Genomic DNA, 144,179 nt, shown 5'->3' with positions numbered 1-144,179 from the left:
GGGCTAGTTTTCCATGGTGTCGATGCATCACTGTTTGCTCAATCACTCATCTGTTGGAGGGCCCTGGGTTCTTTCCAGCTTAAGTTATTAGCAATAAAGTAGTTTTGAATATAGATTTCTCTGAGATAAATGCCCAGGAATGCAATTGTTGGGTCATATGTTAAGTTCATGCCTAGTTCTTTAAAGAAACCACCAGACCATTTTCCAGAGTACCATTGCTTTCTAATCCCCACTGGTGATGTACAGTGATGTGATTTCCCCACATCTTGGTCAGGTTTTGGCATTATCACTTCTTTTTTCTTACTTTAGTGATTCTGGTAAGTTTGTAGTGATGTTTTGTTATGGTTGTAATTTGCATTAACCTAATTTGCATTTGCATTACCCTTTTCATGTGCTTGTTTGCCATCTCTACATCTTTTCAGGAAGATGTTCATACCTCTTGCCCATTTTCTAATTGGATTCTCTGTGCTTTGTGTGTGTGTGTGTGTGTTTTAACTATTGACTTTTGAGAGTTCTTTACATACTTGCTGGATGTGGAACTGGTTAATCTTCCCATATCTTCCTAGAGTGCAGCTTGTCTTTGCAAGTCTTCACAGGGTCTTTTGCAGAATAAAGTTTAAAGCTTGATGAGGTCCCATTTATCAATTTGTCCTTTTATAGCTTGTATTTGTGGTTTCTATTCTAAAAGTTTGGGCTGTCCCTAGATCTTGGAAGTTCTCTCTGTTTTATTCTAAAAGATTTGTAATTTTGTACTTAGCATTTATATCCATGACCATTTTCACTTTTCCTTTTCTAAGTCATTAAGTTTATGTCTAGGTTCATTTCCCCCAGGTTCACTTTTATTCTAAAAATTTTATAAGTTTACACTTAGCATTTACATCCATATCAATTTTCAGATTTCTTTTGTGTAATTTCTGAAGTTTATTTCCAGGTTTATTTTCCCCCTTTAGCTGTCCAGTTATTGTTCCTGTGTAAGTTTATTTCTGAGTTCTCTAATGTCCTAATCAAATACCACAACATAGTTACTATATCATAGCCTCTAACATCAGGCCAGTGTCTATGCTTATTCCTCTTTTTAGAGATTTTTTAACTGTTCTAGGTTCTTCACCTTTCCATATAATCTGTAGACTGAATAAACGTCTATGGAAACAAATTTGCAGGAATTGTGCTAAATCTATGAATCCCATTGAGAACTGATGTCTTTTCTATGCTGACTCTTTCAATCCATGAACATGGTAAGCCTCCCCAGTTATTAGGTCTTCTGACTTTCATCAACATTTTGTAGTGTTCAACATATAATTATTGCATATATTTGGATAAACTGTAACCTAAATATACATTTTCTGTGATACAATTATACCTGAAACAAATACTATTTTTGTGTTATTTAAATTTTTTATTAGTGCCTGATGCAGTACACAATGATTACATTCCTTATGAGGAATGTACATAACACATGTAGTACATGAACATAACAGATCTCTATTCTTTTTTCCATCCCCTTTCCCTCCCTCTCCCTTCCTCCATGATATATGTAAATGTGATTGATTTTTACGTGTTGGCCTTACAACCTATGACTTTGCTGCATTCACTAACAAATTCCAGAAGTTATTTTGTAGATCCCTTGGGATTTTTCTAGACAGTCATTTCACCTATAAATAAGGACAGTTTTATGTCTTCTTTCTTTACCTATATGCTTTTTCTTCTTTTTGCCTTATTTCCCTAGCTATAACTTCCAGTAATGCATTGAATATCAAGATAAGGGAGACTATTGCTTTCTTTCCAACCTCAAGGGGAACCATTCAGATCTTCACTGTTAAGCATGATGTTAGCTATAGATGCCACACAATAATTTGCACATCATATTAATTTCTCATTGTTGTTGGAACAAATTTCCACAAACTTAGTGGCTTAAAACAACACAAATTTATGCCTTTATAGTTCTGGAGATAAAAAGTCTGAATCAAGACGTTAGCAGGGTTGCATTCTTTGTGGAGGTTCTAGAGGAGAATACATACCCTCATTTTTTTTCTAGCTCCTAGGAGCTCCACACATTCTTTGATTCTTAGATCTTTCCTTACCCCTTCCAGCCTCCTGCTTTATCATCACTGCTTTCCCTTCCTTCCTCTTATAATGTCACTTGAGATTACACTGGGCCTACCCAGATAATGGTGGACAATCTCTCCAACTCAAGATCCTCAATTTAATCTCACTTATAGAGTTCCTTTCACCACATCAAGTAACTTCATCACAGGGTCAGGTATTAGGGTGCAGAAGTCTTCAGGGGACTTCTCTTGGACTGAGCATACACAGTGTATCACAATTATCTGTGCACCTATCTGTCATCACTCCACGTGATGCTCCCAGCATCTAACAGAGAGACTGATACACAGATAGGCCTGATAATAACTGCTGACCCACTGAGCACACAGCTGAGAACACATTCCCTGCTCATCAGCCCAAACTGAAAAATGGTGACAACTGGACTGAGGTACACTAGTGGATTTACAAGAATCCTGGTACAGAAGGTTTGAATTTGGGGCTTAGAAAACCTGAAGTGTGGGATCCACAGACTTAACCATGCAGCCAAAACTCAAAACCCTCCAAATGCTCCCTCCTGACTCACAATGGGACACACTGACCAGGTAGGAGAAGACAGGAGCCCCACCCTCGTCCTATGACTCAGGTTTCCTGAGCTTCAGAAGTGCTCCACATGGTACATGCATGTGCCAGCAGGTCATCCTCTATGTAAATAACACCCATCTTTGCCAAACCTACTTGTCCCTAAGCACTAGCTGAGCAGGTGGCCCACATTACCCTTCTCATGATGGCTTCCCACACCCATTCTTAAACACAGGCCACAAGGACAGCTTGGTGGCAAGGAAACAGTTTCATCAGCTCTTCTAGGATTAGTTCTCACAGTTGGCCGTGTTGTATGATTAAGACACATGTGTGGGCAGCTCTAATGGAGGGATGGTGAGCTGAGGTTTTGTTTCCTGGGTGGATCTCTCATGGGCAGCCAGCATGTGGTGGGTCTGACCCCACCAGCTGGAGGTGAAGGTGGGGGCAGGCAAGATTGGGGACTTAAAACTCCAAGACCCACCCATGAGTCTGGGGACTTACTGCAATGTCAGAACTTTGGCATAATGAAAACACAGAACAGTTTGGCTTTTGTTTTTCTTTGTTTTTCTTAAATGGAAAAACTATTGGTTTTCATTAGGAGCTTAATGGGTGTTGTTGGCAAGACAAACTTCATCTTGTAGGTCCATCCCCATGTTACTGGATGCTTGGTCTCCCTGGGGGCTGTGCAATCTTGTCCATAGTCCTCAGCCATTGTAAAACGCAAACTCCAGGAGTTTCCAAATGTCCCAGCACACACAAACACACATATACATGTCACACACACATACTACACATGTGCATGTGCACAGGGAGCATGTTATGCATATATCCAAAGTGACCCTTGAAGTCACAAGAGAAACCAGGGACTGAGTCAAAACTGTGGTTTCCTCCTACTGCTGTTTCCAACACTCTACACACCAGTGCTATAGGATTTCAAAGATCAGAATTCAGCCTCCAAAATTCTCATCTGCACATCTGCCCAGATGGTGAAGGTAGCTTCAGAAGAAAGTGTCCTTACCCTTTCAAATCATTGCTTCTACCAAGTGAAGAGGCCCTGCTAACACTGTGAATAGTTGTGTGCTTCCAGGACGTTCGCCTTCTGTAGTTCAAGTAAGGATGATGCTTTCTCCTCCTTCTCTTTAAACTTTATGTCCTTCTCACTGTCCAGAATTCAGAAGTGTCCACGGGTGAGCAGAGTCCTTGGCAGACCCCCTGCTGTCACTCTCTCTGCCTGCCTACCCCACCTACTTCCCAATCTCCTGCTTGAAGCCACTAGCGAATTGGAAAAGATGTGTTTAGCACTTAGTAACTATGCTCACACTGGTAACTGTGCCACACCAGACGTTTCATCTGAAGCCTGTGTGTCCCAGATTGATTCACAAGCTCCATATCACTTTCAGCTTTCTGCCGTTTCCTTGGTGCTTACAGAGTGAGTCAGATTTCTATACCACCAAGACACATGGGAAAGGCCTTTCCTGCTCCAGCCACTCATGCTGTCCTGGCCACAGCCTTGGCCAGCCTCTCTTCTCTCTCTGGACTCATCTTTGCACACTCACAGCTCTGTGTCATCAATATGATTCTTTTTAGCTGATCTCTTGGGCCTCGCCTCCCAGTTAGGACCTGCCTCAATGCTCTGCCCCGGGTGCAAAGCGTAAAACCCATATCACCTAATCACACATCTTGGTTTCCTCAGGGTCAAATCCACTTTTCTGGTACACTAGTTTGGACATATCATAAAGTCACTTTTTTGAAAGAGTCTCATCCAACTGATATAGGGGGTGAGGAGAAGTGCTCTGCATTGACCCAGGTGCTTGTTTTCCCTTCCTTTAGAAGGTGAGCAGCATGGCAGTGCCAGATCTTGGACACATAGAAGCAGAATCCAGGACAATCCTGACCACAGGACGCTGTGGAGGAGAGAAGTAGGGATACTGTACTGTGCTTGAGTCTTAGATGGTGAGGTGCCTCAGCATCCAAACATGGTGCACTGCAGTGGGTGACTGGGGACTGCTCATCCCAGTGGCCTGAGAACAAGTAAGGGGAACCAGGAGGAGAAAGGTCAGGAGGGGGCTTAAAGCAGCCAGGACATTGTTGAGATCATAGCTAAATAAAGACTGGATGAACTGGAGAGCATACCAAGATAAAAAGTAGAGAGGAGGAAAAGAACAAATGGAGGCCTTGAGCTGAGGCCATGGGGCAGGGCTCTGCTTAGCCAGTGTCATGGCCCCTGGCATCTTGCTGACCAGGGCTGTCATGGGGCTGAGTGTAATGGCAGCAAGACAGGGTGAGTCTCCACTTCTGTGGGATGTACAGGCCATGCCACAGATAATGGCAGAGCTGTAATTTCATCACAGGGCAGAAGCAAGCACTTGGAGATAGTCATCCAGACTACCATCACTGAGGTGCCTACGTGTTCAAGGAGAAAAGCGGATTGTTGGTATGGGAACCTGCAGCTGAAGAGAGGAAACCAAATCCCACCCCATGGTTTCTGATGTCATAGGTCTGGAGGGGGCCCAGGGATGTGCAGTCCTAGCAAGTTCGAGGTGACACTAATGGGGCTGATACAGGGGATACAGCTGGGGATCACAGAATGGGAGGGTGTGACTCAGAGATGTGAGCTTCAGTAGGGAATGAGGATCTGGAGGGCCAGGCATGGGCACTGAGTTCCAGAGCTCCGTAAGGGAAGGCAGGGCTCAGTCTAACACAGAACCATGTATTCTGCCAGGTAGAAGACCTGGGACCTTGCAGGATGACCAGAAAAACTCTTGTCGGCCCCAGCTAACTAAAGGCAGTGAGGCCACCTCAGGTCCCCAAGTGAGCCTAGGATAGGTCCCAGTCTCATGGGGCCAGAGGCATGTGGGGGCCCCACAGCTAAAGAGGCATCAGGGTGCTGCTTGGAGGGTGGTGGTCAATACCTTGGGCTGGTTTAGCTGGACTCAAGCCATCAGCACCTGAGTCCCTCCATGAATTGGAGATCGGCCTAGTGATCTCTCAAGACATCTAGGGGAAGACACCAGCATCTGGCTTTCTCAGCTGCTCCTGCAGCTCTATGAGATGAACAAATTGGAAAGGCCTGACACCACCTCTGCTGCTCTCTGCACATGGGCCTCTGCACCACGCCACACTATCTGAACACTGCTCAGCAGCGCATGCAGCCTTGGCACCCCTTGCCCTCGGGTCATTGCTCTCCACTCATGGGTCAGTTCACAGGCTGAGCAGCTGCAGCCACCCAAGACAGGCCCCTTCCTCCTCCTGGTTCTCAAGGCACTGTTCTGGGGTCAGGGAGCTCTCCAGCGCGTCAAGAGGCATGGACCAAGTCTCACCCATCCTATGGCCCCATGTCAGCAGGAAGCTCAAGACTCGAGGGCAGCACTGCACAACAGCTGTGTGGCACCAGCCTGATCTCACGGGCCCACTATGCTGTGTCTCTCTTCTGCCTGGTCCTGGGGCTGCTGCACAGGAAGCACAGACTATGGTGTCTCAGCCGCATCTCCTCTCCCAGAACTGGTATCAGGAGATACAAGCAGGACCAGCTCAGCTGGGCATTTGTCAGAGTCGGACACAGTGTCAGATCTTCAGAAAGCTCCAGAACAGTCAGGCCCCACTGCTCATGACCTTGTGACCTGCCTGGTGTGGACACAGAGCAGTGACCCTGCTGACCAAAGACCAGTCTCCAGATGCAGGGAGCCCATCCCACTTACCTGAGCCCTCTGTCTGTGAGATTCAGCATTTTCTTTATTCTTCCTGTAGTCTCACTCTCTTTGCTACATAGCTTGGGCAGCCCCAAGGTGACAGAAGATGCTGTGTATGTGCCTGGCATCAACTAGCCTTTGATTCAGCAGGGCCCTTTGACTAACAAGAGGCCATGGTAGGATTCAAGCCGAGATCCTAGCAATAGTTGGCTGTTGGAGACCAGCACTCAGGCTTCCTCCAGTCCTGTTAGATGCTGGGGACCTGGTTCTTTGGGCTTGTCTGTGTGTCACATGCAGCTACCTCAAGACCCCACCCTTCTCTTTTAGACTCCCCACCACCGGGAAAAGAAAGGCCACCCAGGAAACAGGGCACTGTGCCCCAGCCAAGAGTCTGGGATCCTGGCTGTGGCCATCTCGCCTGGCAGGCACACGCCTGGGGAACAGGGTCCTGTGGAAACTTGGAGCTGCTTCTGGCCCTGCACTTGCATGGCTAGACTGAAATGGGTCACATGGAGAGCAGTCAACAGTAGTGGTGGTGACACCATGGCCCTGTGCTCTTCAAACAGAGGGTAAATAAAGGCATTTCCTTGACTGAGTCCTGCCAGTAAACAAGCCTGTGTTTACTTCCTCCATTTTCATCTAAGCCTTTACATCCCAGGAGTTCAAAGCATTTCTTCCCAGCCCCTGCTTGGGCTGAAGGGGGAGGAAGAGTATTCCAAGGTGCAAGGCATATTTGTTTCTTATGTTCTGATTTGTCGCTCCACCCCTTCCACCATTAAACTTCGTCTCTTCATGGCCTCTGCTGAAGTCACTGAGGACTCACCTCAAACTCCCTTATGTGCATCATGATTATTTGTTCTCTGAGAGGTTGAACTCAACAGTAAAGAATATAGGATCTCTGAAGAAAGCCACCCCCTCCCTTCCTCTCCTGCAACAGTCACATAAGTCCCCGTTGTCCACAGAACTACACCTAGAAGTTCAAAAATAAATTAACTAAAAATAGATAAATAAAGAAACACTACACTGGGCCAAGCAGGTTTCTTGTGTTCTGTTTTTTCTCTGACACACAGAACAAGAAGCAAGTGCATCCTGTAAAATGAACCAGGTGTCACTGTCCTGCCTCACCCCATCCGCCAATATCACAGAGATCCAGGCATGGCTAGGATATAGGCAACTCCTAGCCCTGCCACCAATGCATCCCATACACCCTCTTCCTCGAGTCCTCCTCCTACACTACTGCAGCCAAGGGTGAGAGGTAGGGTTAGGGGGCAGACCCCACGCCCATGAACCAGCAGAGGCCTTCAAGGTGGCCGGTGGATGTGTTGCTGTCCCCCTTGGTAAATCCAAGGTGCTCACAGCTGTTGTGAGAGCCACTTGTGCCTGCAAAACTACCTGGTTTTTCTGGAGGTTCAGTGGCCTCTGTCACAGCTCTTTATTTTGGATGATATTGACATCCAGCTGATGTGCTCCTCACAGAGCCTACAACTTCTTCCATGGCCACCACCTGGGTCCCTGCCACAGGGGATATGCTTGTCCTGGGCCACCACTGTGGTGATGACCTGAACCCACCTTTGCCTGGCTCACTGGGCCCAAGTCTCTCCTAAGAACTTCTTACCAGGTCTGAGGAGGGAGGTGCCTGTTTGCAAGGAGGGTTTGACAGTTTTGATGGCCCTGTTTCTTCCTGGTTGGAGTCAGGAGCCTGTGAGATGAGGACAGAACCCCAACAGACCCTCAAAAGAGGCAGAGAGGAGAAGTGAGAAGGGGTCTGACAGCTTGGAAGCCCCCAGTGTGTCTCTTACTTACTCTTGCCCTAATTTTTGTTCCCTGATAAGTTTCCTTTTCCTGTTGAGCCTCTGTTGGTGGCACGGCCACCAGTGAATGTCTATGGCCAGCTGCACAGTCCTGTGTGGACTGTCAGCTACACTCCATGGGGCTCAGTTGGAGGCGCAGCTGAGGGTAGACTGGAGAGAGAGACCCATGTCCGCCTGCAAGTACCGGGTACTTGATGGCTACCTCCCCAAGGAAGAAAGGATCTGGAAAGAATGAGAGTCAGGAATGGTGGAGATAAGTGTGAGTCCCTTGGGAAAGATTTAAGCTGACATTAGAGGACAAGGTTGTGGAATATAAGAGAGGAGACAGTAGTGAATAAAATGGTTTATGGAATTCAGTTTGCCTGAACCCGGGTCACCTTCCCCAGCTTCCTTCCTGGAGAAAGCTGGTCCCCCCTTACCATTCCTCCTTGGTGGTCACCATCTATTTGGCACCTCCTGCCTGAGCAGCACCCTTACAGCCCTGGTGCACAAGGTCCTCAACAAATATTCAAATGAAGGACTGCTCCCAGACAGGAGGAACCAGGGACTTCTACTCCAATTCCTTGATAATTATCTTACCAAGCACTGAACGGGCCATGAGCAAGGGAGCATCGATCAGAGGGCTTGTGGGACTGGGAGTCCAGACAGGAACTGAAAGACCACCCAGAGGCACCAAGTGTTCCCACCTTTTTTTTTTTTTTTCCTTTTTTCCCCCATTAAGTTTATTGGTACATTTTCGGTATAAAATACAGTTACATTCATCATTGGGATCTTGTACCATTACATGAGTATCTTGGTTCTTATTTTTTTCCCCTTCCCCTGCCCTCCCTTCACCCCCTCCACCTTTCCCTATTTGCAAAGATTTTGTTTCCATTTTTTTCCTTTTCTCATAATATTTTCTTTTCCCTTCTTTCCTTTCCCCTACCCCTCCCACTTCCCCTACTCCTTTAGACCTGTTCTTCCTATTACACAATATCAATTATACATATTTAAAATTACAATATCAAGATCTAGGAGACATTACCACAGATTTTACAGAATTTAAAAGGATATAGAAAGCATATTACAAAACTCTTTTTTGAAATAAATTTGACACCTTCTAAGAAGTACCTTGGAACACAAATTAATGAAACTAACTCTGGAGGAAATATAAAATTTGAATAGTACTTATTAAAGAAAGTATATTCCTAGCTTAAAAACCTACCTAGGGCCAGGGATTTAGCTCAGTGGTTCCCCCGCCTGCCTCCCAAGTGGAAGGACCCGAGTTCCATCCCTGGTACCAAAAAAAAGAGAAAGAAAACCTACCTGTATGACAACAACAGACTTGTATACATTTTAACTGATAAATTATATCAAACATTTAAAGCAGAAAAAAAAAGGAACACTTCTCCCCTCATTTTAGGAAATCAACATTGTGCTAATACTTACACTGGATAAAGATAATAGAAGAAAAAGGTATGAACATAGATAGAAATTTGTTTAACAAAACAAACTATTAGAAGTCAGATCTGGCAGTAGGTAGAAAGTGGTTTTATTATAAGGATGGCAGTGTTGGTTCAGCATTGGAAGATCCACCCCCCAAAAGTCATCATTTTAACAGAGGAGAGGAAAAAGGCATATGATCCTGTCACTGGTTGGAGAAAAAGTATTGGACTAAATTCTACAGCTGTTCATGGTAAAAGCTATCAGGAGACTAGGAGTAGAACAGAATCTTCTCAACAGATTAAAGACATGTACTCCATACTTCCAGTGAAAACACCTTATATGAATGGAGTAGATACAATGCTTTCTCCCTAAGGTGGGGAACAAGGGCAGATATGCCTACTCTTCATCTGTCCATTAAACTTTGAAACATAGGCCCAAACCAAAACAGTCTGGCAATAAAATGAACTAATTAGGTTAGGATTGGCAAGGTAGAAGTAAAATCTTTATATGTAGATGAAATGATCATCTACAGAAAAAATGATAAGAAATCTCTAGGAGCCCCTAGAACTTGTATTTGAATTTAGCAGGATTAGAAAACACAAGGTATATATAAAAATTCAGGTCTATGTATACTTGCTATAAATGAAGAACTGGATATTGAAATTTAAAAGTTATGTAGGAGTACAAGGGACCCAGAAACGTAAAAAGAAAAAGAAAAAAAAAAAACAGTGTTGGAAGACATTTAGTATCTAATTTTAAGACTTCCTCTAAAGCTGCAGTAATCAAGGCAGTGTTGGTGTAAAGAAAGACATACAGATCATTGGAATAAAACAGAGAATCGAGAAATAGAACCACATATATATGGTCCACTAATTTTTGAAAGATTATTTAACATTAACATTTTAGAGAATATAAACTCAATTCAAGAGCAGAGGAAAAGATAGTGTTTTCAGCAAATGGCACTAGAACACCTGGTATCCGTACATAAAAAATTAACCTCAACCATTTATTTCCACACATAAAAATAACTTGAAAGGATCTATGAACTCAAATATGAAAGACTAAAACTATGTAACTTTAAGAAGAGATTATAAGGGAAAATGTTCAAGTGTTTCCACCTTTGTGAAGGAGCAAGCTTTGTTCAAGACCCAGCACAGATTCTCCATCAAGACTAGTTTACAGGAGGTCGGATGTTGCAATGCACCCAGGTACACTGCAAGGGCCAGGCTAGACCAGTCTGGTGGGGGCAGAGGTGGTTGCCTCATGCACATGCATATCCTGTCTGTGGTTGTGCTGTGGGATGGCACAGCTGCCCCAAGCAGGCACCAGCTCTGTCCTGTGGTGCCATCATGCCATACAACCCATGGGGCCAGGTCTAGACATGTTCCTGAGTATCCTCAGTACTCTCCACCTCCTCTTCAGAACCCCTCAACATTCTGCCCCTCCCTGACACATCTGCCACAATCTTGCTTAGCTGGAGAAAAATAAAAGGCTTTCTTTTGCCACAAATTCTTGGGGGTGATGAACAAAAGAGGCAGAGAGCTGATGTTGGTCACTGTAGGTTTAGAGGATTCTACTTGAGGGGAGGTGGAAAGAACACACAGAACCCTGTCCCTGGAGGTTATAGCAAAGCTGGCAAGGGATGTGAAAGAACTTCAAAAGGAGGAGCTGAGGCTGTCAGAGCCCGGGTCGTAGGAGTGAGTTATGGAGAGGAGGTTGGAGCAGGCAGTGACCATGGCAGGGCACAGCAGGGCAGGCTGTGGTGAGCAGGGTGCAAATATCTGGATTACTCCAGACATGCAATCACTCCTGCTGGAAGATGCTCCAGACAGACAGAAGCAAGATATAAAAGAGAGGACCAGGCCACCTAGGAGGTGGGGAGTCCCTAATTTCCCCTATGCTTCCGCTCTGCATATTCGCTTGGTGGTGAAGAAGGTCCTGTTCCCATCCCCATTTTGCAGGTGTGCAAGTGAGGTACAGAGAGGAGTTGTGACAGCCTGGTCACGAGGCCAGGACAGAAGGCCCAGACTACCACACAGCCATGGTCCACTCAGGACCCAGGCCTCTCCATTTTGTGGGCTCCTGGCTCCCACCCAAGCTTGGGAATCAGCAGGTCTATGGGGCCTGAAAGAAGGTATTGCTAATAAGCAGCCCCCAGGCACACAAAATGGCAGAACTGGTAACTGCTGTGAGGCCGCAGCACACACACACAGAGAAATACACACACACATTGTACATGCACATGCACAAACTCTCATCATCTATCTATGAGACACACAAATGCACAAGCACACACACTCCCATATACAACACACAGCATATACAATTCTCACTCACACACAGTGTGCACCCCTACTGTCTCCAAGTTGATTGTGACCATCAGCGGGCACTGAGGGCTTCATTCAGTGTCCAAATATCTGTGGGATTTGCCTGCCCAGGGACATTGTCCAAGGGTCTGTACGGGGTGGAGTTCGCCCCCTCCAACCTGGGCTCTGTCAGTTACTTGAGAAGATCAGTGTGGAGGGAAAGCTGCAGATGGCGAGGTTGCTGTGGCTGGTTTAAGAAGAGAGAGACCAGTCACTCTCCAGGAGCATTCCTAGAAAGAACCACACTGCTCTCCTGCTTAGCAGGATCTTCCACAGCTGGGTTGGGCCTTGCAGGAAGGGGAGCTCCCAGGATCCTTGTGCAGGGCTGCAGGGTGTGGCTGGGAGGGGGAGGGGGTCCCCAGACAGGACAATCAGAACAGAGATAGGCAAACGGTAGGCCCCTCTCCCCACTCATCCCCAGCCCTCAGCCCTCCTCTTACATTCAGCTTTGGGACCTTGAACACGCCCAGCAGGTGGGAGAACAACAAAAGGAAAAGACCTCTGGTCAGGGAGGGCACCCTGGAGACCCCACCTTGCAGGGTGCAGGGCCTCCACCTGAGCCTGGCAAAGGAATTCAGCTCCCTAGCCTGAAGGTTAACAGAAAGTGACAACCAGTCATGGATGGGTGTGTCCCTTGATTTTCACCAAATGTGGGAGAAGCACCTTTGCACAGACTGGTCTTCCCCACCCTCCATGAAAGAGAAAATGCTTTTATTTTAAGCCCTTTCCCCTCAAATGATCTTCCTATTTCTTCTTTTTTTTTTTTTAACTTTATATATCCTTTTATTGCTACATTTTTGGTATACAATATAATGACATTCATCATTGGAAATTTGTACCTTTACATAGTCTCTCTTGGTTCTTATATTTTCCCCCTTCCCCTCTCCTCCCTTCCACCCCTCCATCCCTCCCTATTTACAGAGACTGTTTCCTTTTCTTCCTTCTTCCTAGTTCTTTAACACCACACTAATCACAGCAAAAGTGCACCTTGTAGCCTCTCTTCAGGCCTTTCATTTGTAGTGAGATAAGAGTCATTTGGTGCAAATACATCAGGGAAGTGAAACCTGTGGCAAACAAAGGCTTCTTTCCTCCCCAGCAGCACAGCCTCCTGGGCAGAGCCCCTCCTACTTCCTGGGCTCCCTCTCTCCCCCTCCCTGTCTGCCCCGCACTGAAGGAGGCCTGGGAAGGTGAGGTCACACCGTCGTTATCCACAGGCAACAGAGGACAAAGGATGCCGCACTTCTGGGCCCTGGAGAAGCCCAGCTGCGCCCTGCCCGGTGGGACCCACAGCCTGGGGCTGGCAGCCAGACATCTCCAACCAACACAGTCACACTCACATTTCCCTAGGCTTCCCAGTACTGCAGGCTTGGAGGCCTTTCTTTCTCCCATTTTGTTTTCAAGGATTGGCAGTATATGACGTATATATTTACAAATGAAAAGATTATCTATCAATGTGCTGCAGTTTTTGGTTGGGAAAATACAATCGCTGTAACAACACGAATCACTCAGCCTTTTACTCCAGTATAGATTTAAAAAAAATAGTTTTATTAAGGCCTACTTTACATATATAGCTTACCCAAATTCATTATTTTTAAATAAATTTACCAAGTTGTGCAACCATCACCAGAAATTAGACATAACATTTTTATCCCACCAATAAATTACAGAGTTAATCCCTATCCCTCCCCATTCTCTACCCTGGGCAACCATAAATCTACTTTCTGTCCCTCGAGATTCAGCTTTTCTGGATATTTCATGTAAATACAACTCTACGATACATGATCTGGCTTCTAAGCATAGTTTTTTGAGATTTTATTTTAATGTCTGGAATATATTAGTACTTCATTCCTTTTAATTGCCACATAATATTTCATTGCATGAATACAGCACATTTTGCTTATCCATTTCTCTTGATCCATTTCCTCAAGTAGATACCTAACAATGGAGTTGCTAAACCATGAGGTAAAGTTATATTTAACTTAAATGGATAGATAGATAGATAGATAGATAGATAGATAGATAGATAGATGTATTTGGCAAAATATCTGCTCAAATTTTTGCCCTCTTTTAGATTGGGCTCTTTTTAAAATGTAAGATCTATTTGTATATTATGAATACAAATCTTTAGGAGACATGTGTTTTGCAAATATTCTTTCCTAGTCTGTTGTTTATATTTTTATTTTCTTAATGGTGTCTTTTGAGGTCCAAAAGATTTGAACCATTTTAAAGAAAACAGGAGTTTATCTTATTTTTTAAATAATTGTAGTAAAAACTACAGTGCATAAAATTTACCATTTTAACTATTTTTAAGTTTACATTCATCCTGTTGGGAAACCAATCTCTAGAACTCTTTTCCTCTTGCAAAACTGAAACTCCACATTCCTTAAATACCAGTTTCCTCTTCCCGGACCTTGGTAACCACCATTCTTGCTTTCTCTCGCTATGCATTTGCTGATTCTGAACACCTCAAATAAGTAGAATCCTATCATTTTTTTTCTTTCATTCCTGGCTTCTTTTGCTTAGCATAATGTCCTCAAAGTTTATCCATATTGTAACATATAAAAATTTTCTTCCTTTTTAGAGCTAATATTCCATTATAGGTGTACTGGAACAAATCTGTGTGTTTGTTTACTCATTCATCTGCTGACTCAATTTGCTTCCACCTTTTGACTATTATGAATAATGCTACTATAAAAGGTTTGAATTTTGATGAGGCCTAATATTTATTTTATAAATCATGATCTTGCTTTTGGTGTTATAGCTAAGAACTCTGCCTAAAAACACCTAGAAGATGTTCTCAAATGATAAATTCTAAAACTTTTATTGTTTTAACTCTTCTTTTTAAATTTATGATCATTTTGTATTCATTTTTGAGTACGGTGTGAAGTATAGGGTCCAAATCCATCTTTTTGCATATGAAAATTCAATTATTTCAGGATAATTTGCTAAAAAGACTCTCCTTTTCTCTATGAGTTGCCTTGGAACTTGCGTAAAAACTCATTTGACTATAAATAAGGATTTCTTTCTCACTTCTGTTCCACCAGGTAATAGGTTTGTCCTTACACAGAAACATATTGCTTTGACAACTATAGTTTTATAGAAGGTTTAGCATTGGGTGATACAAGCTCTTCAATTTTTCAAAATTATTTTGGCTGTCTTAATTCTTTTGCAACTTCACATAAATTTTAAATTCATTGTGTAGATTTGTGAAAAATATAGCCTGCTGGACTTTTGATAAGGATTGAATTGTATCTATAGATCAACATGGGGGGAACTGACATCTTAATAGTGTTAATTCTTCCAGTCCATGAATATGGAATGTCTCTCTGTTTATTTAGACCTTCTTTAATTTCCCTCTGCAATATTTCATTGTTCTCAGTGAACATATATTGTATTTCTTTTGTTAAATTTATTCTTAAGTGTTTTGTTTTTATACTATTGTACGAGAAATTGCATTCTTGATTTTATCTTTATGTTTTCTATTGCATGTATATACAAATATACTTGGCTTTTTTATATTTGTCTTATATCCTGAGTCCTTTCTATACTTCTTCATTGTTCTAAATGTTTTATGTGTGTTCAGGATTTTCTATGTATAGAACTATGTCATTTTTAAGTGAACCAGTTTTATTTCTTCCTTTCCATTCTTGTTACTTTTTTGTTCTTGCCTGATTGCACTGGATAGAACCTGTAGGACAATGTCCAAAAGAAGTGGAGACAGCAGGCATCTGTTCCTTTGGCCCAATCTTAAGGGAAGCAGCCAGTCTTTCACCAGGCAGTGAAATGTTTGCTGCAGATTTTCTGTATCCCTTCAGGGATGACTACACTCCAGGCACTGTGGCAGGCTGGCAGGCTGTTCACCATTTGCACTCACTGCCTTCTTTACAGTTGAGAGAGCAGGGGTGCAGGTGAGTGAGTAACAAACCCAGAGTCAAACCAGCAATTGGCAAACTAGGGTTTGAACTCAAGGCTAGCAGATTCCAAACACCATAGTTCCAGGGCTGAACCCACTCCTATTCATGGAGTAGAAACACCCTACTGTACATTTCACTAGGTTCCCGGAGCCCTAAGTCAGGTGAGAATGGGTTCTAGGTCAGGTCTGCAACATTCAGCTCCAGGAAGAGCCTTGGCCTGGGGGATCTGAGATGGAACCAGCTGTTCCCTTACCAGGTTGTTGCAGTCTTCTTCCTTTCTGTGATCTCATGGTGCAAAATACTCCTTGTCATGGAGCAGTGTCACAGCATGGCCTTCTAGGAGACATCACCATTCCCAGCTGCAGGTCAGACTGAACTGGTGCAGGGGTGATGGAACAGCTGCAGGGAGTGGTCCCTCAGGTGGTAGCTGGTTATACTTCTCATCTTCCAGAGGCTTCAGCCTTTGGCCTGCACCTGTACATGGTTACCAGGGCTCAGAACAGATCCCAAGATGCCCAGCTTGCCTCTGGACAGAGTCAACAAGTGATTTGTGTTTTGTCTTAAAAGAACAAAAATGCCTTTACCACTGTATGTGTGTTATGACTGACTGTGATATCATTTCAAACGACCAAAATAAAATTGATAATTTTAACAGAGATCTGGGATGTCAGTTCTATCTAGTCAAATTCATAAATCAGGTACTTGCATTTGGGGAAATTATATTAGAGTGTATTTGAGTCAATGGCATGGTGAATTCTAGCTCCTAACACCTTTCAGGATGACATCCTGCCTCCAGGATCCCAATAGGAGGTGAAGTGGGAAGTTAGGAAATCAGAGGAAACAGTCAGGAGGCCCAAATCCACACGGAAGTGGGGAGAAGTGGGAAATGGCTCTGTACAGGGTTCCAGTCCTTACAGAAGGAGGGAGCTGGATAAAAGCCAGCTGAGCTCAGATATGGAGAATGAGAAACACAGATGAGACACGGGAGGTCCCAGGAGCACTCAAGATGGGGCAGAGGCACAGCAGGAGGACCCAGTGGCTCCTGAACTTCAGGCCACAGATAGCTCAGCAACTCCAGCCTGGGGTCAGAGTGGTTGGCCTGGGCCAGTGGAGATGGCACATGGCTCTCAGGCACCCATGGGGCAGAAGTAGAAAATAGCCAGGAAGAGGGGAGGATGGCCAAGAGACCCTGCCAAGGACTGCTTTGGTCCCTCTGTGGCTCTCATAATGGCCGGTGCTCCCACGCAGACTCAGCTATGACCTTTTCCTCAGAACGGCCCTTGGCCCTCCTTAGCAGCCCTGTGACTCCGGGCTCCTTGGCACCTGGGTTCCTGGCTCTGTTGGACAAACCTCTACAACTGACCCCATGGCACAAGTATGACTCTTCCATGAAGGCTGAGGACACTTTGTCCTTGGCCCCAAGTTCCAACAAGGGGATGGTGTTTGACCAATAGGATCTAGGAGCCTCATTTTCCTGGAACAAACAAAATTTGTCAGTGAGCAAATGGTCACTGCCCTGGGCCACCTTCCCCACCACATCATCTTTGTTACCCTTCAAGCTCCCTGGCACCCCTAGCCTTTCACTGCCCATCAGCCAAGATCACTGCTGGGCCTTGTAGGAGCCTGTGAACCTACTCTTGCCTGCCATTCTCTGAGTGTGTTAGTGACTGGCTGGTTAGTGACCAGGCAGTGCCATGGCTCAGCATTTAGATCCCCCACACCTAGGGCCCCAACTGTCTTGACTTCCCCAGGGCATGGAGCTGGGGTGGGGTGGTAGGAAGTGAACATATATGGCATGTAAGGTTGGTAGGCACATGTGAGGTGGCAGGGCACTGGCTATAGGGCTCTGGAAGTGACACTAGGTGGGTAGGAACCAAAAAATATCTTTAGGGTTACCTGATGTACGGGAAGTCTCTTTGTCTTTCCTTTCTTGCTTTATCACCACTGTACGTATGAGGTTTGTCTCAAAGAAAAGGTCGTTTTGTGACTCTTGGACCATCAGCAGATTTGGGCTATTGCCTGATGTAGGCAATAGTCTGAAAGCAAGCTCACTTTTGCTTTACAAGCCTAAGCTCTGAGAGCTGTGCTTTGAATATAAATGACAAATTCAGTGCAAGAAGTTGCAGCTCGAAGCACAGGCTGAAAGGGAAGCTGAAGTGGGGATGGCAGGTACCATAGGGCCTCGGAAGAGGGTAAGGTGAGCCTGGGTACCTGAGAAGCCTCCTTATGCTCCTTCCAGGACCACCAGCTGGCAAGTTGGGAGCCTCAGGGGGCTGAGCTCTTTTCTGGTCCCCCCAGTAGGCTGTGGAGAGTGTAACTTTGGAAAGAAACTGTGATGCAAATTGATCACTGAGCAGTGAAGACTAAGGGCACTTGACAGGAACAGGGGGAGCTGGCCCCCACCTCCCCTGTGAGGACCTCCAGAAGGTGGTAGTGGCTTGGTGCAGAGCTTCCCAAGGCCCTCATTTGGATGGGAGCAGATGATGGCAAGAACCAAGAAGGAGGCAGTGGCAGAAGTAGCCTCCCCATGGAGCATGCCATGAAGGAGGGTGGCTGGTGGTATGTCCTGGCCCAGTAAACTGATTCCCTGTGAATGAATTCTCTTATAGAACCCTACAAAGCCCCCTGAGCACTGTACAAGGTGAGTGGGTCCTACCCTGCACTGCCATGCAGACCCCTTGGTAGCCTGGACAAGTGCCAGCTCCCTGTGTCTCCTTCTGAGGTGGGTCCAAGGCCTTCTTCCCTTGCCTGTGTTGGGACTGGCTTAGATTTGTGCTGTGTTTTGCAATAATGAAACGTGCTAGACAACACCCAGTTCTCAAATTCCAGCCAGTTCCAGCCTTGCTTAGTTTTCTTTCCCATATTTTTAATAACTGGAGCCAAATTTCAGGACAGACAAATGATGACAAACATACTATCTAACAATTTGCTGTCCTTGTAAAATTGTTTCCACCCTCTTTATTTACTTTGACCCCAGATCTGGATGCATGCTGTGTTTTTCTGAGGTCCTCACTGCCCCAAACTCACTTCCTTTGTGTCTTAAGAAGAGAAATATTGTTCCAAGTTCTTTCATGATGGAAGAATCAGCATAGATTTCTTTTAGCTTCCTAGTTCAGAAATAACAGTGACAAGCATGGCTGCTGGGTAACTCCAGTAGGCAATCAATGTACGGCTATACCAGCTATCTGCTGCTGTGTAACAAGTTTCCCCAAAAGTGAAGAGTTTAAGAAAATGACAAATGTGTATTCTCTCAGCTCTTGTGGATCAGGACTCAGGAGCCAGTTAGTGTGGGGTTCTGCCTAGGGATCTTTCACAAGCTGAGATGTCAGCCAGGCTGTGATCGTCTGAAGGACTCCCTGGGACTAGAAGGCTCCTCCAGTGGCTCCTCTTATGGCTGGAGGCTGGTGCTGGCCATTGGCAGGAGCACTCTCCTCTCCAGCAGCCTCTCCCCCAGCTGCCCTAGCATCTACCTGCAGACAGCTGGCCTTGCCTGAGCTGCCCTAAGACCAAGGTTGGCTCCTCAGTATTCCTGTGACCTCCATCCACAATCTCACCCCAATCCCACTCCACTGGTCACAGGAACAATGCTGATTCAGGGTGGGAGGACACTAGACAGCATCTCAGTTCTGGAAGGCAGGAACTATTGGTTATTACTTTGAGATGCCATGCACTGCAAAAGATGTGTATACATAGCTATGGTTACTTTTTTTTATTAGTGCACTAGTTACACAAATTAATAGTTTTGTATTGGCAGAGTCACACAAGCATATAACATACTTTGATCTTTTCCACTCTGTTAACCCCCTCTTCCTTTCTCCCTTCTCCTCTCTCCTCCTTCTCTAATACTCTCCCTCTATGGTTCATGTCATCTCTCTCTGTTTTGGTTTGTTTGTTGTTTTCTTAGATTCCACAGTGCAGAGGAAATATGCGGTATTTGTGTTTCTGAGTCTGGCTCATTCAGCTATTATGACTTTTGGTTCACAACAGCCACATGGTCACACAAGTCCTGCTTTGCTGTCTTCATATCCATCTGCATAAGGCAGCAATACTGCTTCTCTTTATTGTTAAGACTAACTACACCAGGGAACAGAGGCTCTTGACAACCAGCTGGGGTTAGAGAAATTGACACCACCTTGTGTTATAGACACACATACTGACCCACAGAATGAAGGTGAAATCGGTTAGAGCCTGCAGAACAATGTGATATATAATAAACACCGGTAGAGGTTAGTTATGACAGTGTGTCACTGGTCACAAGCAGCCATCATTTATACGTAATCACTATATTTGTTCATTCTTTGTTGTACTAACAAAAGACCTCCAACTGGTGCTTTATACAGAAAAAGAGGTAGATGTCATGGTAGCAGGAACTTACATGAAAGAAATCACTTAGCAAAACAGGAAGCCAGGGGGACGGGGAGGAGCCAGGCTTGCTCTCTTATAACATCCCTCTTTCGGGAACTAGCCACAGTGCGTGAGAACCAGCTCCTACCAAGGGCTTGCCTTCCATGACCTAATGACTCCCCCTGGGCCCATTTCTTCAAGGTTCTGCCTAACTCCTCACCGCCACCACCCTGAGGCCCAGACTTCCAGCTCATGAACCCTTGGGGGACACATATCCAAACCAGAGTGGTCACTGCCAGAGATCCCAGGGCAGAAGTCTCGGGCCCAGGCAACTGTGTTTGACTGAACAGGAAGCAGGAGATATTTTGGAACCACATCTTTGAACAGAGTAAGAGGGTGATCATAGGATGATAGCATTAGAAAATACACATTGACCTTTTATTTCAATTACATCTCACCTTTGCACTGTCAACCGTGTTTGTCAGGTTTGGAGAGTCAAAAAAGAAGAGCACTGACTCTCAGCCAACTATTTAGATATTGACTTTAAATCTACTGCATCTAATAAAAATGTATTGATCATCTTCTATACAAAGAGGAGAACACACTCAACTTCTACCCTCAAGGAAAATAGCAAAAGAGGCAAACATAAAAAATAATAATAATAATAAATAAATAAATAAATAAATAAGGCAAACATTTCAATGACTAAAGTGTCACAGAGAGAAGGTGCAGTGCCACAGCCACTGCAGCACCTGGATAAAAGTGTGAGTTTATCAGCATGGGGATTCCTGGAAGAATGCACCAGAGGCAAGTTTAATCTAAGCCCTGAGGAATGATAAGAGCTGCTGATTATTGAAAAGTTGATGTCTGCTGTACAGACATCAAAGTCACTGTACTTTGGATTAATTTTCCAAACCATTTGCCTAAGCTCTGTGTACTTTCCCAGTTCTAAACTGAGAAACTGGGGGTTCTGGATACCATTTGCCTCAAGGTTAGCTACCAATTAATGATTTCTAGTATTCCATTCGAGAGACTTTAATATTCATTCTATGTGAAATAAATAAATTTTAAATGTTAAAAATTGACTTCTAGAATTAAAAACCTTAATTTAAGGTGAACAAAAGAAACCCATTTACATATAAATGTCTACTGGCCTGGTCTAAGACCTTCTGAGCTCCAAGGCTGGGAGCAGGTGGCTGCTGCTCCTTTCTTCCCTCCCAGCAATGCACACCGAGCTCTTTGCAGCCAGTTTCCAGAAAGGTGGAGGCAAGAAGGAGGCTCCTTGTGAGCTGGCAAGGGGCCAGGAGGATCTGAAGGTGACACCACTCCCACCTTGCCTGCTCTGCCCTTATTTATCCTTCACTCCAGCTTCCTCCATTCTTTACATTTGTATTTTTGTAAACCTCTTTACTTATTTCCTGGAACAACATGAAGTATTAACACATAAGAGCAGAATAACGGATCTTGTGATGCTTCCTGCTGAGGTTGCAGGTTCTCCCTGTATCCTTGCTTTCCTATCTGTGAAAGCAGGAGAGGGGACAGAGCAGTGAAGAGGAGGTGGCACAGCCTTGCTTTGTGCCCCTGGTACAAATTCACTAGGCAACCAGTGAATTCGAACATGATAAAGGTTGCACAACACAGGGAGAAAGAAACAGCCCTGGACTTCAGTTATATATCACTCCAAAACACATCACACATACCCTCGTGACTAGAGCAACAGCTAAACATTATTTCCCACCATTGGCTGCAGATTTTGTGGGTCCCCCTGACTCTCTGGTGTCACAATGTCCACTGGGGTAGTTGTCAGCCAAGGGGGCCATTCTCTCTCCTCAACCCTTCCTGCCAGGTTTTGTCACAGCAGCCTTAGGATTCCAACAGACCAGGACAAAGCTGCAAACCTCCTAAGGCCTTGGCTCCAGGACACACATGAACTCATTTTGCTGCATTCTGTGGAGAAGCAAACCATACCACCAGGCCAGCCTCACTCTGAATGGAGGAACAGGAAGCACTGGGGTCACAGGTCATGCCTGCTACCCATCCTGCAAGATGATGCCAGATGGTGGGTGAGAGCCAATTCAAAAGAAATTGAAAATGGACTATTCCATGCCAGTTCCTCCCCTTCACATTACCTTTTATACTACTGGTAAATAAATTCTTTTAGGAAAGAAAAACCTGCTATTCCCCTGGAATAGTGGATGAAGCTCCACATTTCTGGCAGCCCCTGTCAAGCAAAGAGCGGGGAGAGTGAAACCTCCTAGGGGCAGAGGTGAGCAGGGCTGGCTGAGCCCCAGAGCCACCTGTGGACTCAGGGGAAGGGGGGATCCCCCTGTGACTGGCTTAGCACAAAACCAACATGCCCTCCTTGAGGGAACCACACGCACACTGTGTTAACACAGAAGGCTTTGGAAGAGACTCAATTAACCAACAGTAGAAGACCCAATCAGGTAGCAGTTGTAGGACCCTCAAGGAGGCCTGCATATAGATGGGGTCAAAACAACAAGCAGTTACCCATCTGCCAGAAGGAGATCAAAATATGGTGGCCCATTCAGACTTCTTTAAAACAAACTCTCATTTTCAATCTCCTAATGGGTCACTCAATATAGATATGAATATCACCACAACTGGCCAAATCTATGATTATATTCAGAAATTCTGGTAATTTTGGATTGATAAAAAGGGAGGAGTTGAAGAAAAATAGGGCTATAGTGGGGGCATTAAGCAAAGGACAAATATCCTGTGCAAGATACATGCCATGCATAGTGGGAAACATAAAAATACACGTGTCAAAGGTGGTCTGTTTCTTTAAAGAACTAATTGGAAAAAACACTTATACTCCTAAAAACAGTAGAAGTCAAAATGGCGATCTACTCCCCCACCTGAAGGTCTTGCACAGATACGGACTGGGCCATCGTCACCATCGTCATCTCAACCATCAGCAACAGCGGCATCACAAACACCTCCTAAATTCCATTCACTGCTTTTTTAAGGTATACAATATGATGACATTCATCACTGGAAATTTGCACCTTTACATAGTCTCTCTTGGTTCTTATTTTTCCCCCTTCCCCTGCCCTCCCTTCAACCCCTCCAGTCCTCCCTATCTACAAAGACTTTGTTTCCATTTTTTCATTTTCTCATATTAATTCCATTCCCCTCTTTCCTTTCCCCTACCCCTCCCACTTCCCCTTCCCCTTTGCCCCTTTTCTTCCTATTTCACATTATCTATTATACCTTTTAGTCCTTATTTACACTTTCAGTTTCTCACATTAGAGAAACTATTTGGTATTTACACATGTGTGTCCTATTTATTTCACTTAAGAGTATCGCCTAGGGGCCAGGGATTTAGCAGAGTGGTTTCACCACCTGGAGTTCGATCCCCGGTACCAAAAAAAAAAAAAAAAAAAAAAAGAGTGTCACCTCAATGTGCATCTATTTAGCTATAAATGTCTAGTTTCTCATTTTTAATGGCTGAGTAGTACTCCATTTTATAAAAAAACACATTTTCTTTATCCAGTCTCGAGTTGATGGGTAATTGGTTTGCCTCCAAGTTTTAGCTATCATGAATTACACTGCTATGAACATGGGTGCACATATATCACTGTGGTATGATTCTTTTAATTCTTTGGGGAAGATCCCCAGCAGGGGAACAGCTGGGTCAAATGGGACTTCCAATCCAAGTTCTCTGAGGTATCTCCATACTGATTTCCACAGTGGTTGCACCAGTCTACACTCCCACCAGCAGTGGAGCAGGGTTCCTCTTTCCCCCCAGTCCCGCCAGCATTTGTTATTTGATTCCATGATAGCAGCCATTCTTACTGGGTTGAGGTGGAATCTCAGCATTGTTTTCATTGCATCTCTCGAATGACCAGTGATGTTGAACATTTTTTCATATGTTTATTTGCTATTTCTACTTCTTTGTGTGAGAAATGTCTGTTCATTTCAGATGCCCATTTTCGGATTGGGTCTTTAAATTTGGGAGGTCTGATTTTATTAAGCTCTTTATAGATTCGAGATAGTAGACCTTTGTCTGAGGAAGAGCAGGTGAAAATTTTTTCCCAGATTGTGGGTTGTCTCTTCACACTGCTGGTGGTTTCTCTTGCTGTGTGGAAGCTTTTTAATAAGAAGAGATCCCACTTGTTGATTGTGCTAGTTCATGGGCAACTGAAGTTTTGTTCATAAAATCGTTTCCTATACCAATGTCTTCAAGAGTTCTACCTAACCTCTCTTCCATCCAGTTCAGTGTTTCTCTTTTAATATTTAGATCTTCAATCCATTTCAATTTTAGTTTAGTGCATGGTGAGAGATATAGGTCTAGTTTTAATCTTCGGCAAGTTGAAACCTAGTTTTTCAGCACCATTTATATTAAAGAGGTATCTTTCCTCCAGTGAGGGTGTTTGGCTCCTTTGTCGAAGATGAGGTGGCTGAGTGTGTCTGGAGTTGTTTCTGCATCTTCTAATCTGTTCCACTGGTCCTCAGGTCTGTTTCTTTGCCAGTACCATGCTGTTATTATCACAGTGGCTTTTTAGTATAGTTTCAAATTGGGGGTTGTGATACCCCCTACTTTGTCTTTATTGCCTAGGATTGCTTTTGCTATTCTGGATCTCTTCTTGTTCCAAATGAATTTTTGGATTGTTTTCTCCAAGTCTGTGAAGTATGCTCCTGGGATTTCAATTGGGATTCCATTGAATCTATATAGCACTTTTGGAAATATGGCCATTTTTACTATGTTGATTCTCCCTACCCAGAAGCAAGGAATGTCTTTCCATTTTCTGATATCCTCTTCCATCTCTTTTTTCAGAGTGCTATACTTTTCAGAGTAGAGGTCTTTGATTTCTTTTCTTAGATTGATTTCTAGGTATTTCATTTTTTTTGAATGCTATTTTGAAAGGAGTTGTTTCTCTGATTCCTCTCTTGGTGAGTCAGTTGTTCCTATACAGGAAGGCTTTGATTTTTGTGTGTTGGCCTTGTATCCAGCTACCCTGCCAAATTTGGTTATTAAATCTAGAGTACTTTTGGTGGAATTCTTGGAGTCTTCCATATAGAGTATCATGTCATCTGCAAAGAATGACAACTTGACTTCATTTCCTATCTTTATTCCTTTTATTTCTTTCTCTTCTCTAATTACTGTGGCTGATGTTTCCAAAACTATATCAAACAGGAGTGGTGATAATGGATATCCTTGTCTTATTCCTGATTGTAGTGTGAAGGATTTCAGTTTTTGACCATTTAGTATGATATTGGCTGTTGGTTTTTCATAGATGGCTTTTATCAGATTGAGGTAGAGATGGTCTATTCCAATTTTTTGTAGGTTTTTTATCATAAATATGTGTTGGATTTTGTCAAATGCTTTTTCTGCATCTATTGAGATGATCATATGGTTTTTGTCCTTGGCTCTATTGATATAGTGTATTACATTAATTGATTTACATATGTTGAACCATACCTGCATCCTTTGGATCAATTCCACTTGGTCAGGGTGTATGATCTTCTTGATGATCTTCTGCATTCTATTTGCCAGTATCTTATTAAAGATTTTTTGCATCTATGTTCATTAGTGAGATTGGCCTATAGTTCTCTTTTTCAGTTGGGTCTTTCTCTGTTTTGGGGATCAAGGTGATGCTTGCTTCCAGGAATGAATTTGGGAGTATTGCTTCCCTTTCAATTTCATTGAAGAGTTTAAACAGTAGTGGCAGTAGTTTCTCTCTAAATGTCTTGTAGAATTCAGCAGTGAAGCCATCAGGACCCTGGCTTTTCTTAGTTGGTAAGTTTTTAATTACATTTTCAATTTCATTGATTGATATTGGGTTTTTAGAATTTTTAGGTCATCTTCATTCAACTTTGCTAATTCACACATATCTAGGTATCTGTCCATTTCTTCTGTATTTTCCATCTTATTGGTGTATAGGTTCTCGAATTAGGTATTGATGATCCTCTGGATTTCTGCTGGGCCTGTTGTAATTTCACCCTTTTCATTCCTAATTGCAGGGATTGGGCCTTTTCTTTCCTTTTTTGATGAGATTGTCTAAGGATTTGTCAGTTTTGTTTATTTTTTCGAAGAACCAACTCTTAGTCTCCATTGCACTGATTTCTGCTCTGATCTTTATAATTTCCTGCCTTGTATGAGCTTTGGGTTTGTCCTGCTCTTCTTTCTAGAAGCTGTGTAATTGAGCTCTCTCTGTTTCCCTAATGTGAGTATTCACTGATATGAATTTCCCTCATAAGACTGCTTTCATTCTATTCCATAGATTCCAATATGTTGTATTGTGATTGTCATTTAATTGAAGGAACTGTCTGATTTCTTCTTTAATTTCCTCCATGACCCATTGGTTATTCAGAAGTGTGTTGTTCAGTTTTCATGTGTTTATGAAATTCTTGTGGTTTCTTTTGCTACTGAGCTCCAATTTCATTGCACTATGGTCTGATAATATACAGGGGATATCTTCAATTCTTTTGCACTTTCTTAAACATGTTCTATGAGCAAGTATGTGGTCTACTTTAGAGAACGACCCATGTGCAGCTGAAAAGAATGTGTATTCTGATTTTGTGGGGTGGAGTACTCTGTAAACATCTGTTATGTTCATTTGTTCAAGAGTTTGATTGAGTTCTAGTATTTCATTGTTTATTTTTTGTCTAGTTGATCTATCTCTTTGTGACAGTGGGGTATTGAGGTCCCCCACTACTACTGTATTAGTGCTTATGTTATTTTTTATGTATGTTAGTTTTTGTTTTGTATACTTGGGCACACTAGTGTTTGGTGCATATATATTAATGATAGTCATCTCTTCCTCTTGGATTTTTCCCTTTACAAGGATGTAGTGTCCTTCTTTGTCTCTCTTAATCAGTATTGGTTTGAAATCCACTTGATCTGCAAAGAGGATAGCTACTCCTGCTTTTTGGGGGGTTCCTGTTGCATGGAGTATTGTTTTCCACCTTTTAACTTTCAGCCTATGAGTTTCTTTTTGAATTAAGTGTGTTTCTTGTATGCAGCATATTGTTGGATCTTACTTCTTGACCCATTCTACCAATCTATTTCTTTTGATTGGTGAATTGAGACCATTAACATCGATGGTTATAACTGAAATGTATTGACTTATCCTTCTCATGACTTTTTCTTTTTGTTGCATTCACCCCCTTTGTGTTTAATTTCTTGTCATGCCTGATGGATTCATTCTGCAGGGCCTCCTGGGGTTGTGATCCTCATCTTTTCATAGGATATTGTCTAAAATTTTTTGGAGTGCTTGTTTGGTATTCCCAAAGTTCCTAAGGTGCTCTTTGTCATGAAAGTACCTTATTTCTCCATCAATTTTGAAAGATAGTTTTGTAGGGTACATCAATTTGGGTTGGAGACTGTTTTCCTGTAAGGCTTGAAATACATCACTCCATGTTCTTCTTGCCTTGTGGGTTTGTGTTGAGTAGTCTGCTGTGATTCTGATGGGCTTTCCTTTGTATGCGATTTGTTTCTTTTCTCTTACTGCTTGTAGAATTTTTTTCTTCTGTTGGGTTTCTGGAATCTTAACTATTATATGCCTATATGTAGGGTTTTTTTGATCGAGCCTAGTTGGAGTCCTATATGCCTCAAATATCTGTATGTCAAGTTCTTTTCCCCTATTTGAGAAGTTTTCTGCCATTACTTCTGTGAACAGTTTATGTCATGTGCAGACTCTCCTGTTTCTTCATTGACTCTGATCAGTCAGATGCTATTCTTCTTTGCATCATCTAGCAGCTTCTGGATTGATTTCTTGTGGTCGCTTACTATTTTAAAGAAATTTTTCTTTTCCTGGTCACTAATTGCAATCCTATCCTTTACATCTGAAATTCTACCCTTGTGTTGGCTCATTCTGCTGCGTTAACTTTCAATGGAGTTTTTAATCTCCTGGAAATTTGTTTGCATCTGTTTTATGGATTCCACTTGTTTCCTATGTTGGGATTCCATCATGTTCCTCAGCTCCTCTATTTTTTTATCTGTGTCTGCTCTAGATTATTAATCCTGTCTTGTACTATGGGCACAATCTCTGCTGTTATCTGAGAAATTATTTCTGATTTCATTTTTTCCAGGTCCTCTTTTGTTGCCACTTTAGAGAGTTCAGGTGGCTGAGTATCAGATTGTTCCATCTCATTGCCCTTTGGGGTTGCCTTAGGTGATCTGGAAGTCTGGTTTTGAGATTTATTTACGTATCTTCTCATTTCAACAGATGCAGCCTGCTGTGCCTTTGTTGAGGTGACTTTCTGGTCACCCAGTGTTCTTGAATTCTCAGCATGCCACTGAGCAACCTTTAATCTGCTGCTCACCAGTAGACTAATTCCTGGATTCAGAGTGGTGGCCTTTTGGATCCCTGAGCTGACCTGTTGTCTGGGCAGGCTTCTGGCTGAGGCCTGTGCACAGTTGGGATGGGATCTAGGTGTGCCTCTTACTGGGGCCCCTATGTAGCTGTTGTCTGGGAGGGCCTTTGGCTGGGGTCTGTGCATCCCAGTTCTTGTTGTTTGCACAGGCTTTGGCTAGGGTCTCCACACACTTATCAATGGTATCAGGATGAGGCTCTGGGTATTGCTTGTATACCTGTGTAGCTCTTTTCCAGGCAGGTCCTTGGCTGTGGCCAATGGTATGGTGGGCCTCCAGCTGAAGCTTGTGCACCTGTGCAGTTCTTTTTTGGGCAGGCTTTTGGCTTGGATGGGTGTATAGGAGCCTCTGGGGTCAGGGCGGAGCCCTGGCTGGGATCCAGCTGCAACTGTGCCAGTCTGGACCTCATAGCTGCTCCCAGGGATGTGCATGCACTTACCAATGGAATGGCAGGGCTCTGGGTGAAGCTTGTGAGCCTGTGCAGCTCTTTTCTGGGTGGGACTCTGGCTTGGCCTGGTGTGCATGAGCCTCTGGGGTTGGGGCAGAGCCCTGGCTGGGATCTGCCTTCGGCCATGCCAGTCTGGGCCTCAGAGCTCCTCCCTGGGATCTGTGCACACTTACCAATGGAATGGCCGGCCTCTGGCTGACTCTGTGCACTGTTGAAACATTTGGGCTTCCCGAAAGCCCCAAGGCTTTTAACTGGCCCTTTACAGAAAAAGTAGTAAAGACTGAGGAAGTTAACTAACTGTACTAGGATCACCAGCTCACCCATGTTAAGTCTGGAACTTGAGCTAGGGTTAGACTAACTCCAAACCTGCATTCCTAACCATTATGCTTTCCTATTCTACAGCAAGAAGAAGGATCCAATGCTCACAGCTGATAAATATGAAAGTAATAGTAGAAAGAATTTCCCCCACATATGTAAATATAGTATATATCTGTGGGGTTTTTTTTCATTCTACCAATTGTTTAATTTTTGGAAACCAACTCATTCACATCTAAGCTATTTATTTCTAAAAGTAAACCATCATCTATTCTTCTGATTTCATAAACAACACACACTAAGTTGAAACTAAAGTCAATGTAAAATGATTCATAAATATTTGAAAAAGATTAAAACAATCAGTACTTAGAAGTCTGGAATTCAAGATATATTTGTCTCAGTTGCCCCCCTAATACTAGGCTATATAAATCATACTTGTTTTCTGCCACCCTGAGTTTATCAGGAACTTGCCCTGTAATTCATCCTGAACACATCAGGATTTACCTTCAGAAAAGTAATTAGCCACTGCCCAACAAGGAAAGATAAAGACTTAGAATGCATTATACATGGAGATTAGAATGTAGACACAGAAATCTCAATTAACCTTCTAATCTGTAGGTCAGGAGGAGGGGCTCTGAGTTAGTAGGAAAATACAGTGCCAATTTCCTATGGACTCCAGCTGGTGACAGGATTCAGGTCACAGCAATTAGTTATAATAACAAGAAGAAAATAAAAGGTTGTGCAATTTATTTCTGAAAGGAGTGGTGACCAGCCAATGCTAAGATGAAATGCTGAGCATTAATTTAGGGCCGGAGACACCCTTTCTGACCAGTTGCAAAATATCTCTGTGTTTCCTAATAACCACTTTGTGGGTGGGAGGGGATTGAAGTGAGCTAGTATGATAAAACGAACAAGTCAAGGAGCTAGCTCCAGCGCAGATGATAGGTGTCACATGGGATCAGTTCATGTCCTGGTGTGGACCACTGGGGAATTCATCAGCCCAACTAGGCACAGGACCCAGAGGAGCCAGGGCAATAGATACAGTGTGGTCTCCCAACCTCTGAGATCTGTTTAGTGTGCAGCAAGGATCCTTAGGAGAGCTTCTGGAGGCAGCAGGGGAGATTCCCACTTAGCTGCCACCATCCACTCAAAGTTTTGACATTTCCTGATTTTCTAACAGGTCTGCTGTGCTGGCCAAAGGGACACTGGTATGTGTCCTGAACATACTTGCTCAGAAGTGCTCAGCAACAGCCTACATTTGCCTCAGTTGCTCTCACAGCCTCAGCCTGGGGTGGGAGGGTCTCCTCTTCTGAAACTGAGACCTGAGCTCCACTCCCATAATTTATGTCCTCCTTTCTGTTTCAGCCAGACCTTCAGAAAGCAGAACTTAATTTCCTAGTATGTTTGCACCCTTGGGTGAACTGCATACAGAGGTATTGGTTCTATAGTGTCCCTCCAAATTGTGTGTCATTCAATGTGACCTTATTTCGAAATAATGTGGCTAGAGATGTAATCAGTTAAGATGAGGTCACACTGGAGGAAGATGATCCTTAGCCGGCATAACCAGTGTCCTTAAAGAAGAGGAAAGACAGACAAACCCAAGAAGAAGGCCACATGATGACAGAGAGAATGGAGTAGTGTCTGAGCCACAGAATACCCAGGACTGGGCCAGGACCACAGCCTGGGAACAGATTCGCCTGCCAAGTTCCAGAAGGAATCAACCCAGCCACACCTTGATTTCAGACTTCTGACCTCCTGAATTGGGAGCAAATACATTTCTGTTGTTTTAAGCCACCTGGTTTATTTCACTTTGTAAGACCAGCCCTGGGAAGCAGTGACACAGCAACTGCAAGCCCCATGAGAGGGATCATCTCACAAGGAGCAGACCCACAGCAACCCAAGTGCAAGTCAAGGAGCCTACATTCTGCCACCCTCAGGTTGAGTACTGGTGTCAGAGCCCCCTGTTCCCACCAATAGAGTCCTTCCTCCATCCCCCACCATACACGGTGTCCTCTGTTCCAACCTCCTGCAGCTTGGCCTTGACCTTCTTCCTTTTGCTGAGAAGCATTTTTCACCACACCAGCTCCTTGCTGCTTCAAATCTGCCTCAAGTGTTTTATTTGTTGGTTGGTTTCTTTTCTTCTTTGTTTTGCAGAGCTTTAGCACTCAGCCACATTCTGGAGCTCCCTCCAAGGTGTGGAGAGCACTGCCTGACCATGTAAGTGTTATAGGGCTGAACGAATGGAGGAAAAACAAACAAACAAGTGAATGAGTGGAATAAAGCTCATTCATCGACTAGCTAAGTATCAACAGCCTGCGTCATCCAGAAGGGCTCCTTACCACTTTCTACTGTTGCTTTTCCTCTGCCACAACTTCCCACCAGCATGGCACATCCAGCTCCAGGGAGACTGCAGGGGCTGAAGGGAAAAGCAGAGTGGCAAGAAGGAAAAAGCACACAAGAAGGAAGCTTGTAGGGAGTTCCTCCTATCAGAGAAGATCAGCACCCCTCACCTCCACCTGGTGACCCTGTTCTGCCTCCATTTCCAAAGGGGACCAAGCCACATTCCAATGGGTAGAATTTCAAAGCCAAAGAGTCAGAAAGCAATCATAGGCCAGGGATTTAGCTCAGTGGCAGGGCGCCTGCCTTGCAAGCACAAGGTCCTGAGCTCGATCCTTGATACCAGAAAAAACAAAAAACAATCATGTTTCTTCTGCTCCAGTTACTGTTCTGTCTTAGTTCATGTTGTGTTGTCATAATAAACTACCTTAAGCTGGTTCATTTATAAAGCAAAGAGATTAATTGGGCTCATAATTCTGGTGGCTGACAGGTCCAAACAGCATGGCACCAGTGTGGAGAAACTGAAAGGGACCCAGCCATATGTAGAAGGGGTAGACACTTGGGTGGCCTCGCACTACAACAATCATCTCTCAAGATATCTACATGCTCCACTCTTACAAGACTCAACCCATTCTATGCAACTGTATCAATCTGTTCACAAGAGTGGAGACCCTTGACCTCATTTACCCCAACCAGACCCATATCCTGAAGCTCCCACCACACCTGAACATCACCACACTGGGGGCCAAGCTTCTTTGGGGAACTCACATTTAACCATGGCTTGTAACTTCCCATTTTGACAATGACCTCCACCCTGTCTTCAGGCGGTTTAACTGATTCTTGTTTGTCTTCTCTTCCCAAACTAACCATAAGCCCCTGTTTCTCTTTTTCTCTATCTAATACAATGTATCAAGAGCCCAGAAAGCAGAGACTAAACAGGATGTAAGAAGGCAACTACATTGAAGGAAGGAAGACACATGTCATCTCACCATACCATGCCACTTGGTGATAGTTCACTAATCATGGCATGGTAAGACATGAATTATTTCCCCCTTACAAAAGGATATGGGCATAATTTAACAGAATATGCACCATGATTTCTTTCACCACCAAATTATGACTGTCATTAAACACATGAGACTCAATACAGTTCTGCATGAATGCAGACATCTGCTCAAAGTCCTTTACAGGAGTGTGAGTCAGACAGAGATTCCATGTGTGAAGTGCACAGTATGTATCAATGCACACAGCTGGAGCCCAGGAATTTAAATAGCTCTGTACACATTTGAAGCAGGAAAATGGCATCTCCCAGGGTGAGTAGGTTTTAAATACCAAGCTACATCAGGTGCCTTATGGGGGCCAGAGATGTTTCGATTAGAGTTCTTTCCAGGGTTACCATGGCATTACACCTTATAGGCACACTCAACCAGTATTTATTGACTAATTTATATTGCAAGAATATATCTGTTAAACCTCAAGTAAGCCATTTCCCATGCTTATTATTTTGAAATATAATCTTTTCATATTCTCTTAAGTGAGCGTGACAGTATGCAATTAAATATAATATGACACAGTATGATGCTGATATTTCTGGGGAAAGTTTTTTAAATGCTATAAAAAGGAAACCTGTTCATTTGGCATAATATTGCAGGTCCATACTACACAGAACCTAACCTGGCTTCCAAAGGCAAGTCAACACACTTCACTGCAAGTTTCCTAAGGCCCAAAACAAGGCTGGAAGAATACTTCTGCAAAAAGCAAATCTTCCCAGGAAGCAGCAGAATCCCACAAAGCAAGCGTCAAGAAGACTTTCAGCCTCCTTTCATACAAAGGTGACTGTGCCTCACTGGTAGCATGGGAGAAATCAAAGTGGGTAAGTCCAAGGATGCAACCTATTCACAGTGTGCCTTCGTGAATTAATTTCTTGGAAGGTACTAACCCATCATGTACTTCAGATCAAATCCTCAGGTAGCTGTGGAAGGAATTGGTGAAGATTAGTGAGAAATCTAGGGAATGGGGAATGAATTTTATCAAGCAACTATAGGAAGAAAGAGATGTAAGTTTTGACAGCACAACTGTAGGACTGGACCAGCACACCCTTCCCCTCTGTTTGCCTTAATTTTTTTTATTCTACTGAAACATCTCTCAAATATTTCAGTGTTTGCTGAATTTGAGCAGAATTCTTCATGACGGTGAGCCCACATTTTCCACCTGGTTTACTGGGTGGGTAGAATGTTAATCCTGAAGTTGATGCTTGTTTCGCACTCCTTAATTCAACTTGGTCTCTATGGTCTGGAGCTCTCTGTGGGTTCCCTCCTGACTTCTGAGTGATGTTCACCTGTCAAATTCAGACTAATTATACCTGTTCCAGACTCTCATCATCAAGACATTTGCATGAGATTTAAACTAAACCTTCTGTTCAGTGATCACTGTGCCAGTGAGAACCAAAAGCAAGATTTTTATGTATATTTTCAACAAAGCCTCAAAAAATACTTTGACGCATTTGAAAAGAAAAAATGCTGCTTGATGGTATTGTAGTATTTCAAAGTATTTTTCAACAATCAACCTACTTTTTTTGTACATACTTACCAAAAACACTTAACTCTGAGTTATAAGGAACTATAGAAGTGGAAAAATTCACCTTTGCATGCATGAGCTCCCAACTGGTGCTGTAGCCCACATACAGCTGGGTACCATAGGTTCAGGAGAGCTGGGAAGAGCCCCAAAGAAGCCCTCCATGAAGAATCCCCCCTTGAAGAACCTTCTGTGATGAACTCTCCATGAGGAAACCTCCATGAAGTAACGTCTGTGAAGAACACTCTGTGAAGAATATTCTCTAAAGAATCCTCCATGAAAAAGCCCTCCATTAAGAATCCTCTGTGAAGAAGTCTCTCTGAAAAACCATGCATGAAGAACCATTCATGAAGCCCTCCATGAAGAAACCTCTGCAAAGAAGCTCTCAGTTTGTGAAGCACCCTTCATGAAGACCTTTTTGTGAAGAAACCTTCTATGAAGAACCCTCCATAAAGATGCCCTCCATGAAGAATATTCTCTACAGAAGCCCTCTATGAAGAATCTGAGAGAAATAAAATGAGCTGAAACACAAACATCCTAGGCAAGGCTTTTATTAAGGGACAGAGCTGCCGGGCTGTCCTGAACAATGGCCAGAGCAGCAACGAGGGGCTGGCTGGGTGAGGTTTATAAGGGCTGGGGGAGTGTGCTAGAGGCAGATGATTGGCTATGACTGGGGGCAAGGCAGGAAGAAGCAGGTCTTTGTTCTCTCTGGAATGACTCATTTCCTGCAGAAAGGGGCCATTTTAGGATACAGGGTTGTCAGGGCCATTTTATGTAGCAGAGAACTCTATCAGAATCCTCCATAAAGAAGCCCTCCATAAAGAACCCCACCATGAATCCCTCCATGGGAACTCATTTTAGGAGCAATCGTCCTTTGTGGTTCTGGGGAGTCTACTGAGGGTTTGGGGTGTTTTCTACGTTAGGACAAGGCTGCAGTGAGCACTGCAGCCTTGAGGAAGATTCTAATGCTATAGACTTGATCTAATCACAAAGATTTCATGTGAGACTTCTAGGTTTGACTTCACAATGAGTTCACAGTTGGAAAAGTTTTATATTTTTATAGAGCTTATGTTTTATTTTAAAGTGAAATTTTCCATTGCCATTCCCTTCCCCTGGCACATCTGATGTATGGCTGTGAACATCCCCCAATCACAGTGAGGACTGTCGAAGAGAGGAAAGCACAGGCACTCACAGCAATAGCAAGACTCTGTAGGAGTCCTTAGAAACACACAGAAAAGAGAAACCTGTATCGCAAAGCCCAGGGTGAGCCAGAAGTCTTTGGAGTTGGCACATACCTATCAGTACAATTGTTTGGTCAATTGTAACATCATCTGAGTGCATTATTTCTAACCCACTTTTGTCCATCTTGTCTTTAAGAGAACTGAATATCCAGCTGAACTCAAGATGCTGCTCAGGTTCTCCTCTGTTGGGCTTGCTCGACAGGATACATGGCTTTTTAATTTAAATGAGTCAATACTTGTATGTTTCTTTTCTAGAAATTCTGCAAACGTCCTTTGACATCTAAACTCAAATTGCCCCCAGGTAGATAGGCATCTTACTCATTTGCAGCTTCTACAGTGATGTTCATTCCCTTCTGGAAAGTCAGATGTCCGTCCCTTTCCTTTGTAGAGTCTTTCTCTTGTTCAAGATTGTACACAGGTTACCTCCCAGAGCTTTGCAATCTTGTTTCCAAGATCTATTAGGCTATCTGGGTCTGGCAGTTTTTCCTTTTTTGCAGAAAGTAGGTGTTCTCGTATTATTTTCTGCTCAAGATTCCAGTTCCCTCAAGTTTGCTCTGTTCTTTTGTTTTAACACCATTTTTACATAAAGGAGATGAAAAATAAAGTATAAATTGAGTCATTCTGGTTTCTTCTCCATCTGGTAACATTAAACCATCTGCCTCTTGCTTCTTGCAGGAAACGAAATGAATCAAAACTGAAAGCCTCAGATGCTTCTAGACTAAAGTATGTGGGCCTCAAAGCAGAGAAAAAGAATGTAGCTGAGGATTTTATAACTTCCTTAGGGTAAGATACAGACTAGGGTTGCTGGTTTGGACACCCTTGGGGCCCAGACACAGGGCTCTGCCTTTGCTCTCCAGCTCTGTCCAGAACTGCACCTCTCTGGTGCTCATGGGAGGGGTGGGTGGAGCAGAGGCCTGGAGAGCTGCAATGGGGCACCACCGGGACCCTACCCCATCCATGCCAGCCTCCACTAAGACATAGAAGCTGGCAGCTGCTCAGAGGGCAGGAGACCCTCCACAGCTTTCACACAAAGATCAAGGGTATCAGAGCCAGAACCGTCACTCTGAGCACTCCCTCTACTCTACCAGAGGGAAAACTGGAGAGCTGATGGGTCATGTACACAGAATTACAAAAACAGACTCAGTCTCAAGGCAGACAACAGGAATGTAAGGCAGATAGCACCCTTAAAAAGCATTCACAAGAGGTAGATTTAAACCCAGCCACATTAATCATTCTATAAAACGTAAATGATCCAGATGTTCCACTTACAAGGCAAAGGTTATCAGACAGATTAACAAGACCCCTCACCACAGGCTGCTAGGGAGACCCACCCCAAGCACTGCCTGGCTGCCTCCACAGTTAGAAGTAGTCCCCCCATCCACACAGGCTCCATTCCTGGACACTCCTCCAAGGGAAGTGAAAGCACACATCCATACAAATGTGTCCACCATTGTGTATATGGCTATTTGAAGCAGATCTTCCCACAATAACAACTATGAACAGCTCCGGTGCCCTCAGCTGGCATCAGGAGACAACCACACTACCATTGTCATTTTGTACCACTGAGCATAAAATGATAAGCCAAGGCATACAGCAACACAGGGACTTAGGATCGGCATGAGAGGAACTGCACGCAAAAGACTATATCCAACAGGGTCCTGGCCTGTGGGCTAGGGGTGCTGAAGGCAGGCAAAGGGCACCAAGGAATTTTGGAGAGATGGAAACTGTCAGGTAAAAGAGCTGAAAACCAAGACCAGACCAGCACCACAACAAGCCTTTATTAAGGAGAAGGGACAATCTGCTGGGCTGCCTCTGAACAAAGGAGTGCAGCAGCATGGCTGAGGTATGGAGAACTTTTATGGGAGCTAGGGTGGGGTTTGGGGGATGTGGTGGTTAGGCATTGGAGGCTTTGAAACATGCGTGACTGGGATTGGAGGGGCCTGTAACATCAGTAGTTGCTAGGAAGAGGGTAAGTATGAGGTTACTCTTTTGGCAAGAAGAGGGGCATGTTGGGAAGAAGAAGGTTGTCTTTTGGTGGGAGAAGCCATCTTGGGTTTTAGGCCAGATGCAGGGTATTAGAGGAAGGAGAAGGCAGCTATTATATGTAGTGGCCATTTTAAGGTGAGGGAAATCTATCAGAAACATCTGTCTTGATTACCTATCTGCACTCAAGTCTAGCTGAGCCATACAACAGAGAAGCATGAATTTTACTGTATATAAATTATGCCTCAGTAAGCCACAATAATGTTACTGTTTTAAAAGAAACAAAGCCTATCTACTGCTCTCACTCATGTTCAAGAAACACTCTCAAATGACTGGCTATGCGATGGTTCTCCAGGGCACCATCTCTACTGAGTGCGCCCATGTGTGGGGTTCTCCTTTACCTTCCCCTCAAAGCATCTCCCTGCAGAGTTAGCAAGAGTCCATGGGGCTGTAATCACCAAAAGGGAAACCAAGGATCTGAGCTACCCAAGGAATGGTCTCCTTGGAATGGAAAAGAAACAGTCTTTAATCATTAGTGCTGTGTTTCTACAGACTGTAGCTTTGTGGGATGACAGGCTCACTTTTCCCAGGCAAAAGTCCTCTTCATCCTTGGGTCCAGAGCTGCAGTTGCCAAGAGAGACCATGCTTGGAAACCCAGAGCTGAGGAATCCGGCTGCCAGTCATCTGAGCTGATCCCACATGACCTCTCAACATGCCAGGCCCCTCCTCTCCCACTAGGGACACTTCCTTTGCTTTCTCTCATCCTCTGCCATGTGACATGTCAACAGAAGAGACTTCCAACGTGAAGAGACAAACACAGGAACTCCAAGGAATCAGGAAGCAGCACCTGCCTCACCCACATCAGCTATTCCAGATCAAACCTGAACACGGGTCTTCTTCTTGTATACAAAATTTTAAAAAAATAGTACTGGAGATTGAATCCAAGGCCTTCACACTGATCTACACCCCAAATCTTTTTAATTTTTATTTTGATACCAGGTCTCATTAAGTTGCTAAATTGCCTAGGCTGGATTTGAACTTGGCATGCTCCTGCCCCAACCTCCCAGAATGCTAGGAATACAGGTGTGAGCCACCACACTCAGCTAAAGAGAGGCATTTTCTGAATGTCATCAGATTTTCAGGTCTCATATGCAATGAAGAAAGCTCAGTGCCTGCCTGAAGCTGTCACATAAAAGCAAGAAGCTGACAAAACATGCCATGTCATTTGAAGAAGAGTTCTCTGCAGTGAGGAGATCCTTCCAGATCAGGTGACAGTCCCTGTTTCCTTCTTTATACTAAAATTTTCTATTAACTCACCCCTCCTGCCCAAACCAGGCTTAGTTCCTTTATATAGCATTAATCAACCTCACATTATATTTACTTCATTTCTTGACATTATTTTCTAGGATGAAAAAGTCCTTAAACAAACCAGAGGAGAAATAGGTGCAGGTTAAATCTTCCCATTATCTGGATAGAAAAGTACCTTTATATTGTAGGCCAAGCACTTATTACAGATTCTAGCTCATTTCTTCCTCTCCCCAAGGGGAACCAGCTGAACAGCATCTTTTCTCTCCTTGCTACATCCAGAGCTCAGACAACAGAAACATCTGGCAGTTGGGCACTTTAATCTATGGGCATTCCCCTTGCAGTGAATCACCTCCAGAGCAGTGGCTCTGGCCACAGCTGGGAGAGAGGTGGCTGCTGAGGATGGTGTGAACACCAACAATGGCACTTATAGTTAGGCAGAAAGTTGGGTATTAAGAGACTTGGAGATGGAGGCTGGTAGCCACATGAAAAGAAAGGAGACATGTTTTCCTTCACTTTCTTCATCATTAGTTACAGATAAAATCCAGACAAGCTTATGGTTTCAAATTTTAACCCCCTCTGAGTGTGCTGATAAGGTCCAGGACCATATAAAGTCAAACCATGTGTGAGGGGTGGGAAAACCTCAAGGTCTCAGAACAAAGTAAACAGAAACACCCACCTAGGCAGTGTGAAGGCCCAGCTTCCTGGTGACACCTACCACCTTGTGGAACTTCCAGAAGACACCCCTCATCCAGAGCATTGGAAGACAGCAGGGACCTCCACTCCTAAGTCCAGATTCTTGAATCTTCCTGGTAAACTGAGGCATGTTACACATAGATATGTCCTCCTGAGCATAAGCTGCCCCTCACATAACTAGTCTGTTTTTCATGAAAAGTAGGTTTGCAACTTATGATGGTAGAAAAAACAATTTTGGAGCCGGGGATTTAGCACAGTGGTGCCATTCGTGCTTCTCAAGTGCAAGGTCCTGAGGTCCTGAGTTTGATCCCCAGTACTGCAAAAAGAAAAAGAAAAAGAAAAAGCAATTTAGTGCCTGCATAAGCATGGGTGAATTAGAGAGTATCTGATTTTGGCTTCCTAGCCTGCAAAACAGGGGTTACAAGGCTTCCTGGAGCTGTAGGAAGAGAAATCACCACATCTTCCATGCAGTGAGTGTTACATTTCAGTGTAGGTCAAAAAACAATCATTCATACATGCATTTATGTACACGTCTGTCACAGTGTAGCAGATTTAAGCAAAGTTTTGGGGATTTCACAGACCTGGCTATCCATCTGTGTTCCTAAGGAAGCAAACTGACTTTCATGTGCCTCATGTTCTTATTCATTTAGAGGAATCTTAACCCACCTAAGCAGGTTGTTGGTGAGGTTGAGAATAATCTCGAAAGGGAAGAATGAGAGACTTCTACCTGGAACCTGCCAAAGAATGAGAGCTTGAGAAATATACCCCACAATCACAGGGGGTCAGGAGGTCATCTCCTAGCAAATGGCGACATTAAATGAAAGGCCAGTATTACATGACAGACCTGGATCCAAGAAAGATGAGAGAATATAGGCCGTCTGATTCCTGAGTTACTCTGCACTCAAAAGCAATTAACTCAGTGCCTTAATGACAAAGAAAAATCGCTGACAAATCCAAATAGTGACTTCCATTTCCATCAATACTGTGGGTAAAACAAGCTGGACATCTATATCTTTAAGATTAGAAATACTGACTAGAATATGTCAGTCATCCTTTCAGATATGTATCATTGTTCATAAACAAGCGAGAAACACCCAACAAGGTCAGGAATTAGACACAGAGTGCCAGGGCCCTAGCAGCCACAGAGCAATGGAGATGGCCCATGGGTTTTGGTGTCAGTAACCCAGGGACTTGGAAGCATAAAGTTAGGTCCTTCAAAGGTTCCCCTTAGTGGATTTACTATAAAATCCCCTCATCAGCCAATCCCAGCACCCAGGAGGAAGCTCCCCCACTGCCATTCCAAGCTCCTAGGACAGAGAAGGTGAGCTAGTCTCAGTGCCCAGGAGAAGGCTCCCGTGCTGCCATTCCATGCTCTTAGGGCAGAGAAGGTGAGCCTCACAGGCACCAGAAGCACACCCACCCCCCACCGTGGAAATGAGAAGACACATAAACAAGCCTCAAAAACAGACTTCCAGATCACCTATAGCAACCCCAAAGAGAAACAAGATGGAACAATCTGATACTCAACCACCTGGACTCTCTGAACTGGCAACAAAAGAGGATCTGGAAAAAATGAAATCAGAAATAATTTCTCAGATAACAACAAAGATTGTGCCCATAGTGCAAGACATGACTAATAAATCTAGAGCAGACACAGATAAAAAAATAGAGGATCTGAGGAACATGATGGAATCCCAACATAGGAAACAAATGGAATCCATAAAACAGATGCAAACAGATTTCCAGGAGATTAAAAACTCCATCAAAAGTGTGCACAACAGAATGAACCAATGTGAGGACAAAATTTCAGATATAGAAGATAAGATTGCAATATTACTGACCAGGAAAAGAAAAAAAAGGGAACATGAGAAATCAATCCAGCAGCTGCTAGATGATGCAAAGAAGAATAACATAAGACTGACTGGAGTCAATGAAGAAAGAGGAGAGAGTGCAGATGACATAAAAAAAACTGCTCACAGAAGTGATGGCAGAAAACTTCCCAAACAGGGGAAAAGAACTTGACATACAGATAAGTGAGGCATATAGGACTCCAGCTAGCCTTGATCAAAAAAAAGTCTACACCTAGGCATATAATAGGATTCTAGAAACCCAACAGAAGAAAAAAAGTTCTACAAGCCGTGAGAGAAAAGAAACAAATCACATACAAAGGAAAGCCCATCAGAATCACAGCAGACTTCTCAATGCAAACCCTCAAGGCAAGAAGAGCTTAGAGTGATGTATTTCAAGCCCTAAAGGAAAACATCCTCCAACCCAGATTGATGTACCTGCAAAACTATCTTTCAAAATTGATGGAGAAATAAGATACTTTCATGATAAAGAGCACCTTAGGAACTTCATGAATACCAAACCAGCACTCCAGAAAATTTTAGACAATATCCTAGGAAAAGACAATGAGGATCACAACCCCAGGAAGCCCAGCAGAATGAATCCATTGAGTGTGACAAATTAAACACAAAGGAGGAGAATCCAACAAAAAGAAAAAGTCAAGACAAGGCTTTTTAAAGCTTTTAACTTCATCTCCATAATGAGTGTGTAATTCAATCTTGTTACTGTACTGATTAGTATTTTTCTGATTCTAGTTTTGCACACCTTTCCTTGTGCTGTACTGGCTAGTTATCATCTTATGTCTACTTTTTAATTGGGTTGTCTATTAATGAGCTGTAAGAGTTCTTTATATATTCTGGTCATAGGTTATATGCATTGTAAATATGGTCTGTTTAAGGACTACTTTTCATTTTAATGATATCATTTAAAGTTCTAAATTTTGATGAAATCTCATTTATCAATTTTTTTCTTTTATACATCATGTTTTTTGTATCCTAGGAAGTTCTTGCCTACCCTAAATTCATAAACATTTTCCCTTATAATTTCTTCTTAAAGTTTTATACCTTTAGGCTTTCATATTTAGGCTCATAGATCCTTTGAAGTTATTTTTATGTGTGGAAATAAAGGGTTGAGGTTAATTTTTTATATACAGACACCAGGTGTTCTAGTGCCATTTCCTGAAAACACTATCTTTTCCTCAGCTGTTGAATTGAGTTTATATCCTATAAAATGTTAATGTTAAATAACCTTTCAAAACTCAGAGAACCATATATGTGTGGTTCTATTTCTAGGTTCTCTGTTTTATTCCAATGATCTCTATGTCTTTCCTTACACCAACACTGCCTTGATTACTGTAGCTTTAGAAGAAGTCTTAAAATTAGGTACTAAACATCTTCCAACACTGTTTTCTTTTTCTTATTCTTTTTACTTTTCTAGGTCATTTGTACTCCTACATAACTTTTAAATTTCAATATCCAATTCTTCATTTATAGCAAGTATACATAGACCTGAATTTTTATACATACCTTGTGTTTTCTAATCCTGCTAAATTCAAATACAAGTTCCAGGGGCTCCTAGAGATTTCTTAGTATTTTCTCTGTAGATGATCATTTCATCTACATATAAAGATTTTACTTCTACCTTGCCGATCGTATGCTAATTGTGTCTTTTTATTGCCAGACTATTTTGGTTTATGTCTATGTTTCAAAGTTTAATGGACAGATGAAGAGTAGGCATATCTGCCCTTGTTCCCCACCTTAGGGAGAAAGCATTGTATCTTCTCCATTCATATAAGGTGTTTTCACTGGAAGTATGGAGTACATGTCTTTAATCTGTTGAGAAGATTCTGTTCTACTCCTAGTCTCCTGATAGCTTTTACCATGAACAGCTGTAGAATTTAGTCCAATACTTTTTCTCCAACCAGTGACAGGATCATATGGCTTTTTCCTCTCCTCTGTTAAAATGATGACTTTTGGGGGTGGATCTTCCAATGCTGAACCAACACTGCCATCCTTATAATAAAACCACTTTCTACATACTGCCAGATCTGACTTCTAATAGTTCGTTTTGTTAAACAAATTTCTATCTATGTTCATACCTTTTTCTTCTATTATCTTTATCCAATTTAAGTATTAGCACAATGTTGATTTCCTAAAATGAGGGGAGAAGTGTTCCTTTTTTTTTCTGCTTTAAATGTTTGATATAATTTATCAGTTAAAATGTATACAAGTCTGTTGTTGTCATACAGGTAGGTTTTCTTTCTCTTTTTTTTGGTACCAGGGATGGAACTCGGGTCCTTCCACTTGGGAGGCAGGCGGGGGAACCACTGAGCTAAATCCCTGGCCCTAGGTAGGTTTTTAAGCTAGGAGTATACTTTCTTTAATAGGTGCTATTCAAATTTTATATTTCCTCCAGAGTTAGTTTCATTAATTTGTCTTCCAAGGTACTTCTTAGAAGTTGTCAAATTTATTTCAAAAAAGAGTTTTGTAATATGCTTTCTATATCTTTTTAAATTCTGTAAAATCTGTGGTAATGTCTCCTAGGTCTTGATATTTTAATTTTAAAAATGTATAATTGATATTGTGTAATAGGAAGTAAAGGTCTAAAGGAGCAGGGAAAGTGGGAGGGGTAGGGGAAAGGAAAGAAGGGAAAAGAAAAAATTATGAGAAAAGGAAAAAAATGGAAACAAAATTTTGCAAATAGGGAAGGGTGGAGGGGGTGAAAGGAGGCCGGGGAAGGGGAAAAAAATAAGAACGAAGATACTCATGTAATGGTACAAGATCCCAATGATGTATGTAAATGTATTTTATACCTAAAATGTTACCAGTAAACTTAATGGGGAAAAATACCCCTCATCAATGAAAGATGGAACTAAAGCTCATCTCTCTTTCCATGGGCTCCAGTGCAAGGGAAAAAAAGAACTATCTCCCCTTAAAATTCATAATTACAGACTGTTCACATCTGGTATTGGGGTTTAGAGTTGTACTATCTGATATACCAGTCAACAGCACACTTTACAGAAAAGACAGCAGTTAATAATATCAAAGGAGAGATTGAGTGAGAAAATCAGCCATTCACAACTACACGGAAATGAGTCAGGCACAAATTATTAATTGTTGATAAAGTCAGGATGTTATCAGGTAGTCTCCTTTTAGAAATAGCTCACTAAATAAGGTTACTGGGTTTTGGGGGATCTCTTAGTTTACAGGTCCTTTTTGTTTTGAACAAAGAATTAAATGAAACAAGCCAAAATCAGTGACAAAGTTTATGTGAAAAAGTGAGGGTGGAGGGTAAGGGGGAAACTAGCTCTGCAAGTGAACCTGGGACAAATAAAAGAGAGGAAAAATTAAAACACAAACTAAAAGTACACCCTGGGGGACACAGGGTGGACTATCATGAAGAGGCACGATAGTGATCCCTTTGTGGTATCTGTGTCTTTTAGGCCTTCCACATCTCGTGGGAACGAACCTTTGAGAAATCTTTTCTACAGAGTCCTGAGATCTGTTTGGTGCATGTTCTGGGATGTTATAATTAACAGACTCCGTTTACTCCCCCAGCCAGCTTTGCCATGCCCTATTTTCCTGCCTCAGGGAGGTTTATGATTTACAGAATAAGTGATCTACAGAGTGCCCATTGCCGCACTTACTGCTTTCAAGTCAAATGGAAGATGGTTAGGTTAAGAAAAACACTCAAAACCTGGAACCATGCAAGCATGTCTGCATATCCTTTCAATATAATGCTGAGCAAATGTGTTCACCATGTCCACCCAGGATTATCTAATTTTTCAGAGCTGCCTATCTTTGTTGACATGCAATTTACTATTGGTTAGGATATTTTATAATTCTGTAAGAGCAGTTGTTAAGCTGTAGAAAATTGATTCAATGCAAATGATCCTTTTCTTATAGCAATGCAAATGAATTTTGTCTGGTAGAGATGCAAATGATATCTTTCTGGTAGAAAAGATAACCCCAAAGTATACAGTTTCATCGTCCTATAAAATATTAACCATTGTATCTAACTTGGTAATTTTACCGTAGCATTGTTTTTTTCAGTGACATAAATATTTCTGACTTTCCTATAATCTTTTGAACTAGTGTTGCATACTCCTTGTTTTCTCATCAATGAGTTAAATAAATTCTGTTGCCATATCATTTCATATTTATAAGAGCCAAGTTTCTAACATGGAAAACTATACTCTGACAAAGCACAATTTTATAATGGAAATGTCTGATAGTCATCAGCTTAATCCATCATAAACCACTCTTAACATACTTAACGATCTAGTGAATATATATCTCCTGATTTGGTGTGCCATGAAGTTCACATCACCTTAGATGCATGCTAAACAAATATGCTTAATGTGATTCTACCACGACATTAGAAGTGAATTTGAGTGTGAAAAGAAAATGGGTGCTATGCTAAATGTGTAGGCATTTCAGGACATAATAACCAGAGGCAGTTCATGGCTCTGGATTAGGTCTTGGTTTACACAAACCATCTGCAAATAACATGGTGGTACAGTGGGGTCATTTGAAATGAACAATATATATGATAAAAATATAATTATGTGGGAAGGTGGAGATGAGGAGCTGAGAAAAGCAGACAACAAAACATTATTTTAATATAATCTCAATTTAGTAAAAAAGGGAAAAGTAAATATTGAAAATATAGCTAGCAAGATGGGAAGAAAGAAAGAGGAAAAGGGAAGAAGGAAAAGAATATATATGCTGAGGTGTTAATGATGACCTCCTAATAGGTATTTTTATTTCCTTATTTTTCTCTTCTTTCATAACTTCTAAATAAATTTTTACTGTTTTGTATAATAAATGTTTTAAAAATAACAAATTAAGGCAAAAATTGATATCAGCTGAGTGCCCTGAAGACTTCTAAGCTGAAAATTTTATAAAAGTAATCTAAGAATATATTATAATTCTTAATCTCACAGGAAAAACAATCATAAAATCTTCTACCTGAACACATCCTCAGCAAATTTTCACTTTTTCCACTAAGCTTAGAATCAGCTCTAAGTGATACATAAAAAAACCCCAAAATTTGAAAACTAGAAATAATTAGCCTGCATAAATAATGATAGAGGAGTTCCCAGTAGCAATGATGGCTGCCAGAATAATTTATTGAAAGAACTGAAAATAACTGGATGTAATCCTAGAGTTCTACACCCAACTAAATAATCTTTCACGAGTACTAATAAGAAAGATGAAGATGGGAATTATTGGTTTTAAAAGCATGGTGAAAAATCTGGAGAATGACCAGGACATGAGGAAGTGTTTGAAACTCTGTGGTCTTCAGAGTATTTGTGAGAAGAGAGATTGACTACTTTTAACTTTGCTAAGTTTGAAATTTATATTAATATTTTAAGAATAAAAAATGAATGTACAAAATATATCTCCAAAGCAGGGCAATGTTAAAAGAAATATAGATGATGAATCCAAGTTAGAAGGAGAAAAAGGGATGGGAGTCGGATGCAAAATAAAGAGAGATAAATATGAAGCACAAAGTAAGATGACAGAAATAAACCTACATTTTCAGCAACTGAAGAAACATGTGTTCTAAACTCACCAGTTAAAAGGTAGAAACTCAGATTAAGAAAGAGAAAGGATGATGAAGGGGAGGAGGAGGATTACTAAAATACATTGTTTACAATAATTATCAAAAAATATGACAACAAAGTTAGAAATAAAAGACTACATAGATCAGGGAATTCCAATTTCCAATCCAGGATATAAAAAGCTTGGAAGTTGTCATTCCATTCTAACAAGTAAAAAGTGAACTGATGTTAAAAATCTACAACTCTTCTTAGATCTGCAAGAGAAGTTAAGGTCACAGGCAAAACTTTGGCCTCAAAATTAGGAAATTGACAGATGAATACAAGAATCACAACTTCCTGGAGCAGAAATTGATGAGCTGAAACTTGCCTAGGAGCCAGGGCTGGGCTGGAAAATCTGCATTTTAACTGGTGAAGTACTTATCACACAGAAGACTGAGATAAGCTCCAAAGGGAACAGCCCCAAGGGATCCTACATGTTGTGACTTTTATCTCCTATAGGTCTATCAGGTCCTCACAGTGATGAGTGGGGAAATAGTTTCCACAGTCTGATAGGAGGATGTGAAAAAGAACCATGAAATATCAGCACATTCTGTTCTTAACAAGACCACCCCTCAGAATAGTCAACTGCAGCCTAACTACTGGGGTTTGATCAGAGCTTCACTGATCTAAGGAAGGGAAATACCCAACTCCAGCCACCACTGGCAATCCTGTCCCACCTAAGGGAACAAGAAAAACCTGAGAAAAACTTACGAAAAATCATAGCTGAGGGCCCAGGGTCACAGAATGACTGAGACATAATTGTAGGACCACAGAATGATTCTCCTCCCCAACACCACTCCACCACATATAGTCTGAGAGGCCTATTGCAGCAGTTCTGTTAACCCAGCAGCCATTCATGTGTGGCTAATACAGTTAGAAACAAAGGAGCTGAGTCACTCCCTTCCCTTCATCTAACCCTAAAAATCACCAAAGGTTATTCCTGCTTCCATTATCCTAAGAGCAGTACAAAATGAAGTAACAAAAGCCTAAGAGATCTATCTCCTCACTCTAGGTGTCAGAGCACTAGGACCACCATGAGAATTCAGTGGGAGAAACTTAAAGCCAGAGATGTCTGGCCTTTAAATTCTGAAAGCCTAAGTTATCTACCCTCTTTTTCCTGTTGCTGCTGCTACCTTTCCCATGATATTTAATAAACATAGCTACTTACTACTTACTAGTGGGTATATGCTTGGCAATTTTTCCTCATTGTACACAAGAACCTGGACTATTATTGGCCCATTCAATAATAATATGGGTTTGGTAGCCCATAACATGGCTACCAAAAAAATTACAAGGCATACAAAAAGGCAAAAGCAGAGTTTGAAGACCCAGAGCAAACATCAGAACCAGACTCAGATATAGTAATTTTCAACCAGCAGTTAAAAAATACATATATATATATATATATGTGTGTGTGTGTGTGTATGTGTGTGTGTATGTGTGTGTGTGTGTACACATATATACATATATATGTATATAGCAGTGATGCATGCTTGTAATCCCAGAACTCGGAGAGGTTGAGGCAAGAGGATTGAAAGTTTGAGCCTAGCTCAGGCAACTTGGTGAGGCCCCACCTTAAAATAAAAAATTTAAAACGAGGCTGGGGATGTAGCTCAATGCAAAGGCCTTAGATACAATCTTGGAGTAGGGTATGGGGTTCTAATGGAGGAAGCAGATGAGATGCATAAAGAGATGGAAAATAGGGAAATATAAGCAGAAAGATGGAATTCTAAGAAAGGATCAAAAATGAACTGCTGTACATTGAGAAATTAAGAATGCCTTTAATGAACTTCTTTGTAGGGACACAGCTGAGGAAAAAATATCTCGGCTTGACTATATCTAAGTAGAAATCACTAAACTGAAATGTAAAGAGAAAAAAATTTGGAAAAATGCCACAACAGAATGGACAATAACTATAGCCCAACCTGAAAAATTATAACTTATGCATATGGGAATACAGAAAAAGAGAGAAAACAACAGAAGAAGCATCTGCAATATTAATGACTGAGAATTTCCCAGGTTAATTTCAGACACCAAGCCACAGATCCAGAAAGCTCAGAGAACAGCAAGTAAGAAAATGCAAAAACAAGCAAACAAAGAGAAGGTCATATAAACTTATGATTTTTCCAACTCAGAAAATCAAAGAAAAAGAAAAGATCCTGAGGGAAATCAGAAGAGAAAATTCTAATTTATAGAGGAGCAAAGATAAGAATTACCTTCTTTAATGTGCTAAAAGTTTTAATTTTGAAAAAGGAGCTATCTAAATGTAAAATAATTGAAGTTTTCATGACAGACAATGAGGCCTTCATTGTCATCCCCATTTCACATAGTATGGTGGATTATAGTCAAAATAGGAAGAAGAAATCGAACAAGTAAAAGATGGTGTTGGAAAAAAGCAACTGCTATTTACAGGGAGGAGCCATATGGATATTGGTGGCCTGTGAGCTGAAGGAGACACAGATGAGTGTTACTGGAGCAAGGCAGCTGGAATTCCAAAAGAACCTCCAAAAGAGTGTTCAGCTCCTAAACAATATCCTAGGAAAAGACAATGAGGGGCGCAACCACACAAAGCCCAACAGAGTGAATCCATCAAGAAAAACAAGAAATTAAGTGCAAAGGGGGAGAATGCAACAACAGGAAAACTTCATGACAAGGATAAGTCAATACATATCAATTATACCCATTAATGTTAATGGTTTCAATTCACCAGTAAAAAGAAATAGCCTCGCAGAATGGGTCAAGAAGCAAGATCCAAGAATATGCTGCATATAAGAAACACACTTAATTCAAAAAGAAACTCAGACTGAAAGTTAAAGGATAGAAAACAATACTCCATGTGACAGGGACACACAAAAAACGCAGGAGTGGCTATCCTATTTGCACATAAAATGGATTTCAAAGCAAGACTAATTAAGAGAGACAAAGAAGGACACTACATCCTTGTAAAGGGCACAATCCAAGAGGAAGAGATGTCAATCATAAATATTCACCAAATACTAGTGCATCCAACTATATAAAACAAATACTAATGGACATGAAAAGTCATATATGCACTAATACAATAGTAGTGGGGGACCTTAATACCCTACTGTCACAGATAGATCAACTAGACAAAAAATAAACAATGAAATACTAGAACTCAACCAAACTCTTGAAGAAATGGACTTAACAGATGTTTACAGTGTTCCACCCCCACAAAATCAGAATATACATTCTTTTCAGCTGCACACAGATCATTCTGCAAAATAGACCACATACTTGCTCATAGAACATGTTTAAATGCAAGTGAATTGAAGTTATCCTCTGTATATTATCAGATCATAGTGCATTGAAACTGGAGATGAATAGCAAAAGAAACCAAAGGAACTTCATAAATACATGGAAATTGAAGAACACACTCCTGAACAACCAATGGGTCACAGAGGAAATTAAAGAAGATGTTAGGCAGTTTCTACAATTAAATGACAATGCCAATACAACCTACCAGAATTTATGGGGCACAGTGAAAGCAGTTTTAGGAGGGAAATTCATAACAGTAAATATTCATATTAGGATAACAGAGTGATCTCAAATAACCTAATGCTAAACCTCAAGCTTCTAGAAGAAGAAGAGCAAGACAAACCCAAAGTTCATACAAGTGAGGAAATTATAAAGATCAGAGCAGAAATCAATGCAATGGAGACTAAGAGAATGATACAAAACAAAATCAATGAAGCACAGAGTTGCTTCTTCAAAAGAATTTAAAAAATTGAAAAGCCCTTAGCTAACCTTATCAAAAAAAGGAAAGAAAAAGCCCAAATCCTTGAAATTAGGAATGAAAGGGGTGAAATTATAGCAGAACAAGCAGAAATCAAGAGGATCATCAATATCTACTTTGAGAACCTATAAGCCCATAAGATGGAAAACACAGAAGAAATGGACAGATTCCTAGACATGTATGAATTACCAAAGTTAAACGAAGATCTAAAAATTCTAAACAACCCAATATCAATCAACAAAATTGAAAACACAATTTAAAAATTACCAATGAAGAAAAGCCCAGGTCCTGATGGCTTCAATGCTGAATTCTACAAGACATATAGAGAAGAACTATTGCTACTACTGTTTAAACTCAATGAAATTCAAAGGGAAGCAATAATCCCAAATTCATTCCTAGAAACAAGCATCACCTTGATCCCAAAAGTAGAGAAAGACTCAACTGAAAAAGAGAACTACAGGCCAATCTCACTAATGAACATAGATGCAAAAATCTTCAATAGGATACTGGCAAACAAAATGTAGAAAATCATCAAGAAGATCATATACCCTGACCAAATGGGATTCATCCCAGAGATGCAGGTATGGTTCAACATAAGCAAATCAATAAATGTAATACACTATATTAACAGAGCCAAGGTAAAAAATCATATGATTATCTCAATAGATGCAGAAAAAGCATTTGACAAAATCCAACTCCCATTCATGATTAAAAAAAAGCTCTCCAGAAAATTGGAATAGATTGTCTTTATCTTAACCTGATTAAAGCCATATATGAAAAACCAACAGCTAACATCACACTAAATGCTCAAAAACTGAAATCCTTCACGCTAAAATCAGGAAAAAGACAAGGATGTCCACTATCACTACTCCTGTTCAATATAGCTCTGGAAACATTAAACAACAATTACACAAGAGAAAGAAATAAAAAGAATAAAAATAGGAAATGAAGAAGTTAAATTGTCATTATTTACAGATGACATAATACTCTATAGAGTCCAGCTCACTCCGCCCACTTGCAACTTGGAGACCTAGCTGGAGACCTAGCTGGAGACCTAGCAGGAGACCTAGCAGGTGAGGACCCCCCAGGCATGCCCACCAGCCGTGAGCTTAGCCACAGACAGAGTAGGCGCGGGCTGACTACGCCCTGCTCAGTCCAGCTTGCTCCTCCCACTTGCAACCAGGAGACCTAGCTGGAGACCTAGCCACTACTTGGATCCACACTACAGAGGCACAGAAGGGCATAAAGGCTATTGTCCTGAGCTGCAGAAGTGAACAACAGAAAGAGGAGCTCTCTCAGGCTCCCTGATGAAAACTGAAGCCCACTGGAAAAGTGAAGAGAATCTCCACAATAAAGGCACACCAGACCACCATGCTTGGTAAGTTGGAGGGATCATCACCTCCCATCAGAACCTGGACTATCTTCAGGGGAAAGGCAACTGGAACTTGTAATAGAACCTTGCAGAGTTCAACCCTGCAGGAGAACAGGGAGCTCAACTTGGGACTTGCAGCCAGAAATCTGCCTGAATCTCATGGGTTTGAGACTGGTTTACTGAGACTCACTGACTCATAACTGCACACTGCTGCTGACGTTGTCTATTGTGACAGCAGAGACAAAGCCTGAAGGAGGCCCTTCATTTTTACCTTTTATTTGTTATTTTCGCAATTACCACTTTTTTTTTCTCTTATATTTATTATTTTATTTGCTACTCTTTTAAAATTTTAATTTTTCTCTTTTTTCTTTCTTTTCTCTTTTCTTTCTCTCTCTCTGACTCACTCCCTTGCTGTCCCACATTGCTTTTCATCTTCCTTTGTGTTCCTGTTCTGCACCTAATTCATATTTCGTTTTTATCTTTCTTTTCTTCTCTTTCCTTCTCTTGTCTGTGCCCTCTGGCCTCACTGATAACCTTACCCTATACTTCTACTTAACTATTCCTCCCTTCCCAATACCTTCTAACTCCCCATCCCGAAGGGTATGGTCCTTGATTTTGATTTAATTCACACAGTTAAAGGTGATAGATTAATAACTACCACAAATTGTCATTTTCTAAGAGGTACTTGATGCTATTGTGTTGCTGATTGTATCACTTGGGCTAAGGTGTTGTGATTGATCTAATCAGTTGTCCTTCCTAGTATAATGAAAATGAGACAGCCTGACTGCCATTAGAGACTCAAAACCTAAAGACGAGTTATAACTGGAAGACACCTCTGAGAATCAATCATTCCATAAGTGTTCTAAATACATCAACAAAGATACTTTCAATAAGCAACTTCAAAATATCAACCCAGGAACTAAACCAAGGACAGTACCAAAAACAAAAATGGGAAGACATTTAAGTAAGGCATAAACTCAGACTTCCACCCCACAAAAGGCAAATGCTGGGGGAAACGAGGTGGAAAAGTCTGATAATCAACCACCTGGACGCCCTGAGCTGATAGCACAGGAAGTAACAAAACAGATGAGTGAGGCTCTAGAAAAATTCAGAACAGAAATAATCTCCCAGATAACTACAGAGATGGTGAGCAGAATGAAAGACATGATTAGAGGCTCTAGAACAGAAACAGATTAAAAAAGATAGATGAGCTCAGAACCATGCTGGAAGCCATGAATGCCCAGCATAAGAAAGAAGTGGAAACCATGATCGCCCAACATAAGAAAGAAATGGAATCCATGAAAGAGATTCAAACATATATTCAGGAGATCAAAAACTCCATTGAAAACATACAGAACAGATTAAGGGAATCTGAAGATAGAATATCAGATATAGAAGACAGGATTGCAGTTAAAAACCATGAAAACAGAGATCTCTTCAAAATAGTAAGGGACCATGAAAAATCAATTCAGAACCTGCTAGATGATGCAAAGAAGAATAACATAAAACTGATAGGAGTCCACGAAAAAACAGGAGAAAGTACAACTGACATATAAAAACTCTTCACAGAAGTAATAGTAGAAAACCTCCCAGACAGAGGTGGAGAATTGGACATACAGATACGTGAGGCATATAGAACTCCAACTACCCATGATTAAAAGAAATCTACAACTAGACATATAATAGTCAAGATCCCAGAAACCCAACAGAAGAACAAAATCCTACAGGCAGTTAGAGAAAAGAAACAAATCACCTACAAAGGAAAGCCCATCAGAATCACAGCAGACTTCTCAACACAAACCCTCAAATCAAGGAGAGCCTGGAGTGAAGTATTTCAAGCCCTAAAAGAAAATAACTTCCAACCTAGATTGTTGTATCCTGCAAAATTATCTTTCAAAATCGATAGGGAAATTAGATACTTCCACAACAAAGAACACCTGAGAAATTTCATAAACACCAAACCAGCACTCCAAGCAATTCTAAGCAATATCCTAGAAAAAGACAATGAAGGTCACAACTCCATGAGGCCCAACAGAGGGAAGCCACCAGGCAAGGTAAGAAACTGAAGGGAAAGGGGGAAAAAAATAAGAAATAAAAGAGCCAGCAACAGCAGAACATCATGACAAGGATGAGTCAATATCTATCAATTATAACTATCAATGTTAATGGCCTCAATTCATCAATCAAAAAAAATAGACTGACAGAATGGATTAAGAAGCAAAATCTAGCAATATGCTGTATACAAGAAACACACCTAACTCAAAAAGAAATTCACAGACTGAAAGTGAAAGGATGAAAAACAGTTCTCCATGCCACAGGAACCCAGACATAATACTCTATATAGAAGACCCCAAGAACTCCATCAAAAGTCTTCTAGATTTAATACCCCAATTCAGCAGAGTAGCTGGATACAAGGTCAACGCACAAAAATCAAAGCCTTCCTATATAGGAACAACAGACTCACTGAGAGAGGAATCAGAGAAACAACTCCTTTCAAAATAGCATTCAAAAAAAATGAAATACCTAGAAATCAATGTAAGAAAAGAAATCAAAGACCTCTACTCTGAAAAGTATAGCACTCTGAAAAAAGAGATGGAAGAGGATATCAGAAAATGGAAAGACATTCCTTGCTTCTGGGTACGGAGAATCAACATAGTAAAAATGGCCATATTTCCAAAAGTGCTATACAGATTCAATGGAATCCCAATTGAAATCCCAGGAGCATACTTCACAGACTTGGAGAAAACAATCCAAAAATTCATTTGGAACAAGAAGAGATCCAGAATAGCAAAAGCAATACTAGGCAATAAAGACAAGGTAGGGGGTATCACAATCCCCAACTTGAAACTATACTAGAAAGCCACTTCAATAATAATAGCATGGTACTGACAAAGAAACAGACCTGAGAACTAGTGGAACACATTAGAAGATGCAGAAACAGCTCCAGACACACTCAGCCACCTTATCTTCAAGAAAGGAGCCAAACGCCCTCACTGGAGGAAAGATATCTCTTTAATAAATGGTGCTGGAAAAAACTGGGTTTCAACTTGCCAAAGATTAAAACTAGACCTATATCTGTCACCATGCACTAAACTAAAATTGAAATGGATCAAAGATCTAAATATTAAAACAGAAATGCTAAACCAGCTGGATGAGAGGTTAGGTAGAACTCTTGAAGACATTGGTGTAAGAAAAGACTTCAGGAACAAAACCTCATTCACATGTGAACTCTCACAAAGAATCAACAAGTGGTATCTCTTCTTATTAAAAAGCTTCTGCACAGCAAGAGAAACCACCAACAGTGTGAAGAGACAACGCACAATCTCGGAAAAAATTCCTTACCAGCTGTTCCTCAGACAAAGGTCTACTACCTAGAATATATAAAGAACTTAAAAAAATCAGACCTCCCAAATTTAAAGACCCAATCCAAAAATGGGCATCTGAGATGAACAAGCATTTCTCAGACAAAGAAGTAGAAACAGTAAATAAACATATAAAAAATGTTCAACATCATGGGTCATTTGAGAGATGCAGATGAAAACAATACTGAGATTCCACCTCATTCCAGAAAGAATGGCTGCTATCAAGAAATCAACCAATAACAAATGTTGGCGGGGTTGAGGGGAAAAAGGAACACTTCTCCACTGTTGGTGGGAGTGTAGACTGGTGCAACCACTGTGGAAATCAGTAAGGAGATACCTCAAAAAACTAATACTACAGGTCCCATTTGACCCAGCTATTCCTCTCCTGGGTACCTTCCCAAAAGAATTAAAAGAACCATACCACAACAATATATGTTTATAGCTGCACCCATGTTTAAAGCTGCACAGTTTGTAATAGCTAAAACTTGAAAACAGCCCAATTGCCTATCAACTGGTGACTGAATAAAGAAAATGTGGTTTTTTTGTTTTGTTTTGTTTTGTTTTGTTTTTCATAAAATGGAATATTACTCAGACATAAAGAACAAGAAACTAGAGACATTTATAGCTAAATGGATGCACATTGAGGCCATACTCTTAAGTGAAATAAATAATTTACACATGTGTAAATACTGAATAGTTTCTCTGGTGTGAGAAACTGAAAGTGTAAATGAGGATCAAAATGTATAATAGATAATGTGAAATAGGAAGAAAAGGTGCAAAGGGGAAGGGAAAGTGGTAGGGGTAGGGGAAAGGGAAGAAGGGAAAGGAATAAATATGGGAAAAGAAAAAACAGAAAAAAAGTCTTTGTAACTAGGGAGGGGTGGAGGGATTGAAGAGAGGGCAGGGGAATGGGGAAAAAAATAAGAACCAAGATATATCATGAGAAGATACAAATTCCCAGTGATGAGCATCATCATATTGTTTACCTAAAATGTACCAATAAACTTAATGAAAAAAAAAGTGTTCAGTACCACAGAGAACCCAGAGCCATGCAAAGAACTCCCCTGCATTCCCACCCTGGTATTTCGCCAAGTAATGATGAGCACATTCATATGAGGGTACTGTATCGGGCCAGAAAACAATCATGAAAGGATTAGAAAAACAAGTAGATGGTGCCCCACAGAGCCTGCAATAATGCAGCCTAGGAAAACTCAGATTGCACAGGACACTGAGCAGAGGGCTCTGGACCTCTGAAAGAGGCAATAGCCAGCCCTGGACTAAACCTGGCTCGGACCTTGCCTAACAAAATCTAACAGCAAAACTAACAGGATCAAACTATGATATTTCCAAGTATCATAACTATGTCTCAGAACGAAGCTCAAGAATATTCTTAGAAATATAAACATACCCAGCACATAGCAAAGTGAAATCTCAATGCCCCACATCCAAAGATGACAATAAGACACACAAAAGGTAAAGAAGCAGGATGATGCCACCCACAACAAGGTGAACCACCAGCCAAGCTAAAAGACCCAGAACCCACCCAGTTTCAGAACAGCAAGCCAGGCACAAAACTATCACCACGACCATGTTCCGTGTGTGTAGAAAACTGAGCAGAGGCTTAGAGAATGTTAAAAACAAACAAACAAACAAAAAAAAAACAGGTTGGGGATTTAGCTCAGTGGTGCTGTGCCTACCTCGAAATTGCAAGGTCCTGAGTTTGATTGCTGATACCTGAAAACACACACACATGCACACACGCACAGACTTCTAGAGATGAAGACTATAATAGGTGAGATTAAAAAAGATAGAATTAATAGAGGATCTGTGAATGGAAGATATGCCAATAGTAACTATCTAAAAGGAGATATAGAAGAAAAAATAATCATAAAAAAATGAAGCATGTCAGTGAGCTATGTGACAACTTGAAGTGCATAACATACAGGTAATCAGAATCCATGAACAAGATGAGAGAGAAATGTACACAAGAAATATTTCAGAAAATAGTTACTAAAATTTTCAGATTTGATGAAAACTATGAATCCATAGGTCCAAGAAACTCAACAATCCACAGCACAAGGATTATGAATAATATTATAGCACAATATATTATAATAAAATTGCTCAAAACCAAAGATGAATGATAAATCTTAAAAATAACCAGACAAAAAAAAGATACATTACAAAGAAAGATAAGAGGAACTACAGATTTCTCTTTGGAAAGGGTACAACTAAGAAAATGTTTGAGCAACTTATTTATTTTATTTATTTATTTATTTATTTATTTTTGGTTTTTTGAAACAGGGTCTGGCTATGCAGTTCAGGCTGCCCTTGAACTCACTATAGCACAGGCTGGCCTTGAACTCACAGCGATCTTCCTGCCTCAGCCTCCTAAGTGCTGGGATTACAGGTGTGCACCATCATGCCTGGTTCAACATCTTTAAAGTATGGAAGGAAGGAGGGAAGGAAGGAAGGGAGGGAGGGAGGAAAGAACAGTGGGAGGGAGGAGAGAAAGAGAGAGACAGAGAAGAAAAGAAAGAAAGAAAGAAAGAAAAGAGAAAGCTAGCTAGAGCCTTACAATTCTATAATAAAATATCTTTCAAAACCTAAAGTGAAATACTGACTTTTCCAGAAATGCAAGGATCTCATTGCAAGCATAATTGAATAAGAGATGTTAGAAAGAAGTCTTGGGGGCAGGATGGAACTGATACTCAGTATGTCACTGATGACAAAGTGTCCTAGAAATGGTCACTCTATGGGCAACCACTTAGGATTATTGTTTTAGTTTTAAATGTCTTTAAAGCATGAGTGATTATTTAAGGAGAATCATTAACAGAGTATTATAGAATCCTTAATTTTATATAAAACAGTAAAATGTGTGACAATAATAGCACAAAGACTGGGAGGGGAGACATGGGAGTATATATTTTAAAGTTTGCAATTTAAACATAAAGTGATAAAATATCAGGAAAGTAGACCATGCTATGATGGTACTATAAGCTCTAAAGCAATAACTAGAATAGAATAAATAATTATAGTTAATAAAACACAAAGGAGACAAAATAGAATAACAAATGTATGATTAATTCCAAATAAGTCAAAAAGTAGGAAAGAGAACAATAAACAAATAACATAAAATAAATAATGAGATGATAGACTGAAACCTAACAATATTAATAATCACATGAAATGTAACTAGTGTACTCTATTAAAAGATAAATGTTATTATGTTGGGTAAAAAAGAAAAACCAAATGATATCTACCTATAAGAAATGCACTTCAAATATAAAGAAACAAATAGGTTAAAGGTAAAAGTATGGATAAAATTATACGACGTTATTACTCATCAGAACAAAGCTAAGTGCCTATACTATTACTAGAAAAAGGAAGTTTCATAGCAATAGCCATTAGTAGGGATAAAGAAGGTAATTTCTTAAGGAAAGAGAAATCAATGAAATAAGACATAACAATTCTAATTGTTTAGACACCCAAAAACTGAGCTTGAAAATACATGAAACAAAAACTGATAGAACTGCAAGGAAAAATACATTAAATACATAATTATATTCAGATACTATAAAACATGTATCTCAGCAATTAATGCAATAAATTGATTTTAAAAATTAGTAAGGAAATAGAATACCTGAACAACTCTGCCAACCAATATGAACTTAGCATTTATAGATTCCTCCAACCCAAAATAGCAGACTACAAATTTTTTTCAAGGGTACATGGAACATTTAGCCATATATAGATTTGTATTTTAGCCATAAAGCAAAACTTCAAACAGTTAAAATAATTAAAATCATACAAAATTAATTATTCTGATCATAGAAGAATGAAGCTAGCAATCAATAATAGAAAGATCTCTGGGGGAAAAAATCTCAAATACAATTCTAAATAATTCATGTGCCAAAGAAGAAAAAAATGTCAGAAAATATTATGAACTGAATAAAAATGAAATATACAGATGATCTCCAGCTTACATTGATTTGACTTACAGTTTTTCAACTTTTCAATGGTGCAAAAGCAATAAGAATTCAGTAGAAATGGTATTTTGAATTCTGGGTTTTGATTCAAAACCACTAGGTTGGCAATATTGTGTCATACTCCCCTGGGATGCTGGATTACAAGCCACAGCTCCCAGTTAGCCACAGAACCACAAGAGTTAGTGATTAATGCTCCACTGTGTTCCTAAGCCATGATTTCCAATAAGCTAAGCATAATAAATACATTTTTTACTTAAGATATATTTTAAACTTACAATGAATTATTAGGATGTATCTCCATCATAAATCATGCAGCATCTGCATATCAATATTTGTGTGATATATTAAAAAGAGAGTAGGGGAAAACATATCTTAAATACATATTTAAAAAAAGAAAAATCCCAAAATCAATGACTTTGGCATTCACCTTAATAAACTGAAATGAAGAGTAAATTAGAAATAACAAATGGGAAAAATAAAGACCAGAGCAAATCTCAATGAAAAAGAAAACAGAAAAACAGTAAGCAATGAAATAAAAGGTGGTTCTTGAGATAGTATAACTGGCAGCTTTGAGCCAGACTAATCAGAAATAAAAAGAGTGATGATACCACACCATGACTGCACAATCAGATGGTGACATTGCTACACAAGCTGCAGACAATGGGGGACAGTAAGGTATGATTTGAACACTTTTCTGGTAGTAGTTGAATCCAAACGAAATAAACAGATTCCTTAAAGCACACAAGTTAGCAAAGATCATTTGAGAAATATAGGTAAATTGAATCCTTTTCTACTACCAAAGAAACTGGATTTACAGTTAAAAACCTGCCCACAAGAGAACTCTGACAGCTTTCACTGGTAAATTCTATCAATATTTAAGGAAGATGGGCCAGGGATTTAGCTCAGTGGTTCTGCTGCCTGCCTCACAAGCACAGGTCTGGACTTAGATACCTGGTACCAAATAAATAAATAAATAAATTTAAGGAAGAAATAATGCACAAATTCTTAAACAAAACCAAAGAGGAAATATTTCCAACAAATTCTACCAAACCAGCCTTCCCTGATACTAACCCTGCACAAAACCTTGACAAGACATGAAAAAGCTGTAGATCACAGTCTATGATAAGACTGGAAATACATAAATGTCTTTAAGAGGAAAAAGTGAATGACTATATCCAATGTATTCTATAATTAAACACACTAGAGTACTAGCCCAAACTGCATAAAGCTAAAACCCACAATACTGAGTTGAAAAAAATCCTCAGAGTTATACATACAGTGTAAATCACTGTCAAATCAAACGTTCAAGATGAAGAGGTCTCTGGAAGACCTTTGGCCCTGGCCAAAGGTCAAAGACCAGTCCTAGGTCAGATTCCTTAGTCCACCAGCTGGGTGGCCAGAGATAGCAGACGGGAAAATGTCCATGGGACCTAAGGAGTGTGGTGTTCTATAATGAAAATATAGGGAAGAAACATAAATCACTTAAATTGAACTTACTTTGACTATTGATAAGAGAGGTAAAGTATCCAGAAGCAAAGTCCTGCAATAGGAGATTAGTCCATTAAGAGAGATGTTGGCTGCTTCTCAGTTATGTGGCAATATAAGTAGAATGGAATGCAGCCTCATGACTGACCTTCAACATACAATAATGATTATGGAGCAAGTTTGTATTTTTTTTTGATTGGCTTAACTTGAGGTTGTCAGTTAAAATAAACTCTTATCTCTTCCCTCTGTCCTCTGGCCTATTTTAATTGGGACACCTCAGAATTCTCTTCTTATCGGTGGCACTTATAGAAAGCTTTTACTATACATAGACTATGCACTGTTTATACAATCATATCTATGTGACGAAAGTATGAAAATGCATCAGTGGATGATAAATAACAATGCAAATGATGGTTACCTCTGGGGAAGTAGAAAGAGAACCAGTCTTGGGCAAAAATCATCCAAAAACTAATGTGTGTCAACTGGTATATGTTTTATTTATTGCTTTTAAATATATAAGGCAAAAGCCCAGTGGTCTGTTCTCTATTTTGTTTCTCTTTATATTGTTTTCTATAGTGTTCTGTATGCTCAAAATATCTCCTAGTCAAATAATCATTGATGGAAAACCAAATTAGCAAGACTTTTCTGTACAGAGAGACTTATTTGGGTGGCACAGAGGCCTTTGGTCCTTACCCCAGGAGGTGAGGGAGGACTGGGATCCAGCACTTTCAATTCTGCTTCAATAATGCCAGCGGATGACATGGACCACTGGGGCGGAGCCTGGGACGCTCTCACACTAACCAGTGGAACTGGTGACTGAGATGCACGTGGGTCAGAGTTAGATGTAGCTCTGTGATGCTGTTTGCCGTGGAGGATGCCCCTTCCCCTTTCTTACCACTATGCTGAGTGAGGCTTTCCAAGACCTTGCCCAAGTTACACTTCGTAAGGGAAAAAGAAACAGAACAACACAAATAGACAATCTAATTCGATGCTCTGACATTTATTTTGAAAGAAGAAAAAAGACAAGCTTAGAATCACAAAAGCTGTTCTTTGGACATCTCAGAAAGAAGGTGTTCGTTGGTAAAAAGGTGACTGTGGCTGGGGCTGTCCTGGGGGGGGGCGGGCGAGGGTTCACCTGAGAACGTGTCTCGCAGAACCTGCTCCTCCACATCACCTGCACTCCTGCCTCAGCAGTTATCTCCACACTTCTCTTAGTTTAACTGAAGGCTGCTTTGCTCTTTCAGGTCCTTTCAGGGCCCTGCTGCCTTGAAACACCAGCAAGCGCCTTGACAGCTGACCTCGCAACCAGCCGTCCTCACCTGTGCGTGTGAATCACCTCACCTGGGTAGAGTAGACGGCCTGAAATAAATCTCCAGGGGTTGGCGGGAGGGCAGGATGATGAAATTATTTCCTCTGCTCAAGATAAAAATAAAAATAATGAAAATCACACTTTTTCCTTTTTTGCCTGGCAGAAAGGATTTTATATTGGCCTAGTTTCCATTACTAATGATTCCTTTAAATTTCCTCAGCCTTTACGCCCTATAGCCAGGGTTTAAAATAAATGACCTTTGTTTCTTTTTTTATTTCATCATTATTTTTTAAGTAAACAGCATGATTAGAGACATTGGGCTCTGATCCAGAAAAGGCCAGTGTGAGACCCCGAGTCTGGCAGTGGAGGCAGGAGGGGGTGTTGGAGGATTCCCTAAGGGAGGGGTCATCCTTAATGAAACCTGGAATAGCTGTAGAAACATCTGATAGGATTTCCCCAGCCCCTTCTGACCACTCACAATTCCTGTCTATGGCACTCCAGGGATTCCTGTGAGGAAAGTATTTATTATTCAATTTGTTACTGTTAGGATTATAAAATAATAATGTTTATTATAAAAATCTGCACAGAAAATTGTAAGGAGTATGAAAATTCCTTGCAATCACACAAACACCAAGAGAAAACCAGTGTCAATGTATCTCACATCAATTTGTTAACACTTTGAACGTGTTTGTCCCCATCACAAAACAGGTGAGAATGTCACGGGTCTGTGCACAGATGTGCTTCTCCTCCAGAAGCCTGTGCTGTCTGCCTCCTGGAAAGGAATACAGCTCTGTTTCAGGGAGTTCTGAGCCACATTAAAGGGCTGGAAAGGTGTGTTGGCCTTATGTCCCCGAGTGGTTGGCTAAGGCCCAGGACGGTCGGCACGAGCAGCCAGGCAGCTGTGGGTGGGAGGCTTCCTCCTCACACTGGCTCCTCTTCTCTGCTTTTGAACCAGAGCAACCCACGCCAGTCTGGTCTTCTACCTCTGTCCTCTTTGATCCAACTTAAGACTGAGTTCTGCAGTTTATGTTTTTGCTGGGGTTTTTGTTTTTGTTTTTTAGTAAGAGATATCTACATTGAGAACAAATTTCATCAATAAACAGGTTCCTGAGATAAAGCTAGATCCAAAACAAAATGCCTTAACACTGCAGGCAGCTTCTATGTTTTGGAGAAAACAATCATTTTTTCTGAAGATGGTGGCCCAGCCACCTGAGGAGACAGGGCTGCCATGTGGGTCCAGGCAGGACCCAGGCCCTCCTGCAGGAGACAGTGACTGCTATGGCCACTCCTCTCTGAGGAAAAGCATCCTCCACTGGTGCAGAGTCACTCAAGCAGGGGATGGTGTCACACCTCCTGGAGCAGCCTGACTCTAGACACACCATGTCCCAGGTGACCAGCACCTTGGGCTGAGTGGACATCGTGGCCAGGTATGGTGGCCTATGAGTTTCTCTTCTTCCTGGCCATGACATGCATGCTCATGTCTGAGATGCAGAAACCTGTGGCCTTCATCTCCACCACCCTGGACCTAATGGAGGACAGGACAAGGGGTAGCTACAGGTGCCACCAATTCCAGCCTTTCTATGAATGCACATTTGAAAATGTCTGTTTGTTTGATCCTGTTCTGTGGTACAACAAGGGACCACAGCTCACTGGGCAGTGACTCAGCACTTCCTCTCTTCCTGCCTGTCCTAACTAAAGGAGCCTTGATTTTTCCTCACTAAACCTGTTTGTGTTCTAGTTCATCCATCCTTGTTGGGCTAAGAAGGCTGAAGCTTTCTAAAGCAAGTCTTTGACACAGTCAGTGACCACCCCAGGGCCAGAAGACAAACCAATCGCAAGGCCCTTAACATGTTACTCATTAAAAACTTCATGTTTCTCACCTCAGAAAGAATGGCTGCTATCAAGAAATCAACCAATAACAAATGCTGGCAGGGGTGTGGGGAGAAAGGAACCCTTCTCCATTGTTGGTATGGGTGCAAACTGGTGCAACCACTGTGGAAATCCATATGGAGATACCTCAAACAACGAGGACTACAGGTCCCATTTGACCCAGCCATTCCCCTGCTGGGTATCTTCCCCAAAGAATTGAAAGAATCATACCACAGCGATATATGTGCGCCCATGTTTATAGCGGCACAGTTTGTAATAGCTAAAGCTTGGAAACAGCCCAAGTGCCCATCAACTGGAAACTGGATAGAGAAGATGTGGGGTTTTTTATAAAATGGAGTGCTACTCTGCCATAAAGAATGAGAAACTAGAGACATTTATAGCTAAATGGATGCATATTGAGGTGATACTCTTAAGTGAAATAAATAGGACATGCATGTGTAAATACCAAATAGTTTCACTAGTGTGAGAAACTGAAAGTGTAAATAAGGATTAAAATGATTAAAATTAATAATAATTAATAATAATTACAGGTAATGGGGAAAAAAATAAGAACCAAGATGCATCATGTACAGGTACAAGCACCCAATGATAAATGTAAATGTATTGTATACCTAAAATGTACCAATAAAAGAATTAAAAAATAAAAAACTTCAAGTTTCTTTCTGAAATTCTCAGGAATTTAAAAACTGCTTTCAGCTGGGTACAGTGGTGATACTGGCCCTCCAAATGAAATAGGGGAAATAATATAACTCCCAACCTGCTAGATGTCAGATATGCTGAGTTTGTGATTCCCAAAATCAAGGTATGAATTCTAAGGAACAACGGAGGCTAAGAGTAGGAAATATTTATTGAGAGGAGAGATTTTAGCTCCTGAGAGGCAGGAGAGGTCCCGAATGGGTTGCTCAGGACCCCACTTCACAGGGGAAGTTTTATAGAGCAAAATTAGGAGGTGGGTACAAAAATCATGAGGTGGGTACAGCATGGGACACAACCAATTAGATTACAAGTATAGCCACTTAGGTAATATTGATCCAGTGGAGAAGCTGATCACGTAGCAAGTGTATATAGAAAGAGCAAAGACCTTTCTAGGAAAGGATGGATTTGAAGGTCTTGGTCACCCACTGAGGTGACTGATGTCTATGTAGACTTTACTGGGGCAAGTGTTACCACTTATCCCTTGGGGAAGTGTGTAGGCCTGGTCATTTTGTCTTTATCTTGAGGCCTGGCCTCTAACAGATGCGACTCTGGCCACAGTTATATAATGTGTTTTCATCTTTTGTGCTGACTCTCTCAAGGGCCCAGCCCTATCTGACTGCCTATAATATTTCTACCAAACTTAGCTGTCTATATAGTGGCACACACCTGTAATCCCAGAACTCTAGGAGGCTGAGGCAGGAGATAAAAGTTTGAGCCCAGCCAGGGCAACGAAGCAACCTAGCAAGAACCTGACTCAAAATAAAAAATAAGGGCCAGGGATTTAGCTCAGTGGTTCTGGCAACTGCCTTGCAAGGGCAAGGTCCCGAATTCGATCCCTGGTACCAAAAAGATAAAAATTCAAAAAAATAAAAAGGGGCTGTGGATGTAGCTCAGTGCAAATGCCCTGGATTCAGCCCCCTCTCCGGGGGGGGGGGGGGTGACTGCTGAAAAGCAGTGACTCTTCACTTGGGCCTACATGTGTCTAACAGGTAAATAAAAGAAGAGCAAAGATTGACCTTGATTTTGTATCTGTCTCCTTTATTATCTTGAAACTTTGGGTCACATCCCTTCTCACCTCTGCATATAGGCATATTAATCATTTAGGAAGCATCTGTCTAAAAGCTGGCAATACAACGTTGACTAACCCCAAATTACATATCTCATCCCCCTTTGTTATGGTTTGTGTTTAGATGCCCCCCCAAAGCCACATGTGGATGAGGTGGGACTTTCTTTTTCAGAGGTAGTTGAATCTGGAATGTGTGATGCTTGGGTTAAAGGAGTATGATTACTAAACCACTACGTGTGAGCAATTAGTTTGGCACCACCCTAATCCCAGTAGTCTGAATATGATAAAAGGGGCAGAAAGATGCTGTGAAACTCTCTTGTTACCTCTGCCATCTTGTGTGCACCATGTTGTTTCTCCTCTGCAATGCTTATTTGCCATCCCTGTCTTGGAGCCAGCTGATTATGGACTGAAACCTTTATGAACTGTAAGCCAAATAAACCCTTTCCCTTTTAACTTTGGGTGTCGGGTATTTTGTCTCAGCAATAAAAGAAAAGTAACTAACACACCCTTCAAGACTAAGAACATCAAGATAAGAGATTCACAGGAACATTCAGTTACCCATGAGCACCTAGAAATCTCCAATCGTTGCCCTAAACGTAAAATCATCTTGGACTCCAGCAGAACCTTCACAAGACTGAGACCATCCCCAGCAGGAAGTTACCTAATAGAATCCAAACTGTCCCTCAAAGTACTAAGAACTTCCCTGGAGCCATCCTGAAACCAGAATTGAGGAAATGATCAGCCAGACCATATCCTATCCCAGTTCCTTAAAATCTGGTCATGCTCCTTTGTTAATGGGTCAGTCTGGTCTTCTTCATCAGAGCTCTCAGGCTGAAGCTCCCTCCATTTTCTCTTAGTTCCTAACTTTGCCTAATAAATCAGCCTATGCCTCTCACTGATACATTCTGAAATGCTTTTCTGCAATGATGTCAAAACCTGCCCTGGGCAAGTCGAGCTCCCCATTTCTTCTTTGGAGGTGTCTCTTCAGACCCTGCCCAGTAACATCTTCATTCTGGTTGATTTTGTAACATGAATGTCCTGAGGTAGTTTACATTTTTTAAAGGTTGAGGGAAAATGAAAAAAGAAGAGCATTGTTTGCTGGGTAAAAATACATCAACTCAAAGGTCAGGGTCCAGAATAAAGTTTCCTTGGAGAAAGCCACTTTCCTTGGTCGCTTTCTGTGTTGATACAGTGTTTGTGGCAGGACACCTCTGTCCAGCAGTCACAACAGGGACCACAGGGCCACAAGCCTAACATCCCTTCTCTGGCCCATCTCAGAACATATTTCCTGACTGGCCTGGACCTCTCCTTGGAGGTTGCTTTTTGGGGTTCTCCTTGTCCTGTTACCTTTGTTACTGACTTTTGTTAAATTATTAGACTCTTTTTTTCATTGTAAAAGTAATATATTTGTTGTAACAAATTTATAAACTAAGAAATCTGTAAATCAACACTGTTCAGCACATCCTTCATAAACTCTTGCTGGCAGTCCATCACAAGAGAGGCACCTCCTCCCACTGAGCTCGCTGTATAGAACAGGCTCTGTTGTCACCACCCTTGTCACAACCATGCAGTTCACTGCACATGTCACCGGACAGCTTGTTCTGTGTCACTAGATTGTGGTTGTCTCTGCAGTCAATGTGGGGCCTCTGAATCACTGACCCCACAGCAGGATGTGAAGAGTTTACCCACTTTAGTCCCTGCTGATGACTGTTCAATTTTATTACCTTCCTGTGCCACTTTAATGCAGAAAATAGAAATATTGGCATACTAGTGTTTATACTGATGTTTGTACTCTGTAGGATGGAGTCCTAAAAATAGAAGTGGTAAGTCAAGGCAAATGGGCTTCCTAATCTTAGTACATAGCACATTACAAGATATTTTTCCCCTCAAAATGACTGTAGCATTTTCACACTGTGGATAGTCTCTTCTTGAATACATTTTAAAAATCTAATATTCTTCTTCTCCTTTCCTCCTACTCCTTCTTCTTTCTCTTTTTCTTTTTCTCCTCCTCCTTTTCTCTTTCTCCTCCTCCTCCTTCAACTTTCTTTTCTTATCTTCTTTCTGAGATAGACTCACATTTTGAGGTTTCATGACCTAAAGAGGGCAGAACAGGCCAAGGAGTCTGTCCATGTTTTTGTGAGAATGGCTCGAGGGGACCAGAGGGCACAGGATGGTGATCTCCTGGTGCCAGGGGCCCCTTCTGTCTTGCTGACTCACTGAGCACTCCCTTGGTTTAGCTGAGATAAGGGAGGGAGTGGCCTTTGCAGAGGTTTCAGGCCTGGACGGTGGAGACACCTGTGTGTTTCCTGCCTGCTGTGGGGTACCAGGGTATGGTGAGGGGCCCTCACTGGCCATCACTCAGTTACATCAGACGTGGAGGGAACACACGCTAGGCATGTCTGAAATTCAGCAGCTGCTCTGAAAAAGAGAGAAATTCTCTGCATGGAACAGGATCTGTCTGCTCAAATAAAGTCCACATATTTATAGAGATTGGTCTCACATTCCTGTGAATGATAGGAATAACTAACTCTGTTTATTTTCTTTTTCTGTTCAAAAAAAATTAGTTACAGAAATCTTCACTGATTTCATTTCTCTTCAAAGAGGAAAGTGGCTTTGCAGGCAAACTCTGAGGTCAACTCTGAAGAAGGTCACACCCTGCCCAGGACCACAATCCAGACGCCCTTCCTCCCAGAGCTCTGTGCTCATTAAATCCTGGCCTGGCTCCAGCCTCTTCTCCACCAGTGAGCTGCCTAGCTGCCATGGCAATGGTGCCTAGGCACCATTGCAGCCTCAAGCCCAGAACCCCCACACTTCAGGGGAGCAAACAGGCCCCTCTGTCACCTCTTGAATGCAATGAACCCCTACCATGGCTCTTCAGACCCAGGCTCTTCAAGTGCACACTGATGCCAATTTATTATGCATGAGAAAATAGAGTGAATGTAGCTGCCTGGTACCATCCAACAGAAAGGCAGACTCATAAAAACATGATTGTGTGTCCTCATCCACCTTGTTCAATAGCTCTGTCATGGTGACTTCTAGCTCCTCCCCAAAGTAAAAAGGACCATGAAAGGCAAATATTTTGAACTGATTCAGGACGTCAAGGCAGCCACGGCAATCCAACTAAAAATATTCATGAAAGAGGACTTTCAGAACTGTTTCAGAAAGTGGCAAGAAGCTGGATATGGTGACCCACAGCTGTAATCCAAGCACTTGAGAGGCTGAGGCAGGAGGATTGCCACAAGTTCAAGGCCAGCTTGAACTACATAGCAAGAACTTGTCTCAAAAAAAAAACCCCAAAAAAGTGGCAAGAATGATGGGATAAGTGTGTTTGAAGCCAAGGGGAGTATTTTGAGGGGAAATTGATAGTATTGTTTATTTTATTGTAATAATTTTTAAAATGTAAATATTTATCATAGTTTTTAATTGCACCTGGTATAGTCCCAACAATAATATAGGAAAGTTCCTTTTTCTCCACATCCTCCAGTCCTTATCTTTTTCATTTTTGTTGTTTTATAATAGCCATTCCAACTGGAGTGAGATTGCATCTCATTGTGGTTTGGATTTGCACTTCCCTGATGACTGAACATATTGAGGATTTTGTCCATTTATTTGTTAGTCACTTGTATTCATTCTGTCGAGAAATATTTGTTCAGATCATTCGCCCATTTTTAATTGGATTACATTATTGTTGTGGTGGTTAAGTTTTTGAGTTTCTTAAATTCTAGCTCATGCATTTCACCATACCTTGTACATTCTGTTTTGTACTGAAGTTGGATACATACCCTTTGTTTTCTCAGCCCACAGACATGGTTAGAGTTCATTAAGATATCTGGTGCTGGTTTCAAACAAATTGACATGTCCAGTGTCCTAGAGAGGCCAAGGACATTTCAGGTGGCTTCATTAAATTTAACTTTTTAAATTTTTATTTTGCTTCTTTATGGCAAGAAATACTTGGTAATTAAAGAAACAAAAGGCTGTATCACTTAAATTAAAATTGTCTTTCAAATTTAATTCAGTCCCTAAATTTTTTTGTGACGAAAAATGAATGTGTGCATTTTTGAAGCCCCTGCAAATGTGGAGAAAGGGTATATGTGTGTGAGTGTGCATGGCAGCATCAGGCCTCTATGGGTTGGGTGTTCTGTGTCAGTCTACTCACGCCACCACAGGTAATGTATGTTCTCATTAGAGCTTTGAGATTTTCATGATGTTTCACAGTAGTTTGAAACACAAGACAGTAATATTCTTCTGGCACATGCTCATCCCTAGCTGCTGACATTTTCCACCAGCCCAAAGCACCCCCTTTATCACTCCCTGCAGACCACATCCTTGATGACACAGTGTGTATCTTCTTGACAACAAGCTTAATTAGCCTTGATCTGAAGATGTGGTTTTCACACGACATGGAGTTCTGGGTGGGAGCACTCTCCTTTCTCCCCCAGTATTGGACACAGTCTTTCCCTTGCCTTCTGCATATAACATTCTGAGAAGGCAAGGTGGTTCTGATCTCTGCTCCTCTACTCTCTGCTCTAATTTATTTTTTTCTTTGTCTGCCTTTACAGTATTTTTCTTTATCATTAGTTTTCTGCAATTTGGTGAAGTACACTGATATGGTTTTGCTTTTGTTTAGACTGTTCGTATATTTTGAGTTTATTGGACCCAAGGAGTTCTGATTTTGATCAATTTGGAAAATTTGGTGTCATTATTCCTTCAAAGTGTTTTCTGCCCTCTTTTGGAGACTTCACTTTCATATATACATATTGTTTATATTATCCTGATATCCTTAGGTCACTGAGACTTGGTTTATTTTTTGAAAATCCCTTTTCTATGTTTGACTTTGGATAGAGTCTGTCAGTATGCTTTCAAATCGAGTAATCTGTGCTTCTGTGGTATTTAATCTGCTGCCAAATTCAATTCAGATTATGTTTCAATAACTCTAGTTCTAATATATATATATATATATTATTTTCTTCTCATATTCAATCTTTCTTTAAATCTTTAGTGGTATTTGAAACAGTGGCACTGTCTTCATTTTTGAGAGTGCACGTTGTTGACTAGCTCCTCTCCTGGGGATGAGTCACATTTTCCGGCTTCTCCATGTTTAGTAATTTTTTACTGAATGCTGAACAATACTGAGTTACACTGCTGAACATGGATTTTATTGTCCCCCTTTACAGATTGATGCACTGTGTTTTGAGAAACTAACTTATCTCTACCTGTTTCAGCCTTGTTTCTGAGATTGTAAGGGCAAGTTTAGAATGGCTTTTATTCTAGGGTTAACTTAGCTCCTCCCTTAAAGAGCAACCTTTACTGAACTTCTCAATTTTTTCTCATTTCTCTCCACTCGGGCTTGACAGGACTTGTCAAGATATTAAATATTTAAATATCTTGTCAGATATTTAGAAGTTCTGGCAAGTTTTCCATTTACTGCTTCCTGATAGTACTTTGTCTAGCATGGTGGACTTTCATCCTGTGCATAGTTAGTATTCAGCAACAGAATCAGCAGTCACTGTGTTTTTGTATAGATTTCTGGAAATTTATCTCATTACTCCCTCTCTTCTCCCATCCTCTCCAGATTCCCATCTCCATGTTCACAACTTAGGGAGACCCTGCATTCTGCTGGGTTCCTCCTGTCTGGGGTGCAGTCTAAAAACTCAGCAAGCCAGGGCACCCCAAGAATGCTGGCACCTCCTCCTCTGATTCTCTGTAGATCACAGCCCTGCACTATGTGCTGCTTAGTGTCTGAAGACAGCTATTTCCTATGTTCTTCTAAGCATCTTAGTTGACTTTGGGAGGGCAGGGCCGGTGCCAGCACTACCCCAATAAAATTGTTGTCTTGCAACCAGGGAAATCACAATACAGCAGCAATATGAGTATGTATACATGCAGAACCATCTATACATACATGAAGAACCATTGTTTCTCTCTTTTTCTTAAGCTCATCTGAAGGAATTGCTTTATCCCCTTTCCTCACTGAATATTACAGTTACAAAAAAATAGGATCTGTTTTGTCGTCTCCCTACATCCCACATCTTGAAGTCAGTTCTTCCTATGACACCTGAGGCCATTCCCTGTACAGTCTCTCCTTGACAGCACTCTCATAATCTACATGTGCCCTGGGTCCCTTGTGAACTAATTTCTACAATGTAAAGTTACTACTTTAAGAAAACATTACCTTACAGCTTTAACAACACTCATACAGCATTTTATTCCCAAAGAGTCACAAATCATCATGTGTTTTTGTGTAGATTTCTGGAAATCTATCTCTTCATTAGTCCCCCCTCTGGTGCCCATAAAATAAATGATATTTATTTTGCCCATAAATAAGTGATATTCTCTTTCATTTGCAAACCTCTTTAGTGATCTCCCCTTTATTTATAATTTCCCCCTTTAAATTGCACATTATCCAGCCTCCTGGACATAGAAACTAATAGGACATCTGCTCTCATCTGTCAGCTAAGCCAGACCACTATAAGAAGGGTGGAGGACCCATCAGCTCCACATTCCAACCTCCTGAATCCCACAAAAGAAAAGTATGGCAACACTCCTAGAATTGGAGTTTTTCTTTTATTCTAAATGCTTTACTTACAGAAAATTTTGAGTATCTCTTTTTACTAAAACTCTCCATCTCATTCCAGACAAGACATGCATTTAGAGTCATGGTTGGATATGAGAAAGAGCATCTTCCCATAGGAAGGCAGAATTTCAAGGGAAGTCTGGGTCATAAACAAACTTGGGTTTTACTATTTACTTGCAATATAACCTCAGGTATGTTATTTAATTTACCAGAACCTTTGATTTCTCATCTATAAAGTTCAAGTAATATTATCTAAGAGTAAGGTTACATTTAGAGATTAAAGATTAAATGTAGATTCTAGCAAATAGTAGGCACTCTATAAGTATCAGCTTCCCTTTGGGGACAAGAAAATGAATTTGGGAGAAGGGTCATAATTTTCTTATTTTCAAAATGAAAATCATTCCTTACAGGTTACTGTGAAGAGTGAGGACATTTCTTTGTGGTGGGTTATAGTTGAGCATAGAGCAGGTAATGTAGACAGTATGCTCAAAGCACACCTGTTGCAAGATGGGACAGAGCCCAGCCTGCAGCCTCCTGCTGTCTGGTTAAGACTGTTCAGCAGGGCTCATGATTTCTTGCTCTGATTAACACTCAGACAAGTTCACAAATTCCCCGCTCACACTTCGGTAATGGGTGATCCTGCAATAGCTTTAAATCACAGCACTGTCTCAATTCAGAAATGTGAATGTCAGCCTAAGATATTCATCAAATCTAAACTTGATTTAACGTCCAGTGTCCTCGCCTCCCCTACTCCGTCTGGAGCCCAGAGGCCAACAGACAGCGCTTCCTAGATGTGTGTTATGTATATGTTTTCTTTTTATTTAATCAGCAGAATATTATTTTGCTGCGAATTTTAGTCAGGAAATTATAATATTAACATGGTCAACTATATCCTGGACTATTTCTCTATTTTTGTCTGGATTTTTGAGCTCACGTGTAACCCTGAAAGTCCCACAGAAACATTCATGAAGGAGTTGGTTGGTGGCTGCGAGAGTTAGTTGGGCCTCTGACCCAGGCTGTGCCCTGTTCTGTAGAATCCCTTCCCAGGAGATTGAGGTTCTTGATGTGGCCCTCGAATTAGAGCATCAGCCACTCCATACTCTCCTGTGACTTCACAGTGCTGGAGAACAGTGATCCAGAGCCCAGGAAGTAGTTGATTAGAAGTGGAGGGGCCCGACAACTCCTTCCTTTCAAGGATAGGCTGGCTGAGGTAACATTCCCTGAGAACCGAGGGAGCTGGAATAGAAGTTCACACTCACAAACAACTCCCATCAAGATGTCTAGTGGCCCCATGAGAGATTCCAGAGTGTTCATTCAGCTCTGTTTACTCACTATTTGAGCAGTTTTTAATATTTACAGGGCATTCTGCCAGGAATCCAGAGGTGAATAAGGAACTAATGATCATAACAGGTTGAGCAATGGTATAACATTTGAGGGAAACTCATTAAAATGCATCCTTAATTTGCAAAGGCCCAGGATAAATAACAGGATGAGAAGATAAAATCAACAGCAACACACAAGAAGACCGAGGGACTTCTGACTGCAGCACACCAGCCTCTTAGCTTGCATTGCCTGAAATAGGGCCAGAGAACAAGATGGGCCGCATCCCCCTCCTCCCCAATTGGTCACATGAGTCCAGACATTTTACCTTCCATACTGGAGCCAATTCTTTAAACCACTGACAAAGGGCAACCAGGGGACAACAATCAGGAGAGAGCATTGTGTTAGAAAGGACTGTCATGGGGACAGGAACTATCCTATCAAAGAAGAGGCTGAAGAGGACCTTGCAGTGCTCTTCCTGTTTTGGAAGCAGTAGCTGAGTGCAGAGCACATGCTCTGCATGGGCCCAAAGGTCACAACTGGAACTAGTATAGACACATGTAGGCTTCAATGCAACACTTCTCCCCAAAATTTTATTGTTATGTATATTAATAATGTCTTCACATATTACAAAACATTTTTAAATGTTATGATATAAAATATCCCATCAATCCCATTCCCCTCCCAGGAGACACAAATGTTAAGTGTCCTTACATCCATTCAGAGATAGAGAAAAGTTTCCAACAGGTGAAACTACAAAAGTGGGTGGGTCCCTTCAGGCAGACATGTGAGTCCCAGCCCTCACTGCTTAAGGTCCTCTCGACAGAGATGATGTCAAGGTCATTAGAGAAAGGCAGACAAAATGACCTCTAACTTCCTTCCCTTCCAAACCTGAGATTCTATGATATTAGCTCCTCACCCAACAGTGAGTGGTAAAGTCCAAAATTGTACAATACCACTGTCAGGAACCTCCGTGATCTACGCTGCTGTCTACTGAAAACCACAGTGTGTGTAGGAAGGATGGCTGTGTGCCATCCTCCCTTTTTCCCTCATCTTTGAGGCATTTTTCTTGCTTCCTGTCTGACCTTTCATTCAGATCCATGGCCCCTCAACAGCTTCCTCTGAGTGCCTTGGCATCTGCAGTTACCCTGCCTCCCAATCCTCTTATTTCCCCTTCACTATCTCCCAGCCCTTGGGGACCCTGTCATCTGCAGCCAGCTCCCTATAGGTAGGTTGGGTTTCAACTTCCTGAGTTCATGCTGCACTGCATCCTCTTATTGTCCATGTGTTATCATCAGACAGGATGGATCTGGGATGTGATGAGATAAGGAAGCCAGAAGATGTAGAGGACATTGACTCAGGAGACAGCATTTAACTAGCCATCTCAGCTTGTCCACAATGGCATCCAGTAAAACACTGAAGGACGACCAGAAGTAGCCTAGTATACTAATTAAACCACACTGACTTGTTGGGAACAGCTGCAGAGGTTTGAGTTCTGAGAAGGTAATTTTAATATAGCCTAGTTTAAAATTAAATTTTTCCAGAACCAAAATGTCCACCCAGTGGCCAGCAATTAAATGGACCTCAGTAGATAGCCCAGCCAAGCTTGTATCAGTGGCTGAGTGCTCCTGTGCCTGAGCCCCCTCCTCAAGCTGAGATACTTGTGCACACGGCCTGCTGAGTCTCTACCACAGGCCTGCACGAGGAGCCGTACCACAGTCCCCATTACGGGAAGGATGCAGAGACATAGGAAGGGGCAGCATCTTCCCTGGGGCAGTACAGGGCTAAGCGAACAGCCACCTTTCAACCCATTGTTGGCCACTTCCCAGCTGCTTTATGGCTGTCTGTGCACCGGTACAGAGAGAGGAAGGATAAACACAGCTGCCAACCAGACCAGGCTGTAGAAGACAGGAGACTGCCTGGCGTGGATCCAGGCTCCAGTGTTGCTAACTGTGGGATTGATGCCAAGCTCCTTCATCCTTTTGTGCCTTGATCTCATCCCCCATCAAATGGGTCAAAGTTACCTGCTCCCATGTTGTGAGGACTGAACAAGATGATGCGCCTTCTGCCAGAGCCGTGCCCAGCCACAGTGAGCGTCCTAGGGTACCAGCTGTGATTATTATACCATTGAATCCCATGACAGCTGTGCTCATCACTATCATCTCTTTCAGAGTCCACTGGGCTCTTATTTTCTGGGCCCAAGCATGAGAGTCAGGAGAACAAATGCATTGCAATCATCAAAGCCATTTGAGTTACTGTGCCTTTTCCCCAAGGCATAAAGCAGAGCATCAGAGGCACTTGACTTTCTGCTTGTCTTGGAGAAGTCTCTGCCTGAGGAACACAGTGGCAATCACTTTATTTAACTTTTAAACTTCATCCATATACAGTAAGGGGTAATGAACTAGGATGCAAGGAGGTTCAAAGTACCAGCTAGAAGCAGCAAAATGTGATTCCATACAGTCCTCCAATGGAGAAAACCCCCATGGAAGATTCAGGCAGAAGGGCACTGGGTAACAGCAGGGCCTAGCAGAATGCATAAAATTAAATGAATATGTGATGCTGTCTGAGCACTATCAGTGTATGAGGACCACTGCAATCACAGGTGTGGACAGTGACAGTCACCGTCTCAAAACCAGAGAGCTGAAACCTACTTGTCTTTCATCTCCTGCATTTACCACTGCATTCTGGGATGAACTCACTCATTCACTTATCCAAAACATTTCCCTTTCATCGTCATTTTGACTTTCAGAAAGACTCAATGGTCCCATGGTGCTAGGTCCAGTGAATAAGGTGGGTGAGGACCCACTATAATGTTTTTATTTGACACAAGTTGCCATAAACATTTTGCACCCATTCAGGACATGGAGAAACAGCCATGAGGAGAGACTCAAAAAAAGACTTCTAGAACTGCTTCAGAAAGTGGCAAGAATGACAGGATAAGTTTGTTCAAAATTGAGGATTATATTTTGAGGGGATTTAATGGTGATGTGACTTTTACTATAATAAAGTTTTTGTTGCTATTTAAGCATTCAGCATATTTTTTTTCACACCTCATACACATGTATGTGCACATAGGTACACATACACTCACATACTCCTCCACACTCTGCCTTCCTTGTTCAAATGGCTTTCTCCCTGTTGTGTAAGGCACACAGTGGTATTGACTGCTGTTTCTTCTACTGCTGCACTAAGAGGAAGATGTACCTTGGACATTCCCTGACCATAGCCACACTACTGCTCTCAGCTCTCTGAAGGACAAATGAGAAAAGTGGGTCCCCGGCTTGAGGCCTGAGCTTAGCTCTTGGATGGTGTGTGAGGAAATAGGAGAGTCTGTCAAGTCCACATCCAGACTGTTAAGGCAAGAGGCGCTAGACTCAGAAGAGCAAAGGGTTTTCCTCAGCAAAGCCTCAGGCTGCTGGCCAAGCTTCCAAAAAGGGCCATATGGACAATGGCACCAGATCCCTCTGGGCAGGCCAGGGGAGAGGTGGCAAGTCAGAAGATGCTCCACAGTGTGACAGTGACCTTGGTCAGCTCACTTGCAACAGAAATAACATGGGCTTGGGTGTTTAATGGCTGTTTGGGGATGAAAATGTCACATTTTGTCTACTGAACAATTAAAAAGGTCAAGAAAACTTCTGGTTCTGGGGTGGATGGTGCAGATCATGAGTCATTAAATGGTGCTACACTCTTGCAATTTTTTTGCTCCATTGGATAGAATATAACAAAAAAGCTATCTATCAGCAGCCAGAGTCAAGCAGTTCTCAGTAGGCAGCATCCATGTCATGACTGATAAAGCCCAGACAGGGACACCATCAGTTCAAACGAGCCACCTGCCATCTTAGAGAAATGTAGTTTTCATTTTACATAGGTCACAAGCAGTCCACTGAGGACACATCAGCAAGTCACAAGCCTGCTGTTTCTCCACTCCCCCCCAAAAAATCACCAAAAAACACTATTTTAAAAAATTCTCTACCCTATAAAGGACACCTTCTCTGTTCTGCTCTCACCTAATTGAATAACCCTAATTGAACTGGTGAGTTCTCGTCCCTTTTTTCCTGTTCAATGACTATGTGGTCTTCAGGATGGAGAATACTAGCCCGGTAAGTCCTGAAATGTTTGAGACATCTACCCTACACTGCTCTGTCACTGCAGGCAGTGGTCCAGGAGCAGCATCCCAGACACAGTAACCATTTTCCTACACCAATATTCTGCTGGAGAAAAATTCAAACTTAGGATAGACTGCATCTTGATTTTGCTTTAAAATATGGTCGACCTAACTCTGAGCCACATTCCAAGAACTGAAAGACATGTTTCCTGCCTACAGGAAGGCACAGTCTACTTGAAGAGGCCAAAAATAGGAAAAGAAATAATACTGTAAGAGGGAAATCAGAGGAATGTGTAGAATCTTCCAGGTGCAGAATGGTAAGGAAGCACATGCCAGGAAGAGGCAGCAGGAGCACAGCGGGGGACACTGGGCCACACAGTGGCTAGCGGCACAGCTGTGGACATGGAAGGGAGTCCATGCAAGGCTAGAAATGTCGCTGGGAACCTTGGATGCCAAGATTCTTGTTTGGATGTCATCCTGGAGGAAATATGGAATTGTCAAGGGATTGGAAGGAGAAAACGTGCCAGATCAGTCAGTGTGTGTAGGTTTTGTGTGTGTGTGTGTGTGTGTGTTCATGCGTGTGTGGCAGCCTCTCTGTCTTTAGGATAAAAGCAATATCTGTCCCCATCTAGCCCCTGAATGGTCCTGGCCCCTTCTAACCCACCAGCATGGATCCCTGCCCAGCCCTAAGGGTACTTCCCACTCTCACCCAGGAAGGCCAAGGACCAGCTCTTCAGCTGTGGACAGGTGAAAGTTCTCCACTGGAGCTGCCAGATCCTACGCTGGCTCTCAGGGTCTTTGTTGCAGAAGGTTGAGTGTTAGACGAAAGGATCCATGGTCTCCCCACTGTTGAGTATTGGCGGGGAGATGGAAGGTCATGTGCTATAGCTGGCTGGGACTCCCACACTGGCCTTCAGAAGTAATTTCCATGCTGCTGTTTCCCAGGGAGTGCTTTAAGGAGAAGAGGAGCCCAAGAAGAGGAAGGACAGCATAGACTTGCTAGTGATCACCACTGCTGTCCTGACTGGTACCATCTGCACACCCAGAACCTCAGCCGAGCTGTCTCTATCCTCACCACGGCCCTAAAAGAAGGGTGCAATTACTCCCATTTTCCTGCTGGAAGCCAGCGTTATAAGAGCTAAGTCTGCATCTGAAGTTGGGGTGATATGTTCACACCAAGTGGAGAGTGGTGTCCCTGTCCATCTCATATCCTGCAAGCACCACTGGCACCATTTGGACCTGCGATGGTATGGAAAAGACCAGCACCCTGACCCAGTACTTGGACCTGACCTGACAAGCTCCCAGAAAACCCCTCACAGCTGCTGCCACTGCGGGAACCCCTCCACCTCCTTTTCTTCACAAACTACCTTTTATCCCGATGCACAGAAACTGTCCAAAAGTTCCCTAGAATGTGTCCCAGCACATTCGTGCCCCGCATGCACAGTGTCCTCGGCTCTGGCTGCAGAGTGTGTAGAGATCCCTTCAGAAACTTTGGAGGACTCTGAAGTGGGGCAACATTAGTTGCATTCCCTCTGCCCTGAGGGAGGCAGGCGCTGCCTGGCAAGGCTGGGCAGAGGTGCACTTGCCAGCACAGAGCATGGACATCGGATCCTGCATCATTTTACCCTCTGAGCGATCGCAGGCAGAAGATTCTCCCTCTCTGAGCTGCAATTGTGAAGTGAGAGTAACTATCCCCTCCTCCCTACATAGACTTTAAACTGCATCCACTGTGAGGACAGGGAAGAAAGTTCATTGCAGGTCCACCCTACAGGAGGACCTGGAGGGACACAAGGCAATGTGGAGAGGGCAGGCAGTGAGGAAGAGGAGCAGTGGTGGGGCTCCAGGACTCACTGGGAGTTAGGAGGAGTGAGGCCACAGGCAGACAGGCTGTGCCCCACATTCAAGCCTGAACCTCGCCAATAGCATGAGGGAGTCCTGAATGGGGAGTGGCATCCTGATGGTTGGTCACAAGGTAACCTAAAAAAATCCCGGGTCTCATGAGGCTCAGTCTGTCTTCATGCAGCATCCAAATAACAAAGTCCAGCTGCCAAAGGACACAAATAAGATTTTAAAATAATTGAAGTCTCGATTACTGTCTTCTCTACCTCCCACTCCCTCTTCCTCCCGCCAAGATACACAGGAACCTGGGCAGAAACACAGCAGTATTCCTGCAGCAATCCTTAGAATTCCTGCTTGACATCTCTGCCACTCCCCAAATTCCAAACTCATAGCTGCTGCTGAAAATCCTTTCTTCTTTCTGCTCTCAAACTCTGCACAGGGCTATGCTGTGGCCAGGACCCACTTTGCTTCACATCCTGCTGCCCTCGGACCCACCCACAGATTCTGGGACCTTCCAGTCCCAGCCACAGCTCCTTGGACACAGAGTGACCCTTCCCACCCAAGGATGGGCTGAAGCTGCCCCCAGACAAGCCTTCTTCTTCTGCTCCTTTCTCTGCCATGAGGAGGAGCTGACCCAGGCTTGAATGGCCCTGTAACTTACACAACTAGGGAAACCACTTTAAGAAAAAGAACACAAACTTGTGGACAAAAAGTGAAGTCTAAATAGGAAAAAATTATTGGGAATGAAAATCACAACAAATTATAACTATTCAAAAGCTGATGAACATAGTAAGCATAACAAAAAGGGGGAAAACACGTTTCCTAATGAAGTGCCTGATGGTGGTTAGCATTTTAAAATATTTCCTGTGGAGAGCAGAGAGATAATCAAGTCCTTCTGGCATGGGGATTTTAATTTTGTTTTTTATAATTGATGGTTCAGAAAATTTGCTTTCACTTCACAAATCTCAGTAGCCGGTTACTCCAGTGGGTGTGGGTGGGGTCCCCTGAGGCAGCGACCCGGTAAGTTTCTCTGTGGGGCCCCTCAGCCTGTCAACTCTGTGTATGCTGTGGTTTTAACCATCAGGTGATGCCCGGATGATCGGCAGAAGTCCAGGTGTCCCAGACTTGTCTTAACCCACAAGGCAGCATATTCACAGTTTAAACACTGAAAGCATCACAAGTGTGCAGGCCAGTGGCCCATAGAAGTGGAGGGGGCTTCCTAGAAGCTGAGAAGGACGATTTCTCCAGGCTCAGTGGGTGCACAAGAGACAGGCCAGGGCAAGAGAACCTTGTCCTTCTCACTATTCTGCACTACTGAGTCCAGACTTCTGCCTGGTTCCTGTTCCAGGTACTGAATGCTTTGCCCCTTTTCAGTGCATTTGTTCAGTCCACAGCAGCCATGTCAGCACTTCTACCCAGGAGAAGCAGAGGCCTGGGGGTGATTTGACCAGGAGAGAAGGAAAGACCTTTTTATGGCTTGTATCTAGATGTCCCCATTCGGTCATAGATGCGGCTTTTTGGAGGTGGCTGGATCTAGGGCGTGCACTGCTGGGATCAAGGATATGATCCTGGGATTGATTCATGGTGGGATGCTAGGATTAAGGCTGCCCCACTTTGGGTGTGAGTGCTACCCACCCTAAGGGTGGGTAACCTGGAGAGGATATATAGGACAGAAATAAAGGTCACTGCCTTTTGCTTGTCACTTGCTTCTTCTTCACTATTTCACTGGCTTCTGCCTGCCGTGTACTGTTTCTCCTCTGTGATGGCCCTCTGCTATGCCACCCTGCCTTGGAGCCAGCTGACTATGGTCTGAAACCTCTACAAATTGTGAGCCAAATAAACCTCTCCTTTTAACTTTGAGTGTAGGGTATTTTGTCTCAGCAATGAGAAAAGTAACAAAGACAGACCTGCCTTAAAATTAGCTTGCAATGCAAGCATGCTTTCATTTAGATTAACAGTAAAGGTCAACCTAGGTATTGATGTTTATTCATGTGTTGTTATCTAGAGCTGATAGAAAGCACCACAAACAGAGTGGCTGAAAACAGCACATTTCCACCCCACAGCTACGGAACCAGAGTCCAAGATCGAGGTGTCATAAGGGAACTGTAAGCCCATCTGCAGGACTGCTGTGGTCTGATTCACTATGTCCCCAAATTTCATATGTGGAAAACCCCTCACCACCACCCTCCAGGAGTGGCATGAGGAGGAGGGGCCTTTGATAGAGGATTAGGTCATGAGAACAGAGCTCCGTAAGTAGATTAGTGAGCTCATAAAAGAGACCCCAGAGAGCTGCTTCAAACACTTGACCATGCGAAGGTGCATCTATGAACCAGGAATTATCCCTCACCAGACATCAAATGTGATGGCAGCTTGCCCTGGGCCTGGTAGCCCCCAGAACAAGACTCAGTAGAGTTCTGTTATCTATGAGCCACCCAGTCTATGATGTTTTGCTAAAGCAGCCAGAGAGACTGAGGCAGAGGGCCAGATGGAAGCCCAGGGGGACCATGTGGGCACAGGAGGGCCTGTGGTTTGGCTCTTGGGGCTTGACTATGTTCACTCCATGATGGAAACATCAACTCTGTCCATGAGAACACAAAAAGAAAAGAACTAACACAGTAGTGATGGGTTTGTTCAGCGGAAGAACTAGGGAGACAGCATGATGGGGAATACCCCAAGAGGCTCCATTCAGGGATGCAGGTTTTCCTAGCCTCAGAATCACCAGGCCTGGGCTAAGAACAGACTCACTGGTTTCAAGAATGCCTGGGAGGGGTCTTGGTCACAGGAGAGGTACAAGGAAAACATATATTTAGGGCTCACAGAGCACAGAAAGCAGACAGTGTAGAATTCAGGGTCCACATAGTGACTCCTGAACTGTGGACAGACAAAAGCAGTCTCATGGGTACCAGCTGGGTGACCCTCACCCACCTCAGAAATGACTCACGAGGCACAGGCCCATGCCACTTTAGAGTCCTCTGCCTGGGAAGGATCTGGAAACCTCCTTGAATTGGTCTCCATCACTTCCCAACCTCAGCAGCATCCTTCCCCTTCCTCTGCCTTCCTCTCCCTCATGCAAAGCCCAGAGTCTCATGCTAATTTGTTCAGAGGCTTAACAGCTGGAAGCCCAGCCCTCCCTGAACATGTCATAAAGGCTCTAGGACTCCACACATACAGATAAACCATGCCATGGCTAGAGACATCAGCCTTCAAAATTCCTGAAGAATAATGTCTACCAGAAAAGGAGGGTCTCTGGGTAGGTTGAAGTTTTTCAGGCAGCTACAGTGTCTCAGTCAGTGTCCTCCCTAATGGAAAGGCCCTCACCTGCACAGAGAGGCTCTGCTGGCACAGAAATCAGGGGCCATTGGTGGGAACAGAGATGCAGCCAGAAGTGTGGCTGAGAATGCCTTCGCACTGCTCACTGCATAGCCCCCACAGCAGCATGGTCACAGGGAGCTCTTTCCCCCATCTCTCCCTCACTTTGGACATTTTTCTACCTGACCAGCTAAGCTACAGAGCCAAGAAGAGGTAGAATCCCTTCCATCACATGTCCTGGCCCTGCCTCACCCCAACTTGGAGCTATAAAAAAGGAGAACATTTTAGGGGCCAGGATTTGGCTCAATGGCACTGTGCCTGCCTTGAAAGCGCAAGGTCCTAAGTTCAATCCTCGGTACCAAAAAAGAAAAAAAGAAAGAAAAGAGAACATTTTGTTGGTGTGGAGGGTGAACAAAGGTCTGCAGAGAAGCAAATGGCCAGCTCCGTGCAGATGGGGGGGCAGGCTGTTATGTGTGGGTGTGAGTGCAGGTGTGAGCGCAGGTATAGTATACGAGCAGGTGTGAATACGCTGTGAGTATAGGTGCTTATGTGAATGTCAGCACAGGTATCTATGCGAGGGTGTGTGTGTCTATGTCTGTGTGTATGTGCTGAAGGCTCATTGTGTGTCAGTATTTAGAAGGGCGCTGTGTCCACTGCACATCATCTGTGCTCACACCTTAGCCCTGCAAATAACCAGTTGTGCAACCTTACTCCACCCTTCTGAACCTTGTCTTTTCCTCTATTAAATGATAATAAAGGGTAGCCGGGAGAGGTGGTGCATGGCTGTAATCCCAGCACTCAGGAGGCAGAGGCAGGAGGATTACCTTGACTTTGAGGCTAGCTTGGGCTACAAATCGAGACCCTGTCTCAAAAAAAACCCCAACAACAAAAGGTAATAAAGGGTAAATAAGGACCAAAATGGAAGATTGATATTGGGAAGTAGGAAGAAAATGTTCAAATGGGAAGGGGAACAAGGGAAGAGGGAGGGAAGAAAAGAAATCGGGATTATAAAAAATGAAAAATAATGGAAAGGAAACCATAGAAACAAAATTTTGTTTTTGTTTTTGTTTTTGTTTTTTTGTTGGTTTTTTTTTGGTACCGAAGGAAGAGGTAAAGGATAGAGGGAAACAGAGAGGAATGGGAAAAACAAATTAAAATATGTACAGGTACAAATTCTCTATGATGAATATGATCATTATGTATATCAAAAGTGTACCAATAAAATTAATTTTTAGTAACTTGATAGAATTTTTGTGAATGTAAATTTTAAAAATACAAGAAAAGTACTTAGTACACTGTTAGCACACACTATATACTCGATAAAGTACCCAGTACTGTACAAGTGAGTGAGTTAATGTCAGATCTGGAGAAATTTCCCAGGATGGAAGTGCTACTCCAAAACAATTTTTTTCTTTTTAAATTCCAGCATTTAGAAATCTTTCCAGTACACACTGGGAGAAAGGCAAGCAGCAAGGCTGACTTCTGTGCTGTTAGTGTTTGGTAACAGGACAGAGTGGAAGAAAGCCAACAGAAACCCAGTCAACAGAGGGGGACTTTGGGCATTCGCATCCAGCCATCAGCAGCTGCGTCCTCAGAGCCAGACAAACAGGATCAGGTTCTCTGCCCCTGGAGCCCCAGAACTGTGGGAGCACAGAGCTCTCCTTCATCCCAAGCAGCTCTGCTAGAACACGGTCAGGGCGGGCACAGAGCTGGGCTCTCATCTGCATCCACCTGGAGGTGCAGGGCAGACGCCCACCCCCAGATGCTCATACAGAACCAGGTCCAACAGAGTTGAGCACAAGAAAGATGGCATGAAAATTCTCTAACTTGGGTTAGCAGGTGAGACCTGCCTAAGGCTGACATGGGAGGCTCGGGTGTGGGGGGGTGGTAGTGGAAAGCACTAAAGAGTTGGCAGGAAGGGGCCAGGGTTACCCCTCTCAGCCATTACCAGGACAACCTGACCCTAAAACCAAAAGGAGGACTGAGAAAGTGGGAAAGGCTATAAACCACTTGTCTCTCTGTTAAAAGTGACTATCACTGTGAAATAAATGCTAAAGGCCCAGGCTCTGTGAGACTGTCACTGGCTAGCACAGATTCTTAGCTACACATAGGGTGGAAATGAGACATGAGTTGCATTGTAGTCAGGGTTTCCAAGTGAATAGATTTAATACAGGATACATAATTTATAGAATTATTTTATAATATTCACCCAAAAAGTCAAATGCAGAGGAGTGCAAACAATCTGTCCATGCACTAGAGACCTGAAGAACCCAGCTGAAAGCCTCGATCCCACAGCAATGTCCCCCACGAATCCAGCAGGAGGCCTAGAGCCCATGGCAATGTCTCATGCAAGTCTACATTGAGGATCCGCACCAAGAAGACCCATGGGCCAGTGGTGGAAGCAAGAAAGTCTGTGTCACCAAGCTGAGGGGTCTGCACTGGAGCCCTCACAAGGTGAAGACCAGAGCTCCCCTGAGAACAGTAGCAGCCATCCCCAGGGACAGCAAGGACCCAAGCTTCTCTAACAATGAGAACAGCTGAGTTCATATCAAGCAAACCAGCTGTGGCAAACTTCTCCAGGAAAATCAACAGCATACAATCTTCTCCTCCACTTCTCCTTTTATGCTGTTGGCAACAATCCTCAGGTGGGTCTTCCATGCCCAGAACCACCCTGACTCAGTTCAGCTGGGCACTCCAAGTTGACCATTAGTTAATCCACCACAGGCTGGTTCTCAAACCTGCTGATGACCATCACTGTTGTCTGCTCTCTCCTCCAGGGCACTTCAAAGGAAAAGGGCTCCATATGTGCTACCAAGATGTTACCAATTGGCTGAGGCAGAAATTAAAAATTGACAAAGTGAAGCATTAGTGTTAAAGCCTGGACCTTTGAATGACAGTGGCCACCAATTCTTTTAGTGTTAACAGTGCTCCTCTTCTGACCCAGAGATGGTGGGTCTTGTGATTCTCCATTGCTCTTCCTCATTCTCTGCTGCTGTCTTCAGTGATACCAGCTCTGGCTGCTGGCCACTTTTTGGCATTTTTATGCTTCTACATGTAAAAAAACTTTGAATACTTTTACAGCAGCCAACTACTTTATCTTTTCAAAACAAAACATGTTAGGACTGTGGGGGGAGTTAATTAAATAATCTCCAAATCAAATACCTGCTGGCATGATGCACATTTTTTGCCCCCTCCTTCCTAAGCTAAATGTAGTAAATAGTGATTTTTTTTTCTTTTAGAAATTACTCTGGCAAAAAAGAAAAAGAAGATATTACTCTGTCAACTTAATCCCTCATTAAGGTTTTTTATACAATTAATTTATGGAAAGTTTCTTCAGCAAAATATTGTACTCCAGATGCAGGGAGAAGCTGAGAACTAGGTAACACACCACATTCAAAGCAGCATTGTGTTCAAAGCTGTAGTGCAGTAGTGCTGAAGGCTGTACTTACTCTGTCCTGTCTTCAGGGAGGTGGAGGACTTCCCCAGGCCCTTGAGAGAAGCCCAGCCCCTCCCCTGGGTCCACAACTGCAGGAGCATCTGAGAGGCCTCAGTTGTGTTCCGCAAACTTCAAACTAGGGGTCAGGGCACAGGGGAGACTTTGGGAAAAGCCCCAGAAATTCCCTGTACTAAACACCAGTCCCAGAGTTTCATATGTACGCTCCTGAGATACATCTGAAATCTTCCACATCCTGCTGGATGGGTTTTTAGCTTGTTTTGCAGTTTTATTTTCGCACTATGAAGCTTGAACCTAGGGGATCTCACATGTAGCAAGCGCTCCACCCCTGAGTTTCATCCCTACCCTTTTTGTTCACCACTGCTGGTTGTTTTGATTCTTCGCTCTAGTGGCTGCTCCCACACATGTGAATTAAATTCTGCACTTCTGCTTCACTTCTAGCGTCTATGGTCTCGTCTCTGGGTCTGGGCTTCACATCTATTTTACCACTCTCTGAAATGAAGTTAACAAGGATCAATTCAGACTTTTTCTTGTTCTAAAACTTGCTGCTAGCCCAGAGTGGTGGCGATGGCCTATAACTCCAGCCCTCAGGAGGCTGAGGTAGGACGATGGCTGCAAGTTCAAGGTCAGCTTGGGCTACATAGCCAGACCTTGTCTCAAAACAAAAAATGAAAAAAAAAAAAAAGAAAAATTGTTGCATAGAGTGATAACATCTAAGAGACATTCTTTTGATTTCAAAAAGCACTTTCCTAGAAATGTCCTTGTTTAAAAAATTTGTGTGAGGGCTGGGGATTTAGCTCAGTGGTTCCACCACCTGCCTCAAAAGCACAAGGTCCAGAGTTCAATCCCCGGTACCAAAAAACAAAAAAACAAAAAAAACACAAAATCTGTATGCAGTGTCAATTGTGTGTGCTTCAGAGAACTTTGTGATCTTAGAGATAGGAACTAAGGAATGATGGCAGGAATTTGGAACAGAAAATGTTCAAATGACTGAGCAGGAAATCTTGAGGTGGAGTGTGAAACAATCCCACCACGGCCATCCTGATTAGAAACCCCTCTAAACTGCCCCCTCCTGGCACAGCTGTACCTGGGGACTCAGCATGGTCAGCCCTGCTATTGATAGCAGCCACTACTCTGCACTTTTCCAGGCCTCCTCCTTGGGCACCCATTACCGTTTGTGCTCTCTCAAGCCTCTTTGTGGCAGGTGGCCACAACCCCTTTTCATTGAACTCCCCCCTCCCCTTGACCCGACAAAAGACCCCATGGCCTATTGGAGAGTTACTGGTCTGGTCTCTGTCAGAGTGGTGACTCTCGCGTTTCATGTTTGTTCCGAAATAAACCTGTCCTGTTGAAAAACGGGGGGGTGGGGGGGGTGGAGAAATTAGCTCACAAAGACACTGAATCCTAAAAATCAAAACAAAACAAAACCTGTCAATGAATGAAGATTAGAGAATTAAAGACATGTTCTCCCAAGGTTAGTATTAAACAAGCCAGGGGTAAATTCCTGGACTGGATATATCTGGTAGCATCTGGGAAGGAAATTTGAAGAACGTTAACCTCATAGAGCAATTATGCTCCTCCCCAATGAATCACTAACTATGTTCTTCTATTTAAAATAACAGCAAAGATGTGCAAGCGCAAGGACCCGAGTTTGATCCCCAGTACCAAAATGTAATAATAATAATAATAATAAAATAAATAAATAAAATAACAGCAAAGAGAAAGATTAAAATATCAAGTTAGAAAAAGCTGGGCAAACTGTCTGATGGTCTCTCTCTCCAGGGCAGCTTGGGGTAGATCGCCCACCTCTGTGCAAGGCAAGGAAAGGACACCAGGACTCAAGAATAGAAGTCAGCCAAGCCCACAGAAACCAGGCTTATATCTAGGAGTTTGCATGGTATGGGAAGAACTTTTTTAAAGACTATAAAATTAGGGATGGGAGTACAGCTGAGTGCCAGAGCATATTCCTAACAGGTACAAACAACAGGATTTGATTCCCAACTCTACAAAAAAAAAAAAAAAAAAAAGCAAAAACTTAGTAAGATTTTTAAAAATAAAGTATAAGTGCTTAAAATTTGTGAGCCCAAGTTTGGTTTTAATTAAGTTTTAAAGGTTGTAGATATGAAATTTTATTTGTATTTAGCAGACACTGATTCTCTCCACATCTGACTGGCTTGTCGGCAGATGTCCTCTATTCTATAGGCAGAGACACCAGTTGACAAGTTTGATTAACAGTTCAGATCATTTGTCTGAAAGAAACAAGGGAGTTTATTTGTGTACTTGTTTTTCTCTAAGAAGAGTTTTCTTGACAAAGTGAGAATTCTGGCATGTTCCCCATGTGTCCCAGTCTTTGACAATGGGTACAGGTTGCGGGGAAATCCCCAAATGATAGCAAGATCCTGGGGTTCTCCTCACCCACAACAGACACAAGAAAGCTACAGCCTGATTCCTCTATTGCTGCTGAGGTGTCGCCTAGGATCCACATCACTCCAAACAGCCCTCCAACATGGGTTTACTTCTCAAATCCCAGGGACACACATATGCTAACTGGAGAGGAGACAGAAACCCCTGAACAGCATTCTATATCCTAGTTATCTTTGAACAGCATTCGATCCGAGTTGCCCCTGAAATATGATTTGAGAGTTGCCTGGAAACCCAATGCCTCCCTGGTCAAACTCTGTGAGTGTGAGTCTCTGCCTGGAGAGTGGGTTAGGCACTTGTCAGTGTGAGTACTCACATGACCCTGTCAAAGCCCACCAATTTAAGTAGACTAAATCCTAGCCTCAGCTAAACGCAAATAAAGGCTTAAATCTACAAATAACCTATAAAGGGCCTACATGAGACTTTATCCATGGGTCCCCTGCCTTGGATCTAATCCCTTCTCTCAAGCACTGGGGCTCTTTATGCAGACACCCAAGAAGAGCCTGTCTGGTATGGATTTCCTGGGTGTTTCTTCCCAGACCCCTGTGCCTTACATATGGCCTTAAACTTAGAAGTGTTACCTACACTCAATCAAAATTCTACTTGATGAATGGTCATCCCATTTTGGATGCAATGCTGAGCCACAAGAAGTGTTATCCAATTTCCCAAAGCTGCCAGTGATGGAGGCAAAGGTGGAGTGGCCAGGGCCTCTATGTGACACCAGGCTGCGTGGTCCTCTGGGTCCATGGACAGCACTTGGGCTTGGTGGGGAGGATCACCCTGAAGACTCACCATGGTGGTCAGGAGGCTAGGTCATGCCACTCCAGAGCTCCCCCCCAATTGGCTGTGACCTAGGAGGGAGCCAGGTCCCTGAGACCAGGCTGTTGCTGCTGCCAGTGCTGGTGCTCAGTTCAGGGCCATGAAGTCTGAATGGACCAACAGGGGATCAGAAGCTTCAGAGCAACAAATGTTTCCTGAAAACCCGTTTGCCAGGGTGAGTCCCAGGCCTGGGTACAAGAACCAGTGAGGCAAGCAGCAGCAGAGAGCGAGGAGCCTGACCTTACTCAGAAACACTCAACAAGGCCATGAGCCTCCATGAAGGAAGATCACTAAGGCACAGAAGGGATTCAAGACAACTAAACACTTCAGGGAGAGGAAGAAGAGGAGAGGGTGTTTCCATTAGAGGGTGGGGAGCATCCAGAGTCCCAGGTGTCACCTCTCTAAGCAGGTTGAGACCCATTTTTCTCACCTGTAAAATGAGGGGACCTGGAAGAGTGCACCCCTGTAGTCCCCCTTAGTTCCTAGATGTTTTCCCTAAGAATCAAAACCTCCTGGCCTGGCATGGTGGTGCACACGATAATCCCAGCACTCTGTGAGGTTGAGGCAAGAAGGTCCCATGTTTAACCCCAGCAACAGTGAGACCCTAGCTGGGGATTTAGTTCAGTGGTTCCAGTGCCTGCCTCACAAGCACAAGGTCCCAAGTTCTATCCCCAGTACCAAAAAAAAAATTACAATAGTGAGACCCTGCCCCAGTTTGTTGTGTTTTTTTTTTAAGTGTCACTCTATAATTTCCAGAGTCTCATAGTTACACCTTGCACTACTACACACATTCACATCAACACCCATGCCAATGCTGGCCTGGCGATGGAATTCAGCGACAGTGAGCTTATGAGATGCAATCCCCACATTTCTGATGGATCATGGAGCTGGGGATGGGAGGGGTGCAAAATTAAATTGCTCCTTCATCTGATAATATAAAGTGAGTGTTTAATTGAAATTCTGATGATTATCCACTCTTCCTTTAGCATTTAATCAGCCAGCATTTCCAAAGAGCATCATTATATGCAATCATTTCCACTAGTTACTCATCCTCAATGTCCCTGCATATGGCATTGCTGCCAACTCTTTTCTCAGAGAAGCAGCCAGTACACGAAAGCTAATGATGTATGAGCCCTGGGCTTCCTGTTACTGTTTAAAGATATTCATGTCCTCTCACTGGGTCCCAAGGCTAAACAAGGATCTGGGAGTTTTAGATTCCGAAGTCCTTCCTGTCTGTGGGACATTACTACCCTGTCACTGAGTGAGGCATATGCACACATGTGAGGCACATAGTCACACATAAGTGCATACACGCAAACAAGCTGACACTACTCACCTCCTCAGAGCTCTTTGTCCTCTGAAGACAGCTCCAAAGCCACTGAGCAGCCAGGAAGGCAAGACAAGATCCGGAGCACTATTAGGAGTGCCCAGGTGAGGGTTATAGGGGACAGTGCTGGGGTCACCTCCCACTTATTCACTCTGAACTAGTTAACCACTTTGTTAAACACAGTTGTCCCCTCCATCATTCATGCAGCATTGACTGAGCTCTTCCCTCTATACTCTTGTCTTTACATTCATTCATTCAGCACCAACTGCTTCCAGTACATAACTTTCCTTTCCTTCATTCATCCAGCTTTGACTAAGTACTTTCCAGTATGTACTTCTTCTACAATTCACTCACTCACTCGCTGTATACACTTGTCCCTTTCAATCTTTCATTCAACATTGACTAAGCACTTTCTGTACACATTCATTCATTCATCATTGAGTAGTATTTCCTAGTACACTCTTCTCCTTCCATTCATTCATTTGGCCTTGACTAAGTGCTTCCCTGTACACTCTCATCCTTCTGTTTGTTTGCTACATAGTAAGTGCTCCTCTGCCCACGCTCTTCCCTTCTATTCATTCACTCATCACGGACCGATCCCTTCCCTTTTACTCTCTTGTCTTTCCATTCACGCAGTCCTCACTGAGTAGCACTTCCCTCACGTGTTCACCACTTAAGTTGGCCTTGGAGAAACAAATAATGAATCCATGATCCCCCATACTGAGAATCTCACAGAATATAGGAGAAATAAAAAATAAAGCTTTGAAATGTGCCATTTCCTATGCATGTCAGACTCTAAGAAGCAGCAGGTATAATAGAAGTGTAATGATGGTTTCTGTGACTGGAAGAAGTGACACCTACTGAGGAACCAAACCTGGGACATGAAGAACCATCTTTGCTGGCCAGACCCCTTTCACCTGGATTTTCAGATGCCATGGAGCTCTTGCAGGGGAATAAGGCTGTTCACATTTTTCAAGGAAATCATGCACACAGGGGACTCAGACTCCTACTGTGGCCTGTGCCCACAGCCTGCTCTTACAGGGACCTTGATTTTGAAAGGCTGTGCTTTAAATGGACGCAAGCACCATACTGTGGGAGGCTGGAGAATGCTATGAAGCTGGAGAGCATGATTGAGCAGCCCATGATACCTGCCCCAGGAAGTTAATATATCCCAATATACCTCATCAGGTGTGAGAAGCCAATACCGCAGCCCTTCTCTAGGATGCCCCATTGTGTTTGGCTCCAGGTGAGCTTCCCTGGATCATCAGTCACAATGATGGCAGAAACAAATCAGACACTCCAATCTGCAGACTGGGTTCTGATGGTCCTGACTTGCACACTGACTATATTAGCCACATAAACTTTTCACAAAAGATGTTTCCTTTTCTAGCAGGTGCTCAGAGTTTTGCCTCTGACTGAGGTGCACTCAGAAAGGCCATCCTCCCCCCATCAGAAGCACCATGCCACTAGGAAGGACTGTGGAACTTGCATGGCTATGAACAGGTTCAAATCTCTGCCATGTCCCTCATGCTCATCATTACCTGGCAGGTACCTTGGAAACTAGAACTTATCTCTCTAGGTGACTGAACTTAACTTCTGAATCTCCCTATATTTAAATTCTCAACACTACATAGTAAAATTGGTATGACTAGATCCCCATGATATGCTGTTGGGTGAGAAGCCAGTTATACAATAGCATGGAGTTGTCTGAACCCATTCATACGACCTTGAACACGTGTGTGCATGTGTGTTTGTGAACAGAGAACCTCACAGGCACCTTCAGGGCAGCCATTCAGTGATGTGATTGGGTGAGTGAGTGAGGGAGTTGTTCTGTGGTTGTGAAGCATATAGAATTGAGGATCAGAATAGGCAGAGTTCAAATCTGGGCTACTTAACTGACTGTCTTTGAAAGGCTCATGCTGTGACCTTCAACATTTTCAACTGTGAAATGGGAATGTGTTATAGTATCATCTGTGTATGCTTGTGTTGCAGTTAAATGCTGCAGTATCCAGCATAGAAATAAATACTCAATGAATGTTAGAATTGGACATTTTTCTATATTATTAAAGAGATATCTGCATGCATACAGAAGTGTTTGTTTGTTTGTTTGTTTGTTTTAGTCAGCCCCATTCAAGGATGAGACCCTTGTCCATTTCTCTCAAAGACAGTGGAACCTGCCTAATACAACATTTTTTTTCTTTTTTTATTAGCATATGTTTGCAGTAAATAATGATTACATTTTTGTGGAGAGCTGGCACATATACATAGCACATCTTAATTCTTTTTTTATTCCTCTCCCTTGTCCCTCCATCTCTTAGTCCTCTTTTCTTTTGTAGCACAGCATTTCTGATCTTAGGTTGAAGGAGAAAGCCACCAGTCACCAGAGTCCAAAATCACACAGATTGTTAATACTATTCTAGTCCATGCAAAGAGCAGGCAGGTACACCCAGGGCCAGTCCTCTTCCTCCAGCTTTTCTATCACATCTCCTGCCTTGATTTCCACTGCAGCACTGCTCAGACCTGCCTCCTCTCTGCACCCAGGTAGAAAGCTGCTTTGGACAATGCCTGGGCTCTTGCAAGCAGCTAGGGTGACTCTGAACAAGGACATTTGAGATGCATCCATCAAAGCCCAAACACTGGACAGTGGCTTGTTTCCAGTCCTCCAGGCTCAGGGGGGCTCTGCGCCACCTCTTCCAGCCTTTCCTCTCAGGAAACCTAGTTCTGTACAACCTTTTGTCCTCTAACCACACTCAGCTGCTTCCACACTTAGCTTCTTGCAGATGTGTGTGGAGATTCCCACAGGCACACAGTGTCTCCAGGCATCATAGGAATGGAGCATTTTCCAGACTTAGAGACCACCTCTAAGATTAGAGACCACCTCTTGGATTCTTTCCGTAGGACCAGCCTGATCACCAGCCTTCTCCTTAGGAGCCTTACGGATTCCTGGACAAATAGAATACCACGTCTAAAAATTTTAAATTGCCCTACTGATCACTTGTTATAAATTGTTTACCCCCCCATGAACAAAGGGATTACACTGCTACTTGTAAAAACTGCCCTCTTTAGTAACACCTAAACTCAAGCACTGTTCATGCACTGCCAATTTTTTATTTAAAGTGGTTTGTATAAAATTGAATATTCTCACTTCATTCAAAATGTAAAACAACAAAGGGTTTGCTCACCAAGTCATACTGCCGCCTGCCCCACTCAGTCTCTTCGGAGACGTTTGTCACAATCAGCAACCCACGGGTCTTTCCCAAGGTTTCAACATAAATAAATAGTACACATACATTGCACAAAATCTAAGAGAAGGAATTGAAAGTTGCCTAGAGCTTCACACCCAGAAGATAAGCATAACATGGTCAAATTTGGGCATTTTCCCAAGAATTAAACATTTTCCCAGGAATTGAATATCCTTCCAGACTTGTGGGTTAATCACATTACCAGACCAGGCCCATTTTGCCCAGTGCACAGTATGCCAGTCAGGGAAATGATGAGCTTTACAGAAAAGACTTTATTCACAAGACTACCAAATGTGTGGAAATGGGAGAGAAGGTCTCAAATCTGCCTCCCTGAGGATCATGTTTGGGGCATACATAGGCTGATGTCTAGGGGGCCCAGAGGTCAGGAGACAATGGAAGTCTTCTACATTCTAATCAAATTCCATCAGCTGTTACCATCCAATCAATATGTCAAAGGTGCAAGCTATGGTCAATTTAAATTGGTGATTTTTAAAGTCAACTGAACTCAAGTAAGTAAGCAGATGTCATGGATTAAGTCTAAGAGCAGGTTTTTCTTGTTTCAATACCACTTCAACTAGAGAGGTTACTGCTCACTTTTAACTCTTCTCTGTTTTTTATTAATGAATCTGTAATAGTGAAAGAAGCCACCAGGTAAGAAGTGGACAGTAGAGACTTGATCCTACCTGATTTATCTCAGCATCTACTTAATGTCCTCAAACATGAAGGTCTGTTTTAAATTTTCCTGTTGACTTTGATGTGCATATTCTATATTATCCCCTCAATAATGTGTTCCCATTATACAACCGTCCCTGAATTTAGTAGAAATCTTCATGTTTTCTTTTTTTCTCTTTTTTTTCCCCTGGGGCTGGTTCCAAAGTCTACATGAACCACCAAATCAACATCACTTAGCTGCAAGTGGCTAAGAATGAGAGAAATTCTAAGCTCTATTCCAGAGAATGCTAAATGAGCATATATGCAATGGGAAAATATATACCAATGAAAACCAATTATTTCCACAAGCAACAGACAGGTAAATCTCAGGAGTATCACCAGTCACACACAGTATTTCTCCACCTAAATACACCAAGCCATGTCAGAAAGGAAGGCAAAGCTCCTGCAAAAGTATGTTAAAAAGCAAAGAAAGGAACACCAAGGAGAGAGCAGTGACTCCCTCCTGGGGATCAAAGTCACCACAGGGACAACTATTTGAAACTTTAATATGGAATCTTAATTTCTTCAAAGCTTGTTGATCAGCAAAACTCAATATTGTATCATTACCTCAGATGTTTATCAGTCCAACTTCCCTCAAGTCAAATAATGTTAGAGAATTCAACAGAATTAATTTTTAAAAAACCCTTCCAGATGGGCTTTTAAACTTTCTCCCAAATTTCAGGTCAAACTCTGTCCAATCTTCACACTCCTGTGGAGCTAGAAGGACCCACCCTGAAGGCCTCACCCACCCACAGCCCCACGCACTGGAGCAGAGACCCATGTTGCATTTCCTCACTGCTGCAGCCTCCTGCAGTGGCTTCCAAACATTTCTGGCCCTGCTGGGATGTTTCTGTTTCCTCAGAAAACCAACATTGGTAAGTCAATAGATCATAACCAGGGTAAAATGGAGAGGAAAGACGCAGATTTTAGCCAAATTTGCTGAACCATGCTGTGACCTCCCAGCCATTTCAGCATTTTGTGATCAACCCACGGGACTGACACATAGCCATTTGCTTTCTTCTAGGGGGACAGTTCAGTAAAGCTCCCTCCATAGGCTGTGACTCTGCCAGAATCCGAAAAGGCTGAATGGTTACTGCTCTTTCATTTGGATCTAAACAGGAGGAAGGCTAGCACTTACGAACTGCAGCAGAGTATACCCAGTCCATCTGTCCCACCCTCTGGGCAGACTCACTCTCTCACAGGAGGGACGTAGTCTTCATTTTGCAGCTGAATCCAGATGAGAGAATGCCCGACCTGGAGGCTTCTGCAGCCTGCTCAGCCCTGCTGTGATCACCTCCCTTACACAGGCCTTCTGCCATAAGGGGACAGGACTTCTGGGCCACTGATCTACCCACGTGGAGGTGGGGCAGGCAGCCTCCCTGTGGAGCTCTGTTCCTAAGAAGTTTCCCTCTGAACCTGACGTCCCTCCCTCCTGCCAGGCTCCCCCTTACCCAGTAATTAGAAAATTCACCTTTCACTTGGGGTACGGTGGGGGTGCAGGGCAGGTTACACCATAACCAGCTCAACTCCTTTTGAGACACTTCAGCAAATTTCAATACGCTGTTTCACTAAGGAGCTATGCCTTCCTCTTTTCATTATGGTTCAGAAATTCTGAGGTTTTAAAGCCATGGCAGCACCCAGTGCCAACACTGTCCCTGTGGGACCTTGGAATGGACTGACTTCCTCCTCCTAAGGGGACTCTGGATCCTCCCATCCCTTCCCCCACCTGCTCTGGAGACAGGCTAGGTGCAAAGTACACACCAGGTAGAAGTGGTTGACACAGGACCGGGGATTTAGCTCAGTGGTTCCGTCGCCTGCCTCACAAGCGCAAGGTCCTGAGTTCAATCTCCAGTACCAAAAAAAAAAAAAAAAAAAAAAGATTACAGAAGTGGTTGACAACCCAGGGCTTCTTGAGAAGCCAGGGCAACTGCAAGTAGAACTTTTAGATTAACCACGGCCTTGGCTGGGTAGGTCTGCACTGTCCTAAAGAACCCAGTCAGTATATGTTACCAGAGTCATCATAATTGCAAAGCTGTGAGGGGAACAAAATCGTCCTCGGATGAAGATATTCACCAAGGAATCAACCCCACTTCTCTCCCCTCATTTGAAAGTGGCATTTAGGGTATATGAGGTGTTGCTGTGGCAGGCTTTGTAACCCAAAGTGGGCCTCTCCCACTTGCAGGTCTACAGCTTGACCCCTGTGAGCTGGTCTAGCAGGGTGAGGTAGTGGCTCTGTGAGCAGAGGTGGCCTGGTGTCAGGTTGAGGTTTCTCCAGGTGCCTCTAATCCTCCTTAGACCAGGGTCTTCTCAAGGCCAGGGACAGAGGATGGGTCACTTCACCTTACCCACACTCCACTAGCCAAAGTAAGTTACATGACCAAACTCAAAGTTTTTAGGTCTAGGGATAAGGCTGGGGGAGAGGAGGAGATTCCTACTGATTCTCCAACTTACCACAGTAGGTCTTATTGTGATTTTGACCAATGAAAGTTGAACATTTGGACACAATGCAAAATGATGATCAGTGGATGGAAGTAACATAGGAGGGCCATTGCATGCTTACACAGGCATGCGAATATGCAAGCTGTCTTCAGCCAGGAACTGGAAAGGAAAGCCATGCAGATCACAGAACACCCACAGATGCACAAAATATCCTCTGAATGCCTAGGAGAGGCCTTCAGGAAACTAATAGGTACACACATAAAAACTTGCTTCCTTATAATGCTATTTCCAGATGGGAACACAAAATACTATGCAGAAAAAATTATTTCAAAAAACCCCACAAATATTTCAGTTCATCCTAATTTCTTATATTTTCAATAAAAACAAGTTTGCCTTATATATGAGAAAATAAATTTATTTGTATACCTGCTAGTTCAATTTTTCAAGAGAATGTCCCAAATCAATTTATCACTATTTTGAATTTTGGTTCCCACTTTAGGAGCATCCACTGTAAGTGGATAATGAAGAGTAAAGATGCAGAATTCAGGCTATGGGCAAGGAAATGTTGTCTCAAATTCCCACAGGTCTGTGAGAGCTGTGTGGCACTCGGTGTGTCATTTGACTTCTCTGGTTCTGTCCTCATCCACTTCTCACTGAAGGGGTTAAATGAGAACTTGTACTCAGAAATGTTGGCTATTATCAAGATGATTCGATCATCTACTTCTGCATTTAAATTTTACTTATTATCTTTATTTTTGTATGTATTACTTCAGGATAGCTAATTGTATTAAACTTCCTACAACCAAATTAGGCAAATGTACCCAACCACAGATGCCGCATGTTTCTGATGATCTCACCTCTTCAGCAACGCCTCACACGTCCCACAGGAAGAGGACACAGAGCATGTCACTTAGGTCAAAGTCACTGAAGGGGCATAAGTCAGTCAGTCCCAGCTGCTCCTGGGCACACATGAGTCCAGGAACCATTAGGAATCACTGAGCACTGGGAAAGACACCTGAACACAAGCCCAGCATGGGACCAGCTGTGGGCAAACAGATGCTGCTATAGAAAAGCAAGAGGAAAGGAAAGCTATAAAAGGAGAGAAATTCTCATTGCAAGGATTTCAGAACTTAGTCTACATTTTTCAGCACTTGAAATAAAATAAATTAGTCCAAGCATGAAAGCTAAGTGTGTGAGCAGATAACTGTTGATACTTCTCAGGGAGGGAAAGTGTATGTGTGTGTGTGTGTGTGTGTGTGTGTGTGCATGAGTGCACATGTGTGCAAGCACATGCACCCTGAGCATACAGAAGCCATGGAGAGAGGCAGGACAGCACTGTGTGTGTGTGAGTATGCGCTGCACACATGCATGCGTGGCCAGTCTCCACACGTATAGCCCAACACAGGAGTGGGCCGTGCCCAAGTCCAGGACAGCACACCCTTACCTTAGCCTCATTTTCCAGCCACCGCCCTGGAGCTTGGCTGTGAAGGGCTCAGCACCCGTGCAGGGCAAGTCCTCTCTCTGCTCCTGCGCAGTGGCACTTCCAGGATGGCAGAGTGGTTTGGCAGTTGGGCTGAGGTTTATTCAGATACATATTTTTGTATATTATATATACAGTTATTCATAGTTAGATATAATGTTATTATATAAAATAATATAAAACAGTACTATATATATATATTATTGCCATTTGTGTTAATTCATTGTGCACTCCATCCATCCATTAACAGAAAACATGGTGACAGACACTTGTGTGCTCCAAACAGACTAGATTCTAAAACAGACTAATTGTAACAAAGAATCAAAGGAAAATTGTGGCAACCTGAGTCCTCCCCAGTTATTACTGGCTGGGAAGCTAATCCTGGACCAAGACCCTGTGTTTACAAAAGAGGGAGCAGTCAGATGCTTAGATTAACTGAATGTGGACTCCACACATATCCCGAAGTGCTGGCCAGATGGATTTGGGCCACTCAGAAGAGAAATATTTATGTTTATCTCTTTTTTTTCTTCGTTCTGTGGGGTTCTTTTTAGTACAGAAAGATTAAAGCAAATGGCAAATGAAGTTGGTTCTAAGATGGATACTTACTAAATGAGCTTGACAATTCATCCTGGGCCCTGAGTGAGTGAGAGTGTGTGTGTGTGTATGTGTGCAGCCTGGCTGTGAAGAGAGCTGCCATCTTCTTTGTATATTGCAAGAACACCCTTTGCCCCCATCTTTAAGAGTTCAGTTTGACAGGAGGTGACAAGATAAATATTTTTCTGTTTGTCCTAAGTCCATCTGGCCGTTTTGGGAGCTACCAGAACACTTCTGGGGAAGGACATTTATCTGACTTGTTCCTCTCTTCTTATACTAGGGCAGACTATGGCTAACAGTGACACCAATGGCAAATCTGGATGAGTCTAGACAACACTGAAACATTTTTCCAAAGATATGGCCAACCCAACATGACCACAGCTGGGCACTCACCCCGGTATGTGCTGCAGCCAGCTCTCAGAACCAATTGTTAACTTTGGGGAAGGGTGCAAACTAGTTGTTGATCACAACCATGATGAAACAATGTAGAATTGAACACTGCTCCAATCCCTGCAACTGTACGGAAGCTAAAAAGATGGTACGATTGCAATGGGCAGTGCTGAAACAGGGAGAGGTTTTGTTTCAATCCATGTAATTGATACAAGGCAAGGTGGGAAATCATCTAGGAGCTGATCATATCCAATTTAATGGCAGATTTGGGGAGAAGAGCCAGCAGGCTGGAATCATGGCTGAGCAGCTGCTGGAGGCTTTCTGTAGTCATGAAAGTCTGGCATGAGTCCTCAAAAGTGTCCTGTGGGCACATACTGGCCACGTGGATTGTGCAGTGAAGAGTACTGTGTGTAACTTTTAATCTGTGAACTTTTATCTGCTTTACACCTTTCTAGAGGAAATATTATTGCACAAAGAAACATACACCTGGTGTGATTAAAAAAATGCAGTGGATGTTTAAATATTTTTACAATTTACTACAATAAAAGATACATTACCATTAATCACCTTCAAAATATTCCCCCTCACCTCAAACATACTTATCCCATTGTTCTTGCCACTTTCTGAAGCATTTCTGGAAGTCCTTATTAGGGTCTTTAGTCGTGTTGTCATGGCGCCTCCATGTCCTGAATCGATTCAAAATGTTTTCCTTTCATGGTTGTTTTGACTTTGGAGAAGAGCCAGAAGTCCTGCAGTGCCAGATCCAGAGAACACTGGATGAGGACACACCCTCATGTTTTACAAGCCTGCCTTTCTGTTGTAGGCACTAGGCAGCACATTCACTGTGTTTTTGATCCCACCTCACAAAGACACTCATAAAAGAGGACTTCCAGAACCGCTTTAGAAAGTGGCAAGAATACACTGTAGTGGGATAAGTGTGTTCGAAGGGAGAGGAAACATGGAGGGGGGTGGCACGGTGCCTTTTACTGTAATAATTTTTTAAAATTTAAATATTCCCCATATATTTCAATCACATCTCTTCTAAACAATTTTCCTTCCCATTAGGGACAATTGCTAACCATTTACCAGCACTTTTCCACTGACCCCTCCTCCAACCTCCTCCTCCCTACACTCTCTCTGATCTAAAAATAAATTTCCTGGTATCAGGACAGGGAGTAATCTGAGCCCAGTTTCGAGGATCCTGGGTGAAGGAGCTATTGTCTGGCCTTGGAAAGCTTCCAGGCTCCAAGACAGACCTGTTCCACACCAGCACTGGGAGGGTCACTGGCTGCACAGTGACAACAGGGAAATCTCAGAAAAGAGCATCATTTCTGCAGTAGGAAATCCTGGGCCGTGTTGGAAGAGGCTCCTCAGCCAGAATCAGTGTGCTTTGTAAATTCAAATCCCACCATCAGCAGTGGCAGCTGGTGTGATCTCAGATGCGGCCCCCCAACCCCAACCCACCTAATACAAATGTTTCTGGGGTCCCCCGTTGGACTTGCCCTCAGGGCTAGTTTGTGAGCTGCCAGTCTTGTTTCTGGGCTTTCACCAAAAATTATATTACCCAGCATTGTTTTTCACTGTATATACCCAAAAAGTTCCAGGCAATTTTGCCTGTTTGTAGAAGAAAACTCTCATTTCGGAGTTTAAAGCAGACACTGCAGAGAATGGTGGTGTGAAATAAGAGTCATTTTTTATACCTAAGACATGTTGTCCAGACCACACAGCCAAAATAAACAAATTTTGGAAGGAATCCCAAAAGAGCTTCCTGACACTTCAGAGCCAAGCCTGAGTCAGGGGGCCAAGTGTAAACCCTCCCCAAGGGACTCACTCTTCAGGGCAGCCCTGTATTGACTTGCCAGTGCTGCTGTGTTGCCCTAAGTGGTCTCATCATTCCTAAAACTGCTTCTCAGCTCTGAGCTAGAAGAGATCCTGAGGCCTCAGTCCAAACGTAGGTCCGTGTCCCCCACCCTCTGCAACTCTCCAGAGATGGGACCAGGAGTCCATGTCAGGCTACTTTTCTCTGGAGTTCCTTAATCACAGCTTCATCTGCTCTGCTGTCCAACTCCAGGGCCACCTTGGGCTTGGGAAGAAGGGCTGACTCTCTCCATCACCCCTGTGTGGCCTGGCTGGGTGCCTCTGGGATATGTGTGTTCTGAGGCCACCACGGGCACACTGAGGAAAGGTCACCTCTACAGAGCTCTGCCAAAGAGATGGCAAGAGCACCAGGCTGGTCCATGTACACAAGGGTAAACTGAGCCAACGAGAACTCCATCCCCACCCTCGCCTCAGCCACCTGCTGGGCACATCCATACACTAACTCAGTCCTCACACTGCCCGCAAGCTAGGTGCATCTGGCCACTACCTGACAAGCATCACAGCTAATGAATCAAGTGCTGCCCCCGGAAGATATCACAGGCTACTCCACTTGCAGATCTCTGAAGCTAATTCCAGGTTAGTGCTGCACGGGTCATGACAGCTCTGCCCTCAGCATGAGTGGACAGCAGCAGACTGTATATAGTGTTGGTCCAGAACAAGACCCACTGGGCAGCAGAAGAGACCAGTGAACTCTGAATGATTCTCCTTGGAATTCTGTGTGGGGCCAAAGAAAATGTCAGAGATAAGTGACAAGATTGTCTAGGGTTATGAACAGATTTCATGGAAGTTCTGCACCCCTTCCCCATACCTCAACCTCTGGATCTCTTCATCTGAATCCTTGGTAGTATCCTTTATAATAAACTGGTAAATGTGTTTCCCTGAGTTCTCTAAGCCACTCTAGCAAATTCATGAAACCTGAAGAAGTCAGGAGAAGCCCAACTTATGGCCAATAGGTCAGAAGTTCCAGTCACAACCTGCGGCTGCAAGTGGCATCTGACATGCAGGGCAGTCTTGTGGGACTGAGCCCTCAGCCTGGAAGGTCTGACACTGTCTCCAGCCGGATACTATCAGAATTAAATTATAGGGGTCAGAAGCGTGTTGAGTGAGAGTTAGAGAGAAAAATGTGCTTTTTGCTTTAAATGTGTCCATTCCAAATCACATTAATGGATCCTTTTGCTCTCCTGATGGAGGCATTGTTTAGGTAGACACCAGCTCAGGGTCTGACCCTGCTCTTGACGTGGAAACAGGAGATGAGAAGACCCCTCAGACTGGCATGATGGCTGAGGAGACAATGTTCCCATGTGCTCTCCTACATCTCTTCCAACACTGGAAATATGAAGTGTCATTCTCTAATATTTTGTTATATCTTTATTTATTTTCAACTGGGACCAGATTCAAGATCAGTAGAGACTATTGAGAAAATAAACAAAAAATTGCCAGACATATGTTTTACAAATTTTCAAGTAGGATTTGGATATCAAACTATCATCCCTTTAGTATATCCATACAATGGTGTATTATTCAGCCTGAAGAAGAGAGGAAATTCCAACACATGTGACAATTTGGACAGACCTTGGGGACATTATGCAGTGAAATAAGCCAGCTGAAAAAGGGCAAGCACTATGTGAGTCCACTTATATGAGATCCCTGGAGGGTGGAAAGAGGACAGTGGGTCCAGGGGCTGAGGAGGGGTGAGGTGGGGAGGAATCCTATGTGCAGTCTCAGTTTGGGGGGATGGAAATACTTCAGAGATGGATGGTGGTGACAGCTGCACAGTATGAATGTACTCAATGCCACAGAACTGCACACTGTGACACATCACGTGTATTTCACTGCACTAACCCTGCCCCCCTTAAGCCAGCCCTGTCTTGTCAGCACCTGCAGCTCTGGATCTCAGTCTCGGGAGCTCCACACAGCAGTGCCCCTCCACTGCCCCCACACTGCAGCACCCTGCAAACACCACCATAGGATGGCCTGTCATCCTGTCTCCAGGGCAGCAATCCTGAGACCTCTACCAAACGCCTGGATGACAGTGAGAGGGGCAGGACAGGACCCAGATGAGGACAAAATGCTGTGCACTTCAACAGCACGAAAAGGGATTCCCGATTTGGTCACTATAAAGAAAGGACAAATGTTTGAGGACAAGAACTCTGATATAAACACCACACAGTGTATACATGTACTGAATAGCTCAAGATAACCCATAAATATTGAAAGCCTTAAAAGAGAGACAAAAGAAAGAGACATGGGAAGATGCAGATAATGTTTGGTTCCTTCTCTGCAGTGTCACGTAAACCCTGTCCATAAACCTGTCCATAAACCCTGTCTTGCACCCAAGAGCTTGATTAACATTTGGACATCTGCTCAGTCCACCCACAGGCCGCTCTGTTGCTTTAGCAGAATGGGCCATTTGACTCCCTTCTGCTTAGGGAGGCCACTGCTCTCAGATCAGGGGCCGCTTGTTTATTTTGAAAACAACTCCCGCCTCCACCAGCTGACAGGAGCCTGAACTCTGCCACTTTTGCCCTAGATGTACTCTGTTGAAGGCCACCATGCCTCAGCCCCAGAACTCAGCTCTGGCAGCCTTGAGCAGTGCTTTTCCTTCGCTGCATTTCTAGGTCAAGCCAGCTTTACTGATTCAGAGGAGGTGACCAGAAGGCAGCAAGATGCAGCCTGGGGTAGGGCAGACAGTGCTGAGCCATGCTGCTTTGTCTCAGGAGCTGGACTTTCTAGATTCTGCATTTCTGTGACCATTGCAAGGGCAGCCTCTTCTCTCTCACCTTCTCACAGCAGTCTTGCCTCCAACAGGTGGGGTGAGGACAACAAGCTTAGGAATCCCAAAGGTCTCCAGTCTGGACGATGTATTCATCCATTCGACAGTACTTTTCAAGTACTGTCCCCAGGTGAAGGAGGATGAATGACAAAGAGATACACAGTCAGTTTAACATGGGGGCAGCCAGCAGGCTCTTGCCTCTTAATAGGCAGAGGAGCCCCCAGCGTCTGGCTCAACTGACATTTATTCACCCAAACATGGGCACAAGCAATCAAAGTAACACAAGATTCATCTGCTTTCCAATTAGTACATACTCTGGTAAACAGCTTAACTTTGGGTGTCTTAACTTTTCCCTAGACCCTGTAATATGTAATCACCCCTGAGTGCAGCCTTTCTCCTTTGTGCTCACAGAGGAGGCCAATTAGGCCTCAATTCTCCTCTGGTCTCTGACAGTGGTGCATAGCACTGTGGAAGACAGAAGTGTGATGGACATGTGGGCACTTACCTCAGGGAGCTCAGGAGACAAGGGACAGCAAGGGGCTAAGGTATGAACAACTGCAACTCCAGAGCACAGCAAAGGGTGCTCTCCACTCCCCAAGGGATGATGCGGTCACCAGGGGACCAAGGATTAGCAGTCTTCCAACCAGGACTGACCTAAACACAATGGAGCCCAACAAGGCCTGTGCAGGCAGAGTTCACACTGCTCTAGCCCCCCGGGCTCTTGACAACAGGACAGAAGGGCACCAAGCTTGGTCACCAAGAAGAATACTGCTTTTCCAGGGCACATATTTGAAAAGCAGCCTGTTTTCAAGAAAGCTTGCTCAAGAGAGTGTGTTGGCCTGACAACCATGAAGATAGGTAGAGAGAGGTCAGCAGGCAGAGTGAGTACCCAATGGGAGGCCAAGACCAGACTCAGACCACAGGCACTCTCTAGGTGAATGCCTGCCTGGCCCCAAGAGCTGTCACTCCCCTGAAGGTGTCCACTGGAGCCCGGAGCTGGGATTCAGGCATGAACGGGATGCAGCACAAGAGCAGGCAGGTGATGCCTTTTCCTTCCGGCACCTAATTCTAACCTTGGGGTCAGGCTCTCAGGTATATAGAAGGGTGGGGACAGAGTATAGCTAAATTGCTTGTCAGGAGGTCCAGTGCTCACCTTTATGGAGCACTTTCTCCACCCCAACCTGCCAGTGTCCAGGAAGGATGCTGAGTCAGCCCTAATCCCTTTCCCATCTCTCTAGTGCTGCTCTGTCTCTCACTAAGCATCTGCTAGACTCCACCCAGCTTCAGTGGACTCAGCACCTAGAAGTTTCCTATCTCTCCCAATGAGTTTCCAGGTTGGAGTACCTGCAATTTGGGAAAAATTCCTCCCTGCCACAAGGGCAAATTTCCCTATCATTCCTCTCTCTGTCCTTAGCAATTCTGTCCTCTGGGTCACCCCAGAAGATACCTGCTCTGTGTTCCTAACACAGGGAGCCTCTGGGAGCAGTTCTGGGGTTTCCTGAGTACTTTTCTCTTTCTCCTCAAGCTGCCCTTCCCTGGCTTCAAGAAGCGGTCAGAGTGCTTAGCAGCCTGGCCAGCCTGGAGGGGAGCTGGGATCTGTGCTGCAAAATGAGTCTGAACTTGGTCTGAGCTCTGCTCTAGGGAGGTGCTGGCCTGCACTTGCCTGAGGCCATGCTCCTGGGAAGCCTAAACAGTGATGGGGTCTGTAGCCTTGGTGTGCCCGTGCTTGGGAAGGCAGTGCAGAGCATCTGTGTAGCATGGCAGATGCTGCCTGGTGGCTGTAGAAGGTGTGAGCATCTCACTGCATCAAGAAGAGCCACATCTTGCACCAGTGTCCACCAGTTAGTTTTTAGTGACTTTTAAAAGCCCACTTGGTGAGCGCCAGCAAGTTACTGAACCTCTCCAAACCCCAGTTTATACTTTTGTACAGTGGTCTGTGGGAGAATTGTTCGTGTGAGTTGAGTGTGTTTAAGTAGAGAACACAGACACACAACCCTATGTGAGGGCTCGGGCACTGCAAGCACTCCACAGATTCACTATCATTGTAGGACCAGATCTTGGGGCCTCATACTGCTGTGGCTTGTGCATTTTACTGCCCAACTTACTGTCTGTGCCTCACTTAATTTCATTTTGCTGGTCACAGCTCACTGTTACAACCTATCCGACTGTGTTGAGCCTGGTTTTCTCATTCAAGTTTTAACTCTACTCCTAGGACATCCCTCAATTTGAAAAGCATATGCTGTAAATCTTTATTCAAGTATCATATTTTCTTGGTTCTTATATGTTGTTTTGGATGTATTTATTTATTTATTTATTTTGATACTAAGGATTGAATCCAGAGGCTTCACACTGAGCTGTATCCCCAGCTCTTTTTCATTTTTTATTTTGAGACACATTCTTGCTAAGTCACTAAGTTGCCCAGGCTGGGCTCAAATTTGCAATCTTCCTGTCTCAGCCACCTAGAATGCTGAGATTACAGGCACATGCCATCACACTCAGTGGATCCTTAGACATTCATTGTCATGTTTTGTTTTGGGTTTGTTCTTTTTTGGTACTGGGGATCAAACTTGGATCCTTGCGCCTGCGAAGCAGGCAGCAGAACCACTGAGCTAAATCCGTGGCCCTCATTGTCACGTTTTAATGTTCTGCGGAGAGGATTCGTCCCTCATACAACATGAGTAGAGGAGTGGGTTTTCCCCAAAAAGCAATCATTCATTAGGTCTCAGATTTGGCCACACACAACAACCACATCACCGTCATCAGTAAAACTTACTGCTGCCAGTCCTGTCCCCAAGAAATTTCTCCCTAAACAGGAATGGGAAGGGTGCAGAGTTCCTGGTGGCCTCAGGAGTGGTCAGGACTGAGACTACTCCAGACTAGAGCTGCACAGTGACCTCAGCTTCCAGGCTCCCCTGTACCAGGATGGGCTTCCTGAATGTCTTCATCCAAGTCCCCTCCCTGAGGACAGGAAGGTGTGGCCGCCCCAGGCTTTGTTCAGTAAAGCTCTTCATACTTGCCCCTTCTTCCACTCTCTCTTTAATCACATCTTGGATGTGTGTGTGGCTTTTCAGCCCAGCATGGGTACAGGCTGGGAACTCGGCCCTCACTCCTCACCTACTTTATCTCAGCTAGAAATAGCATAGGAAACAGCTCAGGACACAAGGGGGAGGGGGAGGCCTGCCAGCTGATCTCAACTCTGCTGCCAAATGGCCTTTAGGTGACACAGAAGTGGGGGTCTTGTGTGCAAATGGTGGCTTATAGTAACTAAAGCCCATTTAAGGGCATTTCAGCTCTCAATCGATTCATTCTATAAACTTTATGGAACAGTTACCAACCCATTACAGCTTTGCTAGGAACTCGCTTTCTGACTCCTCTGGGACAGTCTACATAAAGTCATTTAAAGCAGGATTATAGCAATGTGGCCCTAGACAAAGGCCATTGCCTGTCTCCTCCATCCCAGGGAGCCACTCACCAGCCCCTCCCCTTCAGAGAGGCCGGCTGATGTGGAACAAAAGGCAGGCACTTCTCCCAGGGTGGCTCTCTCCAGGATGGCCCTGCCTGGAAATCCTGACTGCCAAGTACTCAACCCCGTGGTCCATTCTTCATCCATCCACACTCGGGCTGCTGGGCTTGCAGCCCTGAACCTGTCCCCAGTGCACCAGCTGCTGATGGTGTTAGGCACAAAGAGCCAGCAGGCTTACTAAAGCGGAAACACAAAGGCAAGACTCATCCCCAGGGACTGTCACAGGAACATCCGCTCTGTCCAGAACAGCCACAGATGAATCCACGGGGCTGCAGACTGAAGCTCGGTCCTGCTGGAGCCCGAAGACCTGTCAGCCTACATCTGCAATGGCCTGTGCCCAAACTGTGTCTAAATCCCCACCGTGCCATGCACGGCCACGCACAGCCTCCAAGAGCCGCAGCCTCCATCAGCTGGTCCCTTGTAGCTCCCTTCCACCTGCCTCCGTGGACAGGGCCTGGGTCTGTTAAGCCTTGATGATTCACCCACAAGTGACTATTCTGCTGCATATAAGAGCCTCTTGCTGGGGCCTGAGGGGCAGCCAGGCTGTGGAGAGCCAGTCAGTGAGGTAGGGAATGAGAACATGGGCACATCTAAATGGGAACTGGTGCTTTTAAATTGCACAGAGCTGTCATTTATGACAATAGTAGGTCGCAGCTCAATAGACTAAGAGAATCTTTTTAAGAATATAAACCTGTAAATTCTGCAAAACCAGACCAGGTCCAGGCCCCATGGCCACCCCTGCCCTTCATCTGGAAGGGATGCTTCCCCTGCTTTGTCCCTGAGCAGGACCTGCTGGCTACAGTCTCTAGCTCTTGGAAGAGTTATCTTGCTTTTTCTTTATGAAACCCTAACGAATGTGACTTTTTCACTATGGAATTCAGCAGACATTTCCTTAAAGCAGAGATTACAGAGAAAATCTAATTCAGGTCAGAAAGCCTCCTTATTACAGGTTTGATAAGCCATCTGTTTAGAACACAAATTTCTATCATCTAGACTCACACACACAAAGCATAGTTCCCATCAAGATCTCTTTCCCAGATTCTTAGCCAAGACCTGGGCTTCCCACATGGTTACCTCACACCCCAGCTGGAAGGAACCAGACAGTGGCTGCCAGGGAAGCAGCCCAGCAGAGTCTCCCTTATCCTTCCTCTGGCTCCAAAAGAAAAGTTGCAAGTTTATCCAGGTCATTTTGCCCCTCTTTTGAGGTTCCTTCATGCATAGCCCAGGTGAGGCCCAGGGGGCGGCGGGGTGGGGGGTGGGGGGCATTTCAAGGCAAAGAACTGCAATACCAACCGGGCAGGAAGAGGTCATGAGAATGTGCTCCAGGCAGTGCCACTTCCTTGACTCCTATCAGACGGCACCCCCTCCATCCTCCCCAGCACTTCTACGAGGGAGTGACAATGGGTACCAGGTGCAGACACGAAGTGCCCACCATGTTCTTGCTGAGGTCTTCACATGGCTCTGGGTAATTTTATTTCCAGTGCAGGAAGACAGCACACAAGCTCTGGGGGTGGCAGGCTGGAAATCCAGACTCAGCTCTGGGGTCTGGGGTTCCCATTGCAGACCCCTCGCAGTCTCACCAACCCTGTTGCTGCCCCTTTTAGCAGAAACCCTGCATTTTCCTGCTTTTTCCCTGCAGGGATTATTTTTAAACAGCTATTCATGCTCTGCACCCTACAGTGTGGGCCTGACGCAGCTGCACCATTTTCCTCTCACACCAATTAAAGCCCAATTGGATGTTCCTTAGCATATGAATGAAGGCGCCCAGCAGAATATTTATTACTTGTTCAGGCCCTTCCCCCAGTCAGCTTTGAACCCCACCCCAGATCACTGAGGCCCAGATCTTCCCAGCATCCCATGGGTCCAGAAAGGGCAACTCTGGCTGAGAGGTGACTCAGGAGCCACCTTCCCATAGGCAAAGCCTTCCCAGGTCAGTGCTCATAGAGCATGCCAAACACAGAACAACCCAGGGGCACTTGGCATCCACACCAGCTGGAAGAAAGATTTTTAATGGAATATTAAAAAGAATAGAAGAGGCAGGGATGCACCTCCGCTGCTGGCACCCTCCAATTCCAACTCTTGAAGGATATTGAAAGGATTTTGAGATCTATTTGGGTTGTGGGGCATGAGGAATTTTCTATTGAGTGCAGTGCCCTTTGGCCTTTCCATTTCCACTAAAAGTGCCCTAGCCCTCATTTCCCATCATGACGTGGGAGATGAAGAAAATTTCATCCTTTAGTGCTGCCCAGTGAATGCAGAAGCTAAGGATTACTTTGAATACACTGCTGACCTGTTCTGAAATAAAGCCAGAAGGCACCTCCAGAAGGGTGGGTGTGGCATCAGGTGCTGGCCAGAAACCTGGGCATCCATCAGTGTGTCAGTGCTGGGAACTGAAGAAGTGTAGGTAGTTGATGCTATGAAACAGTTTTCCTCGAGGTAAACCCCTACACCATTGTCACCTCCCTTTAAGGAGCTCAGAGAAAGCCAGGTGTGGTAGTACATACCTATAATCCCACCACTCTGGGAGCCTGAGGCAAGACAATCACAAATTCACTGTCTCAAAATATAAATAAATAAATAGCTGGCTAGCTATATTTCTGGGTACAAACACTGGAAATCACTAAGGATATTCCATAAAAAAAAAGAAAAAAAAAACTAAAATAGAAATTACATTTGACCCAGTCATACCTCTTCCGGGTATATTCCAAAAGAATTAGACATATTAGAGTGATATATGCATACCCATGTTTACAGCAGCACAGCGCACAATAGCTAAGTCCTGGAAACAGTCAGGTGCCCGTCAATAGATGAATGAATTAAAAAATGTGTAATGGATTATAATTCAGCCATAAAGAACAAAATCATGTCATTTGTAGGAAAGTGGATGGAACTTGAGACCATAATGTTAAGTGAAATAAGTCAGACATAGAAAGATAAATATAGTATTGTATCTCCCATATGAGAAACCTAAACAAATAAATCAGTGCAATGAAAGAGAGATGTAAGAAACAAAAAAACAGACTTTTGGAGCAGGGGAAAGGGATGGCGGGAGGATAAGGAGGGCAATAAAGGGATCAAAAATGATCAAGATATGCTATGTCCTTAAACAAATCCTCCAAATGAATGTAACAACGATGCGCTGCAAACATCCAAGTGCAAAGGCCCTGGCTTCTATCCCCAAGAGAAGAGAAAGAGAAGGAAGAGGAGAAGGAGAAGAAAGGGAAGGGGAAGAGAAAAAGGAGAAGCTGCTGCTGCTGCTGCTGCTGCTGCTGCTGCTGCTGCTGCTGCTGCTGCTGCTCAAGAGACTATTCAGAAAGACAAAGGGTTTTGTGGTCTGAGGTCTAAGCCTAGCAGGATCCACAAATCAGTCACTACCCCATCAAGGCAGGAACTATGTACCTATCTCCCAGAGAGCTGCCCCCAGAGCTGACCCAGAGAGCTGCAAAAACCCACAGCCCCCACTGGGAATTCTCTCATCTTCGATGAGCCAAGGGAGGAACCCCTCTGTGAGGACTCTGGCCAGAGTTCAAACCAATCCCTGTGATCCCTGTGTTTGTCCCAAGCTTCCACTCCTGCTCTCTGTTTGCTCAGCCTCCAGCCAGCCCAAGGCTTTTGCTCCAAGCAGCTCCCTCAAGGATGGCTTCTTGAAGAGCAAATTAGGTAACACATACTTCTGGGTATCTGGTGATGCTACACACTTCCCCTCTCTGTTGGGAGAGCACAAAGACCCCTTCTTCTGTGGACCTTGGCTTCAATTAGGAGAGAGAGTCAGCAGATGCAGCTGAGGGCTCAGGCCCACCCTGTCTCCACCAAGGACACCTCCACAGAGGAGGGAGCCTCCAATGCAAATGCAGCCACAGGTACAGGCACTGGGAGGCCCTCTATCTGACACTGACTTCAACATAGTTAAGCAGCAAAACCAGCATTGCTGATACCCAGCAGAAAGAGCAAGGCCACAGTGTGACCCAACAGCCTGGCCATAATTCAGTGCCCCTCAGAGGGGCCTGCATACCATTCTACCCCAAGGAGCTGTGCTAGAGGAAAGCACCAAGGCCTATAATCATTTTTTCTGAAAATAGATAGTTCTTAGCCAGAAATAGATGTAGCAATTTCAAGGAATTAGAATTAATGTACTGGGGATATAAATTGATTGGGGCAAAGCTTATATAGAACGAGAAGCATACCATCACCAAATGACAATTGGACTGACACCCTCAAAAACAGGTGTTTTCAATGGGCTAGTGACACATACCTATAATCCCAGCATTCTGGGAGGCTGAGGCAAAAGGATTGCAAATTTGAGCCTAGTCCGGGCAATTGGGTGACTTACTGAAACCCCCATTTTAAAAAAGGGCTGGAGGGCCGGGGATTTAGCTCAGTGGTTTCGCTGCCTGCTGCACAAGCACAAGGACCCAAGATCAATCCCCGGTACCAAAAATAAATAAAATAAAAAATAAAAAAAGGGCTGGGGCTGTAGCTCAGTCCAAAGGTCCTGGGTTGAATACCCAGTAGTGGGGAGAAGAAAAAAAAAAAGCACCATGTTCTATGTAGCAAGGGAAAACATGGGTCAATATTTTAATACTTCATAATTGCTCATCAGAGGTATTATAATTACAGCTACTCTTTCTCCTATCTCCTTGCTCCTGGACACTAATGGAAAACTTTGTAATAATGAATAGATGGTTTTCTTAGACCTCTTAGTAAAAACCACTAGATCACCCAGGTTACAGAAGAGACTGTGGAGGGAAACATTTCTAGCTGCCAAGTTTAGAAGCCAAATCAGACCCCTATCGATTGCCTAGGCGATGAGGGGTGCCACTGGGCTTTGGTGGGAGAAAACCCAGGGCCCCATCAGCCCAGGAAACTCTGCCTAATAGCTTGACATCGTAGTAATGTGAGCTTGTGTCTGGCTGTAAGTTTGAGTTGCCCAAATTCATGTTGAAGCCCTATTCCTCACTACGGTGGTGGTATCAGGAAGTGAGGGATGTGAACTGGTCATGAACGTGAAGCCCTCGTGGTAGGATTTGTGCCTTCATAAGAGAGGACACAAGAAGGATGATCTTTTTCTCCACCATATGAGGACACAGTGAGAGACATGATCTGCAAACCAGCAGAGAGCCCCTCCAGATACCAGATCACCAGGCCCTGGATATTGGATCCTGATGTTAAGCAATAATTCTTCTGTTCAGGAAATGCCTTCTGTCCCTGCTCCCCCCAAATCACCAAAATCCTCTACAATGCTCAGAGGACCTGGGATTTGCAAAGAATAGTAATGCAAAAGACAGAGTTCCAGGGCCAATGACTTGGTCACCAGAGGAGAGACATACCAGGAGACTAGGAGACAGTGCTGCTCAGGCATGTCTGTGTTGAGAACTAATTCAGCTGTAGGCAGAAAGAGCCACATGTGTCAGTCTGAATGTGCTCCTGGCCCCTCTGTCTGGCTAAGGTACGCAGGGCTACCATGGATCACACTGCCAAAGTCTTACCAACTGTCCAAGGGCAGGGACACCTACTCACCATAGGCTGCCAGGAGCCTGGGGCTGTGGTGTGGGGCATAAATACCTCAGTCAGCTTTCCAAACAGTGCCCACCAGAGCCACCCTGAGAGCGTAGGGAGAAGGCACCAGGCCTTGTCATCAGTTAGAGTTGAGACAGAAAGAAAGCAGCTTGCTGTCTGCACTCAGATGAACACACTGGACCACCTTACAGCCTTCCTATTGGCTCTAGGCAATGAAATCACCCAAAGATCAAACACAGGAACAGTAAGGTTGCATTCTGAGGAGCACATCTAGTCAGATCTGTCCAGTTCCTCAGAAGTTGTTTGGAACAAAGAAAGTTCTGAATAACTTCATTAGATACTCGGGAAATGTGAGTTTGAGGAACAAATGTGGGTTTGGTGAACGTATTGCTCAGTGATCTCTTGGAGAAGAACTTGGTGCAAGGAATGGCACCCTAGGAGCTTGAGCAAAGAGCAGCAGAGGCAGCACTCGTGGGCCTTCGCTGCCCTCCCACCCATAAGTCATCACTTCCAAGGATTCCACCTTCTCCAGCAGGAAGTGAAACTGGAACTGATTTGCACTAGTCAGCCCAGACTGATGCTGGGATGCGTCCCTCGTCACCATCTCAGCATGAGAACAAGAGAGCTTTGTTTCTTGTTTGTGCATAAGGTCAACATCCACCAGTGGCCCCTGCCTGGGTTTCTGTCCAGGACAACTTTTCTGTGAATGTTTCTTCAGTGCACCACACTGCCCACCATTCTGAGCAGATGCCCATCACCATCATGAGCAGGGAACGTCTGTCCTGCATTACAGGCCATAAAGGAGGTTCTGTGGCTCCCACTGATCACACAGTCCATCTGGTGGCAAGAGCTCTGGCTCTCAGCCCTAACACCCATCCCTGAGAAATGGATTCAGGCCAGAGCCTTCTGTGAGCCCAATTCAGTGCTCCTGGGGAGCTTGTCCACGGGCTCTACAGGCTGCTTCCAAAGTGGGAAAGGTCTGTGACCACACTGAACATTTCCCCAAAACAAAAGAGACATGAGTATGTGTGCTTGGTGCTTATCTTTGAAGGATTTTCATGCATTGGAGGTTACTTAGTCTGGAAATAGGCATGTTGTCCCCCGACTTTCTATGTAGTTTGAAGATTTAGTGGTTGATAACTAGCAATTCACTTGGAACATTTACTGATTGAAGGAGATCGGGCAGTCACAATGCTAAATATGCAGGACACGCAGGACCTGAAGACAATCTCCCAAGGCCTTCAACACCCACAGCCTGATGGGGTGGGCAGTTTGTTGCCAAACTGAGCCCCACAGGAAGGCACATTCTGAAAGAAAGATTTGGAGTAATTTACTCCAGTTTGCTGGGCTATTATTGAAGTTACTGCTTTTTTTAGTGGTGCGAGATGTGGATTTCATGATTAAGTGTGAAGCAGATTTCTCTCTTTAGGAGTGAGAGAAATGCCAATATGTTGCAGAATTAACTTGGATCACAAGCTCGTTTGGGGTCAAACTGTTCACAGCTTGGAGCTGACAGGAGGGCTGTGTTGTATTTTTTAGGGTCCAATTTGATGATGTGAGAGACAGCTCCCCTGCTACAGGATTGACCTGGAAGGTGAAAGTGAGTATCTGTAGCCAGGCTCCCTGAACCTCCACAATGGGAAGTCAAATGCTTTGTTGAGAGCAGCAGTGAGATATAAAAAGAGGAATTAGGATAAAGCAACAGATGGAGGCATGAGGTAATTGATTTTCAGCATTCGAAGAATCAGATTTTCAAAAACTCAAGTCAGCAATCTGGAAAGCAAGCTCAGAATAAAAATGTTAGGTCTTGTGTAGGAGAAGTTCCTGAAGGTAGCTGGCCCCTTGGAGCTCCTTGTTAGGCTTATAAGAATGACCTAATCCAAGACACAGCCCCACTGCCCTCAGTGGCAGTGTGCTCTATACTGAGTCTCAAATACAGGTGCTGCCGTTGATGTGTGTACAGAGGTCTGTCAATCTTTCCTTGGGTCTTGTGAGTTTCAGAGAAACAGAGATAGTCCATGGTCTTGAACTGGGCTCTCTGGAGGCTCACCATTTCTATCCCTGTACCTAAGATCAAACTGCTCTGATCCTCCTCCCAAACACACTCTGCAACCTGTCCCCACCATGCCCATATATGGTAGGTGTGTTCACACCTAAGAGGGAACGTCTTCAAGGGTTGACAGCACTCTGAGCAGGAAGACATGAACTCACATATTCATCTAAAGTGATGCAACTGCTTGCCTTGGCCTCTCCTCCTTGATAGAGGCAGCAGCAGGTGAGAGCTTTGCAGGAGACACAATGCTGTCCCATAAGCCTGCTAACAAGAAATACTAGCTGAGATCCTGGCAGTAGGCTTCCGTGATGCACTCTCCCCTCAGCAGAGAGGTGAGACACAGCCATGGCTGGGCATCAGTCACCTATGCTGGGTGCACCTTCCCAGTTCACCTGTAAATGAAGCTCAGGTTCTCACTGCTCTGTCTGCAGGGCATTGGTCATAGTGGTGGCTGAGCTAATAACTCATGCACTCCTTGGTGCCTGCCTCCTGCAGCCATGCCAGGCAATCAATAAAGGAGCCCCACACACCAGGAAGTTTAGGTTTTGATGTGATTCAATCAAGAAGTAATCAACAAGGTCCTCACAGGGCAGAGGAAACTGGACAATGTCAGGCAAGGAGCAGATTGGGTCCTGGCCACAACCCTGTGACACCCCATCTCTTGCACCAGACATTTGCCAAGCAGCTATGAGAAGGAATGACGTTGTTCAAAGGAGGTTTATAAAAGAAGATCAGGCTAATTTCCACTTTCCTGTTCTGCACATTTTCCTGACTGACATGTTTCTGGTCAATTCACGGCATGAGCCAATACTGCTGATATTTATTCCCCATTAAACCACTCTCACATTTAACTGGGTTTCTTTAAAAGCTTCCTTTTCCATTCATGCAGACTCTGATTCTGAGACCTTCTCTTAGGGAGAAGATTGCTCAGATCTCTTGGCATTGGCCATCACCTCACAGAGCCCTTGTTTCACCAGGGATGACCTCCAACACTAAGGATCCCTGGAGATCTTAGAACCAGGAGAGGCCTGGTCTCTTTGAAGGTGCTCACACAGCTCCTTTCCTTCCTGCAGCATGAGGACAAAGCCCTTACCTCCAAACTCCCACATGGGAAGACTTCACAGTTACTGAGGCTGTCTCTGCAGCAGAGCATCAGGGAGAGGACTGTTGCACCCAGGCAAAGTCCACAGGAGTGCCAGCTCAACACCCCTTACCTAGGGAGACAATAAGTCTACAGAAAATCCCACAGCTCAGGCCAGGATTCCCAGGAGCAATAGGCCACCACTCACTGGACATCAGAATGTAAGGTGCCCCACAAATTGTCAAAGGAAGATAGAGTAGCCTCCTACATCTGTGCACAGAAACAAAGGCAGGGTTCTCCTAGTCACACTTTCCTCGGGGGACACCTAGAATCCACCACAGCCCCAACAACCCCAATGAAAGGGACCAAGCTTACACCCCAAGACACCCCTGGCTGTGTGCACCCATATCGGCCCTCCACACAGGTGAATTCCAAGCAGGGATTCTCCCCAGCGGTGAAGTTATGCACCTACATTTGGGCAGATTTTGTGTCAGTCACCTTCCTGCCACTGTACAGAATACCTGATGTAAATCACTGTGAACACAAAGGTTTATTTGAGCTCAAGGTTTCAGAGGTTTCAGTCCATGGCTGGGAACTTCACTGCTTTAGGGCTGTGGTAAGGCAGAAATGGCATGGTGGAAGGGCCTGGTGGAGAAAAGCTGCTCACCTCATGGCAGACAGGAAGCAGAGAGGGAAGAGAGGAGCATAGGACAAGAATTTGCCCTCCCAGGTAATTCCCCTAATGATTCATCTCCTCTAACCAGGTCTCACTGCCTAATAGCACATTCAGCTATGAATTCATCAATGGATCCATCCACTGATAAGTATAGTGCCTGCATGATCCAATCACTTTTCAAAGCCCACTTCCAAACACATGAGACTTTTCAGGGCCATTTTTGATCCAAATCATAGCAGATTCTGAGAGCCCAGCCATCGACTATTGGGGTTTTCTGCCATCCTCATTTTGCTGCCATCATCACAAGAGGACATATTTATAAACTTGCCTTTCAGTGATCACTTAACCACTCATCAGATTTCTGGGTTAGTAGTAAAGAGGCTTCAAATAGGAAATCACTTCCTGTGTTTTTGAAGATGCTATTTTGCTCTAAGTTTAAATGATGTCTTTTGGCATCTTGCTCAGCAGAGAGGAACAGCCATTTGATGCTTCTGGGGGCTCTGTATCCCTTGCCCACCCCTCCCACACACAGTATGGCCCAGTTATCTGCTTGGGTGGAAAAAACTCATTGGTTCCGAGTCAGAATTGCTGCCTACACCCAGTAGCATCTCCACTTCCCTCCAATGGCACCCTGGAGACTAAACCAGAGTGATGCCAGGCCCTTTTCACTACTGCAAGACCATGTGCAATCACAGGATCCCACCTGCACAGCCAGGGGAAGAGATTTAAAGACCCAAAATAGACCCTGCACAGTCTGCCGTGTAGTGATGTGCTGGTTAAAGCAGAGCACTGAGCCCGGCTCCCAGCTTAAATAAAACACCAGATTGAAGCATTTTCATTTCCTTTTGTTGAATGCACTGCCAACATCCATAGACCAAAACCTCAAACTTAAAATACCACACTGCACACCTGGTCTGAAATCATCCTCATCAGATTAATTTAGATTATAATGCTTATAAAAAAGAACTCATGTTTAATTATTCCAAATATAAACCCAAGAGAGAGAGAGACAGTGAGAGAAAGCCTTGTTCATATCAACTTACTGCCGCATCTCTCTCTGGATTTGTTTCCTAAGCTGCATCCAATCTTTGGGACAACCTCCCAACATCAGGTCACTAAACCTCCTGCCTTAAACCAACAGTCCATCTTGAAATACTTACTGCTCCGATGCCCAAGAGGCAGTGGGAGATCTGAGAGCTTCTTGCAAGACCTGACAAACAGGTACTAAGCATAAATGCTAAATATTAACTCACCAAACAAAGGTGCCAGGCACCTCAGATAACCAGACTTCCACAAGGAATGGAAGTTTCAAAGCTCCTAACACACACTTCCCAGAACAGAGGATGCAGATTCAATGGAAAGCCTCTGGGGAGAGAACTCCAGAGCTGCCCATCTCACCACTGCAGAAGATGCCACAAGGGGAAAAGAAAGAAGGGAATGGAAATAATATGAGAAAAAGAAAAAATGGAAACAAAGTCTTTGTAGATAGGGAGGGATGGAGAGGTTGAAGGGAGGGCAGGGGAAGGGGGAGAAATAAGAACCAAGAGAGATTATGTAAAGGTACAAATTTCCAATGATGAATGTCATTATATTGTATAACTTAAATGTACCAATATAATTAATAATTTTTTAAAAAGATGCCACAAGACCTGCCTCCAACTCAACAATCTGTGTATGATTCAGGGGAGTAGAAGCTACCACTGAGAACCTAACAGTTAACTTCTCAGGGAAAAAACAGGCCTAAGAAGACTTCCCCATTCAAAGATAGATGCTAAGTGGGAACAACCCAGAAAGGGGCATAGAAAATGTTCTTAATTAGAAAAAAGAGAAGATGAGAAGAGGAAGAAAGAGAAAGAGGGGGAGAGAGAGAGATTATTGAAAACAAGGAAGGGAGGAAGGGAGGGAGGGAAAGAGAAAAGAAGACAAGGAAGATGTGGGAGAGGAGGAGAAGGAAGTCAGGCAGCTGGGAGGGGAGGAAGAACAGGACATTAACACAATAGGCAAACACAGGAGGACAAACAAGTCCAGGAAAGCAGATGCTGTTAAAGGACACAAACATCTGGACATAGGAATCCTAGTCTTGCAAAGTGAAATATCATCCTAGTTGCAGACTTATCCTTGTTGGTAACAACTCTCTAAAGGCAAAGAAATACATGCACAGAGAAAGGAAGAGAATATGATCTAATGTGCACAACTTGCCTGAATGTCATTTGTACATCAAACCAGTAGGAATGACTTTATCAAGTATACAGAAACTTGGGAATGACAATACTCATGAAACTTCCCTTAAAATCTATTTAATCTCCATAACAAATGAAAACAAAGAACTTACATTTGCCCTCTACTCTTTCCTTCTTCTCCTTTCTCTATTGCTTTCTTTAAAAATATCCCTTAGCTCTCTTTCTTCCCTTTCTTTTATCTTTCGTGAGACCACTAGGACCAGTAAGTGGGCAGAAACAAAACCAAGGAAGTGGTCATGACCAAAAAGAATGTCCTGAGCTTGCAGACATTTCTGAAAGACCAGAAAGGTGAAAGGAATTTCATTTAAGGACAAGTATCTGAGATAGCCACCACATTCACTCCTCTCACCCAGGGTGAAGAGTTATAGAAGGACCCAGTTACAGAGCTGGCATTGGATCTCCAAGCCCCTGGCTGCTGGGGAAGCCCTTGGACCAAGTTCTCATGGAGATGTGCATGGGCAAAGCAGCCTCTCCTCACAGCTCTAAGTGAGAGTGTGGCCAGCAGGTGTTCTCTCCACTCCCCCTGAAGCACCTTTCCCTGCTCTCACATCTGCAGAGAGCAGAGCCATCAGTAGCTCTAGAACAGTTGCTGGAAGCTGTTCATTGAAGTACAGGCATTTCTGTTGCTTTTTAAGCCCTAACCATATTGGATCCTTTGGTACCTCTGCTTAGCACTGTACCCTATTTAGGGAAAACTAATACCATGAGCACCACAAGACTGTTCCTTTAACCCAAGGGAAATGCTGCCAGGACCGTGAACACAGCATTGCTGGGAGAGGATTCCCAAAGAGATATTCACTTCTAATCATGTTTCTCCATATGAAGGCTCACATTTCCCTCTCCCCCCAAAAACCCCCTACCTCTACTTGGCAACCACTCTTGGGTAGATGCAACCTTAGGGGAGGTGGCCCATGCCCAAGATTCACATATACTCTAGACCAGACATCAGATAAGCCAAGTTCACGTTCCTCAAAATCGAAGAATGAATTTTAAGGAACAAAGGAGGTAAAGAGTAGGAAAAGTTTATTGAGAGAGAGAGCTCCTGAGAGACAGGAGAGGACCTGAAAGTGGGTTCTGAATGATCCCACTTCTCAAAGGAAGTTTTGTAGAGCAAAATCACCAAGTGTGTACAAAATCAAAAAGTGAGTACAATGTGAGTCAAAACTATGATCAACCAATCAGATTACAAGTATAGCTGCTTAGGTAATATTGAGCTAATGGAAAAGCAGGTCACGTAGCAAGTGTACATGGAAAGAACAAAGACCTTTTTAAGGAGGCATGGATCAAGAGGTCCTAGTCACCCATCTGGGAAACTGATGTCTATCTAGATGTTATTGGACCAGATGATACCACTTATCTTATCCCTCAGGGAGGCATGTAGGCCTGGTCATTCTGTCTTTATCTTGAGGCCTGGCTTTTAACAGATGTGCCTCTAGGCAGTGTTGTAATGTGTTCTTCTCCTTTACCCTGATTCCCTCCAGGGCCTAGCCCTGTCTGACTGCCTATAGTATTTTTACCTAACTTAGTTATCTATAATACTGTGTTACACTGAACTGTTGTTCTATAATGAGTAAGGGGAGCATTCAGACAAGACTGAAGGGTTTACCACGTGCAGAATCACTTTGATGCCGGCCACAGGAGAGCCATATCCATGAGAAGAAGATCAAACCCAGGAGGAAAACAGGAATCAGCATGCATGATGGGCTGGGTGATGAAGTATTTGGAAACAATGGCAAATGTAAACAAACTCTGACAGGAAGAATCAATAATAGAAACAGCACAATGAAACAACGCAACAACTGTAAAAATGATAAGGTGTTTTAGTAACAACAGGAGACTAAAATACTGGACCAGCCTGGGGTACAGCTCAGTGGGAGAGCACTTGCCTACCATACCTGAAGCCCTGGATTCTATCCCCACCACCACAGAAAATAAATAACTGAAACAAAACAGTAGACCAATAACAAGGAAGAGAGACAGAGGGTGACAAAGGCTAAAGGTTCCAAGGTTCTTGCATCCTTCAGAGGAAGATCCGAATTTGGGTTATCCCAGATCTTGTTAAGTGGAGCAGCTGCTTGAACAAGCTAATACAGAACAGGTAACTTTTGGTCTCTGGAGGCAACAGAAAATAAAGAAAATACAGTCATTTCAATAAGAGGTGGAGAAAAACTAAATATACAACAAAGGCATGGAAAACCATGGCAAATCAATGTAACAGAGTGAGATGGTGGCAGTAAGTCTGAATATATGAGGATCCCAATATACATACAGGGGAGAGAAAGTCACCTGCTAAGTGAGAGAGCAGAATCTGATCACATTCACAAACTATGGCTCACACAGAAACCACTGAAGCAAGCTGCAGGGCTCAGTGCAGGTTTGGTCCCACTGATCTAATTTGGAATCTAGGAAATCCTTGCCCCAAAGCTTCTAATTCAGATCATCCAAAGACCATGCTTTTAGAAGAACTGCTAAAAACATAATGGAAGAGAGAAACTATCTCTGCCCTTTAATCTGCAAGGTCCTCTTCTCACAGTGCAATTCCTACTTCATATAACTATGCAAAATAATGTTAGTTTCTTGGGTTATTTTCTACTGATACTCCCCTTTGGTCTGGTGCCCCCATTACTATTGTGGCCTGTGGGGAGCAGAAGCTATGGTCCCCGAGAGCTGCTATCAATGACAAGCACTCAGCTCTCTGTTTCCTCAAGAGAAGGTGGGCAAAACTCTGTCCACCCTGGTGGGAGTGAGTGGAGAGGGCCAGGGGCTTGGAGATGCACCAGCCAACTTTATGCCTCAGGATTTATGTAGAGAAACACTCACAAAGTTCAAAAGTACTTATAGATAAGGATTTTCACTGTACCACTTTTTGTAATAGCAAAAATCAGGAAGAATCCAAATGTTAATCAGCAAGGATTTGTTAGAAAAATCATGATATAGCCATGCAACCAAGTGGTTAAAAAGAAAGAAATAGATCCACAGGTGCTGGTGTGGGGAGAACTGTAAAGAATATTAAAGAAATAAATAAACAAACAAATAAATAAATGTAGCAGAGTCAAATGTATAGCACCCTCCAGTTCTTTTGCTTTCCAGGGTGGGGGTGGGGGGCCTTTGATGTATAGAAAATATCATGCTCATACCCTTCTTCCTATTACCTTCTGTTATTGTTTGTGTTTAGATGTCCCCCCCAAGCCTCATGTGGTCATAGGTGGGGCTTTTTCAGAGGTGGCTAGATTTAGAGTCTGTGATTCTGGGATTGATTTCATGATGCATTGCTAGGATCAAGAGCACTAGGATTAAGGGTGTGAGTGCTACCTGTCCTAAGTAGCCTGGATAAAATATAAGAAATAGAAAGAGCTGTGATCATCCTTTGCTTACTTTGTTATCTTCTGCCCACCATGAACTGTTTCTCCTCTGCAATGCTTGCCCGCCATGCCACCCAGCCTTGGAGCCAGCCAGTTATTCCTATCCTGCCTTTATTTTCCTGTAGCTGTAGAGAAACAGAACAGAAAGAACGTATGCATACTGCTCACCAGCCCAACTATGGCTCTCCAAGTGGAACACAGCAAGCAGAGGGAATTACAGAGCATCTGTGTCCCTGGTCTTTTCCCATTTCTTTGTTGTTTAGTTGTTTGTTTGGATTTTTTTTTTTGGTACTGGGGATCGAACTTGGGTCCTTGCACATGTGAGGCAGGCGGCAGAACCACTGACCTAGATCCTGGGCCTGTTGTTTAGTTTTTTTAAGTTCCTTAAAACAGGGCTCAAAGACAGTAGGCAATACAGTTTTAATACAGATCTTAAAACAGTTTTGAACCAAAATTCCTGCATGGTTTCTTCCTCTACCTGTGGGCAGTTCTTAGTTTTGCCAAATAATTTGCTTTTTTAAACTAGACTATCTTCACTTCACTCACAGGGAAAAAAAGGCAATAAAGAGACTTTTTAATGTAAAGTTGTCTCCATATGAGTTTTCAAAATTGCTACTGTTGTTTGTAATAAGAAGGGATCTACCTGAACACCTTTGCCAACATCCGATCTGTTTACTCAGACTCTTGATCTTCAAGATTATTACTGTTGCACAACTAAACAGCTCCCCCCCTCCTCCCTCTCTCTCTTTCTCTCTCACTCTCTCTCTCTCTCTCCTTTCTTTTGTGAGAGAAGGGAGTATAGGCTCTGAACAACACTTTTGGCAGAGGATTCCAATTGTTATGACAAAAAATTACCTTTGAACATGCACTCTATGGTATTTTTATATGTATAAGGGCACTCTGCAATCCAACGCTAACTTCATTCATCACAGTCTTTGTGTATTATTTTTATTATAATAGAAAAAATGAGATAATTTAAATAATTTCTCTACAGCCTTCACCCAGTGGTCCTTCCACAGTATTCACATGTGTTTGGTGAGTGGCTAACGGGGTGGCTCACTGGGCGGTGTCACATGTGATCACAGGTCCAAGAGTATTTCCTGGGCTGCATCTTATTTACTATATTTACTGTAGCTGCCCTGGAATGGCTGGCAGTGTCCCCCTCTCAGAAACACCATCTGGCTTCAGTAGGAGCGTCTGCTCCAAGGTGCAGCTCCAGATTTTTATCCCTGCTCTAGGGACTCCCCAACTACTTTTCAGTTCCAGCAGAAAAGGACTTTTTGCTTTCCTATTTTCCTGGACAATGAGCTAGCCAGCAAGGGCAGAGAATTCTTTAAAACAAGACTCAAAATATATGAGCAGAGCAATGTATATCTAAGCAGGTTTGAACCAAAATACCTGCAGCGCTCCTTCTGGCACATGAGTCTATGAGGCAGGTCACAGCCACAGGCTCCCCAGGTGTTTTCAGGGCCAATAGCCTCACAAGAATTCTTGACATAGGTCACCACCACCACTAATCACAGGGGAAGTCATCCTTAAGCATGGACTCTTACATATCTTGGCTGCCCCAGAGTCACTGTTTAATTTGAGGCCTACCTCACCACCCTAAGGTAATTACTATTCTCCCTGCTTTTACCAATAAGGGAATTGTGACTCAAGGAGGCAGGGCCTGCAAACTTCACCTGGCCAAGCCTTGCTGGGCTGAGACTGCACCTCAAATGTCCATTTCTAGAAACTGAGTGTAGAATCACAGGGTTCAGGTCATAGGTTGGTCAGAAGGCTGAGGTGTGTGTTACAAAACACCTGATCCACCCAGGACATTCCACACTGTAGTCTGGTCACTAATGAAGTCTGAAGTGAGATGTGCCACGGGGCCTCTGGACAGAGACACAGGAAGAGAGGTGAGTGGGCAAAGCCTTCAGGAAGGAGAAAAGGGCAGCAATCCAAGCAGTAGCACCAGAAGAGAGACTGAGAGGATGGCCTGGGGAAGAGCTGGATGGTCACAGAGTCTGGTGAGGGCCTTGTCAAACTATCATGTAGAAGGCCCAGCATGCCAGGCTGAGATAGCTTCCCATCCTGTCTCTACCCCAGCAACACTCAGCAGCCAGGCTCAGCTGGTGTGTGTGTGTGTGTGTGTGTGTGTGTTGGCGGGGCTCACCTGTCTGCTGAGAATGACCTCAGTGCTGCACTCCCAGCCCAGCAAATCATCCCTCAAGTCAGGAGCACATGTGTGGCCAGCACAGCAGCCCTTTCTGCTCCTGCCCCTGTGATAGTGACCTGGGCAGGGTCCAGGACAGTCCTGGCAGCCTGCAGTCTGATGTCTTCTTTTCCTCTCTGCATTGCCTGGGGGCCTGGCCCAGACCATAATCCATGCTCCCTGATACCATGGGTCACATGCAAATCTACCTGGAGCCTGCTATGTGGTAAGGACAGTTTTTGCAGCCCTAAGTCCCAGAATTGGGAGGTTGTAGGAGGCACATACCTGTGCACCATCTTGAGGTCCAAATCCAACTTGGGCACCAAGTCCTATCCTTTGGGGACTCTGAGGCACTTTCTTGGTTAGCAGAGACTCTGGTTCATCTTTGTTTGGCTCTTTTCTCTCTTCTCCAGTTAGAACACAGAAAGAAGTGTGAGCAATTTGCCCCAGCTCCAACCAGGGAACTACTTCCTCCCACCGACAGACCCACAGTTTCCATCTGTCCACTTGGGGCTTCCTTCCCAGCTGCAGGGGTGGATCAGGGAGCCTGGGCCAGGTGGCTCCCAGCCTAGGTCTGCATCAGACACAGCAGGGGCTTCCTTTGGTAAGGGTTGAGTCCCAGATGGGGACAGGACTTAAACTGACCAGCGGACTACAGAGCTTTGCACCCCATGGCTGAGCTGTGTCCCTTGGACAGCTGATGTGAATACAGACACCACCTGGTTGCTGCCTTTGGCTCCTCTGTTGCAGCTGAAGCTCCTGCTATGGGCAGCAGGCGAGGAAGAGAAAGAGTTGCAGTCTACTGCCATTGTTAAACCCTGAATCATTTACTCACTGGCCACACCTACCCTGGCTTCCTGTTTCCTGGTGTGTGAGGTGATCGCTTCTGCTTCATTTTAGACCCAGCTGAGTCAGAGTTTCTGTTTCTCGTAGCTGAAAGCACCACCTATTTCCTTTCATTTAGCTGCAACTCCAGAACCATAAACCCAAGCAGCTGCCACCAAGCTAAGCCTAGGGCCCTCCACTGACCTTTCTCTCTGCCCCTCCGAGGCACCCCAAGTTGGAAAGTCCCCTAGTGCCACTCTTGGGCCCACATCATCAGGGCACAGAAAACTGGGGGCATCTTCTTAAACCCTAATGACTCTGTTGTAAAATGCTTTGCTTATGAGTCATTAGCACACTGAAATATTATTTTTAGGCTCATTATCATTTAAGTCTACGGTTTATGTTTCCCAATGATATTGATATTAGTCTCTCACAGATTCAGATTTGTAGTGATACTAATGCATTCCACCCAGCCTTTATTTTATTTATTTATTAATTTTTTGGTACCGGGATGAACGCGGGTCCTTGGTTTGCAAGGCAGGTGGTGGAACCACTGAGCTAAATCCCCGGCCCTCCACCCAGTCTTTAAATATCCCTCATCACAATAGGTCAGATACTAGCCAAATAGTATAAGCATTTAGAAGGAAAAAAATATAAAAAATACAAAGTATCTCCGAATTCCACAACCAGCAAGATATGCCAGGATATAATGATACAGGTACACAGAGTTTAAGGAGTGAAAGAAACTACAATCTTCGAATTTAAAACCCAGTCAAATTTTTATTCACGTGTACAGATAGGCTTATGTGTTTAAAATTATATTTCACCCTTTAATCAATAAAGTAAATTTAGTTAAAAGAAATAGGAATCATGTCAAATATGCAGAACTTACAAAATATATAATTCTTGGGAAATTTTACTTGAAAACACATTCAGCCAACTGCAGTAAGAAGCAAAAATTAGCTCAGGAACATAAAAGTTACACTGTAGAAATGCTGGCTGGCCAAGACCACCCAGATGGGTTATAATAAATGAGATAAGAAACTTCCCAGTCTCATTATGATGTTAAGCTCCAGTAAGATCCACTAGATAAAAAAGTGAATAGGACACGGGGATTTAGCTCAGAGGTTCTGGTGCCTGCCTTGTAATGCACAAGGTCCTGAGTTCGATCCCCAGTACCAAAAAAAAAAAGCTCTGATTTAAAAAGTGAATAGGAAAAAAAAGATCAGGGTAGGACTCCCAGTTTACACTAACAAATGTCAATAAAGAGAGGGTAGAAATGGGAAGTAGTCAGAAGAATAAACATAATTCTATAGTCTTTTTCTCCTAAGGGAAAAAAGCTCAAAAAACCCCCCAAAATATGTCCACATTGTATGATATTTCAAAAATATATGTTAAATAATCATTTTGAAAAGTTAAATGTATGCTGTAGTAAAATTTAAAATAGAATATGTACTCTCATAAAATATCAAGATAGTGATAGCAAAGAAAACATAGTCCATTCAAAAATAACAGATTAACCTGATGTCACATGGTACCATCAAAAAAGAGAAAAGAAAATAAAAGTATATGCTGTGAAAAATCTGTTGTTAGAGAATATATGTTATCCATGATTCAGTATTCTTACGTTTTAGCAATTTTTTATCACCATAATTTTATCCATATTGTCTTACCACATATAGCACTATTTACCTTAATTTTTTCTTAAATGGACTCAGTTTAACTTAAAAACCCATATATACTTTTTCTTCACTAATAATAATTTGTAAATCACGAACCTGCAGCACTTGCTTCTTCCTTATACTATGAAAATAAAAGTATTCACTATTTAAAGACAATTTTAAGAACACTGTTTGTATGTATTCCTTACATGAAAACACTGAACACTTAATAATAAAAAATATTTGATACATTTAATACATTTTTTCTGTATGTCTATGATCTGTGATGAACAGAATGAACATAGTGATTTTAGCAGTTGTGTGATTTTGAAATTTAAATTTTTAAGAGCAGAGACAATAATCACCCATTAATAAGGATTAGAAGCTAAAAATATTCAGAGACCTTCACTCAAATAAACAAAGAATAAGAATCTCCCTAAATTTCTCCCTGCTGCCTGCTAGAACCCACAGTGTATAGTAGTCAAGCATCTGCCCCACTGTGGGTACATGGTCAGAACAACCCCTTGTGAGCACCGGGTCGGGACTTCCCCTGTAGTACATATGTGGTCAAGAACACATCCCAACACACTCTGGGTCACTTGTGACGCCCAGGCAGGGCAGTATAGCAGACCCAGAGTTCAGTCCCTGATGCCTGGGACCAGGCTGGGTCCTCCGGGCTGAGGATATGCTCTGGCATGGGGGGCTGGTCCTCTGTGCTGGCCCTTACTGCAGCAGTAAGTCCTTAAGTGCCGTGCTGGTCCAGCAGCCTCTATGATGACACCAGGAGCCCCAGGCCTGCCCCTTCCTTGCCCATGTCCAGCCGTGCCAGCTCCTCTGCTCCTCAGCCTTGCCCAGTGTACTTGACACATCAGCAGCCACACATCTGACCACAGCTCTCTGCCCCAGAATGTTTTGTCTCTTATCATCCTAAAGTTCTGGAAAGACTTGTCCTGGTTCCAGGAAAGCATCTGAAAACATCTGCTTCCCCCCTAACCCAACACCACACCCCTGGGCCATGTGAGAGAAGCAGAGACCACAGTACTGAAGATGCCAGGAATCTGCCATGCACAACACTGGCTCCATGGAGCCCACCTCTTTTTTTTTTTTTTTTTTGGTACCAGGGATCAAACTCAGGTCCTTGTGCTTGCGCAGCAGGCGGCGAAACCACTGAGCTAAATCCCCAGCCCGAGCCCACCTCTTACAGCACTGAGAGGGCCCTGCTTCTCAGAACTGTAGAGCCAGAATTCCTGGAACTGCCATCAAGTGCATCCCACCGAGACCACTGGAAACATTGGTGCTCCTTGCCTGAAGGGAGACTCTGGAAGCTTCTTGGAGAGGAAGGTCCTCATACGATGGGCCCAATGACCCCTCCTGGGGGCTTGACATCTTATTCCCTGCCTGCCACCCCCACAGAGAAGACTTCGTGAAAGAGGTGGTTAGCAGTTTCCACAACCACAGAGACCTCAAAACCATGATACAGAGCTGACCCAGGAATGGTTATACCACCAATCTGCTTTTTCTGTTTATTCCTTTAATATTTTGTTTCAAACAAATTTTGGATACAAGCACACCACAAGAGCTTGAGTGAGAAGCCATCCACACTTTCCAGTTGAGTTATGGATTCAATTCTCCAAGAGGCTGAGGAGGGTGGGCATGGGATCCTGGATGGATAAATGACAGAAAGAGAGCCAGAGAGCCAACAAGTACCTACACATATTAGTAGGATGCCCTAGCCCTGAACAGATCCTTACACCAAACAGACTGAAACAGTGAAAAATATATATTTCCACAAATAACCGCAAGTTCGTGGAGTGAGCTCTGAGTGGGCAAGCTCAGAGGCTCTGAGATGTCCTCCAAAAGCCAGCTCTCTTGGTGACAAGAGACTGCAGCTGTCCCAGCAGGACAGAGCACAGTGGAAGAGGACATCATCTTCTGAGGGACCAGCCAAACTTTCCCACATTCCCCTAAGCATTGACACCAGAATCAGGCCACAGACCAACCTTGTGCTGGTGCTTCTAGAGAAAAAGTGGACATCTGTGGCTGGGTGGTCCCATCACAGTGACTACTATGAGCATAACCCTTAAGCACACAATGAAACAAATACTGCACCACACGTGCAGGGGAAACCTTTCCAATGAGCTCAGAGCTGGTGTCAATGGATTAAACTGAACTTTCTGTGCCTGATGGTGGGTCATGGCACAGCTCAGACTTCCTAGAAAGCAATCAGACATGCCAAGGATGGGAAAGATGACCTCCTCAACCAGTGCTCCATGTCTAAGCACATCTGCAGGAGGAGAAAGACTGTTTTTTGTGGATACGGTCATCACAATTTCATAACATTAGAGAATTAAATTCAAATATCCAAAATCAGAAGAACACTTACACAAAATTTTGATCACTACAGATTACCAATATTAACATGGTACTAAATTGAAGTCTGACATGGATGTTCAGTAAAATGAAATAAAGCTCATGATATATTGTTAAGTAAAAAAAATTACATCTATAGTATAATGTCTATGATTTAAACAAGGATATAGTAAAATAAAGCCATGGAGAAATCATTGCCAAATGCCAAGAATAGATTTCTCTCTCTTCCCAGTAGGCCCCAGGATGATTCTGTCTGCTCTGTGTATTTCATGCTTTGTGGATATATACACTGAGCATGTCTCCACACACTATTGTTTCCGTATTGGTGATCTATTGCCAAGTTGATAACCAGAAGAAACAACCACAAACTTCAGTGACACACGGCAGCCACTGCTGGCTTTTGCTCCCCAGGTTGGCATTTCTGGAAGTGCACTGACTGGGCTCAGGGAAGACTCCTGTGTCTGTGCCAGCCGGGTCTGCAAAGTGGCACCATGGGGACTTGCCAAGCCTCCTGCCATGTCTGGAACAAGCCACCGGCTGGCGCAGCTCAGCAAACACACCCCATGGCTTTTATAGGAAGTGTAAGAGCTTAAGGCTTCTTAGGTATGAGCAGGGAAAGACACCCCCATTCTCTTGCCCAGGCAAGTCAGAGACCACCTGAGATTCCAGGGCAGGGAAAGAGACACTTCCATTGCACAGGGTCATAGTCACATCAAAAAGACAGCAGAGAGGAGGACCTGGACCCACCTATGCCTTCAGCCCACAGCTGACCACCAGCCTGTTGCTCCTAACAGCTGCCCCCAGAACAGCCCAAAACTCTGAGGTTTGCTGCCTTATTTCCATCAGAGAGAGGGTGGTCATGTGGCCCAGCTTTGGCTAACCAGCCCAAGGAGAGTTGTAGAAGAATGATTACTCCTTCTTAAAACAAGCAGCCCCCTGGAGAAGAACACCAAGACATCTCCCTGAGCCACCATCTTCTGCATCTAGCCCGTGGTTGTGACACTGTGGCTCATGCTGCCCAGACCCAGGGGTGCTGATGTGTCTGAAAAATTCAGGAGGTTCACACAGCAGTACCTTCCTCCAGACTGTAGAGTAGAAACTAAGACCTCACAGCTCATACCACTGTGAGCATACTTTGTCACCACATGCCCAGGACAAGCTAATGATACCCTGCAGCATTCATCTCTTTCTAAGGAATAACTAGAGCAAAGTATTTAAATGCAAATGAAATAAGTATAAATAAATCTTATAAAGATGGAGACATTTCTAAGCTATTGCAACATAATCCGGAGGCAGCTTGGTAGCTCAGCACTTTGGCTCCCAGACATGACACTCTGCCAGGACTTGTCACTATCACTGTACTTTCTGACCTGCGGGAGATCACTGCTCACTGTTCAGGCACTCCATGTGGAACCCCTTTGGAGGTGCTGACCTGAAGGACAGACTCAGGCTGCCTCCTAGCAGGACGGACTAGCAGGGCAGGTCCAGGAGAGAAGAGCGTCAAGTTTTCTCTAATTAAAAATGACCTAAACTCTCTGAAATTTAAACTACTATTCTACTTTAAGGCTTCCTTTAATTGCAGAAGTGGCATCAGGACTGCAAAGAGAAAGAGAGAAGGGTTTGCTAAAGAGGGACTTGATACCCAGAATCCTAGTCACTTGAAGAGTCTTAACTTCCTACTTCCCATCAATCCATCACTGGAGAGATGGCACCATGGTACACCAGCCTGGCTTCAAAGCAGCAGCTGGAGCATTATACTTGGAGACCTGAGTCTATGCTGAATTAAAATATCAAGATACAGCATGGCAAAAGTGTTGGGTGTCATGAGAAGAGGGACACCCAAAACACTCATATGTGAAGTTAAGCATCCACAAACCTGGCAGAGTGCTGGGGCCTAACCAAACTTGGCTGAGTTTATCTCCAGGTAGAAGGCTAGAAGAGGTCACAGACACCTACATGACCTATGAATGACCTGAATGTCATTCAGGGGCTATCATTTAGGTAGCACCAGGACAATTAGACATCACCAGTGAGGCCCACTTGAATCTGCAAGAACATACAAGGTGTGGCATATGATCTCCCAAGTTAAGAAATAAATGAGAATCTTCCAATATCTGCACATCAGGCTGGAGATGTTCACAGATTCTCCAGGAGTCATCTGCAGCCTAGATGTCACCTGCGTGGTCCCAGGGAAACCTGGAGCCAAAACAATGTTCTAGTCCTACCTACACCACACTCGGGGCCAACTGGCTCTATGAGTCAGGTTCCCCCAGCCACAGGCCCAAAGCACAGTCCTACATCCAGCCAATTGTCCCAGGCCAACATTCTCAAGTAGATGCTACAGAGGGTGGTATGACGTTTCTTTCCTTTTCAGATAACAATGTTTCCACTTTACCTTGATATTTTTTGTAGTGCATGACCAGGAGTAGATTGAGCAAGAGAACTGCTGGCATTTGTTCATTGTCTATGAATAGTTTGTACTTTCTTTCATCCCATGGGAACTTTCCACCTCCCTCTAGGATGTGGGCCATGAGCAGGAGAATCTGCAGTCTGGTGTAAGGTCAGGAAGAATGACAGAGGGCAGTGAGCACGCAGGTGGCAGGCTTTGTATAATGCAGAGAGGTCTTTGCACATCTCAAGTCAGTCTTGACTTCAGTGCTAAGGGAAGAGAGAAAGTATAGCAAGGGGGAAACCTGGCCTCAGCAGGAGTCCTTTTTGTGATTGGAAAGTTGATTAATAAGAAAAAAGATTTCAAAGATATAATCACCTCCTCTACTCATACCAAAAAATGTATGTGCCTTTGTCAGAAACACCACAGTGAGGACATTGCACCATGGGACCAGCTGGGAGGCGAAAGCAAACTAAAGGAATGAGAGCCAAGAACCACTGAGGCTAGAGGCTGAAGTTGTCCATCTTTGGAAAGGTGGAGACAGAAACTTGAACCTAGCCTCATTCCTTCTCATATTCTCAGAGGCTAGCATGGCCTTGGGAACTTGGAAATGGCTTAGTTTTGTTTGTAAGTGACCACAGTGAACATGGAAACATAGGAATAGACCTAGCAGTTCAAGAAAGGTGGTTCTATGCCCTCTATAATAATATTACATTAGTATTATGTGTATTTGTCAATTCCCTTGTTGCTGAGACACAATACCCAATACTCACAAATTAAAAGAGGAGAAGTTTATTTTGACTCATGTTTTCAGTCCATAGTCCACTGGCTCTAAGCCAGGAAGAACATGGTGGAAGGGCCCGATGGGAGAAAGCTGCTCACATTATGTGGCCAAGAAGCATAGAGAAGGAAGGAGCTGGGGAGGAAGATACACCCTTCCCAATCATGCTCCCAGTAATCCATCTCCCCTGAGCAGGCCCTGCCTCCTAACAGCAAGTCAGCTATAGCAGCCTCATGGTCCCTTCCAAAAGAAATGACAATAAGCACATGAGGACTTTAGAGGACATTCTCTGTATAAACCATAACATTCTGCCCCATTCTGCATTGAGGCCCTCTCTAAGAGTAGATACAAATCTTATCAGTTTTAGTATTGCTGAAAAGACCAAGCCCAAAGTCTTCTTTGAGATTCAAGGTAAACTCTTAGCTGTGAGCCTCTATAGAATTTTTTTAAAAAACAAAAACAAAAAAAACAGTTAAATATTCCCATACCAAAAGGGAGACATGGGGGATAGAAAGAAATGGTAATTAAGCAAGACCAGTACCTAGGAGAATAAACATTAAATCCTGTAGTTTATATTCAGCACCTCAGCCAAATTTTGGCCACAAGATGTCAACTCCATAGGGAATGGGGGAGGCCCTGACCCTACAGTACTGCCAGTTGAAGTCCTCATGGCCTCTGCTGTGGGCTGGCTTTGCACACACTTACTGCCTGCAGTTTTCCTCAGATGTTGCATGTTCCTGGCTTCTCCAAATTCCTGGGGTCTCTATTGCACTTTTGGCTTCAATTTCAGTTTCAGGTACTGCCCTCTTAGGAGCACACTGCCTGGTCTCCAAGACCTTCTACAATCTGAGTAGAATCCTCCCTGACCCCACAACTCTTATATTCTGCATACCTGTAAAACCAGCACCATGTGGATGATTCCAAGGTATGCCACCAGACAGAGAGCAGTCTTTTGTATCATGGCTACAGAGGCCTCCAAATGCCTGGATGGCTGAGCACTGTGAACAGAATGCTGGGGAATCCCTTTCCGAGGTGGCCCATCTCAGCAGGGTGCCCTGAGGTTCTCTTTTCTCAAACCCAAGCCTTTAATTTTGCACATATTAGCCAGTGAAGGGTGGAGTCTTACAGATTCCTCAGATTTTTTTCCTATTGTCCTGATGTAAAGTACTTGCCTTCTTTTTAATGCTAATCTTTTCAGTAACCAAACTCTCTGCTACCAAAAACGTCACAGCCCCAATTTTATAGGTACTTCTTTTCTGGTAAAACTCAAAAGTTTTTGTCAAGAACCATTCTACATAACTTTGGGGAAATATCATTTCATAATTAAATTATGATTAAGACTGTCTATGGCTTCTTGCCTGAGAGCCAGCTATGGCATGTGGAAACATAACTCCGTTTTGCCTCCAGTCACAAGTTGAGGCCCCAGTGGTCCCATGATACTGTGACATTCAAGGGCAAGATTACATCAGCTAAAGACATCCTGGTTCTTCGAGAGCCAAGTAGTAATAAGAAAGAGAAAGGTTTCACCTGGGGGAAGGACAGATTCCTTATTAGCCTGCTATCTCATCCCAGCTACTATTGTAAGAATGCTCTGCTCATTTTACCATCCTCATCAACCTAAGATCCTCATCAACAAAGGATTACTGCTGTCCTCTAGGTCACCCAATACTCCCTCTGATTATTGTGTGCACACAATAAATAATGTCTAGCTCAGAGTCTTTGTCTTTGCCCACTCTCAGGCACTGACCTCCCAGCCCCCCATATATTATGAAATTATGCAAGTCTCTATTGTCTTTCTTTAGCCCTCACCGTCCTCCTTTCTAGGCAGATTGGAGGACTGATCACCCTTCGATAAGTTTTAAAATCACTCAGCTGTACCATTTGCTCTTCATTTTTAAAATAGAACTGGCTAAAAGCTCCAATAGTCACAACCTGAACATTGGGCTACATTGAAAATTCATCCACCAGATTAATTGGTTGATCAGCCATCCTCAGTCTCAGTCTCCTACAAAGTCTCAGGACATGGACAAAATATAGACAAATTTTTTACCAGAGCATAACACACATGGTTTCAAGTTCAGCTGCTGGTAGAGTCCTTGTTTCCAATTGAAACCTCCTAGCTGGACCTTTACTATCTACATTATTATCTATATTCTCCTCTTCTGAGTTCTGATCAGAATCTCCTAACAAGCTTTGCCTATAGCATTCTAGGACTTCTTTAGTCAGCATCTCAATTCTTTCCTAGCTCTTCCTGCTAACCAATTCCAAAGGCTTCTAAACCACACGGTCAGGCAATCATAGCAATTTTCCTTGTCACTGAGACACAATACCTGACACACATAACTTAAATTTTTGCTCATGCTTTCAGTTCATAGTCTGCTGACTCTGAGGCAGAAAGAACACAGTGGAAAGGCCTGGCAGAGGAAAGCTGCTCATATCACGGTGGACAGGAAGCAGAGAGAAGGGAGGATCTTGGGAGGGAGATATACCATTCCATGTCATACTTCCAGTGACCCACCACCACTCACCAGCCCCCACTTTCTAACAGCAAGTCAGCTCCTCATGATCCAATCCTCTTCCAAAAGACCCACCTATGAGCACGTGAGGCCTTTGGGGAATATCTCAATATAAACCATAACACCAGATTAGGTAAAGAGTAGACTGTTGTGGAGAAATAAGGTGGACAAAGGTGTGAGCTATTATAGCAGCAAGGGCCTTAGTGAGGAGTATGATTAGTCCTCTCTATGACTCTGTGACCTCCCTCAGGGACAAAGTTCTTGTCCAGAACAGAGAGGGCCTTCTTGCCCCAGGGTCCATGACCTGCTGCTGAGAGTTGGGTGGGGAAACAAGAGAGGCCTGTTTCTGAATTTTTCAAGGTACCATATTTCGGAGTAGTATGTTGTGATCCCCATTCCCCATTATGTCTCAATGGTGTGTTACTCTCCAGCAGGGTTTGGAAGGCATTGCTAGCCCACGGTTAGGAAAGATCATTCCTGTGGAAATGCTAGAGGGAGCCCACAGAGGAGGACCCCGACAGGGTTCAGGGTAGATGGTGTGGTCCAGTGGCCCCAAGTGGTACAGGGCTAACTACTCTGCATGTGCCACTTGAACAAAGCCCTCACCTCTGAAGAGCCTCCTTGAGTGAAAGTCTCAGGAAAGAAAGAATGTTAATAAGGAAAGAAGGCAGTCAGAAATGTGGAGAAGACAGTCAGAAAAGAAGACAGTCAGAAAAAGGTTCATCCAAGAACCTTCCATTCGGGGCTCCAGAAACCCAGATAGGCCAGTCACACAAGTGTCACTGTGGTGAGTTAGTCTGGGGATGTTCTTATTGGTCTTTGCTCTCAGGAAAAGAAGGCTTGGGAAGAGAAACTGCTTCCTCCTAGTTTCAATCCATTTCCACATTCCAAGAAGCTGGAGTCAGGTGAGCACACACAGAAACCCTTCTCCACTCAGGCCTTTTAGGAATAAGGAGTCAGAGCCCTCAGGGAAGAATTGTTCACAGATTGACTGCACCAGCCCCTTTCCATCCCTTCTCCCTGAGGGTTGCCATATTACAAGGTTATTTTCAAGAAAGTGCTTCCGAAGCTGGTCCTTCCTGCACCTGTCACCAAGTAGCCTGTGCTCACCAGGCTCCCTGACTAAGGGGACCAGGGCCATCCCAGAAAGGCTCTGCATTTTCCCTGGGAGCTCTTAAAGAAATATTAGATCAAGTAGATTAGGTCCTCATCATTTACACAAAACCAAGGAAGGAAGAATTATGGAAAATTGGTTGTAAGTTTAAGTACAATGGCGGGTCTTGGGGATTTAGGTGTTGCTCTGAACTTACATAATGGTCTATATGTTGGCTTTATTATATTCTAGGAAAAAAAACATGACAGAGCCAAAACTCAAGCAGAAATGTTAGGGTTCCATGTACAAATTAAATGATGTATACAAAGCATTGGTGATTGAAATTCTCAACAAAAGGTATAAATGACTAATTTAGAAAATTACTCATTCAATTCAGTATTGTGTGTTTTATTGAGACCTGTCTGAGCCATTAACAGAAGCCAGAAGCCAGGTGTGAAGACTGAAACCACAGAGGACACAACTAATTTTCACTCTTGCTGGCTGCTGTGGCACCGACACCAGCCAAAGAATCTGGGGAGAGGATTTGGCTCCAGACCCCTTACCAACTTACGTAAGCAATGGGGACCCCTCTGTCCTGTGCAGATGAGATCAAACCAGTGGCTGCGCCTCCCAGCAAACTGAATCCCATGCCTGGGTGGAGTGTCCTCCTAAGGGGCTGAATGAAGCTGAGGATACTGAGAATACAACTTTGTCCGGATTTGCTATTACCCACTATTTACCACCCTTTCTACATCTGGTTATCTTCCCAGCCTTTGGAATACCTTACCTGATGAGATAGATATAATCTAAAAGCACATTTCCATTTCACCTCGTGAGTGTGGTCCATGTAGAATTATAGCCTCATTCCATCATGATTTGAAGTAACATTAATCCCATTTTAGGGACACAAGACTTAAACCACAGAGGAGCCACATGAAAGATGCTTGGGATTGGACTACAAGCATTTCCCTCCAAATTCATAAATAACTTCTACTTTAACTTACTGAATTTCCATTAATGTATATGCATAGTTATTGTCTACCAGGTACCAGGCACAGTTGTGAACAAAATCAAGTAAAGTCCTCCCTGAGTAGCGTTTAGAAATAAGGAGCAGGAAACAAGGTCTTGGTAGAAAATAAGGACAGTGACAGCAGGTGAGGACAGTGACAATGTTCGGAGGAAACGAAAGCACTGGGTGGGGACCTGTGGAGCAGAGGTGCAGTGACCAGGCCAGCGGGCAGGTGGGTGTAGGGACACCCAGGGAGGATCATCCAGGCCAGGGGAAGGAGGCCCAAAGAGTAGAGAGCCTGTGACTATGGCTGGCATTTCCTAGGAGAGACACCATACGGGATTTCTGGGTGCTTGGCAAGCAGAAAGGCTGAAAGACGAGGCCCTGACAGTAGAGGAGGTGAAACACATGGTTTCAGGAGATGAGGAATCAGGACATGGAGGTGGAGGTATCAAGTTGTATATCTGACTTGAAGGTGGAACATGACAGCATTCCATGCAAGTTGGGGGAGTAGGGTGAGAGAGCAGGAGGGACCAGGCTGGAGGGGCTGCGGGCTGATATTTGGAGGCCACGGGTGACACAAGCTGCAGACAGGATACCTGAGAGCCACTCCACTATCCCAGGTATAGATTAGTGCCAGGTAGAGATGGGGCAGGGCATCAGTGTCCAGAGGCGTTTAATCTCACCAGCCAGAGGACATCACCACGAAGGGAAGGGGACTGAGCCATGACCACTGCCACACCAGATGTCAGGCATGAGCAGGCCTGGCATAGAGAACAAGAAGCATCCAGGAGGGCTGGCAGCACCCCAGATCCACAGAGGACAGAGTGAGGAACCACATATGAGCAGGAATGGTGGGGGGCAAGTCCCAGGTGTGCTGGTCACCGCAGTCCTCTGCTTCTCGCTGCACTGTACCTGTCCACCCAGTTCTAGGGAGACAGCACTGGCACGGAGTCACAGGAGGCAATGGTGGAAGCTTAGGATGAGCCAGGGGTTGGGAAAACCATGCAGGATGGGTGGAATCTCATGTGTGCATGCCCCATCCACCATGCAAGGCAGCAGTTCACCCTAGCTTCATACCTGGGGCAGCAGCACTGAAAGCCGTGCTGAATGGAACCTGCAGCCCCAGATTTCCCTTCCCAACTGGGGAACACCAGCTCTATCCTTCCTGAGAACTACAGGTAAGAAATGGAGCATGAGGGGGCACTCAGAGGAGGAGTCACCTAGGCCAGCTGAGCTGGGGATGCTGCTCAGAGGAGAGAGCTGGCGTAGCATGTGCCAGGCCCTGGACTCCATCCTCAGCAACACTCTCCCAAGAAATGAGTCACTTAAGAGGAGGCCCAGGCTTTAGCCATGAGAGCAACTTTATTCACATTTTAAATTATACTCAAAGTATACCATGGACCCTCTTCCGAATAAATTTAGACCACAGAACCATCAACCTGTGAAATCTAAGGAAGATGAACAATAACCAACAAGTGAAAATCAGTTTTAAAATATAATAGTAGCATCCTGAGAAGTAAAGACAAATTTAGTGCCACTATTCTCTCTCTTAAAAGTGAAGTCCCGGAAGGAGAAAGTATGAGAATTGACAATTAGCTCCTATCTTTTGAGACAGAATCTTTGGGAAGAAAGAAAGTTCACAAAATTCTGATATTTTTTAAAATAATAAACCTAAATTTAGAAAGAAACAACCGACAATTGTTGACAGTTCCAGGAAAATACAGTGGTACCTCGGTTCGTGAACTTAATGTTTTCCACTATTCTGGTCACAGAATTTGTTCCATGATGCAAAAATGCCTTTGGGCAGGGGAAGTCCTTACCCTCACTCCAGGAACCCCTGAGATCAGTGGGGAAAGCAGAGGAAGCCCAGGGTCCCTCTTCTGCTCCCCTGACTGGTAAGACCAGCCACAGTCCGGGACTTGCCATGGAATTATACAGAGACAGGAGCAGATTTGAGCGCCAGGCTCCACCTTTGCTCTGCCACGCCTTCACCAAACCCTAAGCAAGAAGGACACAGAGCCATCCTGAAGCCTGAAAGTGTTGGTGAGGACTGGCCACACATAGTGAGCAGGAACAGGAATGCTCACAGTAAGTGCAAAGGAAAAGAAAAGGTCTGGGAGGTTCAGACAGGAGGATCCCAAGCACAGACCAGCCTGGGCAACTTAGCGACCCAGCAAGACCCTGACTCAAAATAAAAAGTAAAATAAAAGGGCTTGGGATGTAGCTATGTCCCTGGGTTCAATCCCCAGTACCATGAAAAAAAAGGAAAAAAGAAAAGATAGCGAGCAAGAGAGAGATACAAGGAAGCAAGGAAGGGCTGGGGCAGAGCATAAAAACAGAAACACAACACCTACATGTAAAACAAGTTCCAAGAAACAGGAAATTTTTTTCAAAAACAAATTATTTGAAATTTAGCTAAAAATTTTAAAAAATTACTGAGAAAAAAATGAAGTGAGACAACAGAATAATGTGAAAGAAAACTGCAGAGATACCGAAACAAACTGAGGCTAATAATTCATCCTTAGAGAAGTAATTCCTCTATTAGAAACTACAAGGACCTAGGTAAACACAGCCAAAACTTAATTAGTTACAAGAGGAAAGCCTCGTTAATAGTCACAGATCAGTAAACACAATAAAATAAAAAGAGAAATACAATAAATATATTATCAATACAATAAGTCAAAAAGAGAAATACCGAAGAAAGCAATGTTAATGCCACTTTAGAGGTTTAAAAAAAGGTCAGCAATGGCAGTTTCATGTGGCTAGAGGCAATTAGATATGGAGCCAAGCCAAATACAAGGGCAATTGGTGTATTTTAAATGGAAATAAATAGAATAGGAAAATAAGCAAATATATATATATAATTGAAAAGATATTCCTGAAATGAAAAAAAAATAAGTGTGTAAATTAAAAGGGCAATTATTCCTACTCCAGGAAAAACCGGTTTGCAGCCCTCCCTCATTGAGACATAGCCTAGTGGAGCTCTTGAGTTTCAAGGACAAACCCACAGTGTCTGAGTGTCTAGGCAGGAAAAAGGAAGCCGCCTGCAATGTTTGGAGCTGGCCTGGACCTCTCTCCCAGGAGCACAGCCAGAGAGCCTGTGGTAGCAGACACAGGCCCCAGGCTCCTGCCCGCCGCGGACCCATTCCAGCCACTTGGAGACTTCGCAAACCTGACTCTCACCAGTGAAGGGCAAGAAGAAAAGTGGGTCACAGCATGAACTGGGCAAACACACTGGGAAAAATCCATAGAGCTTTCAAAAGTTAGCGCATTATATTCAGAAAGAGAAACAATCATAATCTCAACATTTTAGCTAAACTTTGTTTAATTTTGGAGGTTTTAGAAAAATCACAAATATCACCCATTAAAATAATTTGCAACAACATACCCCTTTCCTTCATTTTTTATTTGAGATTCATTTTCTTTTATTAAGTACAAATAACATAAGATTAGTAAATGGTGCCTTTCCTTTCTGTGGAATTACTTCTCTCTGCTCTCCTAGAATATATGCATCAAGAAATTTCTGAAGCAAGGCCGGGGATTTAGCTCAGTGGCACTCCCCCTGCCTCAAAAGTGCAAGGTCCTGAGTTCAATCACCAGTACCAAAAATAAATAAATAAATAAAAAAGAAAGAAAGAAAGAAAAGAAAAGAAATCTCTGAAGAGTTTCCCAAACACAAACCCCAGTGATTCTGGGTGATAAAGACGACCGAATGTTTGCTCTTTGGGCTTTCTGTGTTCTTGACACTCACCCCCATAGAGAGCATATGACATTCTCATGGAACAATAGGTATTCTGGAGAGAGGAGAAATATTGAGCCCAGGCTGGGGCTTCCTGCCATGGTTCACACCCACTTACATGCTGTGAGGACCCTTGCTCCCGCTCCCACCCACTCCTTCCTTCTCATCCTTTAGCCTTCGGGAAAGTCTGAGACAGCATCTCCTAAGTTGTTGGGTTTAAGCAAAAGACTGTGATCACAGCAGGGGAGTGTTGATCAGGAAAGAGGTGGTCTGGCCACGTTACAGTGTTTGGAACAAAACAACACAAAGAACTTTGGCAAAGCAGTTTCGACCCACCCCGCTCCTCTCCTGTCCTGCCTCCCATGGGAGGACACCTGTGCAACACAGGTGACTCTTGCTATACTAATCCTTGATCTCACCCAACGTCCTGCAGCCCTCACCATGTCTGGCACTGCACTTGGCCCTGGGCATACAAGGTTAAGGCAGCAGCCCAGCCTGGCCGAGGCAGCATAAGCTGAGCTGGGAAGGATATAGACAGAGTTGGGGTGGAGATGAGACATGGCAGGGTGGGACAACACCCGGAGAAGCAGTGTGCCTCATCACTGTCAGGTACTCCTCACTGTATATCTAGTCACAAAACTCCTACTTTTTAGAAACAAGTATGTCTCCTATCTTCCTTTAGAAACGGCAATAGCTGTAAGATATTATTGGGTGAGACTTTCAGGAAAACCTTTTAAAGGAAGCAGATTCAGTTAGATGAAATATAGACATGATGGTCATAGCTACAACAGCCATTTTGTAAACATGAGGAGACCTGGGGCCTAGACGATAAAAGAATTATGGAGAAGAAACAGAAAAGGCTTGAGTCCTTGATAACTGGTAGAAGGAAGTGAGGTGGGGGCAACGAACTGTTCTGGACAGTTTACCTCCAGGTTTACTTCATATGAAAGAACAGCGAACATTTCTCTGAGCTAAGTCTCATTTATATGGATTTGTTCTGCACACAGCTGAGCCTAACCCCAAACAATAGAGCAGCAAAACCTATTAAAAGTGAGCCATTTTACCAAGATGACTACTCCCTCACCCCTCACTTGTTTTCTTTTCTCTAAACGCCTCCAGATTTCATGCTTCGTACTAAATAATTTAATCCTAAATTACAAATGTATGTATTATTTACCAACTAGCTGCATGATGGCTTACTCCTGTCCTACCCAGGATCATAAACTCCACATGTGGGAGCAGGCCTGAGGCTCAGTGCTCATGGGCTGACAGTGGTCCTGGGGACCAGCACAGCCCCCTCCTGCATCTGACTTCACGTTCCTGAGTGTGGGGGGCCATCCATACTACCGGGGCAGCCTGGTTACTTCTGGGGTCTACATCCTAGAGGTCGCCAGCTTTGCCCTGAGGAGGAAACACACTGAGTCCCATTTCCACAAGAGGACATAAGGGCTCAAGCCATTTTCATTTTAATCTTTTACACTTGGTCTGAACCCGACACAGTCAGATCAGTTGTCTGGAGCATGTAACCAAGACTGGAAAAGTGGCAGGTGCCTCCGGAGGAGCCAAAGTAAGGGCAGCAACTGCGTCTTCCTGGGGCAGTGACAGAGAAGACTGTGCCAGGCTCCTCCCCAGTCCTCAGCCAGCTCTGTCCCTGAAGAGGGCTGGATCGCCCAGGTCCGCCACTACCTTCCCCCTCCCACAGACTGGAAGTGGTTAGCCTGGCCCAGGCTGGGGGAGAATGGAGGCAGCACTGCACTATTTCACTGCAGCCCTCCTTCCTCCCATCCCTTACCCAGGATTACTCCTGACCCACTTGTCCCTGAGGCCCCTAGCTGCTGTGCCCCTGCCCTCATCTGCCTGCCACTGCCCACAAGCTTTGTGTGTTATCTCTGCCATTTCCACTGTTGGCCACAGTCCTCTGCCTCATTCATTGCATGTGCCACATCCTCAGAAACGCCCAGTGCCAGTTATCTCCACCTCTGACTCTGCAATGCCTCCTGTGGTTGGTTGGCTCTGCCCCTACAATATTTATCATTATTATTATGATCATTATTATTGGTTATATTAATTTCTAGAGTTGCTCATTTTCTGCTAAGTTGGAATTTAATAATGATTTTTGGTGCAAGATTCCTGTTTTATCCATGTCGTCTGGGATGCCAACAGGAACTTTATATTCTAGAGCTCTGCTCCTGATCTCCTCTCCCCCCCGGTCAGAACTGAGGCTTCTGGGCAGCCTGACCACATGAAAGAGTAAAGTGTTATTACTGACCAGGAAGAATTCTAGAATACAAGGCAAACGAAATTGAAAGCAAATCCTTCGCACAGAGAGAGCTGGTCTCTGAGGCCTGCCGGAGCAAACCACCTTTGGAGCATCAGGGCTGTTGAATTCTTGTCTCCTGCCTGGAGCAGGCTGGCTCAGAGCCTCTGTCCCACCAACATGGTGCCCCAGCCACCTTTAGGTAGCAGAATCCTCTTCCCCCAGGAAGCCATTGCTTGACCTCTGAATGGGCCAGCCCACTTCTCTCCACCAACCCATCTGCTGGGGACCCTACAAATCCATTTCCCTAGCCACAGCTTGAGTTCAAGAAGGGACACAGGACAGTCCTCAAAACATAGCTTGCATCTCCCAAGCCAAGAGACCCTCCATTGCCTCATGTGCTTACAGAATCAAACCAAAAGACAGAA

The sequence above is a fragment of the Heterocephalus glaber genome, unplaced genomic scaffold (assembly GCF_053883595.1).
Source record: "Heterocephalus glaber isolate CG9 unplaced genomic scaffold, H.glaber_assembly_v1.0 deba00001593, whole genome shotgun sequence".
NCBI lineage: Eukaryota > Metazoa > Chordata > Mammalia > Rodentia > Bathyergidae > Heterocephalus > Heterocephalus glaber.
Note: the sequence above shows the minus strand (reverse complement) of the source record.